The following is a 121,896-nucleotide window of genomic DNA, read 5'->3' on the forward strand; positions in this document are numbered from 1 at the left end:
TGTAGACACATGCCTGGGAGCATTTACTCCCAACTAGTTTATTCAAGAGTATACTGCTCCTGGAGCAAATGCATGTGTAGACATGCCCACTGCAAACAATGCTGCTGCATCTCTATGGAAGCCACCCACACCCTAAAGCTGGCAGCAGGAAAAGCAGCTCACATTTGCAGGCTTGCAAGTCCTGCTTGTGGCACTCACCATTGCTTTTAGTGGCATCAAAGGATTCCCCCACTGATCGCAGTGACAGAGAGCCTGAGGGACAAGAATAAGCAAGACAAGTATAAAAGAGCAAAAACAGAGAAGGGAAAATGACACAGAAGAGAGAGAATGAGAAAAGGAGAGAATCACTTCCATGCACAATTTGGCTGAACTACAAGCCCTCTGGGAACCATAACTTTGAGCATCCTGACTTCTATGTATTTAGAATCTTCACCATAGTATTGTGATAATAGGTTTTTTGCACTTAATTTTATTTTTTCTTCAGGGGAAAAAAAGGGTGTATGAGCACATGTTCAAGGAGAATCCATGTGGGAGAATCAAATAAATATAAGTTCTACATTTATTAAACTGACTGCACTACTGCATACATAAATAAGTTGAACTGAGTTTGTATTTGAATGCTCTGACCAGTATTTGAGACCACAAACCATGAGTCTTTGATTCTTTTCTCACACCAGTGTAAAATAAAGAATAACTCTGGTGACATGTATGAATCCAGTGTACATCAGAGCAGAATTAGAAGTCACTAGATTTATTTGAATGTATAACTACTGGACAAAAAGCATTTGCTATTTGTTGTCTTTGTGACATTACAGATACATGAATCTGTATTTAGACTTGTAGATTGCTAATTTCTAGAAAACATTATATTGCCAATGAGGTCTTGTGAAGGCAGGATGGAGCCCAGGGGGTGCAATGGTGCCATCACAACTGCCTTTGGCTCTCTGAGCTCCCGGGCATGCGTCATGAACTCTGAGCTCACCAGCTTGTCAGTGCAGAGCCCCTTCTTCCGCACAGCTCTGCTGTTCACCCTTCATCTCCATCCCTCCCCCTTCCCCAGAATTCTGTAGCAGGACAAAATAGGGCAGGAGCAGCAGTGGTGGTGCTGCTTACCCCCTAAGCTCCAGAGGTACATGAAAATAGGGTCTGAACGCCATCACAACTCGTCCCAAATTTTCCCCTGTTGTTGAATTGGTGGGGGTGGGGATGGGAGGGCCAACAGCAACAGTGCTCATCCCCTGGCCTCTGGAGCTGTGCAAAAGGAGAGGTTCTGGCCAGACCCTGCATTTAGCTACCTTGGGAGCTCAGGAGCTCACAGCTTATGCACATCCAAGATCATCATGATGAGGGTGCAGACAGACACATCTCCTCAGCTTTGTGGCACATTGCCTTGAGATCTCTTCACTGTGCATATGCCACAAAACTGAAGGGGATGTGGCCATATACCTCTTGCTGCCATCTTGGATCCACCCATGTGTGGAGGGTATATCTTAAATTGAGAACTACCAGGTTCCTAGGTATGGAGTGAGTAGGCACCAGTCTTCCATTCTACAAAGCAGCTGATGGAAAATATCTGAGGATTCAATTACTAATTGAATTCCATCACCATCCTGTCACTTGTGTCATCTGCTTGTGTAAACAGTTGTATTCGTTCTGGTAGAGAGAGCAAAGACTGGAAGACCTGCAATGAGAAGTACTTGATGAATCCAATTCTGTGTCAATCTGTTAGAGGTAAAAGGGAGAAGAGCTATGTAGAAGAGACCCTATATCACTAACAGTAGACAAAGAGGCTTTTTGAAGCAAATGAATACCAGAGTCAAGCTAGGGAAGCTTCTCTATTCTCCTCACAATGATGGTGAAGGTTCTCAGAAAGAAGATAGGGAAAGTATGCAAAGACATTGATTTCATTCTCATCAGTCCTTTCTGTGCTTGCTACTCCATCTCCTCCCGCTTTTCCCCTTTAAGCAATCAAAGTGGAGGGTAGCTTTAGCCCTCATAGATGCTAAAATTATTAGCTATGACTATAGTTTCAAGCCAAATACTAGTGTGCTAACCTAGTAAGACAGTGATCCTGGCATCAGATAGCTGTAAATCATTTTTCTGGCAATAGAGTACCAGCTTAAAAGCCAAAGAATATGATATTATAAATGCTGGTTTTATGGCACCAGGTGGGAAAGATCTATGAATCAGTTTCATTGGCACCATTTTTAGTGTCACAATGCTAGATTTTTCAACTCTGACAGAACAAATGGTTTCATGAAAAGATTTATTCAAATATTTACTTCTATATTCTCACTGAAGGTTAACTGAGGTTAAATACTGTTATTACTAATAACTATACAGGCCTAATTATGCCATTAATGGAACATTTGCCTGACTAAAGATGGGTTCCAAGCTATACTATCATGCAGGCAGAACCCACAGCTGCTGTGGAATAAGAGTGTTCTTTGGCAAGAAATAAAATTAAACCATGTTAAAAATATTTAAAGTAATACAATTTATAATAATAAAACCCCTTAATTATCCTCTCATATTACCAAAAGGGATTTCATTAACTTTCTCTGAAACAAAACATTTCACTCACCTAATAAAAATTTTAATGAGCAATTTAAAATAGATGTGATCCAAGCCATAGACCTTCTGCAGATTTCTCAGAAATACCCATAGAATGTGGTCCACTAGTTGCATTGAACTTACATTTCAAAGGTGTGTGTTTGCTACTTGGAAAGCATCTCTTTCTTGAAGACTTCTTATTATAGGGTTCTCAGCTTTAAAACCCCAATGTTTGAGAACAGCTGCTAGCCAAATAACTAGAAAACGTTATATATCAAAATGAAAGTTTGAGAGTGTGCCGAAAGCAATGAGAGAGAGAAATTTATCTACAGGAACTTAGACTGGACAGTCTTGTTAATTAAAAAAACCCAAGGCCCTGATCCTGCAAATGCTCATGTATTTGATTTTACTCTCATGAATTTGTAAATTTGCAAATTTGTAATTTGTAGTTATGCATGTGAGCAAATGGCAGGAACCATCTTTTGATATATGTTTGTATGAGGTCTAACACATCATGATGTTAAGTCCCTAGCCAATGCTACAGTGCCAATGACAAACAATGACCTATTTGGTTCGCTAGTCAAAAATAAGTTAAAATTAGGTTCAATACCAAGAAAAACTTCTTATTGGTGAAATGTATTAGACTATGAAATAGACTTCCAAGTGAAGTGTTAGGAATCTCATTATTAGAGATATTTAAAACTAGACTGATCAAAATGCTTTACAATAGACTGAAGTAAGCTGTACTCTATGGAAGGGCATGGGGCAGATCGGGGTGGGGTTGGGGGTAGGGTCATCTTCAATTTCTGCTCTACCCAAACTTTAAAACCAACTGCTTGTGAGGGGCAGTGTCATTTCTATTCAGGACATACTAAGTCAATTGACTTCATGGCTCATTTTCAACTCCCTGGTTCCTTTTACTATCTCTCCACACCACAGATGTTAACAACCCTCTATCCTTTTTAATGGTCTTGATTTTTCACTATTCAAACTATCCTTTCTTCTGCAATTTTTCTGTCTGTTAGCCACTCTGGTAATATGTCTTCTATTTCACAGTCCTGTAGACTGTTCTTAGCTCTAGCCAAAAACCTTAACTCAGGTATGTTAAATAGGGCTGCACAAAATTTTGCCTGGCATTTTGTTTTGAATCTCTTTCAATGTGTTTCAAGCTTGAAACAGCAAAATTGAAATGAAACAAAGCCTTTGAAAGTGAAATAAGGGAACCTGAAACATTTTGAAAGTTACAAAACATTTCGATCAAAGCCACGCTTACTGGCTTCAGCGCAGCTCCCACCTGAAAGCACCTGCCTCCTGTCATCTGGAAGGGAGATTGGGGCTTGCCTGCACACCTGGGAGGATTATGCTGCTAGTCCCAGGTGGCAGCACCTGGCTCCTCTCATCCAGCAGGCAGATCAAGGGTTTGCCCGCACCTCTGGGAGGGCTGCAGGGGCTGTGCTGGAGTCCTCCCAGGGGTGTGGGCTCCCGATCTGCCTGCCAGATGGCAGACCGCACTCAGCACCAGGAAGATCGGTGCTGCCGCTGGCCCCGGTGGCAGCTCCCGACTCCTGTCACCTGGCAGGCAGATCGGGGGCACGGATCCTTGGGAGGACTCTGGCACAGCCCCTGCAGCCCTCCCAGCGGTGGTAGCGGGCCCCTGATCTGGTTGCCGGCTGATAGGAGCCAGGTGCTGCCTCCTGGGCCCAGCAGGGCCAGGGCAGATTAGCTCATGCGGGGACCTGCTGCCCCAATCTCGGGGCAGGGGAGGATCCTCGCATGAGCTGATCTGCCCTGGGCCCTGCACCCTCCTCGAGCCAGCTCTGGTATGGGGACAAGGCAAATCAGCTTGTGCGAGACCTAACACTGATCTTCCCAGCACCAGTCCCAGGCAGTAGCACTCAGCTTCTCTCATCTGGCAGGCAGATTGGGGGTTTACACTCCTGGGAGGACTCTGGCACAGCCCCCACTGCCCTCCCGGAATGCAGCCGAGCCCGTGATCTGCCTGCCTGCTGCATTTTATGTTTCTCCATAATAACCTGTGGGCAAACCATCGAAACAGCAAAACAGTTTCGACAAAACGAAATGGAACAGTGCTTCTGAAACTAAACAAAACTTGAAACTTTACACTGTTCCGTTGAATCGTCAGAACGGAAGTCGAATCGGAACAGTGCTGTTTCGCACAGCCCTAGTGTTAATATTAACTGAGTTGTAGAAATGACTGACAGTGAAATATTGGAGGCACTGTCAAGACACTCAAAAGGCTAAATTTTGTTTTATGAACATGAATAAGAGATGCACATTTAATTATGACTAGATGGCTAATGATACAATATCCTTTGACTTTTGTTGTGTTTACATGTGATGAAGCATCATACCATCTACATACTCCCTTTTCAAAATCCTAGATCTGCCCATGAAAGGGGAGATTTTTATATAATGTTTAAGTATTTTCCATAGACTCCAATTCATTGGAGGTGCATGTGTCCTTCCCATCTGTGTGTGCTATGTATCAGTTATGGCATGTGTAGATATACGTTTATAAAAGTTGTCAAATAGTCTTTATAGAGAAAAATGAGAACCAATTTAAATAAATTGGTTAGTTTTCCATTAGTTTTTTACCTTGATAGCCAGGTTCTAAATATTTGCAGATTTTCTTTAAGTAATATTTTTGGGGGTAATTTTGGTTTACCATTGGCATTTATGGACACCTTGTGAAAGGAGAGGCCTTGAGAATGGAGGGAAGCCCGAGGGTGACCCTTCCCTCCCACTTACCTCAGGCAGAACAGGGAATGCTGCTGGGGACTGGAGCACCAGGCCACATTTCCACAGCCAGTGCTTGGTTTGGATTGGCAGGGGTGAAGCCCAGAGAGGTACTTCTGGCCCCAGAAAGGGGAAGCTCTGGAGAGATCATGGTGTCATGGCAAAAGAGACACCAAGGAACTCTCCTGCTGGGGCCCACCTGCAGCCAACTATAGCAAGAGGGCACATGGCAACAGCCAAGGGTGGTCAGAGAACCACCAACCAGCTGGAGGACTACTGAAAAAGCACTGGGGGTGGCAAGCTGGAGAAGGATCAAGCCCCTGGACTGAAGCAGGTGCCTGGGGAGACAGGTGGTATGCAGCTCAAGATCATGAGCCTGCTGTGAGAGGGGCAATCAAGCCAGCCAGTATGAGTTTTCGTTTTTTGTTTCAAATTGATTTGCTCCTTTTGGGACTATAAGGTAAATTGATAGAGTATAAATGAAAGGACTTGAGTTGATCTGTGATTTTGTTTTTCTGTGGGATTGTTAAAGAAAGGAACTGACTGGGTGGGGGAGAGGAGGGAATTGACCCCAAAAACAATGCATGCCCACTGAATCGATTCCTCTTCATTCCAGGACTGTTAAAATGAATTGACTGGAGTTCACTTTGGCACCCTGCCAGTTGTCTCATGACAGGGGATGAACCCTTCTTGAATGAGAGGCTCACTAGATTAATGATTGTTAGCAATTTTATAACAAATGCAATTTCTGGGAATTTCATAGGAACTAGTGGGGAAGATGACGTGTGAGGGTTTTTTTCCCTTATCTTCAATTAAGGAGTGGAGGCAGTTGTGAAAGGAAATGTTGGGTTTTTTAAAAATGCATTTCAATATTACTGGAACCTTTTCAAGAGTTTAAAAAGCTTGAGATGCAAGGCATCCTAAAAATACAAACTTGAAAAAGAATAGCCTTGGGTCTGAAATGCCTCAGCTCTTCCTTGCATCTATAATGCCCAAGTGTGGGCATTCAGGTTCTTTTCATTGGCTTCACCCTCAGCGCACTCCACCTGCAAATGGGAAGGGGACTGACACTTGTGAAGATGCTCCCAGTCTTTCCAGGAGATATTTGAGGGAGCAGGAGACAGGGCCCCTAACTTCTAATCCCTCCACTGTCATGGTCTTTCTGTGCAACCTCTTTACCTTTTCTGCCTCACTTCACCTTATGAAAGAGGATACTTCCAGACTCTGGCACTTGTGAGGCTTAATTGTTTGCAAAACACTTCTTGATCTTCCAAGGAAAGGTGCTTATAGAAATAACAGGTGTTACATGGATGAAGCAAGAGAGATGTTGACATCCAAGTCCCATGTTGTCAGTGGGTCGTACATCTGGGTTCATAAGGATGCTGTAGACCTGAATTTAACAGGGGCTACATGGATTTTTAGGCTTTAATATATTAACAAAGAAAATTGTATCAATATTTATGGTTTGCATTAATACCCTGATTAATCAGGCTAAGGGGTTAGCAAATGATCAGTCAGGGTTGGTAACTCTTTTCTTGCCTGCCAGGGGCAAGGGGTTGGACTAGATGGCCCACTGAGGTCCCTTCCAACTCTATGAATCTATAATGTACTGGTCAAAATCTAGATTGCCCCACTGAGGAGATTTGCTGGGGCACTACAGAAGGGTCTGACATAGATTCCAGGTGGTCCAGATAAGTGTGTCGTACATGACCCAAGGGGGCTGCGCCAAAGATAAGAGCACTCAATAACATGGAGGAAGTGGTAAAAGGTGGGGTTAGGGGAGGAGGAGCCCCACAAAGAAATTCCTCTGACAGGTCCCAATGTATCACCCAATGAAACCAGCTCCCAAACTGAAGTAAGATCAAAGTCATGGTGGACAAGAAAATGATATCAGTGTGTGGCTGGGGGATGATATCACCCTTCCACATCTTGACATCACTTGCCAGGAAGACGCCACACCAGAGTGGGCCTAGGCCTTACAGCACCTACTCCTGACATACCTATATATGTGATGGAGCTCTGCTCCTGCACGTCAGAGCAGACTCGATTAATTGCATTTCAAAATGGCATCAAGGGTGCTTTAACTAAAGCTTGTCAAATGAGCTTTAGATAAAGCACCCTTGCTGCCATTTTGAAGTGCGGGACACTGAATACACATGACACTGAGGAAGCTTTAATTAGAGCCACTTTAATTAAAGTGACTCCCCTTGACCCTGGAGCACATGTATAGATGCCCCATATGTTTCTAGACACAAAATGAAATTGTGGTAAGGGTTTTAAGGGGACAAGCTCTTATAACGGGGAATGATCATAGGACTTGGGATGTAAAAGTCTAAATCAGTACGCAGGCTAAAAGGTTCATAACCCCTGTGGCCCAGTCACTACTGTTATGCTAAAAGTACAGATTACACTAAGAAGTTGATTTAATTTTTTTTTTAAGATCTTGAATGGTAGGCATATACAGAAAAAAGTTAAGTTCTGTGTGATTTTAAGATATTTTTTTCAAGGTCATAGGGTAACCGGAGGGTATTCCTACAAGATAAGCATAGCTGGCATTAGCGGCAAAAGGCTCTGTTTATATTCTTATTAAAATTTTCCCAGTTTGGGGAGGAGGGGGTAACTTGAACATTTACAGAGGCTTGGTACAGACACTCAAAAATCTCTGGTGGAATTAATATAAGTTATGCAGTTTTCTGTAAGCAATGTAATCTAGATCAGTAGGGAACAGAACACACATTTGCCCTTTAGTGGAGAGGGACAAATCTTAGACCAGATTTCACCATTTTTAAACCAGTCTGTGTGCGCTGAATGTATGTTCTGTTACAAGAATAGACCAGTTTTGTGTGCTGAACTTCTGTCCTGTTACAGATATAGACCAGTTTCTGATCACTTATACTGGTAAAAGTGTAATGTCTGTACCTGGCATCAGTGCTTAAACAGTGAATGAAAGATGTACTACTTAAGGAAACCTCGCTATCTCTGTCCTAGAATCATATGGTTCAAAGGGGCCTCAAAAGTCATCTAGTCTGCTCCCCTGTGGTAGTGTAGCTAAGGAGAGATGACCAGGTTGCCAGTCCTCGTTGCCAAGTTAGCAGGGCACACATGAAAAAATAGCAGCCATTACATTGCCAGCCTGCTATTACTGACACTGCCCTGTGTGTCAGCCACCAGGTACACCTTTGCCGTCCTGTACAAATGCAGGATGCTATTTCTATGCTATCCCATAGAATCATAGAAAATTAGGGTTGGAAAGGACCTCAGGAGGTCATCTAGTCCAACCCCCTGCTCAAAGCAGGACCATCCCCAGCTAGATCATTCCAGCCAGGGCTTTATCAAGCCAGGCCTTAAAACCTCCAAGGATGGAGATTCCATCCCCTCTCTAGGTAACTTGTTCCAGCCCTTCACCATCTTCATAGTGATGGAGTTTTTCCTAATATCCAACCTAAACTGTCCTTACTGCAACTTGAGACCATGGCTCCTTGTCTGTCACCTGTCAACACTAAGAACAGTCTAGCTCCCTCCTCTTTGGAACCACCCTTCACATACTTAAAAGCTCTATCAAATCCCTTCTCAGTCTTCTCCTCTCCAAACTAAATAAATCTAGTTCCCTCAGCCTCTGCTCATAAGTCATATGCCCCAGCCCCTGAACCACTTTTGTTACTCTCTGCTGTACTCTCTCCAACCACATCCATGTCCTTTCTAGAGTCACCGGGGGGGGGGGGGGGGGGGGGGGGAGAGAGAGGACATGACTACACGTAATACTCAAGATGCGGCCTCACCAATGCAGAATAATTACTTCCCTCGATCTGCTGGCAATGCTCCTACTACTTCAGACCAGTATGCTGTTACTCTTCTTGGCAACAAGGGCACACTGCTGACTCATATCCAGCTTACTGTCCACTGTAACCCCCAGGTCCTTTTCTGCAGAGCTGCTGCTTAGCCAGTCAGCCCCCAGGCTGTAGCAGTGCATGGGATGCTTCCATCCTAAGTGCAGGACTTTGCACTTGTCCTTGCTGAACCTCATGAGATTTCTTTTGGCCTAATCCTCCAATTTGTCTAGGTCCTTCTGAATCCAAGCCCTACCCTCTAGTGTATCTACTACACCCTGCAGCTTGGTGTCTTCTGCAAACTCCATCCCACCTACAGGTCATTGATGAAGGTATTAAACAAAACCAGTCCCAGGAGCGACCCCTGGGGCACTCCACTTGATACCGGCTGCCAGCTAGACATTGAACCATTAATTACTACTTGTTGAGCCCAACAATCCAGCCAGCTTTCTATCCACCTTACAGTCCATTCATTCAACCCATACTTCCTCAGTTTGCTTGCAAGAATGCTGTGGAAGACAATATTAAAATCCTTGCTAAAAATCAAGGTATACCACATTCACTGGTCTCCCCAGATCCACAGAGCCAGTCATCTCATCATAGAAGGCAATCAGACTGGTCAGGCATGATTTTCCCTTGGTGAATCCATGCTGACTGTTCCTAATCATCATCTTCTCCTACAAGTGCTTAGAAATGGATTCCTTGAGGATCTGTTCCATGATTTTTCCATGGACTGAGGTGACGCTGACTGGTCTGACTGGTTCCCTGGATCCTCCTTCTTGCCTTTATTATAGATGGGCACTATGGGCATTTATACACATACTTTTTCCAGAGGTTGCTTAACAAACAATATAATATTTTTAATTCAGACTACTCTAGATTTTTCTGTCTTTCTGCATATAAAGAGATCTTCAAAGGCACAAACAGCACACTAACTTGCGCAGGGCTCACTGCCATGTATGCCTTTGAAAGTTTCCTTCAAAATCATTTTCTGCAAAATACTTGCTAAACATAGCTTCATAGATTGTAAGGCTGGAAGGGACCTCGAAAGATCGTCAGGTCCAGCCCTCTGTACCAAGCAGGAAAGACAACTGTGGGTCAGGTGACCCCAGCAAGGTGACTGTCTAGTCTCCTCTTGAAGATTTTCAGAGTAGTTGATTACACCACCTGTGGAGGGAGCTTATTCCACAATCTGGACACCCTAACTGTGAGGAAGTTTTTCCTAATGTTGAGCCTGACTCGATCTTCCAGGAGTTTGTGGCCATTACTCCTGGTTTTCCTCTCGGGTGCCCTGGTGAACTGTTGCTCACTGAGCCCTTGATGTACTCCCCTAATGTGGTGGTAAGCTGCTACCAGGTCCCCTCTCAGCCTTCTTTTCTTCAGGCTGAAGAGTCCCAGATCCCTCAGCCGTTCCTCGTATGGCTTGCCGTGTAAGACTGATCATATAGGTGGCTCTTCTTTGGTCTCTCTCAAGATCTCATAAGCCCTGTAATCACTATTATGGGAAGTAGAGAAACAAATTTGTGGAGGTAGCACTGGGTATGCAACACTCGGATACAACGACATGTTCAGAGCCTGTATCCGATTCAAACCATGCTAAACAAATTTTATATTGCCTATCCTGAATAACTTCCAATGCCACAATATTTTTATAAGCCATAGGCAGAATCAATTCAACCTATGCTAATTTATTTCAAATTTTAACCACTCCTTCACTTTTAACAGCAAATATTGTTTTACATTCTGTTTACAGTTTTAAAAGTAACATAACATGAGCCACCAATGCAATATCACAGTTGGTAAAGCAAACCAAACTCTGGCTTGCATCCACAGATGCTTCTCAAGTAAATCTCAGGAAGTCATCCTCCTGCTGTATTCAGCCTTGGTGAGGCCGCAGCTGGAGTACTGCATCTATTGGGCTCTGCAATTCAAGAAGGATGTCAAGAAGCTTGAGAGAGTCCAGAGGAGAGCCACGCACATGATCAGAGGGCAAGAGAATAGGCCTTATGAAGAAAGGCTAAGAGCCATAGGACTCAGTGGGGACCTGGCTCCCGCAGGCTCAGTGGGGACCTAGTGGCTGGCTGTAAGTACATAAGGGGTGTACATCAGGACCTGGGAGAACGTCTGTTCACCAGAGCAAGGAAAAACTAGGACCAACAATCATAAACTCCTCCAAGACCATTTTAGGCTGGGCTGGACATAAGAAAACATTTCTTTACTGTCCAAGCCCCCAAGAGCTGGAATAGACTCCCTCCAGAAGTGGTGCAGGTACCTACTCTGGGCTCATTCAAGAAATGTTTGAATGTTTATCTTGCTGGGTTCCTTTGACCCTAGCTGACTTCCTGCCCCTGGGGCAGGGGGCTCAATTTGATGATCTTCAAGGTCCCTTCCAGCCCTAATGTCTATGAAATCTATGAATAACCACATTAAATGTATATTTGGTTATCTTAGAAAACTTCAAAACATTAAATTTAAGGCAAAAAACTGTTAGCAGTATATATACAAATTTATAGGTACCTAATGAGAAAGGTCTTTGTACACATGAAGTTTTCAAACTAAATGTCACCTTAAAAGTTAGCAAAAAAATCATTGGGAGTCTGTTTCATAAAAACTTTTTCGGATAAACATTAAATTTCCTTGGATATGGAAAGCACAAATCAATTCTGTGTATGTGCTATGTAAATCAGTTTGCACACAGAGGCCGGGTCCACATGAACACAGGCATTTGTTTCCAAGTAGCAGCCGCACACCTTGTGGCAATGCTACTTTTCCCTAGGGCATGCCTGTACCATGTACCCTGTGACAAAAGGCAGGTTACCCTGGGTGGGGTAGGGGAGGCTGGCACCAGCAACCTTACCTGAGATCCTGGGGGCCTCAGGGAGCTGAAGCCATGGTGCTTCTACAGCTGGGATCCTGGCTGGCAGCTGGAGCATGGCTTCAGCCAGCCAGGCTCCAGTTTTGGGCAGCATGCATTGCTGCTGTATGTGCTGCCCTGCTTTTTTTGGCATGGGTTTTTTTGACCCTGGGATCTCCCAGGTAGCAGCACAGGGAATACCTGCATGTGCAGTGTGTGGTGCCGCAGACAGTTCTGAGGCACCACATACCACATGTCCACACTCGTCTGGTTGCGACCAGAGTTTCAATTAAATGTTATCATCTAACCTTGTTTATTCATAGAGGTTTATATAGGATTCAAATTTTACATGCCACTACTTTAAGCAATGTAAAGCCCTCTACATAGTGTAACTTAAATTAATACTTTAATAGCACTAGGTAAATTAATTCAGCTTGATTTTAGTTCTGCTCAAACTATATAGTTACTGATGGAGTAGAGCGGTGGAGATATTTTCAGGTTTCATTCCAACAGCTGCCATTACTATACACATTCTGTTAACAGATGGACCAGCAGTTTCCTCTTAGACTATCGACTTCTCAAAGGGATACTATAGCAAGAAGCATGCAGTTCCTCCATAAAGAAACAGACAGTAACATTTTTCCTCTGATCTCAACTCCAGCTCAAGAAGTTAGGATCCCACGGTAGCAGTTCCAAGACTCCCAGGTAGTATAATGTGTACCTTTCTACTAAGCCATGTGGGCGATCCACCATGCCTGCTGGTTCAACACAATGGAGGAACTTAAACTATGCCACCTCCATATTTAGGAGTTTCTAAGTAGTTCATAGTTCAGCAGTTTCCAAAGTCAGGCAGAGATTCAGAAAAATCTGGTTAATGATCATAGGGTCTCTACTGGAAAGATTAGGATCCAATGACTCTTGTTATAGAAATGCTTCTTGTGAAGGTTCCCAGAATATTGTTTTTTGGGAGTTTCTTTTAACTAGAGAAACCTCCTATTGAATAGGCTTTTAAATAATTCCAGATACATTAACAAGTTAAATATTTCAAAATGTTAAGTTCATATAAATAACAGTACAATGTATAAAGTTTAAGTCCCTTAATGTTGACTATTTTTAACCTACATGAAAAGATTATACATTTTAGGAATTCTAGACATCAGCTATCAGCCATTGTATCTTTTGTACATTTCACTGACTGTCTCAACTATTTCTTACTGGAGAAAGGAAACATGCTGAAGGCTGGGGATAGAAGTCTTAAATTCATTAAGTTAAGTTAAATTCATTCATTAAGTTAAACACCAGACCCTTCCACTATTTGCAGCGGTCTGTGCTCAGGTAAAAAGGAAGCAAGAGGCACTTGCTGCATACGACACTGTCCAACTCTGCATTATGACACGCAAACTGTACCTAATGACTGATGACTTAGATTTAAGTGAGTCCATCTGTAGCCTCTTGGAGAACAAGCACTTCTACATGGAACTAAATGGCCAGAAAAGTAGACGGTGCTCCCAAAAGAACGGCTTCCCACAGGGCATTGTGCTCGCCCCACTTTCATTCAACATCTACATTAATGATCAGGCACTTCCTGCTGAATGTCAGTGTTTTATTTGTACTGACAATTTCTGCGTTACCACATAGCAGAAGAATTTTGAGGACACAGAGGAGATCCTGAAGAGGGCACTGAGCGAGGTGTCATATTGTTACCTAAATAATTATCTCAAACCCAACCCTAACAAAACCCAAATCGGCACTTTCCATCTGAGAAACTGGGATGCGGAACAACACCTGAATGTTACCTGGGGTGACCAGAGTCTCAAACATCAGAAACACCCAGTCTACTTAGGGGCAACACTGGACCATAGACTTTGTTACAAAAAGCACGTTAAATACCAAAGCCAAGGTCAATACACAAAACAACATTCTGCATAAGCTCGCAAATTCCAAGTGGGGAGCACATCCCTATACCTTACGCACTTCTGCCTTAGCACTTTGTTTTGCTGTAGCTGAATATGCCTACACTACCTGGGGATGCTCAAGTCACAGTAAACATATTGACACTGTCCTAAAGGATACATGCACAATTATAACAGGCTGCCTAAAACCCACACCTGTTCCTTGCCTACACACACTATCTGGCATAAGTGGCCCATTACATCAGAAAGAAAGTAGCAGGTGACATTGACCAGCAGGTACAAGAGTCAGATGACCTCCACCCATTATATATGGACATCAACTAGTGCACTGTCATCTCTCATTGAGAAATAGCTTTTTGTCCTCTACCACACCATTAACCACATCACCAGAATCAGTGAGAACTACCCTCTGACAAAAAGAATGGGAGAAACTAGGCACCAAAGCTGTTGAACGGATCCAGTGAGGAATTACCCCCAGTGAGGAGTTAGCATCTGGCTCCAGCTACAAATGGCGTACATGGCAGAGCCTGAACAGATTGAGAGTGGGTCTCAGAAAATACAACCAACCGATGTGTTTGTCAGGAAAAGCAAACCATGGATCATCTCCTGAGATGTCCTGTAGCACCACAATGTACCCCACAAGATCTGGCAACATCAGCACCAGAAGCAGTGACCTGTGCAGAATATTGTGAACAGACCATATAGAAAGGTTGGATTAGAGACACGATGAAGAAGATGACGAGACTCTAGCAGAATGTTTCTGAAGATAAGGGGATTCCCCAGTGGCCCCAGCAGTACCAATCAAGTTTTGAAAATCCTTTTACAATTTTATCTATCTATGCTTGTAGGATGAAATTGGGTAAACAGCTCTACATGGTGTTATTGAAAGCCCAAAATTAAGAGATTCCCCATTAAGGCAAAAAAGATGGCTGCCTAAAATGGCCACATATTTCAGCGGGGGGAACAAATTTTAAAATCTAACTCCCCCCAGCAGGAAATTGTTAATACTAAAAAATTCCAAACAAAGGTTCTCATATTTTGAGAATATCAACCAAATTTCATCCTAAAAGTTGTATGGGTTTGTGACTGTCAAGAAGTGGGAATGGAAAAATATCAGCACTAGAGAATTTAAAATATAGTTTCCACAGCAGCATTAGAAACAGCATCTTCTTGTGAAACTTATTCTGTAGTAATGTGTGTATGCCATATAAAAAAAAGGATATGGTAACCACGTGGCTGTCTACAACCAAAAGTTAGTTTGAAGAAAATGCAACCAATATTATATTATTGTACAGCATGGGATCAATCCCATTTCCTTTATGCTATTTAGTAATGTCAAGTACCATTAACAAAACCTTCAAAGGAACCATTGGCCCAAACTATGCTATTTTAGCCATTAAAAAGACTGCCTTTGACATCAAAAGCAACTGGATTGGGTTCTATATGAATATGTAGTTATAATATTTCTTTTCCAGACTCACTTGAGTTTTGTGCCCAAGTTAAATAATACCAAGACCCCTAACAGCCACAAAATTTACTAGAACTTACATATTATTCCCTGAGATAAGCCTTCAGTTAAGGGATCAAATTATTATTTAGCTGGCAACTTTTGCCCATTAACTGTTTAACATGCTCTTCCCACTTCTTTAAAAAAATATATAGTAAAATGTTAGCCTATTCCATATCATTGGAAAATGGAACTTGAAAATAGCTGAGAAACTTAAGAAACACAGAGTAATGGATATTTTTGCTACTAAAAGGTCCACTACAGAAATAACAAAACAAATCCATATTAACTGGGAAAGACCATATGAAGCAAGACTACGCCTTAGTTCCAACATTTAACATGTGATAGGCCAAAAGCAATTTTGTAATTTGAAGGTAATAACTGCTGATTTATTGCAAATCATAAATTTTCTCATAAGTTCATTTAGGGTGACATTCACAAGACACTATATAGACTACCAAAGACCCTCAGAGCAGATGGATTATGATGTAGGCAAGGTGGGCAGCTGTGTAAGGCTCATGATGGTCTCCACATCCTGTGTGCAGCACAGCTGTGCTGCAGAGGCTTCTTGGAAACAAGTGCATAGCAACAGGATGTTTTAAAGGTGGTCACAGAAAAGAGTATGAAGTGTTTCATTGGAAACAAACTCCTTCACTGGCAGTCCACACTGTTTTGTGGACAACATAACTATGGCCCAGAGGACGTTCTTCCCAGAATGGAATCGTGCCTGTGGGCAGGTACATTCCAGAAAAATGCTGAATTTCATGCAAGTAAATAAGTGTGTATTACTATTACCAGACAAAAAACTGTGGCTGTGTTTATACTGTCTCCCTGACAACCCTGGGACTACTGATAAACAGCTAGCCTTGCCTGCTAGCCACTGCTCTGTGTGTGCCAAAGCCTAGTGATTTTTTCAGAGTAGACCAGTAGAATGGCCCTTAGTGTGTGCTAGGCACTACCTTCAGGCTCTCCTTTGCTAAACTGATAAAAATGCTAGAGATCTTGTTCTGTACAAAATAATCCCATAACACCCTTGTTCACTGAAAGTCAGATAACGCTATCGTCTCTATTTAAGATCAGGACTCTCATTACACCTCTCCTACCAAACCCTCCACTCCACGTCAGATTCCTTCCTCCTCCAAATATAAATTAAAGGCATGATTCTCGCAGGGCATGTCTACACGAGACACTTTACTGTGCAGTAGCATAGTTAACTGTGCAGTAAGCATGCACGTCTACATGTGCACATGCTTATTGTGCAGTAAAAATTGCTGCTTGCAAGTCAAGTTGCTACCTGCAAATGCAAGTAGCAGATTTACTCGCGAGTAGTTACTGAGCAGTAACACACCTGTAGACACCAAATGTGAGTAAATTTGCTCCCGGCCAGTCCCACCGCTAGGGGGCCAGCCTGAGGCTAGCCGCAGGACTGGGAGCCTCTCCTGCCCCAGGGTTGGGCTGGCTCTCTGGCAGCTCCAGCCTCAGGCCCTTAAAAGCCTCCAGGCATTCAGAGCCCTGGATGGTGCTCAGGCAGGGAGCCTGAGGCCACACTAGGTCACTGTGTCCCCCTGCGCAGGCTGCAGGCCAGCTGTGCCAGCCTGCCTGCACCCCAGCAGTGCTACCTGGTACAGCAGTGCCATGCAGCTGCCAGGGCCATGCCGTCCAGACCTGCCAGCACCCAGGCCCAGCTGCAGGCAGCTCCTGGCCAGTACAGCCAGCTCCAGTTACCCACAGCCCACCCTCAGCAGCCTGCCCAGATGCAGATGCTGTGGGACATTGCCTTGCTGCGCAGCTGCCAGTCCCACACCATGCCCCTGCATTGGGTTCTGCAGGCCTGGCAGCAAAGGAACAGCTGTGGAGGCCTGGTGAGCTGGCACAGGAGTCCCAATGGCCTCATCACCAATGTCACACCCTGCCTCCCAGGGCCACAACTGGTCATAAGAGGAGACTGGTGGGGCAAGGTGGAGGTGCAGTGGCAGCTTGTGTGGGGTGGTGCTTCAATGAACATGTCTATGAGGGGCTGTCAGGCCAGATGTGGGAGTGTGGGCATGACCAGTCAGCATGGCAGTGCTGCATAAAGGTCAAGGCCTTACAGGCACAGTGGGTTTCCATCTTTGCCCACAACTGTTGGTCAGGGAGTGCCTGCAAGACCTTACCCTTTATGTGGCAGTTGACAGACATCCTCATGCCCTGGGAACCAGGCCACAGCCATGCTGTGTACTGCAGCACAGGCAGTCTGCCGGAGCCCCCACTCCGGTCTGGCACCCATGGTGATATATCACCAGGGGAAGGCCCCCTAGTGGCAGCAGGGGCCCACTGCAGGGCTGCAGGATTTGGCAGCAGTTTGCTGCTAGGAGCAGCAGATCTGCTCCCATGTCCCTGCATGTGTAGGTGCCTGCCCTGGAGTGTTTACTCACGAGTAGTTTACTTGCAAGTTAACTGATCCTGGATCAAATACAGTTCCTATGAGCCTGTCTACACATGTAAGGAAACTCCTGGGACTCAGAGCCCAGTCCCCTGTTATCATCATTGACACTTCACATAATCCTCTTAAATTTATCAGGCTCCATATTAAAAGTAGCCAAGTTTTTTGTTTGCATTGTTTTAATTTACCCAACTGCCACTAGAGGACTCTTCCAGTACTTACTTTTTCTACTGGTTATGAACTTCCTATTTCTTAATCTACATTTATTCATGGCCAGTTTATACAAGTGTTTTTGTGCCAACATTGTTCCTCAGCTGATATAACTCTTCTGCCTCCTTTTTTCATCCTTCTTCTATCTCCCCACCCCAAGTATATATAGGCAGAAATCAATTCACTTTCTGGACTAAACAAGTTGAGCTCTTGTAGCATTTTGTATGATGTACAATAGGGGCATCATTTTCTTGATCATCCTAGTAGCCCCTCTTTTCGCCTATTCCAGTCTGGTAATCCTTCTTTGACAAGGAGGCTCAGAACTCTGCACAGTATTCAAGAGGAGGTCTCACCAGGGTATTCTACAATGGCACTAATATTTTTCTGCCTCTAAGAGAAATATTTTGCCTAACATCCTAGGATTTGTCTTTTTCAGAGCCATCACATGTGGCGGTGGACGGGTTAATACGACTTAGAAAGATGTGGGCAGTGGAGTCCTGCAAAGCTCAGTCTGTGGACTGGTGCTATTCAAGGTCTTCATCAGTGACTTGGACAAGGGCATGGAGAGCACCCTGCCCAAGTTTGCAGATGATACCAAATTATGGGGCAAAATTAACACACCAGAGGGTAGGGAATGGATGCAGGTGGATCTGGACAGGTTGGAAAAACCAACAGAACAAAATAGGATGCAGTTCAATGAAGACAAATGCAAAGTGCTGCACCTGGGCAAAAAGAACCACCAAACACTTACAGCCTGGGGGATGACCTTCTCAGCAGCACAGTAGTGGAAAGGGATCTTTGAGCCAAGAAGAACAGGAGTCATCAATGTGACAAAGTGATCAACAAGGCTAACCATACTTTATAATGCATTAGCAGATGCATGATAAACAGGTCCAGCCAGGTGATGCTTCCCCTCTGTGTGGCACTGGTCAGGCTGCAGTTGGAGTACTGCATCAAGTTTTGGGCCACACTTCAAAAGAGATGCAGAGAATCTTGAGGGTTCAGAGGAGGGTCACTCATATGGTCAGAGGCCTCCAGACAAGGCCCTATGAGAACAGGCTGAAGGACCTAGGTCTCTTGAGCCTTTTCAAGAGAAGGCTGAGAGGTGATCTTGTGGCTGCCTATCAATTCATCAAGGGCAGCAGGGAATAGGAGATGTTCTGTTTACTAGGGCACCCCATGAAGTAACTAGGAACAATGGCCTCAAATTGACGGAGAACAGATTTAGGTTGGACATTATAAAGAACTTCTTCACAGTAATGATTGCCAGAATCTGGACCGTGACAGCCAGAACCAGAGGGATTAATAAGCAATAAATATGTGCTTCTGAGAGGCATTTGGTATTTTGCCCAAACAGGTAATATTAGTTAATATAAGCTTGTAAGTTTGTAAGCTGCAAATGTAACTTGTCTGTCATAAGTTTAACCAAAATGATAAATTAACTGTTTATGGAACTGACTGGGCCCCAGAGGCAAAGCTGTAGCTGTGAGATTAGCTGGCCTAAAGGTTTTTTCTCAGGGTTCAGCCTTAGTGATAAAAACTGGATCTAACTGCCTGGCATGCCCAACACATTCCAAGAAAACATATCCCAAGAAAGCATATTCAAATGAAGCCTAGAAGGGGTTGGAACGTAGGCGGAGCTATAGCTTTGAAATTAACAAAGGTGCTGCATCATAATTTGCTTATTGGATAAACCTGAGTTTGGGTAGTAACCTTTTATGATAATTTTTAACACCTTTCAATCCCATAGGGTAACAGCTATAAGGCAACATTGTGAGTGGCTCTAAAGCCAACACATTAGCATAAGACTAGGTATAAAAAGCGCATGCATCAGGTAGCCAGCAGGAAGGAGGGAACAGAATGGTCATTTCTGTTCCATGCCTGGACCCCAGACTCCCGGTGTGAGGAGGATCGGATCCGGATCAAGTGACCTTCCCCAGTAATCTCTCTGACAGCGTCAATCATCAGGGACGCCTGGCTTCGCTGGAATCACTTGGCACGCACCTGGCATTGAGGGACTATCAATAAGTTGCTAACCCATGTCTGTCTATCTGTTGTTTTAAATATCCCAGTGGCTAATACCGTCACAGTGCCCAGCTGGCCTGCAACAGAATTGATCTATCTGTTGTTATTATTTTTACTATTAGCTCTTTAATGCTGCATTATCTGCTTATCACATTTATCTTTCTGTTAACTGTTGTGTGTGTGTAAGCTATAATAAATTAGCCTTTATTTCACTCCCAACTTTGCCTCCTCGATCTGAAACTGAATCAAACAGCCCAGTTGGCCTGTGATAAAATTGATACACCCACAGTGCCCAGCTGGCCTGTGACACTGGACCAGGCTTCCAAGGGAGGTGGTAGTCTCCCCTACCCTGGGGGGTCTTCAAGAGAAGACTGGACAGGCACCTAACTGGGGCCGTCTGACCCCAGTGCTCCTTCCTGCCCAGAGCAGGGGGTCGGACTCAATGACCTACTGAGGTCCCTTCTGACCCTAACATCTATGAATCTATGTGCTATAGGCAATTATTGGCCAGCATTCTGGAGAGATATTTTTGATTCTCAAATATTTGTTTCTGTTGAAACAGCAGGTAATTTTTTATATGTTTTATGAAACTGAAACCATTTATTCATTGTGTGGGACATGCCAAAGTAATATGTACAGGTAGGTACAGAATAATGATAACATAACAGCAAAAAATATAGGGGACCATTTGTTTAAACAACCACAGTTTGAACTTGCATATATTCTTCCTTGGCTATACCATATATTTATACCAAAACTGTTGTCTCAAAGTGTCTCAAAGCATTTTACAGCCATCGCCACTACAATATTGCTACCCCAGCAGTAGTTTAGCCATCTCATAAACAAAGGGGAAATTTAAGTCAGTGACCCACCCCTCCACTTATGAACAGTATTATGGCATGTTTATAACTGTGGAGAATGTGCAGTACTTCATCCAGTATACCTTGATCATATTAAAACTGAGTGGATTCAATGTATCTTCTTCAGAAGCCATGAGGAGTCAACTCTGTTGCTATTTGGACTGCTAGTTGCAATGATACAAATGTTTGGCAAAGATACTTAGGCTCAGAGCTACAAAAGCATTTAGTCACTAAAAATGAAACTGAAGCAGAAGCTAGAAGTCTAAATCCAAGTGAGGGATCTCCAAAAAGCCTGCCTAACTACTTAGAGACAAGAATTATTGTGGGTGATATCTTTTACTAGTAAATTGCCCATCAAGAATGATGTGGGGGCAGGGACAGAGGTCTGCCTCTGCCCCCCGCCCCCCACCTTGGGCCAGGGCTGTGGCCGCTCCCTGCCTCTCCCCCACAGCTTCAGTCCAGGGCCTGGGCCTGAGCTGTTTCCCCGCTCCCCTTTGGGCTGGGGCCTGGGCCATTCCCCGCCTCCCCCTTGCTGCTTCGGGCTCTGGCAGGAGCTGGGGCTGCTCCCCACCTCCCCCTGCCACTTTGGGCTAGGCCCTGGGCCTGGGTCATTTCCCCCCTCCCCTTTGGGCCAGGGCCAGGGCCGCTCCCCATTTCTCCCCTGCCAGTTCGGGCTGGGGCTGGGGCCGGGGCCACTCCCCAACTCCCCTTGCCACTTCAGGCTGGGGCCTGGGCCATTCCCCCTGTCTTTAGGCTGGGGCCACTCCCTGCCTCCCCCCTGCCACTTCAGCTCAGGCCCTGGGCCGGGGCTGTTTCCCCCATCCCCTTTAGGCAGGGCCAGAGCTGCTTCCCACCTCCCCCCACACTGATTCGGGCTAGAGCCGGGGCTGCTCCGCACCTCTTCCTGCTGCTTCAGGCCTGGGTCTTGTCCTGGGCTCTTTTCCCACTTCCCTTTGGGCTGAGGCTGCTCCCCGCCTTCCCCCCCACCCCCGCCCCCACTGCTTCAGGCTATGGCCAGAGCCAGGGCCGAGGCTGGGGCTGCTCCCTGCCTGCCCCTGCTGCTTCAGGCCAGGGCCTGGGTTGGGACAGCCACCAGTAACCCCGCCTCCCTTTCCTGCTCCCTCCCCTGTTCCCCGCCACTTCCCCTCCCCTCCAGCCCCTCAGTCCCCACTGTCATGATGGTGCTCCACTGTCTGTCTCTGTCTGTGTAGAGCACTCTGATTGGCTGCCAAGGCAGCCGAGTATGAATCAGAGTGTGAATAAAGCATTATAGACAGACAGACAGACAGACAGACTAAGACTTTTGTAATATTAGACATAAGCAAGCTTTTGGGTATCACAGTACTCTTCCTCAGATCCCTGGGATAGAACCAAACACAGAAGAGCCAAGTAGAGGACTGTACAAAAGCATCTAACTGCTTAGGCATCGGAAAATCCTTAGGAACCAAAGTTTTTTGGGTAAGATTTGGTAGGCACTTAAAATTTTGTTACTGGATTGTCTAGAACTGACACCATCCTGTTAGAGCTGAGCCTAACAGTGCATATCTTATACTTAAACTCTTTTGGAGTCACAAACTAAATATCTTCACACTAAAATCCATAGGGTAGATGCGTTGGATAAAATACACTGAGGCTATGAACAGATGTCATCCTTTGAATGGGATCAGCTGTGTTGGGATACACTCAGTACAGCTGATCCGCTTCAATGGGAAACACAGGTGTTGTCTGTTGTTCTTCAGGATCCAGCCCCTGCTGCTTATGAATTCCAAGGGCTCAATTCTGCAAGACAAATGCCATCTGGGTAATCCCCTGCCAGCACCTGATTCTCCTGTCAGGGGATTCCCTGCATGCATGTCTGAAGCAGGGAACCCAGGTTTCTCCCATTTGCAGAAGCTCACCCTGATACATGTGCTCAGGGAAACCCTCTTGGGGGATTGCAGAGGCACACCCTAGGAAACAAGGAAACTTGGGCATATGCTCCCAGGGCTTCAGGATCCCAATCCTAAGTGCCCTGGGAATGGAAAGTGCCTACTCAGGGCAGCTGGAGAGCACAGGCAGCTCTAGGGTGTCCATGCTTTCCTGCCATAAATCAAACAGACATTTGCCACCAAAAAATCAGAACAAATTTATGCTACCTATTGTCACAGCTACAGTTTTTGGTATTTGTGATATGACAAGGTGCATGGACATTTGTTTACCTGGCTTTTGTGCTGCCATAAAAATTTATGGCATCCCAAAATCAATGTTTGTTTCCAGCCCAAGAGAATTAGAAACAGGAACTGGACCTATGACTCCCATCTCCCAACTGACTGCTCTAACCACTGTGCTACAGTCATGCACCATTTCTCATTGCCTTTCTCTGGCCCCATGAATTTTGCACTTACAACTGCCCAATAGTACAGTTTCAAAAAGATAGATGAAGATTGCTTTTGTACCCATACCTCTGCCTACTTTGTATAACATGATAGTTAGGGCACTCTCTTGGATGGCTGGAAATGAGGTTTCCCACTTACCAAGTAAGTTCACTAACTGCTAGGCTATTATCCAGAACAGGGTGACACCATCTCCTCCTCTTGTCATGTTTTAAAAGAATGAGCTAGTCTGCCATACCGAAAGGGCATGGCATCTACACGCAGGAGGAGTGTCACGCTATGAATCCTAATCTTACATACTACCTACTCAGGGCTGCAGGTATGTGGCTGAATCTAGGAGAAAAACAGGGTTTCAGACATATTCTCATCTTTAGTGGGTACGTCTGCACATGATGCTACATTGCTGCAGCAATGTGCTATGGCAACATAGCATCGGTGGTCACAAACCATGATGCCACAGCTATGTTGCTGTAGCAATGCAATCCCCCCATTTTAGCGTGTTGCTATGGCAATGTAGTGACTAAAAATAACCGTGCACAGTGCCCAGTACTGTACGGGATGTTACTGCACCATCATTTAGTACTTCCAAACGGAAGTACTAAATGACAGTGCAGTAACAACTTGGCCACAGCGACACATGTAGATGCGCCCAGTGTTTCCTATTGGCATAGGCCTAATGCATCTTAGCTTACTGTTTTCTGTGAACCCTATTTTTAAGTAACTAACTCTTCCTTTCATAGGAAATGAATGTGTCTAATCTGGGTTTGTGAATACTGCTCCAGCAGCCAGGCACCTAAGCTAGATGTAGTGATGCTGAATGATGCATCAGTGATGCTGAGACTTACATCCACTTGTGAGCCCACAAAACTACCTGTCCATCAAAGGAGCACCTAGACACCCAATATTAGATATATAATAATCAGCAATCACAATTTGTTAATATAATTAATGTCTTGCATGTAGTCACAACTTAGAAGTAGCGCTTATTGCAACATTGTAAATTCTAACTTTTTCTTTTTAAGAGAATTACGTATTAATCTATCTGATGTTTGCCTCCTCGTTTTTTCAAAATGAGAATTGCAAATGAATATTGAATAAAATGCTGCCACCTTTTGGTTAGTTTCTGGTTGTAAAATATGATTTCCTTGTAAATTCCTGTAAAAACATTAAGTACTTAAAGCCTTATTTCAAGCTTTTCATATGTCAACATGCTAATACTATGTTTATTTTACCATTAACCATGTGTTGATATAAGTATGGAGAGGTTTAGTCTCAACAACTCCATGATAAAACATTCTTAACTCTCACTAATAAACAAACTTTTACAAGAACTTTTGCCTCTTGAATCAGGAGGCAAATAGTTTTGACATATCTAACTGATTGGATTATTTCTTTAGGTACAGGACAGATTTCAATATTTCTTTAAGTAATAATAATACTTCTGTGTTGTCTTCCAAGTAAGTAACTCTAAGTACTTTACAAACATAAGGTCACTAGTTAATCCTCAGAAAACTCCTCATAGGGAATATAATCAATAGTTGATGATTTAATGAATAGTAATTGCAGTGTTTATGTGGCAGGACATACAGGTCTTTCAGTAACCTCTAAAGAGAGGCTTCCCACAGTTCTTCTACACCAGTCCCTTATGTTGCCTCCAGGGGAGGCCACTAAGAAGCAGCAGAGCCTGAGATTTTGAGGTTAATTGCCAGCAAGTTTTAGAGTTCTCACAGGGAAGCTCTCCTAGCTTTGATTTAATTAGATTTCAGTTGAATCTATTTATGCTCAACACCTTAAAGAAAGCAGTAGCTCTTCCTCTAGGAGGGAAATGGGCCGAGCAGATGCTTTAGGCAAGGAAGAGCACCCTTCAGGTTATCAGTTTATTTTATTTACCTCTCAGAGTTTATTAACAATAAAGCTACATGGAAAGCCTTACTGCCAGGAAAGTTTTATTTGGTTAAATCAGAACTTACAAACCTGCAGAAAGCATCCTATGCTTTCTGCCTCTTTAGTTTGCTGGACCTTCTCCCTTGTGCTGCCACAATTTTTTAAAAATTCTCCTTGAATGGGAGAAGAAAAGAAAACCCCTGGTTCATCTCATTTCAGTGAAGAAAAGCTCTTGCACAGCTCTTCACAAAAAATGCAATATTGTAGTTAAGTGATATGCTTTGGATTAGGATGCCTTTTTGTACAATACCTCTTTGAAAAGCGTTGATTAGCTTCTGCTTAAAAGACAAACCCACATGTCTGGTAATACAAAGCAGAGAATCGTAGAAATCACAGAGTCATAGATTGTGGGTCGGGTGGAGGGTGGCAAGCCAGGTCCACACAGCAGGGGGGCTCCTTTCCCCCACCCCCAGTTCCTAGCGTGGTGAAAAGCTGGGCTGGGAGGGAGAGAGTCCCTCTGTCATACAGACCCAGTCTGGCCCCCCAAGACCCGACCCAGCAATCTGGGGGGCCCACACAGCATGGGGGCTCCATTCACCCACCCACCCCCTGCCTGGCTGTGCAGAGAGGGGACAGAGCCTTTTCTGTCTCCTCTCTGTGACAGCCCAGGGGTGGGGTTGAGCCAGTACTCGCCTAGAGCAGACAAGCATCAGACAAGGCCCCTGGGATACTAGGGGAATGTGAACTATCTTGACTTGAGATGAGATCTTCCATTTTTAAAGCACTTTATGTGCTTTTGTTACAGCTATGAAGTGCTTTCTGAGTGCTTAAAGCATGATAAGTATAAGTCTGTACCTAGCCATAGTGATTTTGCCTCCCAAGTATCATTAAGATTTCTCTGTTGCCTTGAATGTCAGCCCTTTCAGACATTTATAGAGATGTCATAGTAATTCTATCAACTAATGTTGAATACCCTCTGGGACAAAAAGTGAACTATCAATTTTTTCCCTCCCTCCCAGAAAGTGAGTTTTTTTATAAGCTGAAGGAAAAGTTGCAAACCATTTTAGTTTAGATACTTGCTCTAGTTGTCCTATTAAAAATCAGTTTATACTAAAAAATAAAAATAAAAATAAACCCACTTGGAAAGCACAAGTACCAGTATTTTCTATTTATATCTTAGAAATAAAGTTTTAGACAGCTGATATATTTAACTTTGACAAATAGCCTTGACTGACCTTTACAAGTTTGCCAGTAGGGTTAGAATGACAAATTACTCTCACAATGGGACTTATTAGACTCCTGGCATATTATTATAGCATCACTCTTCAGGAAACACTAGTTCAGATTATGTCAGCACTTCCATTTTTCAGGGTTTTATAACTCAGCTGTAAAAAAAAGTACTGTGGGCTGAAACCTGACATGCAGCATCTCAGAGTTAGGGTGACTTCAATGATTTTATGAAATAAATTGCTTGTCCACAATATTTTTATGCCTATTTGTAACTTTCAACACTTCTGTTTCACAAATGCAATATTGCACATGATTCATTTATATGGTCTAGTTATTTTTAATATCGGGGCTAGGAGAAGGGAATTAAAAAGTATATAGAGGGTATGTCTTTCATCAAAAAGCAGGAGATTTTAGCAGGTGATTTAGTTCTCAGGTGCAAAAAGTTCTGTGACATTACAGACCATAATGCCACCTGTTTGAGTTACTGCTGATGTCCAGATCCTTATTCTGGATCTAATCCAAGATGAGACAGTTGGGCAGGGGGAAGTGCGGGGGGAGAAGCAGGTAGAGTCTTTCCATTGTCTTCGGTAAGCTTTGACTCAAGTCCCTGTGAGCAACCCTAGTAAAAGAAGCTTATTAGCATGGGTTTGGAGGGACAGTGCTTGGAGTCAATGCTACTCTTACTAGCATCAGAATTCTATTCTGTTCTCATGGATGGAAAAGAAAAAGAAAAATTATTCATCAGTAAGTATTTCTAAAGTGTTCATACCATATCTTGGCACCACCAGATATAGACAATAGTAAGAAGGGAAAGTCAACTCTTTATTTTTCCTTTCAGAGAGTTTCTTTATGAGACCTGTTCATTAGCAACAGGACACTGAATCTCAATCATCCTGAACAAAACTAGTTATAGTCTCCATCCTACTCTTCCTTTTAATTGCTGGATTCTTTTTAATTGTTGGACTTACCCAGGTTTCTTTGGAAGGGTATATCAGAATCATCTACAGACCTGCTGTTAACCAGTGCCTTCTTCCAGTTTATGTAAATGGTTTCTGTTCGTCATAGTGTGATTCATGATCTTAGCTGGCTTGGTAGATCCCAAGAAAGGCAATTCTTGAAACACTATGCCCCTAGTGCATCCAGGCCCTGGCAGATTAGTTCTACAAACATGATGTAGATTAAGCACAACACTAACATGGAATCAAATAAGTCAGCCTAAACAAAGTACTAGGACATGAGACAGAGCAATAATAATCTTGTTTTCATAATTTTCTCATCTGTAGATGCTAAATCACCTTGTTATCATTAGACCCATTTAATGAATGGGGCAAAAGGAAGCAAAAGGCTTATGTAACTTGCTCAAAAAACCCCAACCAAACAAAAAAAACCCCCAAACAGATCAGTAGCAAAGCCAGGAATAAAATCAAAACTCTCCTAACCTCAGTCTAGTGCTTTGGACTTTTAGGCTGTATCCACAGGAGCATGAATGTTTGTTTCCCTGGGGACAATTAGCAGCAGGATACCTTGTGCCACTGCTACTTGTCCAGGGGGAACACCTGTGCCATGGTGTGCAGCAAGTTACCCTGGGTGGGGTAGGGGAAGCTGGGGCCAACACTGGGCTGGCCCCAGTAGCCTTATCTGGAGTCCTGGGGGCCTCCTGGGGCTGTAGTGGCAGTGAACCTGCTGCTCAGAGTCTGGCCAGTAGTTGGAGTATAGCTCCAGCTGGCCAGGATCTGGTTTTGAGTGGCGCACACTGTTCTCATATAACCACCCCGTGGTTTTTTTGCACCTTTTTCTTTTTTTTTGCCCCGGCATTTCCTGGGGTCTGCAGCACTACATACCACATGGCTATGCTCATCTGGATGCGGCTTTAGTGATTTTTAATGCTCTTTTAGTGATTTTTGTTCATTTGAGGTTGTTGGATCAGTAACTACCCTAAGGAAGTAGGTGTCAACCTTTTTGGCAGGTGTGCCACAACTCATTCCCTACTCAAGTGCCACTCTGATCCTTTTCCCTGGCTTGTCTGCTATTCTGCCTTCTATTCCATCCCCCTGTGCTCCCTCTCCAATCTGCTGCTGTGCTGCGTGCCACCTCCCCTCACCTCCCCAGTGTGCCACATGCCACACAGAGGCTGTTTATGCCACAGGTTGGCCACCCTTGCCCTAAGACAATATGTGATCTTAACTACTGAAAGTCAGAGCCTCCCAGCTGAAGATGCAGCAGTGGTATTAACAATGTTTTAAAGTATTTAACTCTTCCAAACTGGCATCACTTCACTAGTTCCGCAGTTCAGTTTGAAGCAGCTGTTTTTCATCATGGCTGCATGCACTGAGACAGGTGGGAGACAGCTTATGTTGGAAGGAAATACATGGGCCTCTATGTTGTCGCCATATGCCTGGAATCACAGGCAATGTCATCCCTTGATATTGCCTAATGGTGCAGCACAGATGTGAGATCATGCAAAGATGGCCTAGGGAGCAAGGTTAGAAAATCTGAACAAGGTATAGTAAGAAAGGATAGGTATAAGAGCTCAATGAGGTAAGAAAGAGAGCAAGAGAAGAAAAAGGAGTAAGGAAACCCCTGAGAGAGAGAAGTCAATTAAGATACAGGACCTGGAATTAACCAAGGTCTTGACTAGGTAAGTCATGACAGAAGCTAAGGTGGTAAAAAGTGGAGAAAAACATTGGCTATAGTGGGCAGATAGCAACAACCATGACATGACCCACTCTTATATTTGGAAATATAGTGAAGAGTATGTGTGAATAAACCTTGACCAGTCAGGGAGGAGAACAGAACCCAGCAGATACTACAACAGGTTAGGAATACAATGGTTGATACCATGTGCCCATCTCTTTATCTCCTGCTCCAGCCCCTGAGAGAAAGGAGGTGTGTGGCTCCCAGATGTGCACTGTGAACCGACCTTCATGGCTTACCCACCCAGTCATCCACACTCTTTATCTTCAGTGACCTGTGGACACCAACAATTACAGTCTTCCTCAGGACGCACTGAGTCACCTTTGCTTTGGCTTTCCTGTACAGCAAGCCCTTGGACTGACTCTGCCTCCAAAAGCAGTTATAGCTCCCTCTGGCAGCCACCCCCAAGTCCATTTTTCCTGCCAGTTCACCAGCTTATTGTCCTATTGTTTCCTCACCTGACACACTTTGATGATGTTGGTTAAATACAAGTTGGGGAGCCAGCCCTCAGACTACAGAATTGACCTTAGCTACCTCTCTCTACCCTGTTCATCATTGGGCCACCTTGGTCTCACCTAGTCTTTAATACACCAGACACTCAAAGGTCATCTTACCTCTCTGTCCTCGCCCTCAGCTCTACTCTCAGGTCTGGAGTCTCCATCCATAGTCACTTCTCTCAGGCCAGCAATCTCTACCCTAAATCAAATACACCAAACACAGAGGACCTTCTCTAGGTGCTCACGGTGGCCTCCCTACTCCCCATTAAAGTCACTCCAGGCTTCTAACCTCACTTTAGGGTACATACAGAACAGTCCCACTGCTAACAGCTGCCCCTCAGGGTTACCTTAATGGCTACAGTTCACTGTTCCCAGCCAGAAACCTGCCACCACTTTCCATAATTTGGGCTATATTGATTGATGCCTCAGATCAGGCACCAATCTTATATAGCCCTCAGGCTCCATTCCTTCCAGTCACCTGGTCTCTTCCTTTCCTAACAGGGAACAGGGGTTCTTCATTCCTCAGCAGCAGCCTGGAGCGCAGCAGTTTGGAGCTTATAACTGTGCAGCCCTTCAGCACTGCTGCCTGACTCTACCATGTAACAGGGCTTGGAAGTCCTTATTATGCACCCTTACAGTTTTTAATCTACTTTTGACCTAATGATTCTGATTATGAAGGTCCTGGATTTAGACCTAAATTAAAGAGAATATGGCACACGTCGCCATGCTCTAGTACTTCCTTTTGGAAGTACTGTAGTGTGTCGCTACATCACTGTAGGGCAACGTGTAGACACACCCTATATATCCGTAATAGACTATAATGTCTTCAAAGAAGTAGTTCACTCATCATAAAACCATTTTAAACATCTTAACTATGAATACATGTAATAGATTGGGATGGTTCCAACAAAGCATTTGAACTGTGCTGGATGGATAATACACCACTGAAGTGGTAACATATGTGCTAAATTTCATCACAGGCTGCAATCTTTTATTTGGACAAGTCCTTTTTCTGTTACTCATAAGTATGGCTGAAAAGGACTTTGATAGGTAAACAACACTCAAAAGAAATCTATAATTTTAAAAGTTCATATACTATTATTTTTTCTTGCAGCTTTTCTAGCAGTTTTCAAAACTTACACTGAATAAGATTCCTGCAAAGCAGATAAAAATTAATTTTGAACTGTAACCGGGGCGGTACTCCAAGAGGTACCCGCTCTCCAATTGAAGGGATCAGCGCAGGTGCACAAACGTTGTGGTAGGTGTAGGGACTCTCCTCCCCCTATAGAAGGGAGCCAGACCACCAATGGGGCCTTAACCATATACCTTTTTAATGAGAGAACAGTACTGGGAACATAACCAGTATAAACCAGGGGGGTATAGGGGACACTACAATGCCCTGAAGGGGCAGGATTCAACAAAGGTTATACACTTACAATCATAGACATATTCATCCAGTTGACAAAAGACAGGGTTAACCAAAATGTAAAACACAAACTGCAGAACAAACAATACTGGTTGGTATTACTGGAAATACAAAAGGTACAAAATACCAAATTATAAGGAATACAGGGCCTAGGTACCTGGCGGGGAAGAACACAATGGCCCCTTTCCACTGCAAAAAGAATTTCTTCTAGTTAGCTCATTTACTCCAAGTCTCCAAAGCTAGGATTTGAACTAGAATCTCCCATATAGTAAACAGAAATACTACCACACAGCCACCAGCACTAGTACTATTCCAACCTGCTTGGGGTCTTGAACTTCCTGGAGCCCCGGCCTCACATCGAGCTGCCTAGTCTCTGATCAGAGGAGCTGGAAGCACAGCTGGGAACCTCTCAGGTCGCTGCTCAGATCTTGCTGGAGCGGGGGAGCTGCTCACGCTGGCTGCAGCCTCTCATAGGTGATCCTGAAGCCCAGGGGTGAGCCTCTTCTGCCGGCCGTACTGCTGAGGACCCCAGTGCTGCCTGCAGGTCCCACTCCTTCAGGCTCTTCTGGGACAACTGCTCCCACCCTGCTGGCTCAGCTCTTGCCAGCTCTTTGAAGCTCCTTCCTCATGGTCCCTCACTGGTCTCCCCTGAGTCAGCCGAGCTGCCCCTTTTATCCCCCTCCAGGTGACCCAAGGGGCCAATCATGGGACATGTAGGGTTTCTCTGGGGCCTGATTGGTGAGGAAAAGGAATCCCAAGTCTTCCAATCACCTTTTACCCCTTCAAAACCCCTGGGCCAAATCATTACCAGATTGGTGAGGAAAGGGAATCCCAAGTCCTCCGATCATCTTTTGCCTGTTCAAAACCCCTGGGGTGAGGCACTGCCAGCTAGCCCATCACAGAACCAATCTACAATGTCAAATTTGAACCTGGTTTTAAGAAATTTTTAAATAGAGCAGTTTTGGGCCATGTCAGGCTGATCAGTGAATACAGGACCAAGACTGTTGCAAGACTCTCAGAAAACAGGTTTGAGCTGAAATGGGATCATATAATTTGGCCTTTTGAATATATACTCTCAAACCCATGCCTGGAACCACCTTTAAATCAAGTTCAGACATAGTTCAAAGCCCAATATAGAATATTATAAATAATGGTATCATTTTCAGCTCACCAGCAACTTTGGCTTTCAAGCATTCCAGGAATGTCTAATTTTTCATAACTGAAATCTAAAACTGATTCAGTCCTTAAGAATCTATAAAGAGACTATTATAGTGGTAGCTGTTCATCAGCTGTGATGAGTTAGTTTTCCTCTCTACTTATAAATATAAGGTGATAAGAGATCAGCCATTGTAATTTGTTATATATAGTCTGTAGTGTTTTATAGTAACAACCCTGTTGAGTTACCCAAGGGATTTAGGGGGAAATAATGTTTCAAGATGAGGACATTTTCTAGTGAAGATCATCTTTTTTAATAAATAGTTTCCCTTATAAAAGATTCCAGATTACTTATGGTATGGTTTATTTACTCTTTAAAATATAATTCTTCCCTGAAGGGTAATTACAAAAATGGCAAGACAGGATTCCTTTTTCGGTTCTCTGCTTTCCAGTTTAAACACATTCATTTTACAAATGAAAATATCTTTTTTTCAAATGTCCACCATGCAAACTCAGGTTTGGATCTGATATTTAAGCTGGTCTTTTTCATATTTGCTCAATATCACCGAATCAATATGGCTGAAGTCATTGCAGAACCCCTGGCGAAACTCTTCCACGGCTCGTGGCACTCTGGAGAAGTCCCTGAGGACTGGTAGAGGGCCACTGTTGTGTCTATCCACAAGAAGGGCAAGAGGAGGGAGGACCCCGGTAACTATAGGCCAATCAGCCTAACTTCCATCCTAGGGAAAATCCTAGAAAATTTCATCAAGGAGTCTATTTGTAATAAGCTTGCAGAAGATAAGATTCTGAATGACTGCCAGCATGGCTTTGTTGACAGAAGGTTGACATTGTATACTTTGACTTCCAAAAGGCCTTTGATCTAGTATCCCACAATGTCCTCACAAGAAAATTGGAGGATTGTGGGTTTAACTCCAAGACAGTCAAGTGGGTGAGAAACTGGCTGCAGGATAGAACCCAGAGAGTCATAGTGAATGGGTCTTTGTCATCCTGGTGAGAAGTGGGCAGCGGTGTCCCGCAGGGGTCGGTGCTTGGTCTAGTACTTTTCAACAATATTACTAAAGATTTAGATGCGGGGGTGAAGAGCTCACTGGCCAAACACATGACACCAAGTTATGGGGGAGCGTGGTCACACTTGAAGATAGACTACTGATATAGGTGGACCTAGACAGGCTAGCAAGTTGGCCAGATTGGAATCTGATGAAGTTCAGTGTTGAGAGATGTAAAGTGCTTCATCTCAGGACGAGCAACCCCCTACACACCTACAAGCTTGGTGGCACCAAACTGACTAGTAGCACAAATGAAAGGGACCTAGGGGTAATAACAGACCACAGTATAAATATGAGCTGGCAGTGCGATGCTGCAGCCAGCAGGGCAAATAATACTCTGGCATGCATCAACCGATGCATCTCCAACAAAACCAAGGAGGTGATTCTTCTGCTCTACTCAGCACTGGTGAGACCACAGCTGGAGTACTGCATCCAGTTCTGGGCACCACACTTTAACAAGGACATGGACAAGCTTGAGAGAGTCCAAGGAAGAGCCACCTGTATGATCAGAGTCTTACAGAGCAAGCCATACAAGGAATGGCTGAGGGATCTGGGACTCTTCAGCCTGAGGAAAAGAAGGCTGAGAGGGGACCTGGTAGCAGCTTACCGCTACATTAGGGGAGTATATCAAGGGCTCGGTGAGCAACTGTTCACCAGGGCACCGGAGGGGAAAACCAGGAGTAACGGCTACAAACTCCTGGAAGATCAATTCAGGCTCAACTTTAGGAAAAACTTTTTCACAGTCAGGGTGTCCAGACTGTGGAATAAGCTCCCTCCAGAGGTGGTGCAATCATATACCCTGGAAATCTTCAAGAGGAGACTAGACAGTCACCTTGCTGGGGTCACCTGACTCCCAGTTATTTTTCCTGCTTGGTGCAGGGGGCTGGACCCTATGATCTTGTGAGGTCCCTTCCGGCCTTACAATATATGAATGTATGAATCACCAATAATACAGATTTTACTAATTGAATTCTACCCTCCCTCAGTGATAGGTGTATAGATCCACTCACTTCAGAAGCATTATTCAGTTTTCTCTGTCATGTTTATACCTGAAGTATACTATATCACACCTACAGAACCAAACTCCTACTTATTACTGAACAACCCACTGTGGACACTGTAGATCCATGTAATGTCATGATCTATGCAGTAATTCTGCCTTCTATTACATTTTTGCAAGCCCCCAGGAAGCAGTTTGCCCTGTTCTAAGCACAATCTGGCTACTTACTGAAGCTGTGTTTGCTATTTTGAAATCAAATTCTTTTTCTTTTAATATCTTTACCTGCTACCTTGACAAAACTTCCAAGCAGACCAAATCAACACAGGCTGCCTAAGTTTGCTCAAATACTGTAAATTATGGCATAAACTGACAACATAGATAAGGGTATAGACATACATTCATTTGAAGCAATCCAAATCCTACTCCAATCAGTCTTGCACTTCAGCTCTGGGCAGAAATGTAGCCCCTCTCGAATGCTTCAAAATGTCAGCAAAGCCATGCAGTGTGCATGCTGTCTAGTCAGAGGGCTGCATAGCAAGAATCCCTGCATGCTTCTAGGCCTCTGGTGTCCAGAGGTTCCTGAGGACAGCCAAGTGCACAAGACATTCTCATTGGCTGTCTATGCTCTTCCATCCCTCAGGAAAGGAGAGGGAGTGGAGCATTGTGGGATGTCAAGGTACCTCACAATCCCCTATTGTGCTCCTCTGGAAAGTGCAGATGTTTCAGTAAGCACTTCAAAATTAAGTGCTATAAAGACGTTCCTTCCTTCCTACCCCCTCTCCTGCCATTTCTGAAACAATCACTGAGTGTGAACATCTGCATCATGGCTGTTTGTGGTGCTTCAGATGCACTTAGAGCACTTCAAACAGCACTCCTGTCTATGACCTAATAATGAAGAACTAACAGCTGTGTCAGTTTTCAACTGTAATAAGAGAGGTGTTGTTAGTTTCTGAAAGTGCAGACAGTAGCATTGTGAAGTTGTCAAGATAAAGGCCATGAATCCTATTAGAAAGGTACAATTTAGTAAGTTTTATTGCTTTGTGTTTTCTGATATGGCTTTCATGGGGAAAGAGTAAAACAATGGCTTTAATTGAAAAACAATGAGACAGATTTGATACCAAACTCCACTAATGTAAATCCACTGACTTAAAAAATGCTACTTAAGGTATGCTGTCATGATCAAATTTTGTTCAAACTGTTTTCAGATTCAAAGCCCTATGTAGAATGTCAGAAGAGATGATTGGCCTTCTCTCTCAGGCTATGGACAGAAATTACACATAAATCAGCATAAATGATCAGAAATCAGTTCAAATCTGTAACACAACAGAAGCTCAGTGCACACAAACTGCTTTCAAAATAGCTGAAACCAGCTTAAGATAAGCCTGGATGGGTATAGTATCAGACTTAACTGATTTAGGTTAAATCAGTTTATTGAAATTTTGTCCCAGATCCCCTCCAGATTCAAGTTAACTTATAGTCCTCCAGCATCCTAGGGTGCTTTGCACATCCCCTGCAATGTCCCCCCCCCCCCCCCCCAGCCCTTGCAGGGTCGGCAGGCTGTGCTTGGCCCCAGCTATCTGCTCCAGCTGAGCAGGGAGGCATGCTCTAATGTCCCCCAGCTTCTGGCCTGGGTCACTGCAGGCATGTGGCTGCATTCCCGAAATCAAAAGTAAATGTCTGTTCACTTGCTTATCATTTCAATCTATGCAGTTTAAACTAACCTTCAAAGATTGAATCAATTCTGCTTTGGGCTTTTTAACTGTCTGTACTTAGCTTCACAGAATGCCCATTCCTATTCAGGTGCTTTATATCTCTTCACTTGTGTTCTCACTATTGTACTATAAATATGAGTCCACATCATAAAACCCATTACATAATTCCAGGCAACTGGCAATTCCTTCACTCAAAAGTATTAGTGTGGGCAAGAGTGGTACAGTCCAGGATTAAAATGATTTCTCAAACCTGTGTCTGGATATTTGGCTCAGTGGTCTGGTGGAATTATACTGAGATTTTAAGATGGCTGAAATATAGAGCTCTCATATTAGCACCACTGAGAAATACTGTGTGCTTTTAAACAGAATGCCTGTGCTCTGAAAGCTTTTTGGAAATGTCAAATTGACTCAAGCATTAGGTGAAATTACATTAAACTGTTACAGGACACATTCTGTCTGCTTTTTCACAAATCAAATTATATAAAACTTTCAAATCAGCCTTGATCCAATAATACGTACAGTCACTATGCAAAATGTAAGGTTGCCTTACAGATACAGACAGATTAATTTTCCCTGCATATGTTCTGAAAAGTATACTCATAATGCGTGCATGTGTGAACGCTATATGTGCTTAAATTATATATGTGTAATAAACTGCAGCCATATGAAAAAGTATATTTATCATGCATCTTTAATCTTCCACATGTGCATTATTGAGTTCTTCCCTTTTATCTGTTCCTGCCAGGACTACCTCTATCATTCAAACCTTTGAATGGCTTCAAGCAGTTGCCTTAGAAAATAAAATAACACAAGCCCAGAATATTCACATTTTTAAAATTGTATTTGTGCTTATCTTTTAAAAAAGGTGTTCCAAACTTTAGTCTTTTCAAGAGTGGTCTTGTAACAAACAAAAAAACCCCACACCCAAAAACCAACTTACTGTTATTATTCCCAATAAACAAACTAAACACATAACTGATATATAATTATAATCATATCTGCAAAGGAAGGCAACCCAACAGAAAACTTCTCTATGTGATATCCAGTGAAAAACCATTTTATGTTAATACCTGTAGAAGATTCATTTACAGTGTTAGTGAACATGAAAACTCTGTCCCTGGTTTTCTACCTTACAATGACATTTCATTTATTATTTTATCTGTAGAAATGTAATATTTTGTTTGTTACCCATGACTGTTATTGAATGGTTTTATGAGTTCATGAAAGAATAAACTACCATTTGTTCTTCAGTATAATACAGGATGATCCCACAACATCTTAAAATCCAGTTATTGTCCGATATCCATAGTGCCCGAGGTATATCATTACAAATATATACATATATGCCTGAGAGAACAGATTAGCCATTGATAAATTTAGAAATAAAAATTAAAAAACTTGTTTTTAAACTGTGATCCTACTCTGAAAAGCAACAAAACAAAACATAGCTCCTGGTTTGTTAATACTGTTTGTTTGCTTTCCTTAATTCTGCCAAATTAACATACTTAAGAGTAAATTAGATTTTATTGCCTTCTGTGAAACATCAACAGAGCTGTTTGCTAACTTCTAAACAGTGACATCAATGCAAGGCCCCTACAGATGTCACTGACAGCGTAATTTGAAGATAAAAGGCAAGTGTAATTAATGTGCTAGTTCAAATGGCAAACCTGTATATCTGGTCAAAGTCTATAGAAGTAAGTAAACCCCTAAAAACATGAATGGACTTGAAAAATCACATCCTTGATGTACAAGTAGGGTGACCATACATCCCATTTTAAAAACCTGTCCTAGGGGTCTCATCTGTTTCTTCAAAAGCACTTTTGTCCCAGTTTCAGAAACTGATGAGAAGCCTGGGGCAGGTGTCTCATTCCCACTCCCACTGCTCACCAGCGTGCTTCACTCCACTTCATAACCGGCTCTCCTCCACTCAGCAGCATGCCCCGCTGAGCCTGAAGCTCATGAACAGCTGAGTGTGCCAGAGCTTGAGTGCACAGGGGACCTTTTTGAGATTCAAGGAATATGGTCACGTTCTTACAAGGAGGGGACCCAACTTGAAACTCAGAACCAAGATTGCCATCCCAGGGCTAGCAGTCACAGGAAAAAAAACCCAAGCAAACAAACATAGTCTTTGAACATAAAATTGAGAGATTAAACATGTAGCCCATGTTCCTCTTTGCAATCATTTTATAGAAAGGAAAACTGGTTTAAAATGTACATGAAGAAACATAGTCATATGTAAAGAAAATGACATGCTCCTCCCTCTTTCCCCCATCAAAAATATTAAGTTAGGGGGAAAGTGTAGTTCAAATCCATGTATTTTCAAGTTTGATAAAGCTAATGTCATTTTCTATGGAAGTGTTTTCCTGCTTACTGATGGATGCTTTCCCTTTCTCAAAAATCTATGATTAGAGAGAAGTAGTTAGCCATGTTAGACTAAAGTTAAGCAGAAGGTAGAGCAGACTGGCATCTTATAAAAAAGCTCGTGCCTAATGAGATAGTTTGTAAGGTGCCACACTGCTCTACCTTCTGTTAAATATCTATTTTAGTGTCAGTCACTGATCATAATTCAGAATCCATTAGCTGTGGAAATCAGATGATTATCTTACCCTTTCTCAAAGCAAAGATAAAACTGAAGGCTGCACTGTGAATGGCTTAGTTAAATGTCTGTCTTTGACTCAGTTTTTTGCTGCTGTGCAAAAACTAAAGACTAGGATCTTTGTCTCATGGAAATTAAAGACTTCTTTACTGGTAATCTGTGTAATGAAAACATTCTGTAATGATATACACGAAGGGCCCTATTCAGACACTGTGCTGGCTGCTGTGCTGAAGCCAATAAAGATCATGGATTTAGCTCTATTCAGTTCATTCAGAAAGCAAGACTGGTTAACTCTTGGAAAAGTTCTGATTACCTCCACCCCATGTGGAGAGCTGCTCTGGGATGCAGAAATTATTTTAATTACATTTTCCCCACAGAAAATTAATCCTGATTCTCCAGATCCAAATATCATTGGTGTCATGTTCTGAGAGTACAAAATATACCCATTACAACAGGGGAGGGCAATTATTTCAGGTGGAGGGCCGCTTACCCAGTTTTGGCAGGCTGTCGAGGCCGCATGGGTAGCCCCGCCCCTTGACAGGTGCCCAGTCCCCTGGTCACCATCTTGGAACCAATATCCCAATGTCCCAGGGCCAGCACTGGTGGGGCCCAAAGTGGGGCACAGGCTGGCAGGGGTCTGTGGAGCTCGGCTGGGCTGCACCAGCAGGGAGAGGGGGGAGCTGGCTCGGCTCCATAGAGCCCCTCCCGGCTGGGACCCTGCGCTCCTGCCACCCTGCTCTGGACCCCAACGGCACTGGCCCTGGGACACTAGTGCGGGCCCCATGCTCCCGCTGGCTCTCCGCCCCCTCACTCCAAGTGCCCCCCAGCCTTGCAGTACAGGTGGAGGACAGTGCACAGCCCCGACCCCCTGCTCACCGGCAGGGAAGAAGCTGGTGCTGAGCGCGGGAAAAAGAGGCTCCTCGCCTGTCCCATGGCCGGTGCTCCCTACTGCAGTTGCTCGCAGCCCACATGGGGCTGTCTGGAGCAGGCACAGGCAGCCATATGTGGACTGCAAGTGGCTACAGCACAGGGCGCCAGCCATGGGCAAGTGAGGGGCCATTTTTCCCTGTGCTCAGCACCAACTTGTAACCTGCCCCTGCTGCCAGCCTGGGCTCCATGCTGGCTCCGGGCTTGCCTGTTGCTGCTGCACACGGTGGCAGCTGCTGCAGCCCCACCCCTTGCTGCACCGGGCAGTGTTGGCTGCTGCTGCCAGCCCTGGGCTCACGCTGGGCAGCCCACAGGTGGCGGTGACAAACACTGCCCGGCGCGGCAAGTCGGGGACCGCAGCTGCTGTCGCCACATGCAGCCCTGACGGGCGAGCCCAGAGCTGCACGGGGCCCAGGCTGGCAGTGGGGCCAGGTTACAAGGTGGTGCTGAGTGTGGGGGAGGGGAAAGTGACCCCCTCACCCACCCAGTGCCCAACGCCCCGTGCTGCAGCCGCTCGCAGCCCACTCAGGGCTGTCCGGAGCAGGCACAGGCTGCCCCAGGTGGGCTGCGAGCGACTGCATAAACAAATATGATTTAATGCAAACACAGAAATGCTCCTTAGACCAGGGACAAGATACTTCTTCTTCCAGGTCTGGGGTTTATATTGGAAGGGGTGAACGGCCAGCTTGGGTGACCACTGCAGTGGCAGAGAGAGGGTGTGTGGCTAGGCCCAGGTAGAAGGCCACCTGAGTCTGCCCCAGTGTGTTACTGAGGTGGCGGCAGACTGGGATGAACAGCTGTTACAGGCAGGCTAAGACCCTAGGTTCAGAGACCACAGCCTGATGGAAACTTAGGTATCATTGAGGAGAAGGTGGAATACTCAAGTGGAATACCCATCCAGATTGTGGAAGGTGCCTGGTGAAATCCTTTCTCTGCCCAGCGTAGAATGGAGTCTTGAACTTGCATCTGACTCCTCCCAGGTGAGTACATTAACTTCCAGACCTAATGGATATTAATTTATTTAGATGAAGTGGAACAACTTCAACAGAAAGGACTGAGACTCACCCCAGAACATTCTATAATTGAATAGTTGGAGCACCTACCGCAGTGGTGAGCCATCCAAATTAAAGTCTGGACTCTGAATCAGACAAAAAAGGAGATTTCAGTTTGGATCTTTCATTCCTTGAATGAATGTCCTAAACATTGAGCTATTGGCATAAGGTGATAAGGAAGCAACCACAACCACCACCTTTCTGGCAACTAAGTCTCCTGGTAAATCTAGCCTTGCTTCATGCAGGAAATATTGGAATTAATACTTTCAACATTTCTGGATTTGTTTCACTGAAACTATTTGTCAGATTTCACCTCAATTTGTGAATAGCTGTCTGTTCAATATATAACTCACCAAAAAACTTTTCAGCCAGCTCTGCTTATTACTACTAATTTACAACCACTTACTCTTGTAAAGAAATAGGGAAGAAATGGTCAGCCCCCCCTGCCCCCCAATAGTTATAATAGGAGCCCAAGCACTGAAGTAAAATAGTTTCATAGTTGGTTTCATAGTTGGTTGGGTCAGAAGGGACCTGAGCAAATCATCAAGTCCAACCCCCTGCCATTGTAATAATTTGATGCAATAAAGACAAACCTTGCAAAAATAATGTTTCCATGATAACTTAATGAAAAACTCCAGAATTTAAAACTAACTGGAAGGGGCATAGCATAGAAAGTGCTAAAAGACTCAACTGATGTCATGGATCATTATATTCTACCTGATTCCTGCTAATGTTTCTTCAATCCACAGGTGTCAATGAGCCTCTGTCCTTTTTAATGGAATTAATGTTCCATTAACTAATGGAACATAAATTTCACTTCAATTTTGCTGTCCTGATAATCTCTCTCTTCTGTTTCACAGTCTTTATTTCTAGTTAAAAACATTAATAAGAATATTGTGGTAATATTAGCTCAGATCAGGGGTGGGCAAAATACAGCCTGCAGGCCAGATCTGGCCCATGAGGCCATTCTATCCGGCCTGCGGGGACTCTAAAAAATGTAGAAAATTAATATTTATCTGTCCTTGGTTCCTGTAAAAAATGACAGGAGCCAGGGGCAGTAGGACGCAGGGGAAGCCCCAGGGGGTCCTCAAAACAGCAGAGCCTGCCCAGCCCCACCCCACCAGCCAGGAGCCACAACAGGGGCCTGGGCCCATGTGACTCCTTATGGCTGCACCAGTGCAGGAAACTCAGGTAAGCGGGGGTGGTGGGGGGGAAGAGCAGGGGAGGACCCCAGGCAGGGAAGAAGCTAGTGTTGAGTGCGGGGGAAAAGCAGCCCCTCTCCCACCCTGTGGCCAGTGCTCCCTGCTGCAGCCACTCGCAGCAGACACGGGGCTGTCCTGAGCAGGCACAGGCAGCCCCACACGGGCTGCAAGCAGCTGTAGCATGGGGCGACAGCCACAGGGCAGCTGAGGGGCTGCTTTTCTCTGTGTTCAGCACCAGCTTGTAACCCACCCCACCAGCTTGTAACCCGCCCACTGCCAGCCTGGGCCCCGTACCGGCTCCGGGCTCGCCCACTGGGGCTGCGCCGCGGTGGCAGCAGCTGCTTGGCACAGAAGAAAGTGGTCCCCCTGCTTGCCGTGCTGGGCAGTGTTTGCTGCTGCTGTTGCCTGCCCAGAGCTTGTGCGCTGGGCAGCACAGAGGTGGTGGTGGCAAACACTGCCTGGCATGGCAAACGGGGTGGGGCCACTTTCCTCTGTGCTGAGCAGCTGCTGCCACTGCGGCACAGCCCCAGCAGCTGAGCCCAGAGCCAGCACGGGGCCCAGGCTGGCAGCGGGGGCTCAACACCAGCTCAAGCTGGTGTTGAGCGTGGGGAAAAGCAGCCCCTCCCTCACCCCGTGGATGGCACCCCGTGCTGCAGCTGCTAGCAGCCCGCGTGGGGCTGCCTGTGCCTGCTCAGGACAGCTCTGCGCGGATGGTGAGCAGCTGCAGCAGGGAGCGCCAGCCACGGGATGGGCAAGGGGCCGCTTTTCCTTGCACTCCACACCAGCTCCTTCCCTACTGGTGAGCAGGGAGTTGGGGCTGTGCACTGCCCCCGCTTCTACTGGGAGCGAGTGGCCACTGGGAGTAAGTGGGCGCCGGAGTCAGTGGGAGCGCGGGATCCACACTAGTGTCCTGGGGCCAGCGCTGGCGGGGCCTAGAGCAGGGCGGCAAGAGTACAGGGTCCCTGCTGGCAGGGGCTCTATGGAGCTGAGCCAGCTCCCCCCTCTCCCTGCTGGTGCAGCCCAGCCTAGCTCCACAGACCCCTGCTAGCCTGCACCCCGTTTTGGGCCCCACCAGTGCTGGTCCTCAGACATTGGTCCCAAGACATTAGGACATTGGTCCCAAGACGATGAACAGGAGACACGGCACCTGTCAAGGGGCGAGGCTACCCACGCGACCCTTGACAGTCTGCCAAAACTGGCTAAGCGGCCCTCTGCCTAAAATAATTGCCTGCCCCTGGCTCAGATGAACACTAACTCAGGCGTGGCAATGACTCTCAGCAAAGTGTTAAATGTTAAGATGCTCAAGGTGGCTAGAGTTAGCTTTATGAATCTGAGCAAGAGCTATACATCTAACTATAATGACAACAGGACTAATAAAACAATAACTTTTGCTTATCCTTGCCTAGTTTGTTGTGTTTTGAAACTTAATGTGTAATCTAGCAAATAAGTGCTATTCCAATAATATTATATATTTTTTGCTTTAATCTTAAACTGAATAATATAGTGTTGAGCCCCTAACATATTAGTAAATCTTCTAGTTTATTTTTAACCGGAGAAAATTGTGTGTTGTGTTATATGTAATGATATACCACATTGCCTGCACCCGCCTTTTCAAAATCCTATAGATCTGCCAATGGACTTTTCTGTATGCCAGAAGATAGGGAGTCCCAGTCTGCCAACACTGTAAGCAAACAAGTGTAAGAATTAACCACTTTGTACTATGGAAAAGAGTTCCACCCTTAGCTAGGTCGTGTTTGATCAAGATCAATGTTTTCAATAATGTTTTGCAGGTGACACACTAATAATTCAGCTGAAATCTTAATGTCAAAAAGATTTATGTAGCTCTGGATTTACAGCCTTCAAAATCATTCAAATCAGTTTTTCCAGTAGTTTCACTCTTATCCTTTTGACTCATTGGCATATTTTCACACAGTGAGCACGTAGGATATTTCAACACTGACATACCTTGTAGTATTCTATCATGAATCTCTCTGGGTCATCTACATGCAGCTGTAGGAGTTTCTACTGGATGCAGCCCAGCCATTTCACTTTAAATCTTGAAATTAAAAATCATGTAATTCATAAGTTTATCAGAAGTGTTGAATAGTGAGTGCTGAATGTTTAGGAAAAAGGTTGCCTTCACCCTTCCTTTTTCAGGTTAGCTGATTTTCAACAATGATTGTTAGTGCCTCTCAATTTGATGCCTGGTTTGATGTCACATATGTTAAGCACAGTGACCTGGTATTTTCATGCTATGAATCCTGACATTTTAGTTGTTCATCAGGTATGCCTTTCTAATATTTTTTAGAGGGTGGAAACCACCCCTTTGCAACAGTTTATTGTCTTTTCTTTTCTTTTGTTGCCTGGTACCCATGCAGCTGCAGAAATTAACTGGAAGTAATAAGGATCTGCATTTTATAAGGCAATCATCTAGTTTCAGAATGGATAAACTATAAGGTCAAATGCCAAGTAATTTATCATAATGAAAAAAAATTCAGGAAGATAGATACTCCTCCAATACATAAAACATTTTTATTATAAACATAACTTCCTTCCTTTCTTCTTGCTTCAGTACCTCCCTTTCTAAACTCCATGTCTGCTTTTCATTATTGTTATATTAATGTTTGGGAAGCTATTTATTGTGATATCCGAGTCCCTTTATAATGGTTACATTAAGTCATTAATGGACCCAGTAGATCTACTGTGATCTCCTGCTGCCACAGTCTTTTAATTTAGTCAGCCAGATATGAACATTTGTAATTTAGAGACACTCCTTTACTTAGAAGACTACTGAAGTTGGACATTGGGAAATTGTCCCTTAGTTATGCTAGTTAGTGAGAGAGAGAGACAAAGGGTCTGTAGAGGTTGCTCATTGCTCCACAATTAAATGTTGTTGTTAGTTCTTTGAACCCAAAGATCACTACATATATTACATAATCTTTTAACTAGTTGGGATAGCTTTGGCATAACTCTTTATAAATGAGGTTCAGGCAGAAGCACTTTTCCAGAAAAAGCAAGCTCCACAGTTATAGGCCTAACAAAAAGAATGTTCTGACTTTTCAGCATCCAGGAGCATGGTATCTTTAGCGTACCGAGCTGCAATCAAGCATAAGTTACAGTCATTTGGAGATAGTGGGGTAGGCATAAAAGTGACCTAGATGTAGTCTAGGTAGGACTTTTTAAGAAGTAAATGGTACCCTGAATTTCAGAAGCAGAGTGTGAGTATGCTGTGCTTATGTTGTTTCACTGCAACCAGGAGGACAGTCTAGATTAGCTACCAAGTGGCTTTCACAGATTTTCCTCAATAGAGTCCAATGCAACAGGCCAGATAAATGGTCATAAGGATGTTGTGGATAATCAAGGAGGAATAATTATGTTACAGGCAGTACAGAAATTCCTTGATAAGCTGAAGGTGGAAAATATTGTTCTGATGGAGGATGTAACCTTCAAGGCTAGAAGCTGTAAGAAGTGCAATAGTAAGTTTCTCAAGTTGTTGCCCATTGTAGAAATGACTGGGCAGACACCACGAATTGATGGACTATTTATAGAAGTCAATAGATCCTCAAGGGTTTTTTTGTCAGTTGTATCTTTTATTGGATTGACTTCATGATTGGGAAAGACTTAGATAAGCTCTTGAATGTGAAACATTCTTTGAAAGTTTGTCTAAGTCTGTCCCAACCATGAAGCTAGTCCAATAAAAGATATCACCCACAAAAACCCTTGCTTCTTGCATAATTCATAATTCCTGGACCATCATGGCTACAATATCACTCCTATAAACCCCCAAAGCTCTTTGTCCCTACCAGTTAGAATTGCTTCTCATGTTAGTTTTGATAGACAAGGATTTTTCTGCGATGTCTTTTTTTGGACCAGCTTTTTTTGGACCAGCTGTATAGTTGGGAGAGCTGTTGGACAAACTTTTGGGCACTTCAGGTTAGTTTTAATGTGATTTTTATTCAGTTTCCAATTTCCACCAGGCGCTGGGCAGAACAGGCTATATAGTAGCATCTGGATCAGAACTGGAAGAGACGGCAAGCTTGGTGTTACCTATGTAGTGATATCACCACAGCTCATGTTGCCTCATAACAAGTAGGAATTAATAATGTAGGATGCCAAAGTCATAATCACAAAGGAATGAGTGAAACTTCTCTAAGGTATGTCTATCCTACTGGATCATGCAAGCATATTACAAAGTTGTTGAAAGTTGCTGGTAGCCGTGTTGCACTTCGCTGGGTCTGCTTACATTCCCTGGTTCACACCTTCTTGAAATCAATCTGAAATCTATATTATTCCCCATCACCCCATAGACTTGGAGGATTAGGGGTAGAATGATTTTAATTTCCCAGTGTCTCAATTTAGCAATGGGGGACAGCTCTCTGTCTGCTTCCCTTTGTATGTCATCAGCAAAGGACCCCTGGGCTCTGCTTCATCATTCTCTTACCCTCTTTCTGACTGGAGAGGCTGGGACTATAAAGAACTGGGTACACAAGAGCCATCAGCAGTGCCCAATAAGAAGTCCTATGGTTATATACATCTAAAAAGCTATGCTGCACATTTGAATGCTACCGACTAGCACCTTATCAATTAACTATTAATACCCGCACAGATATCTGGATAAATCCCTATTTCTAATGTATAAAAGGGAAAAATTACATTAAAATCTAAAAATCTGCTACAAAAATGAAACTTCATTCACATCACATGCACCGTAACAATGTATTTTTCCTGTCACTGGCACTGAAAGTCTCCTTGATGGAACCCATGATAGGCATGCTACCATGGGTCCCTCTGTAAGTCAACTCAAGATCACACAGGATGTCAGTGGCAAGACAGGGAATTGAACCAGTCTTGCAGGTTTCAGGCCAGGACCTTTACCAATTGGCCATCCTTCTTCCCTAACATGACATTTAAGGTTTTTTACATTACTTGGAGATGATGATACCTCTGTCAGGAAGTCAAGCATGATGGGAAAGGCTATGACAGCAGTTCAACTCAAGTACAGAAGGTTTACGAATGTCATTATTTATTTTGTAACTTGCTATAGCTTGGATATTATTTTTTGTTAGATGCTTAAAAGGGAACTCCATTCTCCCCACTCCCAGCCCCCTGGCAGCAAGATTGGCTGCGGGGAGACCACCCCTGGTCAGAGGGACTGGTTGCAGGTGGGGCACGTGCCCCCCTCCCCCCAAAGTGGCACCAGTCGCCCATGGTTGGCAACTCTCTTCTGGGAGCAAGGATGTTCCCGCCTAGCGTGGTCAGCTCTTAAATATGAAATGATCCTATTTGCTGAAAAACTATCGTAGGCTGAAAAAAATAGGCAAGCAAGTAGGCACGGAAGTCTTTTTTCACTTTATTTCGTTCACTACAAGTAGCCAGTGAGTGCGGGAGGCCTGGGTCAGCCAACTCGAAGCATTTCACGCGGGATGACCGTACAGATCCCGCCCGAGCCGCCGAGAAGAAGTGCCTGCCACCTCTCCCCCACCCCGCCACGTGCGCGTCCCACTCCAACCTTTGAGCAAAGCAGAGCAGAGGGAGGCTAAGGGCAGCACAAGCCACGCCCCTTTGCCCTCAGGCGCCCGCCTGCGCATGCTCGCCCCTGGCCCCGCCTCCTAGCTGGCGCCGGGCACCCGTGTACGCACGCGCGCCCCTGGCCCCGCCCCCTAGCTGGCGCCAGGCACCCGTGTGCGCACGCGCGCTCCTGGCCGCTTCCTGACGGCGCGTCTCTGCGTCACGCGCCGGCGCTTCCGCCCCTTTCCCCTCGCAAGATGGCGGAGTACGACTTGACCACCCGCATCGCGCACTTCTTGGACCGGCACCTGGTCTTCCCGCTGCTCGAGTTCCTGTCCGTGAAGGAGGTGAGATGGCGGCGCGGGAGCCCGGGGCCAGCCCGTCACCCCGCATACGCGGCGCGGCCCGCGGGGCAGCCGGGAAAGGCAGCGGAGGCCGCGGGGCCTCGTGGGTGTTGGGCCGGGGGGGGAGGGGTGATTCCCGCCCCTTCTTCCCCAGGCGCCTGCGGCCGTTTGCAGTAAACCCGGAGCGCGGCTGCCGCCCAACCCTGGGAAGGCCACGTCCTCCGCGGGCCCTGCCATTTGTTTCCAGCTGCTTGTGGGAGCCTGGCCCTGCTTCCCTTCCGCCGCGCGGCCCCCGGGGGGCCTGTCGCTCCTGGCAGGCTCTTCTACAGATGCGGTGATCCGGGATACAGACTTCTCCATCGCGGGAGTGTGGGGTGCATTAGACACACAGCCACTGCATGGCTGTAAGCCCGTGGCCCTCAGGCCACAGGTGCTGGGGCACACTAGGGTGCTGATGCCTCTTTTTGGGGGGGTTCCCTGAGGTGTGAGGTGATAAGCAGATGAATAAACCCAGGCTCAGGCTTGTCCTTGCCTGGATGATCCTCTTGCCAGGACCCTTGGCAAGGAAGTGATGGGGGTAATCGGTACCCTTGTTTTTGCAGTTGGGTGCCAGTCAGTTCACAAGTGTTATGTTGAGTTCAAAAAGCTTGAGAGCCGGTTGCTGTCAGTAAAGCTGCCGTACACCCGGTGACTGGGCAGTCAGCTCCGTTTAACTTCTTGTTGTGTTTAAATTGTCGATTTAAAGATTGCAAAGTTTACTGGTCTCCATACAACTTCCCTAGATGGTCTCATTGACTCGTCAGCTCTTTTGAGTGTATTATATTATTATATATTCTTATTGGGCAGGTCTTAACCTACTCGTGCTAGTCCTTGAATGGTGGTTTCTTTACTTTTATGGAAGTCCCCATCTTCTGAATGACTATAGCCAAAAATGCCTTTACTTCCAAATTAAAATTAGTTCACTATTTTCCTTGTTGGACTCCTCAAAATGTTCAGTGTTTTGGCCTGTTGGTACTTACCGAGGGCAAATTATCAGACCAGATATAATTTTAAAGGCTATCTAGCCCAATATTCTTTGTTAAACAGACTTGTCATCATTTAACTGTACTGAGTACTGCATATAACATTACATCTTCAACAAAGAAGGTAATAATGAGCCAAATTATACACTCCTACTAGCGGTAAAGTAGTTGAGGGCTGTTTTGGGAAGTGCAGGGTAATGCACCTGGGGATAAATAACCTCAACTATACGTACACAATACTGGTTTCTGTACTAGTTGTTGTGAGTCGGAAAGGAGACTCTGGAGTCCTTGTAGATGGTTCTTCAAAAATGCTAGCTTAGTGTGTAGCAGCAACAAAAAACCCAATAAAAGGTTGGACATTATTAAGGAAGGTATTAAAAAAAAAAATGGAGAACACATTCATCACAGCACACTATTCATACAAATCCATAGTGCACCCAGTTTTTGAATACTATACAGTTTTGGTCTTTGTATCTCAAAAAGGATGTAGTAGAATTAGCAAAGGTACAAAGAAGATCAACCAAAATGATCAGAGGTATGCAGCAGTTGCTTTACCAGGAGAGATTAAGAAGGCTAGGACTCTTCAGTTTGGTGAGGAGAGGGTATGATAGAGGTTAATAAAATCATGAAAGGGCCGGATCAAGTTAACAGGGAACTATTGTTCACCAAGTCCCAGAATACTACAACTAGGGGGCACCCACTGAAACTAGTAGAAGACAGATTTAAAATTACCAAGAGAAAGTATTTACACAACAAGTAGTTAACTTGCTGAAATTCATTGCTACAGGTGTTAGAGATGGATGGCATGATAAGAGAAGTGAGGGGGGATTTGATAGCAGCCTTTAACTGCCTGAAGGGAGGTTTAAAAGAGGATGAAGCTAGGCTATTCTCAGTGGTGACATGTGACAGAACAAGGAGCAATGGTCTCAAGTCACAGCAAGGGAGGTTTAGGCTGGATATTAAGAAAAACTTTCTCACAAGGAGGGTGGTGAATCACTGGAACAGGTTCCCTAGAGAGGTGGTGGAGTCTCCATCCTTGAAGAATTTAAAGACTGGGCTTGATGAAGCCCTGGCTGGAATAATCTAGTTGGGGGTGGTCCTGCTTTGAGCAGGGGGTTGGACTAGATGACCTCCTGAGGTCCCTTCCAACCCTAATTTTCCATGATTCTATGAAATGCATGGATGATAGATCTAGTAACAGCTTTGAGCAGAAGAATTGGAGGTGTTTCCTTTGGCATCTCTAAACCAATAATGGTGTGTCAGGGAATGTAATAGATAGAGAACAAATTATTGTACATCTGACCAATTCAATGTTCTTCCTCTAGCTTCCACTTTTGTCACTGTTGGAGACAGGCCTTTTTGTTATGCCCAGAGGAATGTTGACCTAGGCCCACCAAGGGAACTATAAGCCTCCCTTAATCAGGGAACAGTTGATTACTTGGGACAACTAAAGAAAATACAGGGACATCAGTGTGGGTCAGGTTTATGAGTAATCCACTGGGGGACACCAAGTAAGCATGCTGGCCAGCACCTACTGACCCTCAAGTCCAGGGAGCCAGCGGACTCTACCCAGTGAAACTGCCTGGAGACATGGATGGTAAGGGATAAGAAGACAATCCCAAAGTCACTTGGGTTCCCCCCAGCCAGAGACTTCTTCCTGATCTGTTACATGGCTAGCTTAGCTAGAGCCAGGAGCAGGTTGATCAGGAGGCCCTGGGACTTGGTGGGGCCATTGATGGGAAGTGCATAAAAGAAAAGTTTAGAGGTGCACTGATACTTTGGTCCCATATTGGATTGGCACTGGCCGTCGGCTTTTTTTGGCTGATGTGGTCAATAATTCCACCAATAAATGCCTCGTGCACGTGCAGCCGCAGTGCAGCATGCCCTGAGTACAGCCCTTGCACTTCCCCCTGCCAGAAAGAGCTCAGTGCTGCCTCTGGCCCCAACCCACAGCAGCAGCCCGTCCTTACCCTGCATGCAGAATGCCCCTCATGCCCTCCAACAGTGTGTGCAGCAGCAGGAGTTGCCCCCCAGCCATGTCCCCCAGACAAGCTGTTCATAGCTCCGTCCCCTGCTCTGCCCCAGCTGTGCAGCACCAGCCCCACTCCCTCCCACACCCCGGGGGGCCTTGATCTGCTCCCCCTACACACCCCTCTTGCCCCCCACTCCTCACCCCGTCCCCCACAGCAGACTTACCAGCCAGACGCCACTCTCCAAGCTGCCCAGCTGCATATCGGATCAGTATCGGCCGATACAGCTCATTAAAAATCAGCCATCGGTATCAGCCCAAAAATTCTCTATTAGTGTACCCCTAGAAAAGGTGCATAGATTCATAGAGTCAGAAGGGACCTCAGTGGGCCATCTAGTCTGATCCCCTGCCCCTGGCAGGCAAGAAAAGAGTCACCAACCCTGGGGTCATGTGATCCCAGCTAGGTGCCTGTCCAGTCTCTTCTTGAAGACCCCCAAGGATGGGGTGAGCACCACCTCGGTTGGGAGCCCATTCCAGATTCTGGCAACCCTGCCTGTTGAAGAACTTTTTCCTAATGTCCAGCCTAAACCTTCTCTCTAATAGGTTATGGCCATTGTTCCTTGTTGCTCCAGGGGATGCCTTGGTGAACAGATCGTTGCCTACTTCATGTTGCTCTCCCTTTATGAATTTGTACACCACCACAAGGTCCCCTCTCAGCCTTCTCTTGGAGAGGCTGAAGAGGTTAAGGTCCCTTAGCCTTTCCTTGTAGGGCCTTCCCTGCAGGCCTCTAATCAGGCGAGTGGCTCTTCTTTGGACCCTCTCCAGGTTGTCCTCATACTGCTTGAACTGCGGTGTCCAGAACTGGACATAGTACTCCAGCTGCCATCTGACCAGTGCCGCATAGAGGGGGAGAATCACTTCCTTGAACCTGTGCAGGGAGAAGTGCAGCCAGAACCTCTGCAGGAGGTTCCAGAGGAGGTGGAAAAGGGCTGCTACCTAGTGCACTCAAAGTTGGCCTGCACCACAGGCTCTCTCTCTTAGCAGAAAGGGCAGGTGTTGGGGGATGTCCATGAAACATGCCAGATACATGCCCATGGTGATAGCTCTGTAGAAGCCACCAGCTGAGGTCCCTGGTGACGCTTGGGATCAAGGGTGGAATATAGGCTGGTCCACCAGAGACTAGATGTTGAGCTAGAAACTATTGGTTTGACTTGCTATGGCACTTCTCATGTTCATGACTTCAAATTTTGTTTGTCTGTAACTTTATTAATAAATAAATAGAGGTCTCTTTAAAAAAATGACTCTTATTTAAAGAGTATTCCATGTATCTTCATGATATCTTTTAACTCTTCTTGCTTCAGATATACAATGAAAAAGAATTACTGCAAGGAAAATTGGACCTTCTTAGTGATACCAACATGGTGGATTTTGCTATGGATGTATACAAAAACCTGTACTCAGATGAGATTCCTCATGGTAAGCTTTGTGTGCATTAGTATGTAGATTTCACAACCGTGGCTAAAACTGTTGCTTGAATTAATAAAAACTTATGTTTTTTCCCTATTGTAATGTATTTGCTTCTATTTTTAAAATTAAGACATTACTTCTGTAATACTAAAGCATTTGGTTTGGCCATAATTTCATTTTGAAGAAGGCTGAGTAAATATGCACCTTATAGACTAACAGAACAAACTGTATGTAGAGCATAAGCTTTCATGAACTCAAGATCATTAGATGTTGTGACAGGACAAGCATAGGATCACCTTGTTTCCTGCCTCCCTAGATTCATAGATGTTAGGGTCGGAAGGGACCTCAATAGATCATCGAGTCCGACCCCCTGCATAGGCGGGAAAGTGTGCTGGGTTCAGATGCCTATCTGACCTCCTCTTGAAGACCCCCAGGGTAGGGGAGAGCACCACCTCCCTTGGGAGCCCATTCCAGACCTTGGCCACTCTGACTGTGAAGAAGTGCTTCCTAATGTCCAGTCTAAATCTGCTCTCTATTAGCTTATGGCCATTATTTCTTGTAACCCCCAGGGGTGCCTTGGTGAGTAGAGCCTCACCAATTCCCTTCTGCGCCCCCATGATGAATTTATAGGCAGCCACAAGGTCGCCTTTCAACCTTCTCTTGCACAGGTTGAAGAGGTCCAGGTGCCCTAGTCTGTCTTCGTAGGGCCTGCAAGCCCTTAACCATACGAGTGGCCCTTCTCTGGACCCTCTCTAGGTTATCTACATCCCTCTTGACGTGTGGTGCCCAAAACTGGACGCAGTATTCCAACTGCAGTCTGATCAGTGCCCGAGGGGAAGTATCACCTCCTTGGTTCTGTTTGTCATACATCTGCTAATGCACGATAAAGTGCAGTTAGCTTTGCTGATGGCTTCGTCACACTGACGACTCACGTTCATCTTGGAGTCCACTAGGACTCTGGGATCCCTTTCTGCTTCTGTGCTGCCGAGCAGGTAACTTCCTAGGCAGTAGGTCTGCTGGACATTTTTCCTCCCTAGGTGCAGCACTTTGCGTTTCTCCTTGTTAAATTGCATTCTATTGTTTTCTGCCCATTTGTCCAACCTGTCCAGGTCTGCCTGTAGTTGTTCCCTGCCCTCCAGTGTGTCCACTTCTCCCCACAGTTTTGTATCATTCACAAACTTGGACAGAGTACACTTCACTCCCTCGTCCAAGTCACTGATGAAGACATTGAAGAGTATCGGTCCAAGGACCGAGCTGCGGGACCCCACTGCCCATGTCCTTCCAGGTTGATACCAACCTGTCCACCACCACTCTCTGGGTATGACCCTCTAGCCAATTTGCCACCCACCAGACTGTGTAATCATCCAAGTCACAGCCTCTTAATTTGTTCACCAGTGTGGGGTGGGGTACTGTATCGAAGGCCTTCCTGAAGTCTTAAGTAAACGATATCTACCTCTACTCCTGCGTCCAGGTGTTTTGTAACCTGGTCATAAAAAGAAACTAGATTAGTCAGGCATGATCTGCCTGCTACAAACCCATGCTGGTTTTCCCCTCAGCATAATTTTTCCTGCTGGGCTCTCACATACATGAGCCTTAATAATCTTTTCGAAGACTTTACCAAGGGTGGAGGTGAGACTGACTGGCCTGTAGTTGCTTGGATCCTCCTTCCTCAAAATAGGACCACATTGACCCTTTTCCAGTCCTCTGGGACCTGGCACGTGCACCATGAGTGCTCAAATATTCTTGCCAGTGGCTGTGCAATGACATCAGCTAGTGTCTTCAGTACCCTCGGATGAAGCTTATCCGGGCCTGCTAACTTAAATGCATCCATTCCTTCCAAGTGACTCTGTACTATCTCCGGGTCAACGCTTCGTGGTCCGGCACCCTGCTGTTCTCTCTACGATCCCATTGTGAGACTTGTCTTGCCCCTTGTTTAGGAACACTGAGGCAAAGAACTCATTGAGGAGTTCAGCCTTGTCCCCACTGTCTGTCACCAATTGCTTTTGCCTGTTCAGTAGTGGTCCTTTACTGCCCTGGGCCTTCCTTTTACTCCCTATATATCTGAAAAACAATTTTTTGTTATCCTTAACTTGGGATGCCATCCTCAGCTCAATGGTAGCTTTGGCCTTTCTAACTGCCTCCCTACAACTGCGAGCTGATGAGGCATACTCCTCTTTAGTAATTTCTCCCTGTTTCCACTGCTTATATGCCCCCCTGCTTTTTGCAGTTAGGCTACTCTGGATTTCTCTGGTTAGACAAGGAAGCCTCTTGGCCCCTTTCCCCCTTTTTCCTCGCATCGGGATTGTCTCCCTCTGTGCCCGAAGGATCGCTTCCTCTAAGGCACAGCCACCCTTCCTGGGCTCCCATCTTGCCAAATCTTTTACCCTGCAGTGCATCATCGACTAAACGCCTGAGCTCGCTGAAGTCAGCCTTCCTAAAGTCTAGCTTCCACCCTACTAGTTACCTTTCCCACTCTACGCTTTATGGTGAATTCTTCTATTTGGTGGTTACTGTCCCCCAGGTGACCACTGATCTGTAGGTCTCCTATCATGTCATCCCCCGTTGCTAGTACCAGGTCCAGTAAGGCATTCCCCCTAGTGGGACCGTGTACCTCTTGTGTGAGGTGGAGGTCCTGCACACAGGATAGGAACCTGTGTGAATGGTGGGAATTTACTGTCTGCATCTCCCAGCAGATGTCAGGGTAGTTTAGGTCCCCCGTGACTACCGCTTTCCTAGTCTTTATGGTCTCCGAGAGCTGCCTCAGGAGTTCCAAATCTAGTTCTTCCCCTTGGTGTGGGGGTCTGTGGCAGACCCCTACCACCAAATCCCTTTCCCCTTGGCCTCCATGTAGCCTAACCCACAATCCTTCTACTTTCTCCTCCAATTCCATTTTGATAAGGGTCAATGTATAATACTCCTTGACAGAGCGCAGCCCCTCCCCCTCTCCTCCCTACTCTATCCTTTCTGGACAGCTTATAGCCCTCATTGTGTACTTCCCAGTCCTGGGTAGAGTCCCACCAGATTTCAGTTAACCCCACTAAGTCGTAAGTGTTTTCTGCAAGCAGGAGTGCTAGTTCATCCTGCTTGTTCCCCATGCTCCTAACATTAGTGTATAGGCACTTGAGCCCTGTGACTGGTGCCTTTATTGCCCCCCAGCTCTGATGCCCAAAGGGCCCCTTATTGCTTACCTGCTTATTGCTTACCAGTGGTGTACGGTAATAGGAGGAGTAAAAGGCATCCCCACCCAAATGATTCTGTAGCCTGGTGATTAGGGTACTACTCTGGGAAGTGGAAGATGTGCATGTGAATCTCCTGCAACTGAAAAGGGCCAAGAAACCACATCTGCCACTTCCTGGGTGAGAGCTCTAACCATTAAACTCTTGTCCAAAAGATGTGTGGCAGCACCATAACTGGGCAGTTGTGCCAACACTCATAAAAGCGACGAAGGAATTTAGCATCCCAAGTAAAAGGAGATGCCTAATGTGCAGCCTGAGTCAGATGCCCATGCTCTGGAGGTGGGTATGAGTTCAAATTCACCCCTGTACTTAGTATTTCCTATTAGCCACCTCCAAGCTTTCTGGATTGCTTTTCAGAGGTACTTAATTCTCCCCACTGACTGTACAGTGGTCCTAAACATGTCTAACTGGATTACCATCCTGGATCTCTGTTAAATGTAGGCATCTTTATGATGCAGTTAGGAGAACCGCTGTAATTAAAATGCCGCAGTGTTACATGTATTAAGCCTCCCACATTTAAAAATGTGCCCTGTGACTGGCGCCTTTGTTGCCCCCTGGCTCTGATGCCCAATGGACTCCTTATTGCTTATCTGCTTGTTGCTTACCTGTGCTGTACTGCTGGACGTCCCATGGATTACAGGTTCCTGATGTTCTCTTTCTTCTGCCTCCCCATCCTCTGTCTGAGCTAGTTTAAAACCCAACGTAGGAGATCAGTCAACCTGTTGGAAAAAAGACTTTTACTTTTCGCTGAGAGGTGAAGTCCATCGCGTCCCAGGAAGTCCCTTGCCAGGAAGTGTGGGTCGGGGTCCAGGAAGCCAAATCCTGCACGATGGCACCAACTCCTGAGCTGCAGGTTGACCTGTCCACCTTTTCCTCCCTTCTGCTTTCCCACCTGTATTCAAGTCACTCACTCTACTTTATTCACTGCATCTGATGAAGTGAGCTTGAGTTTATGAAAGCTTATGTTATACAGTATAAACTCATGAATCCCGCATGCTCAGGACCAAGCACCTGCTGGAAAAGTGAAAATTCCTGATTTTTGAAACTGGACCAGCAGCCGGTCCTGGATAGGGGCAGGAGGTAGTGGCAGCTACTGTGTGTAAGCTTCTACCTCTGCAGCTGCTCCAGGACCAGCCACTGCTAATCCCCGATGGAGTGTAGTTCTAAAAAGTGCCAGAGTTTTGATAATTCCGGATTTCTGATATCCAGATTTTTGAGGTTATACTGTGTGTATATATGTGTATGTATACATGTATCGTTTACCTTGTCTATAATGTGCATGTCTACCCTGCTTTCTACCTGACTTCAGACTAACACAGCTAACTCCCTGTCTCTGCTCATAATTTTCATATTGCCATTTCATTAATTAAATAACTATTCTTTGCATATGTATTTAGAGAGAAAAAGCATTTTTGGATGCTTAGTGGGTATTTTAAGCCTTCCTTTAAAGCATTTAACCATATACAGACAGGGTTTTTCCAGTATCTTACTACTTTTACTGTCACTCCAGTTGTGGTTCAGATTTTTTTGGTTCCTGTGTTGCTCATAAAACCCATAAAGAACTACAGTGTTACTAATTCAAAGGAAAGAGTTGAGATGTCCTTTCACTTAGAGTCTCAGGGCTGCAAGTAAAGTAACCAGATGAATGTATTCTTTTTTAAGCATCTTTATGAAGCCTCCATCTCTGCATACCTCACTCCACATTTTTGGGAAATTTTCCCAACATTTAATTTTCATTAGACCTTCTTTCTGAGTTCTGCTTGGACGTGATTCTCTTAATTTTTTTTCCCTCAAATCTACTTCTTCCTATGTATGTTTTTCCTTCTGTCTATGACTTTCCCCTGAAATTCCTCCTTTTTCTTTCTTCCTTACTGCTTTATCTACCTTGGGGACATTCAACTTATTTTCTTTTCTCACTGTTGAATATTCTTCCCATTCTCATCAACCCCACCCCCACTTACTTTGGACATTTTCTGGAGAGAAGGTGTGACAGAAGGGGCAGTTTCTCTTAGCCTACTGTTAGAGAATTATGGAAGCAGGAGTGGGGAGAGGATTGCAGTTCAAAACTTCTGGCCTGTGAACAGCCAAGGAAGGATATGATGGAAAGAACTTGAATGTTGACTTATATTACATTGTGATGGTGGCATTGCTGCTACTCAGAACACTGCTTGACAGGGAAGGGATTTCAGTTGCCTGTGCTGAAACAAGGCATGATGTCCCTTCCTACCTCCTTCAACAACCAAGGGAGGCTGAAGTTCCTAGGGTTTAAATGTTTGACACCTTGACATAGTGTGCATTCAGTCTGCATTAAGGTGTTCTGCAAAAAAGGGATTCTATGGTCCTCCCAGCCTGCATGTTTTAATTTACTGTTGAAAAAATTGTAGTTATAAACAAAATCAGCTATATTTATAAATACCTAGTGCAAAGTCATATCAATCTGAATTACTTACGAAAGCTGTTTAGGGATCATTAAAATTGCAAAGTCAAGCTCAAAAGTTAGGTGACATCATTTGTTTTTACAAGATAGCATTCAGCTTGGTTTACACGACATGCTTCATGTAGTGGTCAAGCTGGGCAGCAAATGAAACAGGGTAGTAGAAAGAAAAAGTGCTCTTGTGTGTAAGAATGGCAACCAGTGCATTTTTCTCTATTCCTGGCACTGCCCTGGATTTTTTTATGTGATGTTGGGGAAGACTATACAAATATGCAAGGCTGGGAAAATTAAGGATGCATGGGAAACTAATTCTAGCTGTTCTTAACTTGAATGCTTGACTTGACAACTTCTTCTATACTTTGCTTCAGTCTACACCAGACAGTTTTAAATGATCTGGAGATTACTAGTCAGATGATAATTTTATTGTTAAATATAAACAATTTTGTCTTGCCAAAGCAAAATTCATTAAAGTTTTTAAAAGTTTGTATCTTAAAGAATGAAGTTGAACTCTGAGAAATCCTTCTTTGCATTCCATACAGAATGTAGCTCAATTTCATACATCCCAAAAGCTATATCCTTTTCTAAAACATATAATTTGTTGTTAACAGAGTTAAGCTGTCTATTTGGTAATATACTTGAGCTCTATTTTCAGAAATAATTTTGTGATGTAAAGTATTCATTTAAATCAGCCCTTAATAAGCTTAACTGTAAATGAATCCAGAGTTCAGGAATAGTCATTTACTTGTCTGTGGAAAAGAGCAAATGTGTTCTGAACCAAGTGCTTTTCTTTTATCTACTTAATTCTTCTTAAATGTGCAGTCTTTTATAAATATGATGGTTCTCTCTGATAATCACAGTTATGTATCAGAATTTACAGTAAAGGTTTGTATATGGATGTTGCTTCATTTATCAAGTGAATAACTGTTGGGATTCTTAAGAAATTTTATAGCCTGATGTAGTGAATTTTTCGATGCTATGTTAAATGTTTGCCCAACTTTAATAGTGGTATTATCTTCCCCACCACTGACTTGCATTGGTTCAGCAACATGAATCACAGAATAAACATTTTCATACAGTCCGTAAGTTAACGGAATGGTTTCTTTTTATTTTTGTAAATGCAAGATTCACCTGAAGGTGGTAATAACCCATCCTTATTGGAGTGTTTCCTATCAGGCAAGTGATTCTCAGGTTTAGGCTGGGTTGAGTGGCTCTGTATTACTGTCTTCGTCCACTAGACTTTTTTGAATTTGTGGTGTGACTGTTCACTTGAAAATGATTGTATGGGATGCTGTACTGTGGTTGAGTGGCTTAGTACTCAGTCCTTTATTTCCTGAATATCCTTATTTATATCCCTCTGTGTGGCTGGTCAATGGTTATCTGATTTTTATAAAGCCTTACATTCAGATCACTTAAACTTTGGCTATTCTCTCTTCCACAGCACTGGTACTCAAGCTCCTGTTTAAATGCTGGCTCTATTGCAGCATTTCTCGACCTGTGGGTCATGACCCAAAATTAGATCACAGGAATATAAGAAAGGGTTGCGAACAAACTTTAAAAATGGATCAGTACATTTTAAAAATAGATTCTCCTTTAAAGGAGAAAAACATGGGAAACTATGGCTTTTCCCTTGCAGGCTGTCAGAGTTCCAGCCTGCAAGGGGCTGCTTGCCCCCGCGCCTCCCCTCCCCCCAACTCCTGCCCTACACACTGGGGGGCTGGGGCAGGGGGCAGCGGGTCGGGAGTAAGGGGTGCGGGGAGTGGGTTGGGACTGGCCATCAATATTTACAAATGGGTCTTGGTACAAAAAAGGTTGAGAACCACTGCTCTGTTGCACATGGTAGCACTTGGTGTACAGTTTGGTCCTGTGTAAAGTAAAACAGTTTTGTGTTTTCTACTAAAGCTATGGTATTACAACTAACCTTTCTTTCTTGATATAGAATAGTGATTCCTGCATATTAGGCTGCTTCTAAATATCATCTCTTCTTAATGCTGGGATAAGAACAGAAAAGTATAGTAGACCAGTGAGGCAAAATCTTCCAAAGCCCTAAAACCAATCCTACCAAAAGTAAGAATTTGGTTAGATTACAAAGCAAAGTATGAGCATGCAGTGTCAAAGTCAGAAAGGCCGAGAAATGAAATGCTGGAGTTGTAACAAGAAAATATTCTGTATCTGGATAGAGTAGGATGTAGACCTAAATAACATTAATTAGGATAATGGTAGTGAGGGAAACACCAAGGAAGGAGTTAGTTTACTACTCAGTGGGAAAGGAAAGCTAATAACTGAGTAAGGCCAACTTTACCTTTTTTCTTCAGTTGTCACAAAAACTAATCTATATTTTTATTTTTGTTTGCCCTCCTACCACCCTTGTACTTGATTCTAAGATGAGGGACTTTCCTCCCCCTTGTTAAATGGGACGAGAGACTCGTCTTAGAATACAGTAATCTGAAATAAATAAATAGTAGGCAGTTCAACAAGTACAACATTACAACACTTAAGTAGGAATAATGAACTGCACAACTACAAAATAGGTAGTGACTGGATGGCAGTTCTGCAGGAAAGGATTTAGGGATTTATCATAGATCATAGACTGAACAGAAGTAAACGTTTTATAGTGTTGCAAAGAAAGGTAAATTTCATTCTCTATATCAGTGGCACTGTCAGGTCAGGTGCAAAGTAATCATTCCCTTCTCCTTAAAACTGGGAAGGCCTCAGCTCAGAATACTGTGTCCAGCTCTGAGTATCACACTTCAATAAAGGTGTGGACATATTGGTGAGAAGTTCAGAAAGCAGGATTTATAAGGGAAAAATGAAGGAATAAGAGGCAGTGAATAAATTGTTCCCATGTCTAATTCACAGAGGAAAAGCTGAAATTGCCTTAAGTTTCACCAAGAGGGGAATTTGGTTAGTTGTTAGGAAAATCTTTCCACCTGTAAGCGTAGGTAATTTTAGAATAGTTTTATGCAAGGAGGTTGTGAAAACTCCCAGCAGAGGAGTTTTTAGAAGAAGATTAGACAATTCTGTTTGTAATGTTTTAGGTGTAATTGATCCAGCTTTGGATTCTTTCTAGGTATATTTTCTGTAATTCTCTGGTTTGTCTTTTCATCTAGTTCTTCAAATGCAGTATTTTCTCATATATAACACACACCTTTAAAAAACGTAGTTGCTGAAAATGGAGGTTTATGTTTCAAGTGAGAAAATATGGTAATAGCAGTTTCTGCAGACTGGACTTCTGCTGAGGAAAAGAGAAGTAATGCCACCCTTATGTACAGAGGGCAGCACTGTGGACATGTGGGGTGCTTTAACTGCTGGCTGTGGACATTAGGACATAAGTCCTGGCAGAGGCTTGAGCTTTAGAAGCTTCTCTGACTTGGCCGTGCTTTATTTCTGATGTGGAGCCCAGCACTCGGTTCTGAGGTAGAGGCTTGGACCAGGCCTTCAATTGACCTGGTAGGTATAGGTGGCTGCCCACCCACCTCAGCTTAAGTGGGTTGAGCAGTTTGGCTCAAGCAACAGCCCTTCAGCTAGGAGACTAACAGAGCAACTACAATGTTTTGATGCCCTCCTCTACTGCAGCTGCTTGTTTTTTCTTTGGGAAAGTACCAGGGAAACAGATTTTCTTAGTTTTCAAGGAAAACTCTCTTTCCTCGACCCACTTCTTTCTGCCTTTCAAAAACAAGGTACATGTCTTAATTGGAGGTATGTTGTATATGAAAATATACGGTAAGTGTGCTACTAGATTTCACATTCTTACGAAGAAAAATAAAAATCTACTTTAGATTTTTTTTACCCTACAGTTTCACTTTTAGCTTGTAACTATTCCAGTTAGAACATCTTCAACATCTCTTCTGTTACTTGTACGTTTGCAACTTCTTTGGGGAATGAATGTACCTGTCCAAACCCTCCCTTCGTTTTCTTTCTTAAGTTGTCTACAACTGTTATAAAACTCTTCCAGTCTGTAATCATTACACTAAGAAGTAAGGTAGTAATGTTTCTCCAAGAAAACAACCAATGTTTAGAGTGATTTTTTTTTTTAATAAGCAAATCAGTTTTAAAATGTCAGTTCATATGTCTTAACTGAGTAAACAAGTGTGCTACTGTATTCAACATTTAATTACATTAAATAACTGTAGCTTGCTTACTCCAGTGTTAGTTTTTAGCATTACATTAAACTTTCTCTTCATTTGTCCAGCTTTGCGTGAAAAGAGAACAAGTGTTGTTGCACAGCTGAAACAGCTTCAGTTAGAAACTGAACCTATTGTCAAGATGTTTGAAGATCCAGAAACTACAAGACAAATGCAGTCCACTAGGTAATTATTTCCCACCCCCTCTTAAGCACTGTAGAAATTAATGTTCATGAATTCATTATTGGGCTAATGTAAGGAGATTTTATAATCCATATTTTCAGTGAAAGTCTGAATCTTTTTCTCTTTTGTTAGTACAGAATACTGATATTTAGGTTTTGGTTTCTTAGACCTTCACCTCATGTTGTTCTCCTTCTCATTATCACTATCCCTTCATTCCTCCGTCTTTAATGAGGAAGAGCTTGTGTTTTGAGAAGTTAACTGCTAAAGTGAAGTAAAAGTTAAAAGTAAATGCACTGTGTTGGTGCACTGATAGAGATTTTTGAGGCCAGTACTGATAGCCGATATTTAAGGAGGCATATCCGGCAATACCGTTCCGATTTCCAATACAGCTGCCTCCAGCTGGTAAGCTGGGTGTGGTGGAAAGGGGGGGCGGAGCCGTGGCTCATGGTGGGGGGTGGAGGTGGCATGCCCCCAGGAGGGCATGCGGGGGCATGTGCCCCCCAGATCTGTGTGGGGCGGGCTGCAGCCAAGGCTGCACAGAGCTCTTCTCAGTGGGAGCTGGGTTAGGAGCAGGTGCTAGCAGTGCTGGGAGGATGCTGGATCCACCACAAATTTCGCTACTGCTAGTCTCCCAGGACAGGCATCCCCAGGCACCTGGAGCAGCCCTGGCTCTTCCCAGACCAGCGTTGAAGTTTGGTGTGGATGCAGCAATCTCCCAGCACTGCCTGCGCCCGCTTTGTGCCCAGCCCCTGCCAATAAGAGTCCCTTGCAGCCCCAACTGCAGCTCACCCTATGCAGAGCCGGGGGTGGGGGTGCACCCCCCCCATGCCCTCCTAGGTTGCAAGCAGCAGCAGGAGCTGTCTCTCCCACCACAAGCTGCGGCTCTATCCCCCTCCCTGCCTGGGCAGCGCCTGCCCCTGCCCCCTCCCTCACCACAGGAGGTGTTGATCTGCCCCCCCTCTCATGTCCCTTTCCTCCCCCTTCCCTTTCCAACACAATGGACCAACTGGAGGCAACTCTCCGTGCTGCCGTCTCTGCTCCTTCCTGCCTGAGTGCTGCGCTGCAGTTACATGCAACATGGGCATTTATTGGCCAAATTATCAGCCCCATCAGGCTGATATCCGATACAGCCAGTTTCCTTGAGGTTTGTGCTGATCCTATATCTAACTGATATATCGGTGCACCTCTAAAAATAACTTCAGTAAAAGATCTGTCACAATATTTTTACATATATTGTTCTGGTAAAAGCGGTAGAATTAGGTGTAAGGTCTTTGAAGTCATTCCATAAAGCCCAGGAAGTTTCCCACTTCTTTTCATATGGTACGATCCTGCAGATGGAAGCTACCCATGGTTCCCTAAATAGGTGTTTGAAACAGCTAGTCTAGTCATTTAGAAGTATCAGCAACATGAGTATTTACAACATTAACCAACCATATAATAATCAGGAAATGTCAGTGCCTGGATCCTTCCCAGTCCTTTTTTTTAAATGCAGTACATCATTGCAATAAACTAACTACTATTTGCAGTGTTATTGGTATGGCTTGGACAGAATGGTGAAATAACTTTTATGGCTAACTAATAAGTCTTGGCATCTTGAAATATTTTGAGCCATCAAATGTGGCAGATACAAAATACTATCACTAATTTTAGAGTTGCCAGAATGGTGTCCCCCACAAAATGGAACATGTTTTAGCATCTGTTCTTTTCAAAAAGATACCCCCAGTAAAAAACAGAAAGAAAATATAAACTGAATTTTTAAAACCTTGCTCCTGAAGTGGAATCCTTGCTGTAGCACACAGTGTAGACAGTCATCCTTCTGCACAGGTTCGTTTGCAAGAACATTGTTGAATCTGTTGCAATCCAGCTAGCAGAAATATCTGTAGTTTGTTGTGGGCTATCACTCACTTGCTTTTTCAGAAAGCCCCAGAAGAGTTTATGCTGTATCTTTTGTGCTGCTTAGTTCCTGTTTTGCTGAGTAAAGGAGTGCTCTACAGCTGCCACATCAGTTGAAAAATAAATGAAAAACTTGTAAACTAAAAAATCTCCAAAGGTTTTTCTGGAAATTTACATTAAAATTTTCTTACTTCAGCTTGTCCTTTTTAAAAAAAAAAAAAAAAAAAAAGAAGATAGCTTGTATTAACTGGCACTGTGGACAGGGGCATTGCTTTAGCCTGTGGTCTTGTGCATTCTTTGTGTGTCTGTTTTTCAGTTAAAACATGTGCTGTTGAGTTTGAATCTACTTTGTGTGGCTTGCCACTAAACCTTATGATAGGCTTCCTGTGGTATATCTGGCTAGGAGTCCCAATTTGAGCTGTCACTAGCTCATCAAGGACCTTATACTTTTCAAGACTGTATAAAAAAAAACAAAACAACCCTCTGTCTTTGAATCTGTACTGTAAATGTTAGCACTTGGTAACAGTACATGATAAATCTTTCCTTCCTTCTTTACTTGGTTGTATACATTTTTGATAAATGTGTCATGAGATGGGAAAGCCTTAAGATTCTGTAAGTTGCTTCACACTACATCTGTGATACCTTGAAGGGAATCCTATTTCTAATAGTTTTATAATGCCTGTAGACTCTTCTCAAACTTCCTTTGAAGGAGGGAGTCTTGTGTATCCTTGGTAATTTGAATGTCACTGAGACAGCTAATTCTGTAAAGGTCCTTTTATGATGTATTCACTTCAGGAGTGTCCAGCCTAGTCTTAGTAACCTGGTGGTTCCCACTGTATGCTTTTCTGCTTCTGTGAGAGAATGCCTGCTCTGGGTTTTTTTGCATTTTCTTCTGAAACATCTAGTGTTTAATAGAAATCTCTTTCAAACTAAAATAAATTGGCACCTTTTTGAAAAAAAGTACTTATTTTGTGTGTGCATGTACAGATTTGCTGAAGTTATTTGCTGTAGTAGTTCTGTGCTTGGTAACCCACAGCTTCTCATCCTCAGCACAGATGTGTGTTTACCTTCTGATTCTTTTTCATTTTTCACTTGAAGAAATTGGATTTGGGGGCTGCTTCACCCTTTAATGGGATCTGAACATACTCAGCATGACTGGCGTTGTAGCTGTCACCCAGAACTATTAATTTTCAGAATTCCTGCCGGTTTTATATTGAAAATTATAAATCACAGAATGTGGGCCTGATAGGTTTAAAATTGTAGAACACCAATTAAAGTAGTTCTCCGTTTTGTATGGTAATTGAAAAGAAAATTAACTTGCCATATACTACTTACTGCACTTTGCTTACACAATTTCTAAATGAAGTCTGTTCATTTATTGAATAAGAAACTGCATGAATTGTTCAAAGGAGGATTCCCTATCTGAATAATAGTTGTACTTTGATGCACACTGATTTCTTTCAAATGTGAATGATGTGCACAAGGAGCTGTGGGGATTAGCAATATTAGAAGGTATGGCAAGCCTATTTGTGTCTGGATATTCAGACTCTAAAACATGCATGTCACTTGTTTGCATTCTGAAGATAAGATGCCAAGCATACTTAAGAAACTTTTTCTTTAGTACTACTCCTTTACAATTAATTTTAATAACCTACATTTTGTTGTCACTAAATATATTTTAAAGGTTTAAAACATGGCTTAATTGAGGAAAAACAAATTTTAGATGTTTTAAGCTTAGGTGGACAATAATATAACATCAATATTTCTAAACAGTAGTCAGAAAAAAAATTTAATGTTACTTGCAAGAACCTTCATTTAGTTGCATTGTCTATCCTGTGTTATGAGAGTGTATATTATTAAGGTAGTACATATTTTTAAAATCAGTCATTTAAAAAGTGAGTATATATTATATGATGCATTTAATGTATTAGTAAAACTTTTCATTAATTCACTGCTGCCTCTTTTTAGATACTAAATTTAATATTATTTTACAATGTTTTCTGTTTTCAAAGTATCTGGACAGGAGAAAAGGTTAAGTTTTTTCAGGTTTGCAGCAGAAGCTTCTAGGTTAAAAACTGAAATTACTGGGTTTCATGGAGTCTAGAAACACTAGTTCTGCCATCAAAACTTTGAACTCCCACAGTGTGCCCTTTTCTTGCCCTGGTTAGAAATTGTGGAGCAGTCTCACTCCTGTGGAGATCACAAGTTCTCCAGCAGTCTGAAAGCCTGAGTGCAATTCTTTTTCTTTGTTTCTGAATTGCTGTCACTATGAAGTGTTAAAGAAAAACATTTAAAATAGTTTTGGTAGCTGTATCATAACTCTTCATTTAAGCAAAACTTATTATTTGCTTGCATCTCCCACATGCATCTCTCTTTAATCTTTCTGTTCTGCAAAAATAATGAAGAACCCAGTACTCTCAAAGGACTACAGAAAATAGAAATTTTGTATGGTGATGTTCACTTGTGGAAGCAAATTGTAACATTCCCCATTCCATCTGACATCTTATAAAACAAACAGTCCAAAACAACTATTTTTTCTGAAAATTCATCTATGCGCTGAGATAAAGAATTTGAAAGGAGAATTTTTCAGAAACCTTCTCAATTGTTCTAGAATAACTTATTTTGTATGTCCGTAGCATAAAAAGGTCTATGATACAGGTTTGGCTATTCTTAAGACAACAATTTAACTTTTTCATTCTATGATATAGGGAAGGAGTTAAAGGGAAGAAGTCTTGTCCATGTATAGTAGCAGCAAGGAGATATTAATTCACTGGCTGCAACTATAGACACAGTGATATTTTTTCTTTACCTTATGCAAATCCGGCCTGACCTATTACACTTCGTTTCAGAAAATGTGTTAACAGTTTTTGTACCATATTAGTGGTTAACAACAAGACTTGTTAACAATAAAACCTTCAAGAGACAAATAGAATTGCTGACTGAAGTAGTATTGCAGAGGTAGTTATGGAATATTTTCACCTCTAGTCCTATTTTATACTCCTCTTTTTGTGAATTCCTGGGAAAGCATTTTTTATTTTTTTAATAATATATGATAGATTCACTTATACAGTAATTATGAGCATCCTTTTATCATAATTTGAAAATATAAGAAGAATGTTGGAAATACAAGGTGCTGTTTAACAAAGGATGTTAATGCAATTTTTATTAAACACCTTATTCAATTTGTCTTTCAAATCCTTTTTTTAATGTCTTAAAGTAACCTTTCTAAACTTCTCCATTCAATATAAATTTGATCTTTCTACTTTAGGAGTTTCTTTTGAGACCCTATTTACTGTTTGTTTGCATCTCCCACTGAATTCATATAGATTTACTTGAATAAGTAGTACAGCATTACCCCCTGAGTAGGAAGGGCTATATGACTTGCATGTTTGTTTTGGAATATTTTTTTACACTAGCTGTACCTTTAAAAACATTTGAAACTCTTGATTACTAATATTACAGGTAAGAATAAAGAATATGAGATACTTAAAGGTAACTCATTACAGAGGATTAGGAAATATCTCCTATTCACTTGTGAATAGTTGGCTGTATTTTTCTAATATAATCAGTTGCCTCTGTTCAGGCTTCCATGCAGTGACAAGGAAATACATTGTTTAGGAAAAAGTAAAATACAGAAAATTGATAGTGGTTGTAAAGAAGTTAAACTTGGTTCAGTAACATAATGCTTAGTAGTTATACTTGTATGTTAAGTGGTGATCAGTTTAATTTGTAAAACAGTAGTTTTGATTTTATGATGATGATTATTATTACAGGGATGGTCGAATGCTCTTTGATTACCTAGCTGACAAACATGGTGTAAGTTCTTATTTTTCTTCCAGTTTTTTTAAATATGTAAAAGTAATGAGCTAAAACTTCTATCTAACAGTTGCAGTATTGACAATTTGGTATTCTGGCCTATCTAATTTAACTATAGATGCTTTGTACATCAGCTAACATTAACTAAGTTATTTAAATATGATTAACTTCAGTATAGATTTCTAAAATGAAAGGAAATCTGTAGATTGATGTTAATTGCATCCTACAACTTGTGGATATGCTTAGATTTGTAGTAAAGTATATTTTAAGTATTAATGTTTAATGTCAGGAGAATGATTAAAGAATGAAATAATTGCCTCACCTTTTATATTGATCCTCCATAAAATCTATCATTCAAAAATTCTAAAAAACTCTTCACAGGCAACTTTTTTTGTCTGCTGTTAAACATCACTTTACCAACTACTGAAAAATAACAGTCTTATGAAATGTAGTGAACTATTATAGTACTTCATTATGCATTGAGTACTTTATTTTCATTTTCAGTTTAGACAGGAGTACCTAGACACGCTCTACAGATATGCAAAGTTCCAGTATGAATGTGGGAACTATTCAGGAGCTGCAGAATATCTCTATTTTTTTCGGGTTTTGGTAAGTCATTTTTTCTGTCAGAGATTTAGGGCACATAATTACCCACAATAAATCTTTATTTATTTTTAAAAATAGGGTCTTTATTTTAAAAAATTTGAGCTGTGTAAGAATTATTCAATACAAAAATATAAAGAAATCACAAGACAAGAATTAATGTTTGTCATGAAAACTGTTGTAAAATGTTTATTCATGGCAGTTACTAAACTTCTGTTCACCTGGATGTATGGAAATCAAATTGTTCTATAAACTAAGGATCTCAAAATTAGTTGCAGTTAAACTGTAGGGGTGTGTAGATTGACCTGTACATGCCAGTTATTTTATACTGTCTAACTGTTCCTTTTTTTTTTTTTGATTGGGTGAGGCATTGCTATTTATAAGAACTCTGCTGTATGAGATGTGTATAAATAGAGATCTACCTAAGTCATGTCAGACATGTGTTGCAAAGCAGCTCCTTTAATCTTGCTCTTTTTGTCACATCCCCCTCTCTCCCTCCTCTGTTGCTGATTGGTGGAAGGGCCCAGGTGGCCCTGCCACTTGCTCCTGATCGGCAAGGAGGCAAAAACCACAGTTTTAAATATGCCACAGTTTTTGCCTCCCATTGCTGATTGACCAAGGGACACCAGTGGCCTCGTCGCTCGCTGCTGATTCGGTTTTTTTAAATGTTTTTTTTTTTTTTTTTTGCCTCCTGGCCAGTCAGGAGTGAGCAGCGGGGCCACTGGGATCCCTTGGTCAATCAGTGGCAGAGGAGGGGTGGCACACACCAAAAAGAGCAAGATTAAAGGAGCCACTGCACAGCTCAGTTCTGGTGTGATTTAGGTAGATTCCTACAAATAAATAAATGACTAACTTCAAGAAAGGAAAAGTGAAGTAGAAATACTTCAGAACTTATTGTGTGCCAGTAATATCAGAACCCAGACTGTCCTTTGCATCTTACTATGACCTTTACATTTTTGTGAACTGTATTTTTAATTTATAATTTTGTTTTCTAAAGTATTAGTATGAAAAAGTGAGGTTGTTTTTTAATTAGTAGTAAATGTATTGTTGCTTTAATTATATCAAGTATTCCTGTTTCTACAATAAATATAAAAAAGAAAGATAGTATGAACTATTGCAGTTGACAGTAATTGGAATTTTAGATCTTTGTAAAAAAGAAAAAATGGTGAATGGCATACAGGTAAATTGAAGGTAATCAGTGCTAATGCTGATCTTACAGCTTCTTATCAGAACTCTATCTGTCTTTCCTTGAATATTACGAAGGATTTAGAAGAGTAAAAGTCATCTACTTTGGAAATGTAAACAGCTTAAATGAGGATTGTAGAACTAGAGCCATGGTATCATTACAACTACATGAAAAGAGTTGGTTATTCATATCATTTGCTAATGCTGGGAGTGAATTTTGAGAATGAAGATTTAATGTCTTGTTAGAGTCTCAGCACAGTAAATTTATTGTTGTTGGTCAGTGAGTGAATGTGCCATTTTGCTAACAAATGGAAACTTAAGGTAACTGCTGGAAAATCCAGATATTGAAACTATTCTAGCATATCCATCGCTGAAAGCAGGTTACTATGAAGAGCCAACTGTAATGACATGGATTTGAGCCAAAGTAGTGCACATGAACCTTAGCAGCAAAAAGCTTTTCACATTGGTATTTGGAACATGTGTTGTTTCAATAGCGTTACATGCCTTCCTTGAGTATAGGAAAGGCTTTGTCAAAATATGTTCTAATAATTGTGTTTTCTGGATTTGGATTCTTTTTGTTAACTTGTATTTCACTGTAATAATATTTTTAAATTTTAATCATCCTTTTGGACAGTGCTGTTGAATGAGTCAATTGGACATTCTTTCAATTGCCTATAATAAGAAATGGAATGGGATCCAAGGCAAATAGATGTTCACGACTACAATGCTATCATTCATCTAAATAAGACTGAAAGCTTAGGGGAATGTATTTCAGTTTGGGAGTAGTTTTTGATAGGAGAAGGAGATGGGCCGTTATTCGTTTAATTTTATTTATATTGCTTAAGCTATCAGATATACACAAAAATGATAATTTTAAAATACATCTTTTTTTTTGGATGGTAGTGATGTTTCATGGGCTGCTGTCAAATCAACTGCTATGTGTTTCATAAGAGTTAGAGTTTAAACTTCATAAACTTAAAGCTTAGGTTGTATGAAAACTCAAGCTTTCTTGTGTAACAAAATATGTCAAATTAGCTTTTATAAATTACTTTTGGAATCTATTTTAATAAAAACACTGTTTTTCAGATGGCTTGATGGAAGATTTTTGTTTCCCTTTCTGGTGGGAGAAGATTCATTTTTAAAGTGATGGTTAATGAAACATAAGCTATGAAAGAACCATTGTAACTATGATCTGAGATTAGAATTTGACACTCTGAATGACCTAGTGTAGTTCATTGTTGTATAAACTAAAGCTGATTGACCCCAGAAATACCCTTACTTGAAACAGACTTGGAGAACTGCTCTGGAAAAAAAAGATTTTAAGGAAGCTTGGATGTAATTGGGGCACCCTGCCTAATTTAGTAGGAAATGTTCGTTTGCCGCATCTAGTTATCTGAAAGAATTTAGATTACTACTTTGAGAGACTCTTTCTGAATGTTTTTACTTGTGGAACATGATTCCAGTGACTAGTGATCTTTGCAGATCTTTTCTATAAGTATTACCTGTTAAGAATGGACAAATACCATGTATGGCATCAAAGAGTTGGTGCTAAAGGAGTCAGACGTTTCAGTTTTTTCAGTAGTAGATTGTCAGTGTAAGCCCCCTCTCTGCCTGTCCAGTTATGGTTTTGCTTGGGGTTTTTTTGTTTGTTCTTGTTTTTTTACTGATAGCTGTTTTTAATATAATTTGTAGCTTTGCCAGTCCTTAGCTTTAGGCAGTTTTAAAATGTTTACTACATTATGAACTGAAAAGTCCAATGAACTTTCCCAGTACCACTGTAGTGTTTACTAAAGAGTCTTCAGTACTGACCTGTTGCCAGTTTCCTTGTCTTTTTCCTCACCTCCAGTGCTTGAAAGTCTGGTTTCTGACTTTTGTACAAAATAAAAACTCATTATTAAAAATAAAATGTTCATTTTATTTATTTAGAAAAACTTGGATCAACCCAGGTTATGGCTTGTTCTGTTATACAAATGCTGCCAGCAAGTAATTTATAAAAATACTCGACTAAGTAAAAATATTAAATTATTGTGGTTATTGTAATTGGTTTTGCTTTGCTTTATTTAATACAGGTTCCAGCAACAGATAGAAACGCTCTGAGTTCGCTCTGGGGAAAACTGGCATCTGAAATTCTAATGCAAAATTGGGATGCAGCCATGGAAGATCTCACAAGATTGAAAGAAACTATAGATAATAATGTGAGTAAAAGTTTGATTGTATTAAACAGAGAAGAGGGAGAGTTAAGCAGGGGGGAAGGGGAAATGTGTTGTCAGTTTTTAAAACACTTTTTATGCACTACATCACACTTTGCTTTGATTGATATTGCTTTTAAGCTGTTTTTTTGCCAGGAAGTATTAGAACTTTCTCTAAGCCATGTCCAAACCTCATCCATTATAAGAAAGGTAACTTAACTGTGTGGCTTTCTGGAAGAAGGGAGAAACAAAAGGAGGTTTAGAAGGCTTATCCAAAAACCTCTTAAAAAGAGAGAACGAAGAAATTCAGAAGTGTGGGACAAGCACAAAGTCTAAGCCATAAGGAGAAGGATAAGTGAATTCTAAGGAAGGTTTATTAAAGATTCTGAAATCAATGCCACTTTTACTGGAATTGTTTTCAATTAGCTTAAAATCTCTCTTGTTTTAAAATTATGCTCTTGTCTTTTGAAAGTATAATTGGGAATTGAAGAGAAACTTTAATTAAAAAGCCCCTAAACCCTAAACCTTTCTTCAGCAGTCCTGTGTTCTATAGTCAGTCTTCAACCTCCATAAGGTCAAAGCTGGGTTTTGGATAGTATTTTTCTACCATTAGGATTGAGTACGCATATGATTTTTAAAGGATGCTTTTGATGTGAAAATAACATTTCTGGCTGAAAATGTTACAAGTTATCTGTTAGAATCGCTACATGAAGATTTGTTTGCTTTTTCGTTATTCGTCACTCTATGTAGTTTCACTGTCCGTAAAGAAAGAGGAATACTGGTCTTCACAGCTAGGGATATTTAATATTTTCATTGTACCTTATCCCACTAGTTAAAAAATTCCCTTTTTTCATTTCTTCTTTTTAGTCTGTCAGCTCGCCACTCCAGTCTCTTCAGCAGAGGACATGGCTCATCCATTGGTCTTTGTTTGTGTTCTTTAACCACCCCAAAGGCAGAGACAACATAATTGAGCTCTTTCTCTATCAACCACAGTAAGTTGTACTTGTTTTATAACAAATTAAGCTTGTATTGAGCTGACATGGGTATAGGATTACTTAAAGCAAGTAGGTACCCATCTTTTTGAGCCAGAGAACTGGTTTTATGACAGTGGGGCAACACAAACTAATCTTTCTCTCATTCCTCCCATTTGATGCAGTAGACTGCCAGCAGGGAAGGCGGTTTATGGCACCTGCTCTTAGTACTGCCCTTTGTCTCAGTTCCTTTTCTAAGCCCCTGTAGGGTTTGCTGCCCTACATTCAGCTCCTTCCGCAATGGCAGCCGCCCTAATTTAACAGCTTCAGGATAACCCAGAAGATATTTTCAGTTCAAAACAGTGTACAGATCTTAGACCCTAAGGGTCTTGAGGGCCATGTTTTGTTTTGATGCAGAGGTTGGTTGTACACGATTTAGAATCCTGAGTTTCAATATATATTCTTAAAATAGACATACAAGAAATGTAGTCTTTAATATACACACTTATGTACATTTTTAAGCATTTAATCAAGTATGCTTAGTTCTGTGAACTTTTTTTTTTTTAACTTAGATGAAAAATCCCACGCATGAGTTTAGTTATACAAAATTAACAGGACTCCTCTTCATATAGTTTCTGTTGATGCGTTTTGGGGAGATTCATCTGATGCATGTAATTCCCTTCCAGCTGTTCCCTAAGCCACAGGGCAGACTTTGTAAACATCAGCCAGCAGTGAGTATTGCTGCTGAGTCTTGAGTCATATTCTATAGCATGGGGGTAAAGCTAACAGGGGGTGTGGGGAATAGGAGAAAATACTTCATGAAAAAATAATAGCTCTTTGGAAATCCACATGAGACCTTTGCCAGGGATAGGCAACTCTTGGCATGCATGCCAGAGCACAGTGCATGAAAGCGTTTTGCTTGGCACTCGGGCCTTGGGAAAGGGGTCAGGGCTGCGCTGCTGCAACAAGGATCAAGCCCTTTGGGCTCCCTCACTGTCCACTCCTGGCACACCAACATCTTGCAAGTCAGGGTTGCAGGTATTTTTGGCACTCTGTCCAAAAACATTGCCAACCCCTGGAATAGACCAACAAATGGCCAAACCATCTAAGAGAAAAGGTATGCCTCAACAAAACCTTATGTTCTGTGGTATTGGACTCAGGTCAGAGAAGGCTTGGGACTCCTAAACAGCATATTGTACAACCCTCAAAAGAAAATTAATGTAGAGTTGAGAAGTATAAGGAATTGTATAAAACTTCCACATTTGTGAAGTCCTAACTTGATACAATGACACATTCAAGTAATTCCCAGTGATGGAAATAGTCACCTTTTAAGTTAGAAAACTGCATGTGATTAGATAACAGTGAGGTAATGAGAATTATATTGCAGAATAAAACGTAGAATCACTGTGCTTCAAATTGGTTACATCATATACACAGACTATTACCTGATTTCTTTCTGAATTTAAAATGGTAATAGTTTATGCTTTTTGCATCTCTTGAAAAATCTTAAATGTAAAATAATAAATAGTAGATCAAGTATCAAGATGCAGTTAAAAAGGAAACATTGTCACAATGACAAGGTGCAGTTGCTAATGAAAGATAATGCATTTGTAACATAATTCTTGGGATATTACTTTTCTGAGTCAGCAATGCAATTGGATTTTTAATCTCCTTCAGCAGCTCCATGAGTTTGTGCTTTTTCTAGGAAGGTTTTTGCATTAACTCTTTTTATATGAAGGACTTTGGATTACAGGAGGATTTTAAAGCTTTTCAGTATGCTAAATGGTACAACAATGTTGTCTGGGGTTAATTAACATTTTTAATCTTTAATTTTCTCCTACCTTATCAAGTACTGATAAAGTGCAATTAAAATCCTGCTTAGAAATGACAGCCCCACATCAAAAGCCTTTTTATAATAAAATAGTTTCTGTCTTGGAAACCCCCAGTTTCTGAACATCTGTTTATAAGCTACATTTTCATCTTCTGAAACAAAAAATAACAAGACTGTAATGTTTTCATCATGAGGATTTAACACATTAAGTTCATTCCTTTGGCTTTGGGTGGATGCTTTAACATCAGTGTTTGCATATGAATGGTATAATTTCCATAATTTTAGAAAGGAGTTGTTGATGCTTAATCACCCTGAGGAACCTGATATGGTATGCATATTTGGAGTATGGAGAATGACTTCAGTGCAGCACAAAGCTGCTTTTGTTTGTTAAAAACAAACAAACAAAACAGGCAGTGCAAGTGGTGACCTCTGTCCATGTATAATGTAATTGTCCAGTACTTAAAGTGCATACTCCTCTGCCTGAGGGGGTTCAACCCCACATCTCCCATATCCCAGGGAAGTGCTTTAAACCACAAAGCTATATATAAAACTGAGATGGAGACACATTCCACCCTTTCTGCTTATGCATTTTACATTACACAGTCATTGGATAAAAACAGAGTTAGGATCAGGTACCAGAATCCAGTATTGGCATCTCCCAGATGAGTGCCCCGGTCCTGTTTTCTCTTGCACAGTCCTCTGGCTTAGAGTCCTGTTTCCTCTTGCAGTTTTCTCTTGGTCCCATGAATCTTTTATTAGTATAATAAGATATAGAGCTACCCGAAATTATAACGTGTGCATCTAAATCCAGGAACACGTATTGGGCCTAGGAATCTTATTCTTGCATACACGCTTAAGTTAGGATTGCAAGTACACACCTGAGTCTAGTAAAGAGGTGTAGTTTAGGACATGCTGCTCTCTTCATTGTGACCTATTGCCTAGCTTAGGTATTTTCCTGCTCTGTTGAGAATTCTATTTTGAGATGTCCAAATGTCCTTATGCCTTGCGCAGGGAGCGTAGGTGCCTAAGTCAGGGTTGTGAATTCCATTCTGGCAGCTGGGTACCTAAAAGGTGGGCATGGTAGTGTTTATTGTCATTGGCTCAGTATAGACCAGGGGTGTCCAACCTTTTTGAATGTGGGGCCGGATCACAAACTTTTTATCACCCAGTGGGCTGACGAGCCATATTCAAAGATGTCACAGGAAGTGGTATCATATCAGGAAGTGATGTCACATGACCTTTGACACCAGTGAAGTTGCAGGGGTTGACATGGTGTTGGTTGACATGCCATGCATGCCCGGGGTGACATGGTGCTGCAGGACCTGCCTGGGCAGAACCGGGTCGGCACCGGCCAGGAAAAGCAGCATGCAGCTGAAGCCAGCTTCCCATGTGCTGCTGGGGACTGGAGGAGGCCGGCCAGGTCTGCACCAGCCACCAGAAGCGGTGGCGGAGCCGTGTGCCGCTCGAGACTAACTGGTGTAGGCTCATCGCGTCCCGAGCAGCACACGGCTCTGCCGCTACTTCTGCTGGCTGGTGCAGACCCAGCCGGCCTCTTCCCCTCCCCAGCAGCACATGAGAAGTGGCCCCCTTGGGGCCTCGTGCATGGGCGTCCGGGGGGAGACTGGCTGAGGAAGCAGGCGCCGCCTTGCTGTAGGGCAGGGTAGCGGGGCTGGCTTGAAGCGGGCGGGTGAGGAGGCAGGCGTGGGCTGGCTGTGCCAGCAAACGTTGCTTGGCCTCCCGTGCGGGGCCGCTCCCCCAGGCCCCGTGGAGGTAAGCAGCTCCCCTCCCCTCGCTGCCGGCTGGGGCCCACGGGCCGACCCTGGCCACCTCGCCATGGCACCACCGCCGTGGCTCCACACTCTGTGCCGCTGCCACAGCGCAGGGCGGTGACTGTGTTCTGCGGCTCTGCGCTCCGAGGCGCCACCACCACCGCCGCGGGTCAGATAAAATGGCTTGGCAGGCCGCATGTTGGACAAGCCTGGTATAGACATTCAGAAAATCCAAGGTGGAATAGATCCAAGTTACGTGGTTTCTGTAAGTGGCATAGTTTAGATTTGTAGCAAACAACACGCATTTTCCTTTTGTTGGTAGAGGGGTGGGTTCAAATCTTAGACCAGGTTCTGTCATTTTTTTTTAAACCAGTCTATGTGTTGAACTTCTGTTATGAGTATTGACCTGTTCTGTGTGATGGAGGTCTGTTCTGTTACTGGTACGGACTAGTTTCCGATCACTTACACTGGTAAAAGTGTAATGGCTATACCTGGCCATCATGGTTGGTGAAGGTGACCAAGGTTGCTACTAGGGGTGTGGAAAACTTCAGTTGCCCATTCGATTTGGAGAAGATTTGGCCTGATTCAGAGGCCGAATCTGAATCAAATCGGGAGACCAAATAAAACCTATGAATCAATTTGAAAAAAGATTTGGAGATACGGAAGGCAGTCTTTCAGGGGAACAGAAACTGAGAAGGAGGGGGAGCAGGGGGGGGACAAACTGATGTCTAAAGCTGGTCAGTGACTGTGATCTTTTCTTGAGTCCCCTTCCAATCACAGTGCTCTGTGGGAGGGTTGTAGAAACAGCACATAAGCCTCTGTCTGCAGCCTTTCTGTCTCTTTCGTGAGCTGTTCCTGCACCGGGAAGGCCTCCTGTTACAGGCTACCATCCCTGCTGGTTTCATCCTGCTGTGCCTTAACACACACACAGTCACACGTCATGAGTTTTGCTTTTCAGCACCTTGAGGTACAGTTTCTCAGAAAGCCCTGCACCTATCTCCTTGAAACTTAGCAGGCTTCATAGCCTGAGCAGGGGCTACCATGCCTGCAGATTTCATCCTGCTGTGCCTTCACACATACACACATGACACGAGTTTTGCTTTCAGCAGTTTGAGGTGCAGTTTCCCAGAAAAGCCTGCACCTATTTCCTTGAAACTTGGCAGGCTTCGTGCCCTCAGAAGGGGCGTACTATCACTGCTGTTTTCATCCAAATCTGCCAAAAAAAGACAGTTTAGAGCAGCATGCCCTAATCTTCACCTCTTTATTGGACTCGGTGCGTACTTGCAATCCTAACTGAAGTGTGCATGAAAGAATAAGATTCCTAGGCCCAATACGTGTTCCTGGATTTAGATGCACATGTTATACTTTTGGGTAGTTCTATTTCTTATTATACTAGTAAAAGATTCATGGGACCAAGAGAAAACTGCAAGAGGAAACAGGACTCTAAGCCAGAGGACTGTGCAAGAGAAAACAGGACCAGGGCACTCATCTGGGAGAGGCCAGTATTGGATTCTGGTACCTGATCCTAACACTGTTTTTAACCAATGACCGTGTAATGTAAAATGCATAAGCAGGAAGGGTGAAATATGTCTCCATCTCGGTTTTATATTGGTATTTCAGTGGTTCCCCATTATACTCTATGGCCAAATCTCTGAATTGGCACCAAATCTTCCGAAGACAAATCAGCCGACTTGATTTGGGACAGTGATCCGAATTGAATCAGTGCCCTCCGAATCGGCTGAATCCAAATCCAAATCAAATATTTCCCTATTCGCACAGGCCTAGTTGCTACTAGCATTGATTGATGCCAGGTTTGGTTTTGTTGAGTCAATTGACTCCCTCTCCCGCCTGATCAGTAATAACTCAGCTGTTGCACTGTGGAACAGGAGTCAAAGTAGAGCCCTTCTATCATAGGCGGAAACTTATTTGCACCCCAATTTTGTGGTGGTGTGAGAGAGGGGGGAGTAGCATGTTATATGCAAAAAGATGGTAGTAGTACTTTCAAAGAGGGATTACTCCCATTTTGTACCACTATGTATAATGCCTGTACAGTTGCACATAGTGCTACAGGGGTCTCTAGGCCCCCCCCTCCCCCCACCCGGTATCCAACAGTCCTGTGCTCTTCTTCCCCCCCCCAGCAATGACCAGGAGCAGAGCAGAGGAGCAGCTGCTCCTCACTCCCTGCCTGCTCCTCGACCAGAGGCTGTGTTCGGAAGAGTGTACAAGAAGCTTTACCCTGTGGTTCCCCTCCCCATCCCTTGATTTGGTGAAATGGGCTTGGGAGGCTCTACTCCCAGAGTCCAGGAGCAGGGCAGAGCAAAAGACCTTGTTCCACCTGTTTCCTAGCCCCCAGTCTGGGGAAGACATGGGGAATCTTTCCATGTTGTTCCATTCCCCCTGTGAGCTGGGAAGAGTGGAGCAGCTGCTGCTCCCCGTGCCTTCCCCAGACTGGAACAGCCGCAGTCTGGTGAAGGTGCAGAGAGCAGGGGAGAGAGGACAGCCGCAGCCTGGAATGAATGCCTGGTGGTAGCTGAAAGCTTCTGATGTTACGCGGTCTCCTTGAAGCGCTGGTTGAATCCGGTTAACCGAATAAATCACACAAGGCTAAACTAATTCAAGGAGCTATGGAAACTTTTGGTTGTTTGCAGGCAAAACTGGTTCAGGTCCTTCATATCAGAAGTTTAGGTCAGAACATGAAAGTGAAGAAAAACTTCTCAGTACTAAATTCTTCATTCTTTTCCAGTATTTACAACTGAAGACGTACGTCTTTAATCGCATAACTGTTTGAAAGCAGGTTGCATCAGTTTGTTGCATCAAATTGGTCGAAACTTATGAAAAAATGTTATTGGATTTTGAATGTGATTGGATTTTGAATTAAGATGTGCATTTTTGGCTATCCAGTTCAGTATCTGTAGGTTTTTTATTAGGATTGTTTTGCCCAAAATTAACTAATAAAGTAGGCTCAGAAAAATCAAATTAGTAAAGGTATGTTAAGAATAGATAAGAGTGGTAGAATTAAGAGGCTGGGAGTTTTCTTACAAGGTGTATGTTTCTGTATATCCATTTTTATTTTTAGAATTGGTGTTCTTAAAACAATGCATGATATTCGGCAGAGCCCTCAGACCTGTGGTGATCTGCTCCACAGCCATGACAGAGCTGATTGACAGAACGACTTTAAATCGATGGGTTTTTTCCTGGGTATTTGCACTGGGAAACTGCAGTCTATATTGCATGATTTTCAGACTTTTTAATAGTTCTAAAACAATCTGAACAAGCCTCTGGTGAAAACAATTTATAATGAAACGATTTTGGTATACCTTAGTAATTTAAGGGAAAAAAGCCTTTAAAATTAACTTATACATGTATATAGAAATCAGTACTGTATTATAGTTTTGGGCAGCTGTTTATTGATATCCTCTGAGATTATTGCTTGCATCTAAAAATGTGCTTCTCAAGTTAACTGTTTAGGTGTAATTTTTTAAAGATAAAAATGTGGTATATTTTCTTCAGGTATCTAAATTCAATTCAGACTATGTGCCCACATATTCTTCGGTACCTGACTACTGCAGTCATAACAAACAAGGATGTTCGAAAACGTAGACAAGTACTGAAGGATTTAGTCAAGGTTATCCAGCAGGTAAGAAATAAAGCTCCTCTTATAAATTTGTTCTTACTGCACAATATTTAATTTGCTTTTTTGAGCAGTTCACAGTGTATATGTTTTCCTGAAAATTCTTGTCACGCTTTTATTTGCTGCTTCCAGTGCTCTTCTTTCAATGGACTGTGTTTACGTTCTTGAAATGCATTCCTTTACATACCTTCTTCCTCAATTTCCATTTTACCCCAAAAAATTTACATTGTGAATGGCAAAATTGAGGCATTGGTACAGAAAATAAAGCAGAATGTGTTAAAAGTTTGTACCAGTTACACACCTGACCAGTGCCCCTCTGTATTAAGTTTTTTTTGTGAAAATATTCACACTAGTATGGTTATTTCAAGATAAAGATATGGACAAAATTAAAGAATGAGCATGCTTTCCAATGAAATGTCTTGATCAGTGTTTGGATTCCTTAGTCTTTCTTTATAGAAAAGATTTGGCCTCCAAATCAACTTATGGCTTACTGCTATACAAAGCCTCACACTTTAGACATTTGTAAATAGTTATATGTCTTATTATTATTAACAGTAAGCCAAGCCACACATGGTAGCAAAATAGCTAGAGGCTTGTAATGGATTTTAAAATGCTAAAGCTTGAGCTTAATTAACTGCATATGCAAAATGAAAATTTAATTGTAGTCTGTTGAGTGTAAATGTTAGTAGTTCAGTTTGTTTAATGATATTTTAAATTATTCATTTTTAAAAGATGCATAGCTATTTCACCTGAAATTGGAAATAAATTGTTAAAATGTACTGTTTTTAAGAAATGGAAAACTTGGTGTCTCTCGATGTTATGAGTATTACAGAGTACTCCTGAAAATACTTTTTTTCAGGCAACTAATATTTTTAAATTACTTTCTTCTCAGGAATCCTATACATACGGGGACCCTATTACAGAGTTTGTAGAATGCTTATATGTTAATTTTGATTTTGATGGTGCCCAGAAGAAACTGAGAGAGTGTGAATCGGTAAGGTGTTTGTATTAACTTGTGTAAATTAGAGAGTTTTGTAAGTTACAGCTATGGGCAGCATAAGTGTCCTAAACATGGTCATAGATTCTTTTAACAGATTTGATCTTTAGTATTTTTTTGCCACGTATATCAACTCTGATATGATTTGGAACCATATTTAAACACTTGCTGGTACGGTTTTTATTCCAACAATATTTTTTTTTCATGGAGTGAAAGAGATTCTCAGTTGTTCGTCATTGATTTTTTTTTTTCTTTCCCTCCCTTCCTTCCTTCCCAACATGACACCCAGGCCTTCCCATCAGAATTGATTATGCTGTTAAGTCAGAACCATGGAGGGAAGCATAGTTTAGTGATATCACCCAAGTAAAGTCTTCCATATGGCATGGTCTCTCTTTCTTCCCCCTGAAGCCTTTAGAAACCAATCTTTCATTTAATTTCTTCAGAAGTACAACTACCCCACTCTCTTTCTCTTATCCTGGTGTGAATGTCTGTTTTGCCCTAAATGTGGAATTATTTTTTCCAGAGTATTTAAATCATGAAAAATATATACATGTTTGCAATATTCAGTTTTCAAGCTAATTGCCAGCAACAAAGATGGCTGTCTCTCTTTCACAGTCCCTTTAAATTTTGGAGGGCTTTCTTTTCTTCTCTTCCCTGCAAATAATGTGAAGGATAAGTAATAAATAGTAAAAAAAAAAAAAATAAATAAAAAATGTGGATGCCAAATGAGTTAGGCAGGGGGAAGTTATTTTGTTCATGAGAGAACATGCTGTCTGAACAAGTTAGTGTCAGTTTTCTCACACAAAAGAAGAACATCAGAAGGGACTGACAGGCATGTGGAACAAACAGTTGCGAGGTGTGGGGGAAGATCAGAGTATAGCTAAACAACTGAGCTCTCTCAGGACTTATCTGTGCTGGAAAGGCTTTATGTGAGAGAACTTAACACGCTTCGGTATAGCAGAGACAGCTGTATGGAATTAACTGACCAGGTATAATTTTGTGTTTTAAGTATGGATCATCTTTGTGAACAGTGTTAGCAGAGCTGTTAACACTAGTTACAATGTTCTAAGCAAGGTCTTACTGGTATGGGGATGGGAACAGATCAGCATTTCTCAAACCTCATGGATCTATGCCTTACTCTGTAGTAAAGTTGACCACTTTGGCAATTGCCGCCATTTCCCTTGCTGTGAATTCCTGCTCATTTCCTTCCCTCAATCCCTTCTAAGCATGCCCAAAACTTGGGAAACTCTTGCTTAGATGGTGTGAACCCCTGGAACAGGGGTGGGCAATTATTTCAGGCGGAAGGCTGTTTACTGAGTTATGACAAGCCATTGAGGGCAGCATGACAGGCAGCCGGGGGCAGATAAATATTAATTTTATAAATTTTTTAGGGACTCCAGGGGCAGGATAGAATGGTCTGGTGGGCTTCATCTGGCCCAGGGGACGCATTTTTGCCCACCCTTGTCCTAGAACCAGAAGTGCGCACAACTGAGATCTGATTTGAATGTTGGTCTTCTGATCAGAAGCTTGTGTATGTGTAGATGAAAAGCTCAGATTCAAATCTCTAAGAAGGCATTTAGTTATTCTTATCAGAGGCTGGTGGCAGATATTAGGGCAGTTGTGCAATTGGGGTCTGAGGAATTTTGTGCCCCATCCCCAGAATTAAGCAACCTGTCATCAGAGACATGTCTGGCAGGTTGTTTGATTTTTGGGGGTTGGACAAAAAAAATTTTCAGACACCAATCTCAGTGTTTAGAACCAGCAGGCTTGCTGCTTTGGCTTGCAACTCTCCAATGAGATATTAAGATAATTGTATTTGGTATTTGTGCCATGTGGTCTAGTTACTGAAACTGAAGTGCTGTATTTACTTGCATTAAAATTAACCCTTCAGAACTAGGATGTATGTTTTAAGCAGGGAAGCTGATTCTGTGCTGCATTGGAAGCAGGGGGACACTGGCTGCTTCTCCTGGCCAGCATGTAGCAGGGAGTGGAGTCCACTTCAGTGTCAGAGCTAAAGATTTAACCCTCTCACAGCTGCTCTCAAATTGGCAGTAACTTTTGCTTAAGCAGCCAAAAGCTCCTATAAGATTTAAAGCTCTGGCTTTTCCCTGAATGACCAAGCAACAGTAAGTGAACCGAAGCATAGTCTCTGCCCCTGTGTAGTCACAGCATGTGGTCAGTTTTCAGCAACAACTCCGGAAAAATCTTTCTTCATTCTGCCTTCCCAAAACAAGGAGCTTATCTTATTTGAAGATGTGTGGTATGTGAAAAAATATGGTATACATCTTTGCTATTCATAGTTCTCTTTGCTTTTCCATTAGTTTAACATGAACAACAATTTTATTTTAATATTTTGTTTGTAATATAAGCTATTTATGCAGATCCTAGTGTGAAAAGATTTCTGTACTATGTTGCTGCCAAGAGTAAATCTTAAAGATATCTGGTATAATTATATCTATAGATATAACAGAAGCAATGATTAATAAGCCAGAGATCTTGTAATGAATTATCAGGGGTTATGGAATATGAAACACTATAGTGTTTCAAGTCATTTTCCTGTTAGAAATAGAAGTTCAGGTTCTGGAACAAGCTGTTCTCATTCTAAGTTAGTTTTAATATTAGTGATTTTAGTATTTAGCTTCAAAATTAAATTTATTGCCTAGTTATCAATGCAGAACAGCTGTGATAATACTTGAAACACTGTACTTTTTAATTAACATTTCAAATGTCATATTGCTAATACTTGAACAGCAGTGCCTATAACTTCTATTTTAACTTATTATCATAATACTGCTGGGAATATGTAAATATTGTTCCAGCTCAGTGAAGAAAGAAATGTTGATCTATGCACTGATGAATTTACTCCTGATACCGCAAGGGCTAATGGAGCTTTGGAAGAATGAGCTGAAATCTGTTCTGGTTTCCATGTTAACTGAATTGTTAAGCCCATTGTGCTTTTCACTTTTGTCTAGAATCGCACATGTATAAGTATAAAAGTTGCAATGAGAGAGAGAGGAAATAGGATTTTTATTCCTTTTGAAAGGAAATAGGATCTTAAAAACTGTTTGGTGTCTAATAGAATCTTTTAAGAATCCAGTGGAATCTTAAAAAAGGTTGCACCAATCTGACCATTAACGGATCTGACTGCTAAAAATTACACTCATGCTATGACAGGATAATCAGGTTTTAGCAAATGATCCTCTGAAAACTTTTTCTTCTTATTAATGTATAACACTTAAGGTGTGTTTTAAAATGTTACAGAAATTGCTGCAAAAATGCCATTTTAGTTACGGGCAGTCTTTAAAAAAGCATAAGCATAATATGGAAACAATCTATTTTATCTTCTTCACTGTTGTTACAGGTCCTTGTGAATGACTTTTTCTTAGTGGCCTGCCTGGAGGACTTCATTGAGAATGCTCGCCTTTTTATATTTGAGACCTTCTGTCGCATTCATCAGTGTATCAGTATTAGGTAAGAAAATTGTAATAGTTTGTGATCCATTAGTTTTATGAAGGGTGCTACATGGTAGTATGTTTTAATATTCACATCTTTACTCCTGTAAAAGTGCACCAGTACCTACATCTAATTTGGGAAAACCTAATGAAAACCTTCTTCTTACCTTTGCCATTGCAGGCCTTGCCACTTCTGCCAGCTGTGCAGAAATGCCCAGTCTCCTTTGTCTGGAAAATGTTTATTACTTAGAAGTTTAAATCTTCACTTCCCCGTGCTACACGTGCATGGCATAAGACCTGATTGTGGGATTGTGCATTAGATCCCATTGCACCTTGTTGCTGGGGTAGGGGGCACCTGCACTGGCAAGAAGCAGGTTCTCATGTCTGGGCATCCCATCAAAGGGAGCTTCCAGCTGCAGGAGCCATGTGCAACCAGGAGAGTCCCATGCCTGACAGGACTCTTAGTCTTGGCGCTGTGTGTGGTCCCCAGTTTCAAGCATCCACAGCCTTGGGGATCACAACTGCCATAATCCCCCAGCCCTGGGGTTTCACACTGGGCATGTTTCACCCTTGTGGCTGAGAGTCCAGTCAGCTGACAGGGTTCCCAGCCTCCTGCTACATGTGCAAATTAAAGCTCAATAGCAACCAACTATAAATTAATACACAGGTTTTGAGGTCTGACTTCATAGCTTATTGGAGCTTTGTATCATGTGATAGGTACTCTGCACGTGTAGCTGGTCTTAGGTCTTAGGTAATTGAGTAGTTAACCAGGTAATTGTATGATACCTGTAACATGTAGAGGAGGCCCTAGAGATGTTAATATCTTAGAATTTTCCTAGATACCTAGATTTGTGTGTTGCATTGCTGGAAAATGCAGGAAAACTTCCAGAACTTTCCTTTAGTTACTAAATCCTCTCCATGATCTGTCAGTATAATGTGCCGTATCAGTTGTATAGTATGGTCTCAAGAGAGACATTGATGTGTCCAGCATTCTCTTCCTACTTTGAATCTAATCTCTGGTCCTTTCAACCCTACAACTACTAGGCTGAAGGCTGATGCTATAACTAATTATAACCAGATCATGGGCAGCTTGAGTTAAATTACACTGTTGAGACTTAATCTCATATGTCGGACATTCATAAATGGAAGTTTTCAGGAATATTAAGGTTTTCTTCAAAATATATTGGTATATATCATATTTTCTTAATTCTGAGGGAATAATTTTCCCCCCATTTAATGTGTGGGGTGGGGAGGGTCTCTTTTGTCTTGGAATAAAGTACAAAGCAGTTGGGGGCAGGGGGAGGGGGACACAGGGGGGCAGTTATGAGTTGTAGCCAGAGTTGCAGTTGCAGCTGTAGGTGCTGGTCCCCTGCTGCCCCTCCTTCTCCCCTATATCCACCCACCCTGCAGCCTCTGCCTCCTGCCTGCCCCCTTCCTCTCCCCCTCCCCCTGTTGCTCACCCTTGCTTCTGCCCTAGCAGTCTCTGTCCCCACTGCAGTCCAGGGCATGGAGCAAGTGTTTGCTCTGGTACTGTAGTAGCAGCAGCAGCTAAGGGCCCAGAGCAAACACATTGCTCCATGCCCCAGGCTGCAGAAGAGACAGAGCCTGCTGAAGGAAGAGTAAATTGTGCCGAGCGGCAGGGCAAAGCCTGCAGGATGGGTAGTGAGGGGTCAGATACTATGAGACCGAGGCAGGGCAGGCATGGGGGTGAAAGGGGGGGGAGGGCAGCAAGCAGTGGAAAAAAACAGGGCAGGGGCCAAGGGTCATGCCCCAAAGTCTTCCCTGCCTCCTGACCTCTGCTGCCTGACCCTTGCTACTGCCTTTCCTGCTGCACCAGGTAGGGGGTGTGAATGTAAGATGACTCTCCAATAATGAGATTTTATGCATAGAAAATTATAACAAATATATACATTTCCAGGTATTTCTGTTGAACCTAATTATTGGGGGTTATTCTAAATTTAGAGTCCTCTTAGATTCAGGTACATAGACAATAATTAATATATTGTTTTGTCACTAGTTTTCAGCATAAATTAGAAATAAAATTATTAATTATCTACTAGAAACTTACTTTTCTGTAGTGGAATGGTGTTAAACTAGTCAACTATTCTGTGAGACACAGTGTTTCTCAACCTGTGGGTCACAACCCGAAAGTGGGTTGCAAGATTTCAGAGGGTCAGAAGCCATGGGTTGGGAAATGCTGATCCCAGGAAAGCGACGAGATTGTGGCAGGGCAGAGTGGCATCGGGAAGGCGCTTGCCCCTTCCAGCAAGAGGTGGGGGACAGAGGAATGCTGCGAAGGTGTGACTGGGTGCTTGCACTGGTAACAATAACCTTTCACATCCCTAATCTGTATACTACAGTAGTGATACAAGTGTAGCAAAGCCCTGTTTCATTCAGTTTTAAAGTCAGTAATGTAACTCTAGTGCGGGAGGAGGAGACGCCTGTTGCTTTCTGGTTGGAGAACTTGCCTTTGAGATAATTTTATAGATCTCCAGTCATGGGGCATGAACAGCTGCACATCCCCAAAATGCTGCAATTTTATAGGGCTGAGACACTTTATAGCATTACAAATGAATGCCTTTTATACTCTTAATATTCTGCTTGGTGTAGCTTAAGGTAATTGAAGAGAGCTTAAAAAATCCAGCTAGACAGGATTGTTTTTAGTAGTGGGAATGATGGACTAGTTTGGTCTACTCTATGCCATTTTATTTTGGAGTCTGGATGTGGATTTTTCTTACTACTGATAACCTGTTAAAAATCAAGCTTCATACTATAGGTTATAATTTCTCTTATTCCCACACTCTCACGATTTGAATTTCTTTTTCACCCAATTTCGTATGTGTATTTTAGTTCCAAACAGCAAGATGCATATTTTATGATAATCTCTGAAGTTGCTTCATGGATTGACCAGTTAGGGTGATTTTTTTTTTTTTTTTTAAAGCAAGTTTGCCATTTCATTTGTATAATCCAAGAATTTCTTCTCCTACAAGTGAATAATGTTGGTGTTCTTCTGCATGAGAACTCTTTGCCTGAAGTACAGGGATTGGTGATGATAACAATCAGTATACATAACAAGTTTGAAAACGGTTAATGGAAAATCTGCTTTTCTCTATATTAAATAAAAAATAAAGGCCTTCCTTTTTAAGAAAGAAAAAACCTATTTACATCTGTTAGACAGCTGACATTTTCCAAAAGATGCAGTTACTTTATTAGTTGTAACTTAAATTTTACTTCTGAAATTATCCTGCGATTTGTTTGGTTGAAACACTGGGCCTAATGGGGTTTGGTAGATTAAGTTAGTTTGGAATGTGAGTTGATTGGCTTGAAATGTCTGTAATTAATATCTGTGTTTTAGTTGCCAATTTTTCTCTCTGGTTCCCCCCACTTTGATGCTTCCTGCAAAGAAACCTTTTTATTTGGAGTTTGAGCTAGATGTCTTAAATATCTTGAAGCCATTGTTTTATATCTGAGGACATGGTATGAAGTAAACGTTGTTTAAGCAAGGGAGGAAACAGGTTTTCGATTCCTATCTAAAATGAGCAAAGGCTATTGGTTATAAGACATAGAAGTAAATCAGATGATCTAAAGAGTTGCATCTGAAGTTGTCCTAATAAGTGATGGATGTATAATTAGATAAAATTCCTTTAATTACTACATCAGCTCATATGAGCACTTTTAAAAACAATTGTCACATAGAACATGATGATATTAGAGAAGCCATTACTATGTATTTTTGTAATGGCTTAAATTTGGGAGACAGCAGCATTTTCTGGGAGAGGGCTGGAATGACCCAGCTCTCAGCTAAGGAAGACACACACTAGTACAGAGGAGGACAATTATTTTGGCTAGAGGGCCACTTAATGAGTTTTGGCTAGCGGTTGAGGGCCTGTGGTCCTGCCCCTTGATGATTGCCCCGCCCCGGTCACCATCTTGGGACTGGAAGTCCTGCCCGCCTAACCCCTGAGCTTTGCCACGATAAGTCCCTCCCCCTTGCCCCCAGAAGTACTCCTTTTGGGAAGGGGGTTTGCCATCTTGGAACCAAAAAAAAACAACCCAAACAAACTGTATATTAAACATCAAGTATCCATAATAACGTTTTGAATTTATTTAAAAATATATTTTTGTCCTGATTTGTGTGTTTGTGCTGTGTATATGCTGTGTATATGCACCTCTATAATAGCTCAAAATGAAGTCTTACTATTACATATTGCAGTAACAGTATAGTATAGTAGGGGGTGAGTATGTGGTGGGGTGCATGTGTAGTGGGGTATATGCATGTAGCAGTAAGCAGTGGCTCCCCCCAGAGGCGCAGGGCTTTGTGTGGAGACACATGAGGGGTGCGGTGTTTGTGGGGGGGGCGTGATTGTGAATGGGGGAGGGTATGGGTGTAGGGAAGGGTTTGAGGGTATGGCGGGGTGTGCATGGAAGCCTCTGCACACTCACAGTACTGGCGGAGACCTGCACGTGCAGCCCTGACCCAGCAGGCCCCTTGCCTACTCCCGGGTCACCCATCTGGGTTGAGCTGCTGCAGCAGTGGCGCCAGGCAGAAACTGTTGCTCAGCCCAGAGGGGGAGCGACCCCTCCTCCTTGCTGCTGCTGGACAGTTCTTGCTGCAGCTGCCTGGAGTCTGCCCCAGTGAGCTGCCCTGCATCTCTGTCACTGCTGCTTCTGGGCTGCCCAGTGCAGCAGTGGTGGCAGAGCAGCCACAGAACAGCCCGATGGCTGCAGTGAGAACTGCCTGGTGGTGCTGAGGGGAGGGGGTCACTTTCCCCACTAGAAAGGCAGTCCAGTTGCAGAGGTGCCCCAGCTCTACTGCATGCCCAGGGGGTGGCAGGGCACGCCATGACTGGGGAGCGCCTTGGCCAGGTGGGACTAAGGTACCCTCTGTGGGCTGGACAAAGCCCCGCCACGGGTCAGATCCGGTCCACAGGCCGTATTTTGCCCACCCCTGCACTAGGACACAGCTGCCTGCGTGTCTTCTCCCTGCTGCCTATCTGTGGCACCACATAGGGAGAGCTTCCTGCTTCACTGAAGCTCCAGGTGGTCAACTGTGACATGGCACAGGGAGATCAGATAGAGCTCCTGCCGCCAGATGTTGTCGAGGACAGTTATGTAGGGCAGATCCAAAAGTTCTGTGGGTTGTAGGTTGCTGACTCCTAGTTTAAATGCATCACATCAAGAAAACTCCCGTCTCTGGACCTCTTGGACCTTGCTTACTTAGTAGGCAACCAACGATCTTTCTAGATCTTTCTGTATGTATGAGAAGTCATCAGGACCTTTGATTTTATATACCTAGGCAGGAGTATGGAAGAGAGGAAGCTGCCCAGCCTGTCTCTTTCCCTCCTGTAGGCCCATTGAGACAGAATCCAAAGACTAAACTAAATTCAGATTTTTGGTGTCTCCATGGCTATAGTTATATGTGCACCAAGGAATCAAACCCAGGTCACCCATGTGGTGGACAAGGAATCTACCACTGAACCACAACAGCAGGTCTTGCTCATTTAAATACTTCACCTTCAGTGTTACTGAAGTTTTGTAGGTATTTTTTAACCACAGTTGCTGTTGAATTCCTGGATCTGTTAGTCTGTTCACAGAAATATTGGATTTTACCTTTTCTTGTTAGTTTTTAAATTTGCAAACATACTTTTTAAAAAATTATATGATGTCTTCTATAACATTTGTTTCATTTCGCTGAGCATTTACAGCTGATCAAGAATTCTGTGCTTTTGCTTGAAGTTGCTCTAAGTAAAACAGATGGTGCATATTGCTTTGTTGTTGCTTGAATTGTAAGCACATTTTAATGCTTTGAATCTAAGTTACATTGTTGTCATTAAATGTTTAGAGGCAGCTTTTAAATTTTTGTATTAAAGGCTGCCAGAGAGATGCCTGCAAAGCTAAAATATAAGAAAAATTTCTACAAGTTTCAGCATTTTCATTGGGGTACAGTGTAAAATTCCTGGCCACAGGAGTAGGAGTGTTATGTGATCTTATTAGGAACCTGTTTCCTAAGAAGTCTAGGTTTTTTTACTTAATTTGGCAGCTATGCAGTCAGATTCACTCTCCATTTTTTTTGTTACATAATGGAAAAAGTGGTTATAAACATGTATGTACCTGCAAATGTATTTCAGCTCTATATATCTGGTGTTGATTTTTTTTTTCCGCACATGTCCTGAATATAAAAATAATGGTTAGCTTGTAAACCAGAAATAAGTTTGCTTTTGGCATCTAGATAGTATAGATATACTTACTACTCCAGGGGCAGGCAATTTATTTGGGTTTGGGGGTCACAATAGACGGTTTTGGGGAGCTGTCATGGGCTGATCAGCACCCTCCTTCCCCCCCTTGTAACACGGCCTGTGCACCGTGCGACTCCTCACTGCCACAAGCACCCAGCAGCAACCGAGCACACAACCCCAGCCTGCCCCACACCCGCTCCAGACTCGCCCCGGCCAGAGTGGACCAGTTCTGGACGAGCTGGGACCTATGCACACAGGCTGCAACCTGGGCTCACTCCATGCCTGCTCCGAATGGGCCTATCCATGATGAGCAGGGGTGGCTGCCAGACAGAAGTTGCTGCTGGGCATAGGGGAGAAGTTTCTGGTTCCCCCTTGCTGCTGTTAGGTCCTTTTTGCTACAGTTGCCTGGAGCCTGTACCCAGGCTGCCTTGTGGCAGCAGCTTCTGCCCATAGAAATATATTGTATCTTTTAAAGACCATGTAATATGTTATGGTGCATCATTTAGCCAGAAGTCTTTCCTTTAAGTGGCAGAACTATAGATTGGCAAACTGAAAAAAGTATTTTTTATGTTAAATATTTTGTATCATTCACCTGTTATCCAAATTTTATTGTTTAGCTGTTTTTTGTATGGGAGTTAGACCTCTGACTCATGCCTTGAAATATGTTTCAAAAGCTCTATGAGTTTGTTTGGTTTGTTTTCTCTTCCGCTTTTCAGGCAATGAGTGTTCATTTTTATTTCCTGGATTTATTTTGTCAGGCTTTTAACATCTTAGTTACTTTAATTACCCATATAGAATTATGCAGCCACATAGAGTTAAAATTACTTTTTTGCAATGTGGCCCATTAAATCTATTATTTGGGCCAGAGGGCCAGTGACATAATTTTGGTGAGCTGTCATAGACCAGGTCAGCCCCCCCACCCCCCAACAGCTTGTGAAAACTCCCTTCAGGGGCGGGCAAAATGCAGCCCGCAGGCCACATATGGCCCGCCAGGCCATGCTATCCGACCCGCGAGGCCCCTAAAAAATTTAGAAAATTAATATTTATTTGCCCCTGGCTGCCTGTCATGCGGCCCTCAATGGCTTGCCAAAACTCAGTAAGCGGCCCTCCACCCAAAATAATTGCCCACCCCTGCCCTAAGTGGTCCTGCTCTGGGCTGGGCCAGGCCAGGCAGCTGGAATGGGGTCACAGGTAGGCAGGGGGAACAGGGCGGGTAGGTGCAGCTGTGATCACGGGGCTGCGACTGTGTGGGGCTCAGGCCCAGAGCAGAGCTGCCATCCACTCCCTACATGCCTGTGTGATGTACAGGGGTGTACAGAAATCATGGTTCTACCCTGGCCCACACTCATCACCCTCACCCCCCCATGATCCTGGGATCTCCGTGAAGGCCATCTGGGACCCTCATGGCTGGGCAGACGGGATGGGGCTGCAGGATGTGCTGTATCCAGGAACAGGACATCTGGGCAGGACCTGGGCCTGAGCCCAGAGCTGAGCCACAGTCTGCTCCTTGCACACCCCTGCCCACAGAACTGTAGCCCATTGCAGGGATGTATGGGCAGCAGATTGCAGCTCTGCCCCGGCCTTGTGTTGTCACTGCCCCAAAATCCCAACCCCACCTGCTCACCCAATTCCCGGACACCTCTCCCTGCCTGTCCACAGCCCTATCCCATCTGTCCAGCGGCACGCCCTGCCCACACAGGTCCGGCCCCCAGCAGCAGGTGTGGGGTGAATGGGCTAGGGTGCCCAGGCAGCGGGGCCGAGTCCAGTAGCAGTGGCAGGCAGAAGGAGCTACTGGGGCTTCCAGGAAACAAGTCCTACTGCTGCTCCACTCCCACCCCACTGTGTGCCCCGGAGGTGGCGGGAATGGCTGCATGCCCCACTCCTTGTCCTGGGCAAGGCCATCGCACCTGCCACAGGCCAGACAAAATCCCTTGGCAGCTGGATTTAGCTCACAGGCTGCATTTTGCCCACCCTTGCACTAAACTCCTCCTGCTATTTCTAGTTACTTTATATGTCTGTCCTCTATCTCAGTAGTTTCTCTACAACAGATAATTGAACTGCATGTGAATAGCTTTTCAGGATAGTGATAACTGGGATCTGTAGGATTTCATTCCTCCCCTTCTCCTCTATCCCTCTCAATATCAAGTCACCCCATTAGCTCGAATAAACTAAAATTAAAATGAGTTTAATAGTGAGTTGGTGTTTCATTTGAAAATGTTCCAGGTGCCCAGTCCTTGTTGTTCATCTGTGGTAAAAACATAACCGATCTTTCTGTTGGAGAGGAAAGCCACACAGGTTCCAAAGAAACCATCATTCCAAAACTGTGCTTGAGAAAAGGCCATTTAAGGAAACTGTTACTTTAGGCACTCATTCTTCACTGGATATTTAGGTTCTAATTCAGGAAAGTACTTTTAAGATTTAAGTGCTTTCCTGTTTCACATAGTGCAATCTCAGTTTGCTGTTAAACCTTTGAGAAATGGATGCTCAGTAATTACCATCTTCACAGTAAGTGGCAAGATTAACTAAAGCATCACCAACCTAATGGACTATGCTACAGTATATAATAATTTTTCTTAATTTTTGCGACCTTTCAAAATGTAGTTATCCATCTTAGACTTCTGGTTAGGTATGAATTGGTAGGGATCTACCTGCAAGATAACTCAGCCATGCCTTCCATTTTTAAACAAAAACTTGTACAAATTGTGCATTTAAGTTTTGTCAATACTGTAACCCCAAAACTTTAATATTGAAAAGAGAGAGGTTGTGTTTAAGCAGATATGGTTAGTGTGAGAATAAAATGATACTGCTAAGAACACAGTTTTTAGGTACCGCTAAAGCAGTGAAAAAGTGAATTGCAAAAAGAAATGGTAAAGTAAGGAGGAACTTTGGCCTGTATCTCTGTTATCGCTAGTTTTGCTTTTGGGTCAGAAACTACAGATAAAAACAGATATTACCCAAGTCTGGAAGTTGATAGAAAGATTACATCAGTTCCCAAAATGAGTCAGGTGCTGGCAGGAAATGCACACAGTTTATTGGAAAACCACAGGAAATGCCAAGTGCAGGAATTATGCCCAGTGCCCAGAGCAAAAAGTGCCTGTTTCACTAAGTGAAATGACATGCATTTCTTTCTGCTTTTTTTACATTTCAGAATGAGGATGTGCAAGTATAGTCTGAGTATAATGCATCATCTTTAGATTGGTGATGTAATTGTCACGGATCTTTTATATCACAACTCTGAAGTTTTAGGAACAAGTGTCATGATATAGCACATCAAAGCAAATTACCAGCTGCATGGTGCTTAATCAGTAATTAAATTAACATGAGAAACTTCCACAAATCAGTTATCTAAATTTTATCTAAATCCAGCTAGCATTCAGGAAAAGGAAAACCAGCATTAGTTGCTCTCATGTTGTGGTGAAATTATTTAGGTTCCTAATCTTATTTAATGCTTTTAGGTTTCTAAAATACATAATCATGATATAATAAAACAATTTTATAACTGTTGGCATTTAGGTCTCTAACTTATGAAATATTTGGTTGACTATGTGAGAACTAAAAATAGCAGATTTTAAATGGTGTATTAATGAATAGTGTATTAAATATTAATGATGGTATATAGCCCTCTTGGTTTCTAATGTGTTGAGAACTTGGTGGGATTTCATTTTACGGTGAATGTGATAGCAGTAATAACTGGAGCTCATCAGCAAGTATTAAATTAGTTGTATAGAACAGTTCCTCATACTTTTCTTTTTATTTATTTGTAGCAGAGAAAATACAGGTTACTGGTACTGATAAGTAGGGATCAGGTTTTCTACTTCTCGTGGGGGAAAAAAATGCAGGTGTGCATGTGGCATTTCATTTTAATTGTGAATTCTGGGGTTTTTATATGGGAATTTGTGACTTGTAAACAGAGAAAACCAGGATCACTGTTGACAAGTGAATCAAAACGTGTTGGGAATTGTAGCATTTTCACATGTGTTAATCAGTTTTATTTCTCTGAAAGAGCTACATCAGTAGTAAGCTTTTTCTGTCTGTTTTTGAGCTAAATATTGAGGTGATTTTTGCAGAGGGCATACAGTAGAACGAGATTGCTTGTTCGCAACTGGTTGCTGAGTAAAAGAATAGATACAAAACTGCTCTGAGCACATAGGAGGTCCCACGAAACTGTACCATTTGAAGTAAAATCTTCAGCAAGCAGCTAGAGCACCTCTGTGGTCCTGCATAGCAGTATATAACCCTGAAGTGGTTTGTCAGTCCCCCTCTTTAGAGGGTCCAGCCGAACTTAACCACAGACACTGTCTGGGTTCTGTTCTTAGTTCTTAATTGGAACAAATGCTAGCAGTCTCATTAACCGTTTGGCATTTAAAATTTTTCTTATAGCCAAGAGTAAATCAGAATACTAGATGCTGAGTAGCTCTTAAAGAGGTGCTCTTAAGAATATGGCTGTATAATTTGATGGTTTGCACACTGTGATATGAAAACTTAAGATTTCCACCAGTGCAAGTTACTACAAAGCTTTCTTCACTGGTAGCAGGGTGCACTAAAGCCTTAATGCTGCTGTAGCAGTTTTAGGCCATTATCTCCCTTGTTGCCATAGTATCCTGGCATTCTTTGGCGAACAGCCTCTGGTTGCTATAAAGGCTGTTGAAGCCATGGACAGGTGGTACACATTCAGCTACACTGTTGGCCTGGCTTGGTACATACCAGTCCCAAGATGGGTAAGGAGGTGGGTTAAAGTCTTAAGTGAGTCCCCTTCTCCCCCCTCCTCCCAACTCCATCTCCTCTTTTTCTGATCTGCACAATAGTGATTTTTTTCTGTTGTTCAGGAACTGGACCTAATAATACCCCACAAAAATATAATGTACTCTGGATAATTGTCAAAGTTTAATATCAGTATGTTCAATGCAAATTATATAGAGACCTAAATTAAGGACACAGAAGTGATAATTTTAACCCGATCTGGCCACAGAAAGCAGTCTATAGCCATGACCAAACACAAGTGGATGACTGCAGAACACTTAAAAAATGGCTAATTGGGCAAAAATCTGAATCCTCTTTGCATGAGGGTGCAGATGAAGATGTTTCAAAACATAGCATCTTCTGTAACTTGCGTCTGCAGTGCCTCCCAGCCTGTTGCTGTTTTCAGAATGGGAGGGGGGAAAGGGAGCAGAGGGAGTTGGTCTGGGGTTTTTTCAGTCCCTGCTGGAGGGTGAGGTTGAATGTATTGGAACCCCCCTGAGGTGGGGGAGGAAGCTCCAATTCACCCACTCCACCCTGCAGTGCCAGCTGAGGAACCCCTAGAACAAGCTCCCTCTGCTCCCTTTCCTCCCCCCCATTCTGAAAACAGGGAGAGGTTGGGAGCGAGGAGGGGCCATTGCTAGAGGAAACGGGATGCAGACTCTCAGCCAGTAGCTAGATTCCCCTCCCTGCTGGAACCAACACTGAACTTCTGTTTGGTCTGGGGGACCCTTGTAACTCAGAACGCATCCTCAGTAACAGCAGGGAGCTGCACTTCTGTCTCCGCCTTAAGTTGCTACATAGTATTGGTTAAATCAGTGGTCACCAACCAGTGGATCTTGATCCACCAGTAGATCTTGGAGCCTCTTGTGGTAGGTCTCGGCGCCTCTTGGAGTCGATCCAAAGCTGAGGTGGGAGGGCCGAGTGCCTGCGTGCATGCATATGCGTGCCTCAGCCCAGCAGGCCAGTCTGTGGGGGAGGGGGGCTACATTGAGGTCCCCCATGGTGAAAGACAGTGCCACAGAGGGAGGAGCAGGGGTAAGTTGAGTGGGCCCCCACCTGGGTGGGACTTACCTAATGGGGAGGCGCAACCCCAAATAATTTTTTCTCCCTCTGCCTCAATCTGCCCCCCTTCCCTCCCCACAGCTTTACCTGCTGGGTTTGCGGTAGCGGCGGTGAGCAGTAGATGATCTCCTACTTTAAAAGGTTGGAGACCACTGGGTTAAATGAAAGGACTCAAATATAGTTCTGTTATATATGTAACTGGGTACTTGCTGAAACATACTGATCCAGTTGAAAGTTGTATCTATTCTTGTATGACAAAATATACATTATATAGAATTCCAAATATGAAATAGGGGCAGGATCATTCTTGTTGCAGCTGACTTAGTAACTTTTTAAATTATTGAAAATAATCAACTGACCCCAGTATGAGATGCTGCTTTTTGTGTGACACAGTATGACATCAAAACAGCTAGATTGATACCATTTTAAGAAGTCTGCTTGATTTTTTTTTCCCTCCTCTTTAGCATGTTGGCAGACAAACTAAATATGACCCCTGAAGAAGCAGAACGGTGGATTGTCAATCTGATTCGAAATGCAAGGCTGGATGCCAAAATTGATTCAAAATTGGTAAGTTTAATACCTGATTGTATCAGAGTCCAGCTGATTTTGCTTAATGACAGTTACCTTGTTCCTAATGGTCACTAACAGTAAGTTCTAGCATTCTCCTGAATATCTTATGTTTTGCCTGTTGATTCTAAGTAACTGTGTCTCTTGGTTGTAGTATCATACAGTTTTTCTGTAATCTTAATTATACATACGTTAATTTTGTTATCTTTTAGTTCTTTAGATGTAATTTTAATGTAGCTTGTTGAACAACATGATGGCCCTATGCTTTGTTAATGGCATTGCTGCCCTCATATAACTTTTAACACATGGATCAGTTCTAAAATTGGAGGTAGGTTCCAGGTGTAATTATAGCACCCTATTAATTTTTGGTGGCAGTTGAAAAATGAGAAATACTAACTTACTCAAATCAGGCCATTTGGCTAGAAGTCTGGCCCTGTGCACTTTGACCCTTTCTGTCCTCCATTTCAGAGAGTAGAGTTAAGGTTATGTATGACATCTAATTTTTACATTTCCTCACACTCCTGATGATTATTTTGTGTGTTTGATATAAAAAGGCATAAACTGTTATGATTCCTTCTAGTGAAGCTATTTGTTACAGGAAGGATTTTTTTTTTTCTATTTAATTTCTAGGGCCATGTAGTTATGGGTAACAATGCAATCTCACCCTATCAGCAAGTGATTGAAAAGACCAAAAGCCTGTCGTTTCGGAGTCAGATGTTGGCTATGAATATTGAGAAAAAACTGAACCAGAGCGGCAGGTCTGAGGTAGGTACAAGTTTTGTGTTTCTGTATTTCACATCTTTATTTAGCTTCAGGAGATAACAGAAGACACTGGTTGGTCCCTCTTCTCAACGATACTTATTTCTCTTTCTGGATGCATATATAAAAGTACAGTTGTCCTTGCATCTTTGCTCTATGTTTCTTCTAACTTCTTTGTTCTTCCCAAGTTTCCCTGTTTCCATTGCATTCTGGTCCTTTTATCAGTTAATGGTGCCTTTTGCTACTTCAAAAGGGAATGGGCAATTATTTAAATCGATTTCTAATAGGTAGCATGTACAGAAACAGCCATATAACTTTATAGGAAAGGGGAGTTGTGCTTATGCCATACTAAGGTGGCTATGCAAAAGAAGTAAACAAGGGAAAGGACTTAGAGCATGTCAGTACTAACTGTCCATATGCTCTAAATCAGGGGTGGGCAATTATTTTGGACAGAGGGCCACTTACTGAGTTTCAACAAGCCATCGAGGGGTGCATGACAGGTAGCCCAGGGCAGATTAATTTTAATTTTCTAAATTTTTTAGGGGTCCCGCGAGCCTGATAGAATGGCCTGATGGGCCACGTCCAGCCCCTGGGCCATATTTTGCCCACCCCTGGTCTAAATGGAGGCTAATTCTCAGTAGCTTGCCTTTCTGTTGAGGAGTTCTAGTGAAATGCAGGGTAGGTAGGCAAGCAGTTAGCAGACTAACAACTAACACACTTAATTTCCACCCCCATTTAACTTGTAGTGATTTATTTGTGTGTCCATGCCATATGCTGGCAAGAGCTGGTCCTTAGCTATTATAATAGAGATCCTGATTTTTGAGTAAACCTTGCTTTCGCTTCATGATTCATCAGCATTTGGGTGAAATATTTGGGATCCATTGATCTGCTGGTAGAGATGCACTTGGAGAGAATATGAATGGAAATAAGGAAAAATAGGAGGTGTTTGAAGATCATAGTTTAACCCCTATGCAGATTCAGGATTTGCTGTTTGTAGACCTCCTTTTTAATACCTCCAGTGAAGAAGATTCTAAAACTTTCCTAGGCAGCTTGTTCTTATTAAGCATAACAGGATACTAGTTTTTCCTGGAATTTGGTGTAGTTTAAACCCTCTGCTATGTGTCCTGCCCTCTGTAACAAGGAAGAATGATGTTTCTTCTTCATCTTTTAAAATATTTGAAAACTACCTATCATGTTCCCTCTCCCATTTTTTAGCCTTTCCTCCAAGCTAAACACGCCTAGTTCTTTTTTTTTTTTTTACAGCCTTTTTTCGTACAACTTGCTTTCCAAAACAGTAATCTTTGCTCACCTCTGGACCTTCTCCAGTTTCTCTCTGTCCTCTGGTGTCCGAAACGGCACAGTATTCCTACTGAGGTCTAATCAGCACTGACTTAGAACAGTACTGTCCTCTCAAATGTATTGTATTCATTGCTTTGGGCAATGCAGCACCACTGTGTTGACATGTGATTCTTTTCCCAGGCTTACACTGCATGCATTATCCACCATAATCCACAGATCTTCCTTGGGAGGCAGTTGTCCTCCTTTTTCTTCCCTGTGAATAAGTAGCTACATAAAAAAAATAACCTTAAAACTTAATTTGGATTAATTTAATTAAAGTGTAGAAGCTGTAATGAGCTCAACCACATGTTCAGTATAATCTAAGTGAAAATAAATGAATGATTAAACTTAATGGGAAAGTTATCTGCCTTTTGGCCTACCTCTCCATTCCCATAGCACCTCCTATAATACAAAGAATGAAAGGCATAAGACTACAAGGTTCTTTACCTGTAACAAACATGTAATATCACTAAGACTTCAAAAATAAATGTTTTAAGCTAAATCAAAAAAATTGTAAAATAGGAGAACCTAGCATTGGCTTTCATTGCTGTCCTTAAAATATTGAAGAAAAATGTTTAGCAAGCTACTTTGAAGTAGCTTACTATTTTGAAGGAAATCATATAAAAGTCTGGTAGTTCAATTTTATAAAAGTTTCTCCATCTGCCAAAATACATGTTGTATATTTGTATTTTAAAATTCTAGGACTGAGTTAAGAAATACTAGGCTTTTTTCTGCATCTTTGAACCAAAGGGAGGTTTGTGTGACTACATGATTGACTTGAGGTTAACATAGAAAATATCCTAACCAACTTTACTTTTAAATATGTTTTACAATGTGAGCAAATCAAATGTACGTTTGCTAACAGATACAAGCAGCTCGCTTTTTAACTGTCTCATCTTTGAAAAAAAGTTTCAGTATGGTTACAGATTTGTTTTACTAACTGTTGTTTTTTCTCTCTTGATTATCCTTAAATATGTTTTATACATTTTTAGGCACCTAACTGGGCTACTCAAGACTCTGGCTTCTACTGAAATACTTCTGAGCTGGCTGGGATTAAATTTTCATTTTATAAAAGCTTATGAAAAATGTATACCTTTTTGAAAAAGGTAAAAATTTGTTTGAAGCAAAAAAGATTTGAATAAATTTGGCTACTTTTAACTGTCTGTGTCTTGTTATTTGAATTAGTAGATAATTAACCATTTTTGTTAGAGTTTGTTTCTTCAATAAAATGGAGCTCTGGTAAACAATTTAAAATTTGGAAATGTTGACTAAACTCTGACAACATGCTTGCAGTTCTTACCGAAAGATTCCTTACATTGCTGAATCCCTCTGTACTTGAAAAGAGTAATTATTTTGCCAGTTATTTACAACTTATTAGAAGCTTGTACCATCAAATAAAATTTTAAGTAAAGATTTAGTACATAATAAATGAAAAAAAATGCTTGATTAGAGCATGCCGTTAATTCCTCACTTGACCATGATATCTTCTGGTATAGTATCAACTCAGCTGAGCTGTTCTGTCCTTTACACATCTAAATAATATGCGTGTGGAGACAAAGTTTATTGTGTATTTAATACACGTGGAGAAAACGCTAATCAGCAATCCTGCACTTGTAACATTTTATAAAATGGAGCTGTGCTTTCTTTTGCTCCAATGAACACAATGTTGTTCCTTTTCTAATGCAGCTGAAGTTTGCGGATAGCCTTGAAAATAAAGTGAAATTTAGTTAATGTAATCTGTGCAAATAGTGTTCTGCTCTTTTCTAGTGACTAATTTAACATAAAAAATTTGTTTGCTACAGACTTTGAAAAAGTGTCTTGAACTTTAGATTCTGTGATCCAGAGTTCATGGTTTCAGTCCTCCTTCCAGGTTTCTCATTGAGGACTTGCAGATGAGCACTCGTGTTTTGGGTGAGGTTGAATCCAATCTACTTAGTGTGTTATCAAGTGCATAAGGCAAATGTTGGTTTTCACCAGCCCTTCCTGACCTAGGCAGGTTCCTCAAATTTGCTCAGGTTAACTTGTACGGTTGCTCCTTCAGACCTTAATGTGTTGTGAAGTTCAACTTCTCTTTGCTTTGTCTTGGTGCTACTGAAATGGGCCTCTTTACATTGGCCATATTCTAAGAATGCTAGATAAGTTAACCTTCTTGCCTATAGTATGTGCACAGATGCTGGTCACTTTGCCCACTTGTCTGACCATTTTTATGCTGAATGTCTGGGGAAGGCACCCACATTGAAACCCTTCAATTTCATTTGAGCAGACTTGTTGCTTTTCCATGACTGATCCACACAGAGGTATTCTTGGAATATGCTGCTGAAGATTTGCAGCTTAATGCTGATGATGATGATGTTGATTTCCATATTGGCATGAGCTTCTTAAAGGCAGTGTTGCCTTAGCAGCTGGTGTTGCATCACAAATCTGCCATGTAATCATCAGTATAATGGAAGGTGCTGTTTAGGTAAGTGAACTCGTAACCTCACTTTATGAGTATTGCTGTACCTTCTAAAATGATGAAATCAAGGTCATGCTGCTTTTTTCATAACTCTGGTTTTAACACCACAAAGCTGCATTTCAGCACTAAATGCTAGTCCTATCTGCAGGTGATAGAACTATTAGATTATTAGATTCTAACTAGATTATTGGTCTTGCTTCACTTAATAAATGAAGTGAAGGTGAACTGGTAGTTATACTGATGATTACCTTAATAATGAGGCAGGATGTCAGCAAGTCCAATCTCTAAGCATTCTGTATCCTCATAAAATTGTAGTTTCTATGCCAAAGATCCATTGCATAACCAACTCAATGACAACACCAATGAGAATAGGACATACCTTTATTTTTGTCCAGGAGTAATGTCAAACTAGACAGTTTCTGGTTGGAGATCACATAATATTTGGTGTCTTCATAAGGACTCCAGCTAACTTTACTAGGGAATCCCCAGATTTCTGGTGTTTACTTCAGGGACCTTCTGTCTGCACTGTCAATAGCTTCCTCTAAATGTATGAAATATTTAAATGAGCTGTAGTTGTCATTCATTGGTTTGTTTGACAATATTTTACAGGGTTGAGCGAAAGTTTCTGTGGAGGCAAAAGTAGTATTTTTGGTTCTTTACCATGCTATCCAGCTATATCCAATTTTTTTTGCTGCTTATGGGGAAATTTTCCTATGAGAAGATATTGGCAACGTTCCACAAGTTGTTCTCCGCTGATACTATGTGTAGGCCAGTAATACCACATAGCGCATGATGTGGGACTCTAGCAATGAAATCCTGACTGATGCTATAAAATGTCTTTTGTCTAAATCGTGCTCATTTGTAGGCTGTAGCACTGGATAATCCTCATTTTCACACAGGGTGTCTGGAATCTCATATAAATTATTCTATTGACTGGTTTACTTTGGCTCTCTGTGCTGGAAGATGAGATGCAGATCATATAAAACTGAAAGAAAATTATGATCTGTTCTGGAACCCCAGCCTGAAGAGTCACCTTGACTTTAACATCACTACACAAAGATTATCAATACTGTACTGTAATTGTCTAACTTGTAGCTGCATACAGGCATGCATTCCAGACTCAAGAGGTAATGTGCAGTAGTCCTGGAGCAGCAGACCTGCTCCTGCTCCAGGACTTTGTTCATACCTGAGACACTACTCACTGATTTACACAGATCTGAGGTTGCAGTTGACAAGATCTTTCCTCTCTTTTCATAACACGATCATCTATTGCATGGTGAAGACTGGATAGCTGGAAGACTGATTGTCTAGTTGCTGCTCTTCAACCTGTCTGTACTGGGTGGCCCTATCATGTATAAAACTCCTATCTGCATAATTCCGCAAAGGATCATAAGCAGCTCTGCCACAGCAAAGTACTTGTATCACACACAGCTAGTTTGGTGGGGGCAGCAGCAAACAAGGTAAAGGGTTTGTAGATTTAAAATCATGGGCTAGGTTCTGAGATAAACTGGTTGTAACGCGCACACGCTCATTTCATCAGCAACTAAAAGGAGGTTTAGAAACCACAAGCAGCATAATTTACATTTTAATATGGAACCTGGAACCTGTCTCTGTGGAAGATCATTGGAAATTTTTAGTTCTTCAGAAAAATCTGTTGAAAACAACTGAATTATAGACATGTAGTCCAAAAAATCTCAGCACACCATATTAGGGAAAAGGAAGATGTGAAGCCTACCCTGCTAGAATGGAACACCTTTTTCTTGTTCAAGATACTTGGAACAGTTAAGAATTTTCAAGGTGGTAATGACAGGAGCTTATGATCTTTTTGTAAGAAGGCAGATTATAGGAACCTGAACTTACTGACCAAATAAAACCTAGCCATTTACATGTAGCTATATAGGGTCAGGGGTGCTAAAGCAATAAATGTATTGATGGGTGAGTGAAAATCAGAAAATACATTGAATCTTTTGCTAACAATTTGGCAAAGGGTTATGGTAAGGGCTTTGCTCTAGTTGAAGTGATGGGTCACTAAATCAAAAAAGTCACTTCCTCCATTTACCTGTTATTCTCGCTGTTAAAACTAACTTACTGTCTCAATATGTTCCACTAGATGTGTTTTGAATGAAACCTTGTTTTTTACTATTGTTTTCATTGACTGTATTTGTCAGTGTAAAGTAGCCTTTAAAAAACAAACAAAAAACCCTTAGCCTAGGGGTCTGCAGCCTTTTGACAGAGCAGGCTGTAGCTTGTGACCTGGATGTGGCTGTAGACCAGAAGTCTGTCCCCTTCCTCCTAGCAGCCAGCTGCCTGCGCTAAAATCTCCCCCATAGATCCAGGGAAGTGCCAATACAACACAGCAGAATAACAGGCTCTCTGCAGCTGAGAGGATGGGTAGCACAGCACAGCTTCATGCCACCGATTTTTCCTTTTGTGGGCTAGATCTAGCCTGCAGGTTGTAGGTTATTGTCTCTTGCCTATTTCCCTTGAAAGGCAAGGGAATTCCCTTAAAAGGCATTAATCTCAGTCCTGACCAAGGAGAAAGTAACTGCAGACAGGAAGAATGTAACAATGTTTTTGGACCGGAAATACTAACTGACAGAACACAGGAAAAGTGAGATCGTGAATGTGCGACAATAAGAAGATATCTGCATATATTATTTTGTTTCAGTTAACTGTGGCATGGTAAAATGTCATAGGATTTATACGTGCTCAGACTCTTCAAAAGTCAGATGACTAATGCAGATGTCCATCTAGGCACCCAGACTGAAAATTCTTACACTGACCAAATGAATTTCCAAATTGATTTGAGTAGTTTTTAACTAATTCCATCCTAATAACCAGTATTTCTAACTGATGATTATTTTACAAGCAGAAAATAAAATGCTGCTCCAAAAAATTTGTCCAAGACACAGTAGCAAGTGCAGCAAATGTAAATACTCCATAATCACATAATGATCAAGTATGATCATCATCACATTATTAAGCCAAATGCTAGGTAGAGTTCAGATTGCAAAAAAAAAATAAAAAAATCCATGGGTACAGTCAGAAGTCTGAAAAGTGTGTTACATAGTAACCTAATAAAATATATAAAGACACTCCATGGGTCACAGGAGTCCAATTTAAATATTAAAGAATATGAAATATCTAATTGTTATAAAATACGAGGAATTAAAGACCAACAGCTCAAGCTAAAAATGAAATTTGACTAGAGGAGTCTGAAAAGCACTACTTAAATCCAAAGGTGATTCAGAGTAACTTACTTTTAATTTAATTACTGTTGGCTGAGTGGAAGCATTTTATTTCCATGTCAAAGCAGAACAGGGTAAATGCTGGGAGGTGATAACACCTGCGCACTATTTCCTAGTTACGTGTATAAACTACAAAGCCGAAAACCTTAGTTAGTTTTCAAGGATGCTACCTATTGTTTCACTAACATTTCTGTCTGTTGAGAAAGCCATTTCTATTTGTAAAGCCAATACTCAGCACATTCTTTGTCTTCAGGTTATATATTGTCGAAGTTAAATGAGAATTTGACCATGCAGGTAGGTAGGTTTGCAGTATCTCAGAATGCTTCTCTTTAAAATGAACTGCTACCATCATTTACATATTAGGATACTTCAGTTAAAATGCTTCTATCCTCCCAAATAAGATGTCACTTGAAATCACATTTTAAAAAACTTTTTAATTGACTCACGTGAAAAATTATTTTCACATTACTTTTGTGTTCTGTATGTGAAACTTTCTTCTATTAAGGTAAGAAGAAAATAAAACTGCATTATCAGAGGTGTAGTTTGTTACAAGATTGAAAAGCCTTTACTGAGGATATAGGCCTGTGCAATAACAAATACAGAAAACAGTATATCTTATTCCACATTTTAAATGGATTCTTGCTTTCCTTAATTCTCACTGTCCTGTGAAGTGAGTGAAGCTTTAGTGCTATAAAATGAGGTTTAATTGTTTTGCCTGAGGCCCTGGTAGGTATTGGTTTTAAAATGGGATTAGAACCCAGGATTTCTATTGGAAGGATTTTGATTCCCATCATTAGATGATATCCCTCTGAAGAAGGAGGAAACAATATGTGCATATACCTACTACTACAGTAATAAATCAGGAGATTTATTAAAATAAAATGGAAGAGATAAATCAGGAACATCTGCTTCATTTTTAATTCAGAAAAGTGCTCTTGCTGGTTTCCTGCAGATGATGGAAAGTATATGGTTGTATTTTTTTTTTTTTATAATAACTTTTCAGATTTGCAAGCAGTACTTGCAGATACTGAAGTGGGGGAGGATAGATTAAAACAGAGAAATCTTCATCAATTTATGCTTTGTAATAAGAAATGTTTTCAATTTTATATATGAGGATTTCAAGACTGAGGCTGGGGAACATGCCTTTTGGAATTTGAATTTAAATAAACAGCAAGAAGGGGGAGGGGGCAACTAGTGAGGAAGTGATTTCTTTATCCTTATTGTTCTTACCAGATCCAAAAATTGTCAGTGACCTTGGTGAAGAACAGAGTATTTATTAGGGCTCCTAATCCTGCAAGATGCTTCTCGCAAGCACAAGACTCCACCCATGCTGATCAGTTTATAGGATCCTGGCCTGTGATTAAAAACTAAATCCAAGCCTAAATCTGCAAGTCTTCCTTGGGAGCTTAAAGCTTTTTTGCAGGGCTGGGCCCTCCCTTTTTATTTTCCCGAAGTTTCCCATTTTTTCTCATGGTTAAGTTTTCCCTTGAGATGTTAATTAACACAGTAAAACACAGCTTTCTTCTATATCATTGCAATCCCAAAATACTAGCTGTAGAGTAACCCAGTTTGCATAACAGTCACATCCCCAATTTAATAACACAATCAGCAAAAGAACTATTGTGTAATAATTAAAGAATTTTTAAACGAGCTTAAATTTAAAGTTTTTTTTTGTAAACAGGAGGGAAAAAGCCAACATTTTTCTCTCTAGTAAAAGGAAAGCTGGTCATTGCTAAAAATATTCATCCTATTGTGACATTTTTAAGCTATTCCATCTCATGTTGGCATTGTTCTCCTATAAGTGATTTATTCCTTTTCTTTGATCCTGTGATCTTCAATCAGGTGTGCATCGATAAAAGAGCTGTGTTGGGGGCTGCTGTGCTGCCTGTCAAGTCCTTACTGAGTTCCCACAAGAGCCGAGTGGAACCTCAGCTGGGTGAGCTGCTTTGAGGCCTGAGAGGTTCCTTTCATGTGTCAAGTTTAAAGGAAAACCGCAGTTTCTTTTAAAACAATTACCATCATTTATTTATAAAAATGTGTAAAGCACCAATTTTTTTTGAATGGTTCTTTAACATAAGTTACTAGAGCAACAGGAAGCCACCATCTGCTGATTTAGGGTCCAGTCCAGCCCACAATAACAGAATAAATATTTGAGAACATTTACCATCAGATAATGATCATCATACTTTATACTTGCTTTTTCATCCAAGAAGCTTGAAGTGTTTGAGGTCTTTTCAATGTATTTGTGTATGAAGGACTTTCAGATGAGACTCAAAATGAGAATCAGCTTTTTATTGCCATTAAGAATCTTATCCAAAGGCCACTGAAGCCAGGGGAGTGCTTCCATGAGTCTTAATGCATATTGGATCAGGCCCTAAAGGATGGCTGAGAAGATAGTTGAAGGAAAAGGAAATGGTTTTCCTTCACTTCACCAAAATATTGCTTTCCCTCTTATGATTTCCTTCTGTCTCCTACCCCTGGGCAGGCTGCTTTCAGTGGTGGTATTCTGGTTAGTGACTGTCAGTGTGCTCTAAACTAATACTTCTATAGTTGTACCTCCATCATTTTCACATACCTACTTTTTCTATACATTCACTTCTGGAGCAGACATGTTTCGTGCTGGTCTGTGTCTGACAATAATTATCTTGGATCCTGACATTAGAAATGTAACAGTCCTCCTTTTGGACTTTGCTTGATTTCTGGTAGCTACTTTCAAATTAAAGTAGTTTGGGCACTTCATTTTGCCTAAAATTTTGTTATGTTGTTGAGGAGTGTTACCTAAGTTTGGAATTCTCTCTACCATTATGCAATCAGACTAATCTTGCTGAAATCTAACCTTGTTACTAAATTGGTTAGCTCTGGCTAATGTCAAAGAAAAGGCCTGATGAGTACGCCATTAAAAAGAAATCTATTCATCATGTATGTATTCATCATGCATGGTAGCTACAGCTTTAGGGGCAGAAGATTTTCTTGCTGAGATTCTTGCATTGGCTGCTATCCACCAGCCAAAGGTTGATGAGTTGGCAGTGAGAATACCAGTCCCACTGCTCTTCCAAAAAAAATAATTCCAATATCTGCAGAAATAGGTCTGTTAGTTACCATTTTTAACAAAAGGTAGAGATTTACAGTATCAGAATTACTCACATAAGTCTGCCAACCTTGCCATTATATTTATTTTACAATCAATGTAAAATAACCTTCATGTTATGATGCAGTTCTATAGAAATTAATGGCACTCCATACAATTAAGAAGGATTTGATTGCAGGATCAAAGACCTTTGTTGTATAGTGTCTTGCACACATTATGTAACCAAGAGTTCTTTGCAGAACAGTTTAGTAACAGTTACATAGGGGAGGAAAAGCAAAAAAAGAAAAAGGCAAGAAGAGACAATACTTTGGCTGAGAGGTGAAGCTATATAGGAAGAATAATGGTACATTTTACCAAAGGCTTTTTAAATATGATTAAAAAAATAGCAGATGCCACCGAAAAACCTGCTGTTGATCAGTTCATTAGACAATCTGACTGGAAGTTGTTATTATTTTACAAATGTTTAAGAATATTTAGTCTGATAATTTAAATCAGTGATTCTGAACCAGGGTGTCATGAGATCCTTTTAAGTGGGCTGCAGGGTATCACTGGATGTTGGCACTGTTAAATGTACAAACACCTACCCATGATTCCCAAGCCAAACCTAGAGATTCCAAATGGGAATCCACAGTGTCAAAAACGTTCTAGCCTGTTGTGGTCTTCCTGAGTTCTTTGCAGCAGTAGAATTGATCCATTATTCTTTCATAGTGAAAAAAGAAGAGTGAAAGCTAAATTGAGTGAACACTAAGGCTGGCATTTTCCAAGGGCTACCTTGAGTTAAAAAAGGTTGAGAACCACTGGTTAAAACTATATAGACATAATCAGTTTTGGTTATCACCTTTTGGTGCTTCTGGCTTTGTTTCTAAATGCTTTGTATTAATTAGTCATGAAATCTATTTAGGGTATACCGAATATCTCATCTGTCCAAGCACTAATGTTAGTTTTTTAAATGTATTATTCTGTGTGAATGTGCTGAAAGGGCACTTGGTTGAAGTCACTGGGCTGGCCTGGCAGTTTCTCCTCATGGAGAAAATTACAGTTGTAGTTGCCTTCATTCTGAAACCTGAGGATAGCTTGTTTAGGAAACTGCTTTTTAAAATTTTTAGAGTCAAAGCACCCCTTGATAGACTTGAGGCAGCCCTTGGAAAATGTCAGCTCTCAGTTTTCACTCAGTTTTGGATTACAGAAAGATGATAAAGCAAGTATTTTTCCAAGAACTCAAACTACAACAGGTCAGAATGTTTTTAACACTGTGGATTCCTATTTGAAATCTCTGGGTTTATCTTGTGAATCATGTCTGCAAACCTAACTGCTAACATTGCGTGGCACCCCATGGCACCCTTGAAAGGATCTCAAGGCAGCCTTGGATGCTATGGCACCCTGGTTGAGACTCTCTGTTGTAGAGGCTACAGGTGTGAATGAGAAGGTTAGCAAATTGTAGATTTTTATTTTTCATTTCATAAGTATGGGAGGGGGGAGAGTTGTAGGCATTACAGTTTTCACAAAGAACGTTCTTCATTCAAGTATTTGTCAGGAATTTATATTAAATGTATTTAAACAAGCACACGCAATACACCAGCTTGACTAAAGCCCTCTTATTTGAAGTCCTTCTTTAGGTATGTAGGCAGTAGAAGGAAAACAAATGGAAGTGTGGGACCTCTGCTTAACACCTCGGGACAGCTGGTAACCAACATTCAGGAAAAAACTGAACTCCTGAATGCCCACTTTGCTTCAGTATTTCATTGGACTTTCATGGGGAAAGTCAAGCGAGACAAGGGTCATAGGGGCATGCTGGGACTGACAGCCTCCCCACTGTGGATGCTGAGTGGGTGCAATGCCAACTAGAAAAGCTAGACATAAGTCAGCAGGATCGGATGGACTCCATCTGAGAGTGCTGAAGGAGCTGGCTGAGGTCATTGCAGAACCCGTGGCAAAGCTCTTTCAGAATTCGTGGTGCACAAGGGAGAGTCCTGAGGATTGGAAGAGGGCAATATTGTGCCCATCTTTAAGAAGGGGAAGAGGGAGGACCTGGGCAACTATAGGCCAATCAGCCTAACCTCTATCCCAGGAAAAATCCTGGAAAAGCTCATCAAAGAATCTATGTGTGATACACTCAAAGAAGGTAAAATTCTGAATGACAGCCAGCATGGCTTTGTCGTGGGTAGGCCTTGTCTTACCAATCTCATCTCCTTCTATGACCGGGTCTTTCACTGCCTGGACATGGGAGACACGGTAGACATTATATACCTAGATTTCCAAAAGGCTTTTCATCTAGTATCCCATAATATCCTTGTGGGAAAACTGGAAGATTGTGGGCTTAGCTGCTCGATGGTTCAGTGGGTGGGAAACTGGCTACAGGGTAGGACCCAGAGAGTTCTCATGAATGGATATGTATTGTCTTGGCGCAGAGTGGCTAGTGGTGTCCCTCAGGGGTCCGTGCTTGGACCAGTGCTTTTCAACCTCTTTATCAATGATTTGGATGGGGCAGTGAAAAGCTCAATGGCCAAGTTTGCAGATGACACCAAGTTATGAGGCAGTGTGGTCACACCAGAAGATAGGCTGCTGATACAGGTGGACCTGGACAGGCTCGAGAGTTCAGCAGACCAGAACCAGATGATGTTTAACACTTCCAAGTGTAAGTTGCTCCAACTGGGGGCAAACAACCCTCAACATATATACAGGCTTGGAGATGACAGCCTGACCTGCACCATGGCTGAAAGGGACCTGGGGGTAATGATTAACCACCGCATGAACATGAGCCGTCAGTGCGATGCGGTGGCCAGCAGGGCAAACAACGTGCTGGCATATATCAACTGATGCATCTCATCTAAAACTAAGGAAGTGATACTCCTGCTGTACTCAGCACTGGTGAGACTGCAGTTGGAGTACTGCATCCAGTTCTGGGCACCACACTTCAATAAGGACATGGAAAAATTGAGAGGGTCCAGAGAAGAGCCACCCGTATGATCAGGGACTCGCAAGGCAAACCATATGAGGAAAGACTGAGGGACCTAGGCCTCTAGCGTAAAGAAGGGAAGGTTGAGAGGGGACTTGATAGCAACTTACCGCCATATCAGAAGAGTGCATCAGGAGCTCAGTGAACAACTACTCACTAGGGCACCCCTGGAGAAGACCAGGACCAGTTGAAATAAACTGGAAAGCTGCTTCAGGATTAATACCAGGAAAAACTCCTTCCCAGGCAGGTGTCCAGACTGTGGAATAAACTCCCTCCAGAGGTGGTGCAATCACCTACCCTGGAGGTCTTCAAGAGGAGACTGGACAGTCGCCTCATTGGGGTCACTTGACCCCAGTTGTTTTCCTGCCTAGAGCTGGTGGCTGGACTCAATGATCTGCAAGGTCCCTTCCAGCCCCTAACAATCTATGCATCTATGAATTTTTCTTCAGTTTTATAGTGTTGTTACTCTGATATTTGATATTCCCAGGAGTGTACTAGTCAGAACAAGGGCATTGAAATACCCAGTATTTCTAATAGAAAAACTCCTCCTTTTAGATCTTTTTTTTATATCATGAAGAATAAGAGGAGAAAAGAACCCCCAAATCCTCACTTACTCTCTTCTGTTTTGAATCAAACCATTAGCAGTGCACAAGCAAAATCAGATGCTTATTGAAATAGTCTTTAAATAAAAATGTAAATCACACCAGAAGTGTTTCATGAAGGCAAATAGGTGGTTCTTATTGGAAGAAGTCCTTATTCACTGCATTAGAGAAAAATAAAGAGGTACTGCTTTGATACTGTGCAACTCGGACCCAGAATTGATGAAGACTAGCCATTGAAGTTGCACATAAACCGGTTTATGTGATCAGAAACTGGTTTAAACTTGTAACACAACAGGAGTTCGGTGCACATTAACTGCTTTCAGAATGACGAAAACCAGTTCATGGAACTTCTGTCCCAGACCCCTTCCTGGCTCAAGTTAACTCCAGTGGCCCAGGGACTGCCTCCCCCCTCTGCTCCTTAGCTTGCTTCCTGCCTGTGTCCTTCAGCCCGTAGGGATGGAGGGGACAGGGGAGTAGCCCCCACCCCTCCTAGCCAGGGTCTGCACAGCACATGGGAGGAGGGAAAGTCCCTGTGGTGGGAGCTTTTCAGACCCTGGCAGCCCTCTCCTTTCCCTCTTCCCAGCTGCTGGTTGCTTCAGTGGCTGCCACAGAAAGGAGGGAGAAGCAGTCCTTCAGGCCAGGTGCCTGCCCCTGCAGCCCAGCAAGAGGGCACTGGGGAGCCCACATCTTGGAGGGCTTCCCCTTACCCCAGCCCAGGGTCCTCCAGCCTGGGGCAGCCCCAAGGAGCTGAGGGGAGTTCTCCTCCTGAACTTTGGCTTAAAACCTTGCCTCAGCCCCTGTGAGTTTCAGCCAGCTTCAGGCAGCAGAGGGAAATTCTCCTGCTCCTCTGCAGCTGGTTTTGCCTCAGCTTCTGTGAGCCTGAGGCAAAATGAAAGCAGGGGAGCAGAGGAATCTCCCTCTACTCCCTGGGCTATCCCTGAGGCTCCAGCCGCTAAGGCAAGGGCTGGGGAGAGGAAGAATTCCCCTCAGCTCCCTGGGGCTGCCCTGGGCTGGGGACCCTGGGCTGCTGTGAGAGGAAGCCTCCTAAGGTGGGGGCTCTCTGGTGCTCCCATGCTGGATTGCATGGGCAGGCACCCAGCCTGGAGGACTTCTCCCTCCCTCCCTCCTGTGGCAGCAGCTGAAGCAATCCCCCGCTGGGAAGGGGGAATTCCCTTCAGCTCCCCAGGGCTGCCTGGGCTGGGGAAACCTCCTGAGGGGGAGACTTTCCCAAGGTGGGCCAGGACCCAGACAGGGGGCAAGTGTCTCCCCCCCACCGTGGGGGGACATGAAGGGGCTGGAGACACTTGGCTGGGCTGGCAATGGCCAGCAGGCTGAGAGATGTGCCCTCGTGCCCCCTGCCTACTGGCCTGAGTCAGTGCAGGCCTCCCCCTGCCTTTCCCAATTGAAAACTGAATGTCAGTTCAGTTGGTTATCTGCTCAACCTATGCAGCTTGGAGGGAGCTGCCTAGCTTGAATCGATTCAGCCTCAGGCTTTTTGACTGTCTGTACTTAGCTGAAAAGATCAAACGTGAGTCGGCAGGGGTTTGTTATGTCATGAATCAGTGGTGTATAATGAACCATTTTCTCAGCAATGGGATTTGTAATATGGTTGAATGTGTACAGTGGATTGGATTTCTATATTTTCCTATCTTTTTTAACTAAGATCAAATTTTAAATTAAAAAATATTCAGACATCCCAGACCTGATCAAAAGCCTGATATTGCCGAAGGGAGTTTTCCCATTTGACTTTAAAATCAAATATCATTGTCTTCAGATCAAGTCCCGGAAACATTTTTGGAAGGTTCTTATATAAGAATAAGAGAGATGTAGGTGTGATTCATACATTGTTAGGGGCTGGCAGGGACCCTTGTAGATCATCGGGTCCAGTCCGCCTGCACTAGGCAGGACAAGACAACTGGGGTCAAGTGACTCCAGCAAGGAGACTGTCCAGTCTCATCTTGAAAACCTCCAGGGTAGGTGACTGCACCACAACTGGAGAGAGTTTATTCCACAGTCTGGGCACCCTGACTGGGAAGGAGTTTTTCCTGGAATTGAGCCTGAATTTGGCCTTCCAGAAATTTGTATCCATTGCTCCTGGTCTTCCCCAGGGATGCCCTGGTGAACAGCTGTTCACTGAATTTTTGATGTACTCCCCTGACGTAGCGGTAAGCTGCTACCAAGTCCCTTCGCAGCCTTCTCTTCTGTAGACTGAAGAGGCCCAAGTCCCTCAGCCTCTCCTCATATGGCTTGTCTTACAAGTCCCTGATCATATGGGTGGCTCTTCTCTGGACCCTCTCAAGTTTTTGCTACCTGTCCCCTTCCTGTTCTGTTGCATGGCAGGCACAAAGGCCGTTCCTGCCACTTTTGGCATGCATGCTGCAGGTTGGCCATGTCTGCAGAGTATTCAAATATGCTACTACTGTACAAAGTTTGCTGTTCACTGACCTGTCCCTGTGCTTCTGTCTCTCATGCAGCCTGTCTACAGCACAGTGCTTATCTTAATATGGAAATCTTTTTCCTAACGGATATTTGGTAAGGCAGAAGCCTTTCACTGGTAAATATGTGGTGGTGATGAATTTTAAATACTACATTGATAGAAAATGGTCTTAATTTCTTTTATGCAGACCTATTTCTTTTCTGATTGATGAAGCTAGGTATCACTTATTTAGTACTATGTCAGTGCATTTACACGAGACGTTAGTGTGTGGTAGCTCATTGCTGCTATGAGTTGCCAGGCACTAACCATGATGTGACACTACTGCGCAATAGCAATGAGCTACTGTGCAGTAGCTTCAGAAAAAAACCCACACACCAATAGTACTGCACAGTAACATATTAGGATAAGCATTGTGCCAGTTACTGCACTGTCATTTAGTACTTGCATAAATGATTGTGCAGTAACCACAATCCGCTGCTCGTGTAGATGCAGCCAGCATTTCTTAATAAATGACTGGGACTGGGCTTCTGCTTACTTCAAGACCTATGACTAAAGAATTCCTTTCCTTCTTTGTCCTGAAAAGTCTCCTCAGAAGCCCCTAAAGAATCTGTAAGGGAGGCCAGCTGTCCAATTTGAAATACACCCATTGTAGAATGACTACTACAGAGAAACTGTATGGCCTGTCAACTGTTGTGAGGATTGGATAGTAGGAGAGGTGGTTTTACCTGTACAAAACGTGATAGGATGACTCCAGAGAGCCCATAGTGGCAAAGATAGAAAGAAGAGTATACGTGGCCACATACCTATGCTGTTTAACAAGACTACCAGATACTAATGAATGACCACTAGTATATTATCATTAGCTCCAAGAGCAAATATGTTTGCGGTTTTCAATCCTGAGGACCTAGATTTTCACTTCTAAGTAAAATCAGGCACCTCTTTTGAAGTTACTGATCACTTGTAACTCTTTCCAGTTAACAGGACTTGAATGTTCAAGTTATTTATTAAGTTGCCTGGCTGTAGATCAGGAAATCTAAGTTTTGACCTCTAACTTATTTTAAATCTTGGCCACAGTTTATGAGATGCCTTGAGATCTTTATAAATACAACAAACAAGAACTCCCGAGTACTAACGGAGCCTTGAATATTTTACTTTATTCAATCCTCTTTACCCGCAAAAAATGATCAAACTGCATTTTGTTATATAACTTATCTGTCAATTCTGTCAAAGAGGAGAGCTTGTGTTACTTGGAGGGCCTGCATGCCAGTTACAAAATGAAAAGCAATGCAGACTGCCAATGGTGCGACTGTCTGCAGGCTTATTGAATTTCTCTCTTCACCCCCACTCACCACCAAAACTGTCTGAGGAAAACAATGTCTCAAAAAGGCTTATTAGAAATCAGCAGAACTGAACTCTAAGGCTGAGATATTATTAAAAACAGAAATTAGAGAAAAAGTTAAGTTTAAATTGTATGTTATCTTCAATGTTATTAACGGATTGTCATATGAGTACTTTACCAACACAAAAAACCAAATTCAGAGGGGAGTCCAGGGGGTCTAAACAGCACAACTTAAAGCTTTCCTCTAGCTCCCTCTGTCTATACATTACACTGTGGGTATGTCTGTATGGCAACATGGAGTGCCACATACAGATGTCCAAGCTAGCTCAGGTACTAGTAACAGCATAATGCATTCATTTTGGGGTCTGCCTGGCTTTAATTAGCTCTACTGAGAAGCTCTACTGAGAAGCAGAGTTTTTAGCTTTGGCAGAATGCTGTGCTAATACAGCTACTCTGCTTCAAGAGCTTGAGCTAGCTTGTCCAGAACTATCTTCAGTATCTTTAACTGGACATGTAGATATATCTAAATATAGATTCTTTCTACACTTAGTTTCCTACCTATGTACACCACCTGCTAAGGGTGCATCTACATTGCTTGCCCAGCATGCTCACAGCTGCCAGGGAAGAGCATGCCCTCCCTGCTTCTTCCCCCTCCACATGCCAAACCTCAAAATGAGGTGGTGAAGCCAATCTGGAGGTGCCTGTGGCACTGCTCTCAGGTGCTGGAGACACATATTGAAAGCAGTAGAGGGTGACCAAGAGCAATTTTATTGGTTCATTTCTGGGTTTAGTAGATGTGTAGTGGAAGCAGGTGCATGGTACAACTTCTTCAGTGGTAGCCTTGAGATTACCAATGAAGTGATGTAGACATAGCTTAAGAGAATCTAACCTGATACAATAGTGAGTGGGAAGAAGAGAAGTGCAACAAAAGAAGTAATTAACAGAGGTGGGTATAAGAAGGCACCTCTAGATTAAAGGTATTCTCCTTGGTACCTAAACTTCAGGGTCTCTTACATATTAATAGGTGGAACAACTGAAGTTTAACATATACAGCAACTTGTGCAATCTCATTATTTTTCACCTTCACAATCAGGTGAACATCTAATTCAGAGCCCTGGAGCATCAATGAAGATAAAAACTAATGAGGGAGCCTGGTGGCAGAAGGTTTCACAACAGAAGTAGATGTGGAAAAGAAAATAAATATGGTAGACTAGAAGTTGTTAAGTGCAGGGGCAACATGTAGAGAGATGCTGAAGTAGGGCCTGAGAAAGACAAAGGGGACTGATAGCCAGAAGGATAAGAAGGAGTCAGAGAATACCAGACAGGAGAAAGAAAACAACAAGTGTATCCTTGTAAATAGAGGTGTCTGAACTTGCTGCAGTATTAGACAGCAAGCCAGCAAAAGGTTTTGTACTACACTTACTGAGCAGCTGTGGTATTTTAGTTAGTGGCAGTAACATGGAGTTAAATGCTGAACACAAGTATAATGAGAAGAAAGAAACATGGTAAATGGTTGCTTGTTGTAGTTACTTAATGCTAACTTATTTTTCAGCATGTTGGTTAATTAAATATTTAAGAACTGTACTTGTCTGCAAAGAAGAAGCCATTTTGTTTCCATTTATTAAGAAAAAAAGGAACTATACACACAGTGCTCTCCATGAAGACTTTTGTTCTTTTTTCCTTAATCTATGATATTGTATTTTAGACACAATATAGGTTTTGATGTTGGCTTAGAAATATAACACTTGAGGGAATTAAATGGAAGAAACAGAAATAGAACAGTAAGTTTGAGGGAAGTAGTCTCTTTGGCAGTCTGTTGTAGTTTTTGGTTTGTACTATAATAATCCAAAGACTTTTTGTACCACACGTTTCTTTTTCTTTTTGGTTTATTTCTGATGAGAAAAGAATGATGGAAGTGGTCCAATTTTAAATTTCTAGTTTGCTTATATATTTTCTCTGCTATTTAAAATGATTTATTAAGTGCCACTAAAGCAGGCTTGCCACTGGGAGAACGGGCATTCTGCAGCTCTTGCTATCAATATAATAAATGCTACAGAAGAGTTTTTAAAACAAATGCCACAAAGAAATGATGTGATGTGGAAAAAAAACTGAGAACAAGAAATTGCAGCAATTCAAATATCTCAGAAATAGATGAAGAATTTGTCTGAAAGATATTTAACTTAGAGAGAGAGAATTCTGATATTTGGTCAGACTGCCAAGGGCTTCAGGAATAGGGAAATTACATTGCCGAACAGAGAAAATCTTCACTTTGGTTGCTCGTGCACCAAAGCACTCAAGCTTTGAGTGTCTCTTGCCAAAAGGCTGCCATTGCCCCTGTTCCTCCTTGTGCTCAGAGCCAAGCGTATTCAAGGCAGTGTACACTTTCTCCTCTCATGCTGAATCTTAAAGTTACATTTGACTTCAAGAAAGAGGGGAAGGAAGGTAGGATATGGATGAGTAACTTGGTAATAGATGGTAAGAGTCTATTTTTCCTGTGAATGATTGTCCATATGTAAATCCTTGTTATAGGTGATTCCTAAGCAGCACCTGTGTTTACAGAGCCAGATCTCAGAATTTTTTATCTCAGAACAGATGGATCACTTAAGCCCAGAGTGTTTTGACAGGTATGAATAGAGCTCCAAGTGGCCACCCTCCAATTATCAGTTATAGAGGCACCGTGTAGGGCAGATATGGAAGTTGTCTGGGCATTGCTGGCATGAGGCGGAACTACAGAAGATAATTCTACAGTTGGGTAATGCTTAGGCTAATAATTCTGTGTATTTGTGTATTCTGGCTCAGGAGACAAAGAACCACAAAGGCTTTCTGAAATATTTTGTCCTGTTCAAGAAGGAGTTCAAAACCCTTTTCGCACTGAGTATGTATATACTGACACCTCAGCTCTAAGGGAATGCTGGCAAGTTAATCTGCTTATTGAGGTGGAATTCAGTGGCTACTTTTGTGAAAAATGTGGGGTGGGCCCTTAAGAATACTTCTGAATAGAAGATAGCCATAGAAGCTTGGATCACATTCATACTTTTTGCCAAAGTAATAGTCACTAATAGAAAGCTTTTTTTCATGCAAAGTAGCAAGAAGTACTTGCTGTGGTAATCCCATCAGAGAAATGAGATCCACTGTGGGATAGGACCTTTGCTGGAAGAAAGACCTAGGTCAGTCCCTTAAAGGATTTTGGGACTGCTGAATTAAAAGATGTACATCAGCCCTTGACTGGAGGAAGCATGACAGAAGAAAGGTGAGCCAAAATTCCAGATAGGTGGATTTGACTGAAGTGACAAACAAGTTCATGTCTGAGGTCTAGCAGATAGCCCAGTTTAATCTGAATAGAATCACTGGCAAAGATATTTTCTTCCTGACATCATCCTGAGAATCTGGATTGTTTAGCCTGATAACTACAGCTGTTTAAGTCTTTCTGTCATGAATGGCTCTGACTGTTTATTCTCTGTTTCTGGGAGCTATCAACCATCCAGGCTGTAAGATTTGATGAGTAATGATCTAAGCGCACATCAACTGCTGAAACTTCCTTAGCCTGACAAAGGGTTTTTGAACCCGAAAGCTTGCTTAATAATTGTTTTCCAACTATTTAAGTTGGTTTAATAAAAGATATCAGATTTACCTAAAGAACCTTGTCTGCCTATGATCTAAATAAAGCCCTTTTACTTCACCTACAGCAGAAGGTCCAGGACCAGGGCGAAACCCTATGGTCCTCCCTAATGCTAGCAGGTTTTGGTATCAGACTGTTTTAGCTACACAGAAGCCAGTATTTCATCTCAGGTCCTTGTCTTGCAGAATCCCCATGGAATCAGAGGCATAGATAGGAAGTCATACAGCAAGGTGCCTGACCATGGAATAAATAAAGCATCAGATAAGAAACCCAACTGGAGGCCTCTTCTGTAGCAGAAGGTCTGGCATTTCCTGTTAATGTCCAATACAAATAGACATATTTTGAAATAGTTGTGGACTACAAACCTGGAGGACCAAGTCTTTAATCTCCCATTCATGTAGATCAACATGAATAATTTAGGACAGTCTGCTTTGATGTTCTGGTAGCTAGAAAAAAACACATTTCTAACAGGTGATAGTGAATGCACCACTGCCATAGGCATACTGCTTCCCTGCATAAAAAGCTGGTTCTTACTGTTAATATAGACTATCACAATGACATTATCTGTTGTAGTCTATGTATGATATCTTTGTATGTGGTGTAGGAAGTCTTGATATGCTCTCAGTTCCAATTAAATTGATATGAGGTTCTATCTCTTATGCTGTCCAGGCATCCAGTACCTGGACATCATTGACATGAGTGTGATAGAAGAAACAGCAGATCCTTATGCATCTTGGAGAGGCTCTTCCACACCTTAGGGAAAACTAAGCCGCTGGGAAGACTGTCACAGCTATCATGCTCAGCAGATGCATCCCCCGCGAGTATCTCAAAGCAAGATCAAGTCTAACCTTGTCACAAAAGCACAAACAGCCATATTGCCAAAAATGGAGACAGAGGTCTTGACTATTAAAGTAGGGTGATATTTGATCATTAATAGGATGAGTTCCCTTAGGACCTAGGGTTAATTCTAAAGAGGAGAAGCTCTGGCTGTCATGGAGTCCAGCCTTAGAGCAGGAGCCAAATTGGACTTTTACACATTCAACAAGAGTCTTGGGTAGTAAAATAGTAGTGACATCACAGTAAGAAGACTCTGACAACAGTTGGGAGGAGGTCCCTTTCACCAGTGTATCTAGGAAGGAATAGGTTCGGACCTTTTGCCATCTGAGGTATGTAGCCATTACTGAGGTCACTTTGAGAAGATTTTCAGGACAAATAGAAGGCAGTTGTACTGGTAATGATTCTGAGGCAGCAGAAATCAGAGAGAGTTCTTTTGGGAAGATCTGAATGTGATAAGAAAATAGGCAACCTAAAGTCTGAGGGATGGAAACACATCCCCTTCCTGGAGAAATGGCATAATGATACTTGCATGACTACCTGGAACTTGAGTTTGTGAATGAAAACATTGAGCTTTCTTTCTTCATGATGTGTTCTTTGTATGAAAGGGTGCGATAGAGGGCAACTCCAAGGTAAACTGGGTTTGGATAGTGGGATAGTGAAGTCCCGGACCATGTTATGTTGAACTGGTGGTTGGCTTTATGGTTTTTCAGATGCAAGGCACACACTTGTGTTTAAACTTGTGTGTAATTGGTTGGTGTGTAATTGGTTTTCAATGTACTATGAGTTTAAGCCAGTTAGTGCCTCACTTAGGGATTTTTCAGCATGGTCAAAGCAGTGTTTTGGGCTTTTATGCATGGGTGTTCTGTACAGATGAAACATTTTATTTCCAAAGTGATTGGTTTGCATTTCATATAGACGTTATGTAGCAGCGATGTAAATCAATTTCCTTGGGGGAAGCCATTAATCTGTCACCTCTACCTGCTTCTCTTCCCATCCAGTTTGACAAAAAAAGTTTGTTTTCAAGCAGGGTTTGTATCAGCTTTGTTGGATGTGGATCTTTTGTCATTTCCAAGGTCTTGTGGAGGAGTCATCAGTGGTTAACTGTATCTTAGGTGGTTGTTAGGTCAACAAATACAGCTCTGGTGATTTGACCTGCTTCAAAACTATCTTCAGCATGTTGAGTTAGATTGAGCAGCCACCCTGTTTGGGGCTTGTATGCTTATCCATGTATGGGGCAAAATAGTTCAGTATCGGTTGTTCATACAATCTGTATGTGTAGCATAGCAGAGAGATAGGTATGAAGCTCTTTGTGTTTGATGGATCTTTCCCTGGCTTTAGAAATGTCACTACCTGAGCATGTTGCCTATCTTTGGGATTTTTTGACTGACTGTGCATGAGTTGTACAGGTAGAGCAGCCATTCTCAAGTCCGGGGTCCAAATTGCTTCATTTGCTCAGTAAGTATGTTGTCAAAGCTGGCTGCTTTCCTGGTCTTCAGTACATTAATACCAGCATTCAACTCCATCATTGAGAAGGGGCTTGTAAAACCCAGATCTTTGGCATACTTGTACTTTTCCAGTCTGATTCTTTGGGGGTTTTTTTTATTTTTTAGCTGTTTCCATTGAGAAGTATTTGGTGGGCAGCTTGGTTAGTGGTGACATGATGTTGATCTACCTTTTGTGGGTCATTGCTTAGTTTACGTATTGTCACCCATGCCTTTTTAGTATTGTGTGTCATATCAGTTGACTCAGTTAGGGTCTACCAGGACATCCTGTGCTCTTCGGTGATAGCTGACATGAACTCCTCACCTGTAGTGATAGTGTTTGTGGGAAAAGGGTTTAATTCATACTGTTGCCTGTAGTCTTTGTGTAGGCCAGTGGTTTGCTGAGTGAGGCCTGGGATGTAATCCAGGTGGCAGCCTATGGGATGTTCTTCTTTGCAGATTTCTGTATACAGCTTTAATGAATTGGTTATAGTTCTCAGGCAATGTTTGGATGGTTTTGACCGTGGCATAAAAGTGTTCTGAGAAGCCTTTCCAGTTTGCCTTTTTAAGGTTGAAATGTTACCAAAATGGCACAGTTATATCTGTTACTGTAGCTTTGATGTGAACACCAATTGGTTGATGTTGGGAATGTGGGTTATGGTCTAATACCATTTTATTACTTAGCACAGTGATGGTATTGCTGGTAAATATAAGGTCTGGGTTGTATCCCATTTCCAGTGGCTGCTATTGAATAATTTAGGTAGCTTTG

At 42.5% G+C, this 121,896-nt stretch overlaps 1 protein-coding gene across 1 annotated transcript; it reads left to right on the forward strand.

Annotated features, from left to right (window-relative positions):
- The first annotated feature begins 47,480 nt into the window (after nucleotides 1-47,480).
- EIF3E (eukaryotic translation initiation factor 3 subunit E) lies at nucleotides 47,481-100,223 on the forward strand. The gene is made up of 13 exons (XM_006269776.4): nucleotides 47,481-47,597; nucleotides 51,947-52,061; nucleotides 61,912-62,029; nucleotides 67,693-67,735; nucleotides 68,240-68,344; nucleotides 71,593-71,718; nucleotides 72,580-72,704; nucleotides 79,794-79,920; nucleotides 80,807-80,908; nucleotides 84,273-84,382; nucleotides 96,866-96,968; nucleotides 97,599-97,733; nucleotides 100,058-100,223. Exons 1-13 carry the CDS (start codon nucleotides 47,508-47,510, stop codon nucleotides 100,094-100,096), a joined length of 1,338 nt encoding a protein of 445 aa, XP_006269838.1. The 5' UTR covers nucleotides 47,481-47,507; the 3' UTR covers nucleotides 100,097-100,223.
- Nucleotides 100,224-121,896: the final 21,673 nt, after the last annotated feature.

The sequence above is a fragment of the Alligator mississippiensis genome, chromosome 3 (assembly GCF_030867095.1).
Source record: "Alligator mississippiensis isolate rAllMis1 chromosome 3, rAllMis1, whole genome shotgun sequence".
In the NCBI taxonomy this organism is placed as follows: domain Eukaryota; kingdom Metazoa; phylum Chordata; order Crocodylia; family Alligatoridae; genus Alligator; species Alligator mississippiensis.

Coding starts and splice junctions, on each gene's coding strand:
- EIF3E (XM_006269776.4), top strand. CDS start 47,508: ATGGCGGAGTACGACTTGACCACCCGCATCGCGCACTTCTTGGACCGG. Junction 47,598..51,946: donor AGTTCCTGTCCGTGAAGGAG/GTGAGATGGCGG, acceptor TTCTTGCTTCAG/ATATACAATGAAAAAGAATT. Junction 97,734..100,057: donor ACCAGAGCGGCAGGTCTGAG/GTAGGTACAAGT, acceptor ATACATTTTTAG/GCACCTAACTGGGCTACTCA.